At 48.8% G+C, this 138536-nt stretch overlaps 7 protein-coding genes and 2 long non-coding RNA genes across 17 annotated transcripts; 5 read left to right on the forward strand and 4 right to left on the reverse strand.

Annotated features, from left to right (window-relative positions):
• Positions 1 to 1287: 1287 nt before the first annotated feature.
• LOC123631620 lies at positions 1288 to 11469 on the reverse strand. Its single transcript, XR_006733198.1, has 5 exons — positions 11383 to 11469; positions 7717 to 7928; positions 6817 to 6917; positions 4074 to 4204; positions 1288 to 2062 (listed from the first exon to the last, which is right to left on the reverse strand). It is a non-coding gene; the product is annotated as an uncharacterized LOC123631620 (long non-coding RNA).
• Positions 4232 to 5901, forward strand: PVRIG (PVR related immunoglobulin domain containing). The gene is made up of 5 exons (XM_045541422.1): positions 4232 to 4373; positions 4460 to 4810; positions 4893 to 5007; positions 5090 to 5147; positions 5259 to 5901. Exons 1-5 carry the CDS (start codon positions 4250 to 4252, stop codon positions 5571 to 5573), a joined length of 963 nt encoding a protein of 320 aa, XP_045397378.1. The 5' UTR covers positions 4232 to 4249; the 3' UTR covers positions 5574 to 5901.
• A 1861-nt stretch (positions 11470 to 13330) lies between the features above and the next one.
• On the forward strand, positions 13331 to 33166 carry LOC123631621 (paired immunoglobulin-like type 2 receptor alpha). The gene is made up of 7 exons (XM_045541423.1): positions 13331 to 13589; positions 13943 to 14332; positions 23972 to 24175; positions 31357 to 31387; positions 32465 to 32514; positions 32742 to 32773; positions 32940 to 33166. The coding sequence occupies exons 1-7, from the start codon at positions 13529 to 13531 to the stop codon at positions 33057 to 33059; spliced, it is 888 nt and encodes a 295-aa protein (XP_045397379.1). The 5' UTR covers positions 13331 to 13528; the 3' UTR covers positions 33060 to 33166.
• An 888-nt stretch (positions 33167 to 34054) lies between these two features.
• ZCWPW1 (zinc finger CW-type and PWWP domain containing 1) lies at positions 34055 to 50557 on the reverse strand. 3 transcript variants are annotated; one of them, XM_045541426.1, is made up of 16 exons: positions 50442 to 50557; positions 49439 to 49692; positions 48923 to 49001; positions 47978 to 48095; positions 47558 to 47715; positions 47219 to 47341; positions 42255 to 42371; positions 41079 to 41199; positions 40389 to 40464; positions 39886 to 39990; positions 38623 to 38706; positions 37982 to 38048; positions 37132 to 37229; positions 35712 to 35772; positions 35109 to 35261; positions 34055 to 34545 (listed from the first exon to the last, which is right to left on the reverse strand). In XM_045541426.1, exons 1-16 carry the CDS (start codon positions 50467 to 50469, stop codon positions 34226 to 34228), a joined length of 1962 nt encoding a protein of 653 aa, XP_045397382.1. In that variant the 5' UTR covers positions 50470 to 50557; the 3' UTR covers positions 34055 to 34225. The 3 variants fall into 3 exon arrangements, with proteins under 3 accessions (XP_045397382.1, XP_045397381.1, XP_045397383.1); XM_045541427.1 differs by lacking the exons at positions 35109 to 35261; positions 35712 to 35772 and having other exon boundaries at positions 34370 to 34545; XM_045541425.1 differs by lacking the exons at positions 40389 to 40464; positions 41079 to 41199; positions 47219 to 47341; ... (3 more) ...; positions 49439 to 49692; positions 50442 to 50557 and having other exon boundaries at positions 42255 to 42338.
• Positions 50558 to 56929: 6372 nt separating this feature from the next.
• On the forward strand, positions 56930 to 62267 carry MEPCE (methylphosphate capping enzyme). Of its 3 annotated transcripts, none has more exons than XM_045541430.1 (5): positions 56930 to 57034; positions 59061 to 59714; positions 61015 to 61233; positions 61412 to 61538; positions 61649 to 62267. In XM_045541430.1, exons 2-5 carry the CDS (start codon positions 59451 to 59453, stop codon positions 61699 to 61701), a joined length of 663 nt encoding a protein of 220 aa, XP_045397386.1. In that variant the 5' UTR covers positions 56930 to 57034; positions 59061 to 59450; the 3' UTR covers positions 61702 to 62267. The 3 variants fall into 3 exon arrangements, with proteins under 3 accessions (XP_045397386.1, XP_045397385.1, XP_045397384.1); XM_045541429.1 differs by lacking the exon at positions 56930 to 57034 and adding an exon at positions 57041 to 57540; XM_045541428.1 differs by lacking the exon at positions 56930 to 57034 and having other exon boundaries at positions 57041 to 59714.
• Positions 62268 to 63143: 876 nt separating this feature from the next.
• PPP1R35 (protein phosphatase 1 regulatory subunit 35) lies at positions 63144 to 64395 on the reverse strand. The gene is made up of 4 exons (XM_045541434.1): positions 64052 to 64395; positions 63720 to 63972; positions 63502 to 63638; positions 63144 to 63396 (listed from the first exon to the last, which is right to left on the reverse strand). Exons 1-4 carry the CDS (start codon positions 64280 to 64282, stop codon positions 63223 to 63225), a joined length of 795 nt encoding a protein of 264 aa, XP_045397390.1. The 5' UTR covers positions 64283 to 64395; the 3' UTR covers positions 63144 to 63222.
• Positions 63518 to 65730, forward strand: LOC123631627. Of its 2 annotated transcripts, none has more exons than XR_006733199.1 (3): positions 63518 to 63626; positions 63742 to 64644; positions 64980 to 65730. It is a non-coding gene; the product is annotated as an uncharacterized LOC123631627 (long non-coding RNA). The 2 variants fall into 2 exon arrangements; XR_006733200.1 differs by having other exon boundaries at positions 63742 to 64001.
• A 19676-nt stretch (positions 65731 to 85406) lies between these two features.
• On the reverse strand, positions 85407 to 100706 carry LOC123631624 (TSC22 domain family protein 4). Of its 3 annotated transcripts, XM_045541432.1 has the most exons (6): positions 100262 to 100684; positions 98805 to 99831; positions 96448 to 96611; positions 91331 to 91379; positions 88498 to 88824; positions 85407 to 85866 (listed from the first exon to the last, which is right to left on the reverse strand). In XM_045541432.1, the coding sequence occupies exons 2-6, from the start codon at positions 99564 to 99566 to the stop codon at positions 85633 to 85635; spliced, it is 1536 nt and encodes a 511-aa protein (XP_045397388.1). In that variant the 5' UTR covers positions 99567 to 99831; positions 100262 to 100684; the 3' UTR covers positions 85407 to 85632. The 3 variants fall into 3 exon arrangements, with proteins under 3 accessions (XP_045397388.1, XP_045397389.1, XP_045397387.1); XM_045541431.1 differs by lacking the exons at positions 85407 to 85866; positions 88498 to 88824 and adding an exon at positions 90303 to 90953 and having other exon boundaries at positions 100262 to 100706; XM_045541433.1 differs by lacking the exons at positions 91331 to 91379; positions 96448 to 96611; positions 98805 to 99831; positions 100262 to 100684 and adding an exon at positions 89051 to 89457.
• A 3066-nt stretch (positions 100707 to 103772) lies between these two features.
• NYAP1 (neuronal tyrosine phosphorylated phosphoinositide-3-kinase adaptor 1) lies at positions 103773 to 111929 on the forward strand. 2 transcript variants are annotated; one of them, XM_045541437.1, is made up of 6 exons: positions 103773 to 105111; positions 106543 to 106898; positions 107280 to 108797; positions 109644 to 109859; positions 110109 to 110218; positions 110777 to 111929. In XM_045541437.1, exons 1-6 carry the CDS (start codon positions 105044 to 105046, stop codon positions 111032 to 111034), a joined length of 2526 nt encoding a protein of 841 aa, XP_045397393.1. In that variant the 5' UTR covers positions 103773 to 105043; the 3' UTR covers positions 111035 to 111929. The 2 variants fall into 2 exon arrangements, with proteins under 2 accessions (XP_045397393.1, XP_045397391.1); XM_045541435.1 differs by having other exon boundaries at positions 109641 to 109859; positions 110777 to 111894.
• The last annotated feature ends 26607 nt before the right edge of the window (positions 111930 to 138536 follow it).

The raw sequence follows: 138536 nt of genomic DNA on the forward strand, positions 1-138536 counted from the left end.
CCTGACCTCGAGCGATCCTCCCACCTCGGCCTCCCAGACTGCTAGGATTACAGGCATGAGCCACCGCGCCTGGCCTGTTATTTGTATTACTTTGATAAAAGGTAAAATGTAAGCATAGAAGAACAAAAGTGGCCTTTTTCACAATATTTAAAACATGCCAGAATAAAACAAACAACAGTCAGGTCTTACTTTACAACTCGGGGGAGCAGAAGCTTTATTTTTCCTCTACAGTTTCAATCTCTCCTCCTGCGCAGGTAGTGGGGAATTTAACTCGGGATTTAACTTCTTCAAGCTTTCCTTCTTTTCCCTAAGGTTGTGTCGAGTGCCAGAGCATTTGGCAGATGGAGGAGGCCTCCAGTCCTCTGTCAAAAATATTATCCTGGATTTTTATAGCCATTTTCCTTTCTCTGTGGTGAGACTGGGCCCTCCAGGACCCTGTGTTTTAGCCCCAGGAATTGAGGCCATCAGAATCAGCTGCCTGAGTTTCCGTCTGCAGGAGGAACAGCGGCGCTCAGGGAGGAGCTGATCCCTGCCCAGAACTGAGGCTGGGATGAGGAGGGCAGACTCCTGCAGTGGGAGCAGCGCCCGCGCTGACAGCCACACCTGGAGTGGGGAAGTTGGTGTCAAGTTGATCTGCCCAGGGAGCTGCAATACGGATCATGGAGTTATGTGTTGTCATGTCTTCCACACCAGCCACAAAGAAAACTAATCCTGATGTCCTGAGAAGAATGGGCTAAACTCAAGGAATATTTCACATAAAAGGATGGTCACCGCCCTCCACTAAGGGCATGAACCAGGCCTGAGCAGAGTCCGCCCCTGCACTGGCTGCCTTAGTCCTCAGTGACTATGTGAAGCAGACCATGTCACCCCGGGTGGGGTACTGCTTATGTGTCTAAGCTTGTAGAGCTATGACATCGCGGCACCACTTCGAACCCTCATGAGCTTAATTCTGCAGACCACGGGGTTGTTTCACTGCAGCAGGACTTGGGCTGTGGCTGCAAGGATTTCACCAAGAAATGTCCCGGCAGGAGGTGGCCGTTACCAAACCTGTGTCGTCTCGCCTGTACCTCCTCCTGGCTGAAAGTGGGAAGAGGCCAGCTATGCAGGCCTGGGGACACAGGGTTTAGACTGCAAAACTTAAGACCTTTTGTGTCTCTGGGGTTCAAACTTCTGGAGACTGTTCAGGAATAGCCAAGAAGTTCTGAGAAAAAGGGTAAGGGCCCTCTTGTTTATCAAACAAAAGTATTCCAGTCAGGACCATGTGGTACTGACACCAGAATAAGCAAATAATGGCTAGCTCAGGTAAGAGAATCCAAAAGTAGACCTGTTTGCAAGAATTTATTTTATGATCAAGGTGGCATCTTGAAACAGTAGCGAAAGAGCCTAGTTAGTAAATGGTTTGGGGCATCTGGCTCCCCACCTGAAATGTTAGATAGCTATTTTACACCACCTCCAAAATAGAATTCCTTATGAACTAAGAATATACTCTTCATAGAGTGAAGCATAAAAACAAAACCATAAAAATATTTTTCTAATCATAGCCTTCCTAAACAATATACAAAATCCAGAAATGATAAAGATGACAGCTTTAACCTCATGAAAATTAAAACAGGGCAATGGGAGGCTGAAGGAGAATTTCGATGTGTTCTATATTGTTTGAATCTTACACAGTGAGAACTTAGGAGGGGACAATGTGGCTGCAGTATTGGAAAAAAAGTTGACAGTGTGGCTGAGTAACTGTACCATGGCTTTTAAATCCTTCAATAAGTTCTCAGCCCCCCTTAGGTACTTTGCAGGGGCTTGAATAAAAGGGACTCTTCCTCCAGGGCTTAGAGTCAACCTGTGAAAACTGGCCCACAGGCTACCAGCACCTGGTGCCACAGAGAGCAAGCCTGGGCAGTGACCTGCGTCCCTGTGGTGGTTGCCCAAGAAGGAAGTGTGCACTCTGGGATGGCTTCCTGGAGGTGGGGGAATTTGAGCTGGGCCTTGCAAAGTACATAGGATTGCAGTAGGTGGTGCAGGGAAGTTTAAGTTTTTCTCCTGAAGGTTCCATACTATGAGTCTATAAAACAAACAGATAATACACAGATTAACAGAAAAAGGGTTACAAATTTTGTGGGAACACATGTGCACAGGAGTCATACAAAATATAAAAAAGTCAAAGAAATGGCGAGATGTTTGACTCTTGTATACCATCTTGAAATTACAGAAGGAATGCGGGCTTGGTGCATGGCAAAAGTTCTGGCAGGAGGAGAAGAGAAACCTAGCTAGCAAAGGAGGTCTTGTTACGTAGATGACGCCTCATGGCTAGTGGCCCTCAGAGCCTGTGGGAAATGACTCTTTCAGACTCTCAAAGGTGTCAGACTCTCAAGTGATCTTTCCTAGATCTGGACAAGGGGGCTTTCAGAGAAAGCCTGTTTGCCTCTGTTGTTTACTTCACTGTCTCCTCTGTAGATGCAAATCTCCCCTACTTAGAGACAGCTTTGCGGGGGCTACTTCTGTCTGCAGACCCTCTGAACAGCCATATGCAAAGTGTATCTTGAGATTAAATATCTTCATTCCCTTCAGTGGGAGACAAGGGTCTTCCAGACGAGGGAGCTTGAGGCCATCGGCCCCACTGCCCCAGGCACTCTGTAGCCACATGGGGCCAGGCCACCCTGAGGTGGGTCAGCTCTGCACAGGCCTCACACCCTGTTGTGGTGACAGTTGTGGAGAAAGTGGGAAAAAGCAGGTCTGAGCCAGGTGTGGAGGTTGGTACATTGGGCCTGGGCGAAGGCCAAAGGGTCAGGAGAATACTGAGTGGGCTGGGGCCTCGGGGCTGTGGGGTAACTGACCTAGAGGCCCTGCTGATGTCCCAACATACAGTCCGTGCGGTGTGGTGAGGGGACAGAGCTTGCCCAAGAGACCGAGTCGGTTTATGGCAAACACTACGGGACTCTGACACGGGGCAGGCCAGGCCTCAGAGAGGTGACCTGGGACAGGGCCATCTCTTCAGTCCTCACCACACCCTGGACAAGATTGTCTTCAGGGTGGGCCTTGGCTGTCACACAGACCCCAGATTCAGGCTCACGGCACACAAAGCACTGTAACCCTGGAAGGCACCGCCTGTCACTCACACAGCAGCATTCTGGTCGGTTCGGGTCTGTCAGTGAGGTAACCAGGAGCCCTTCCCGGCCACACTCACTGGGAAGAGAAAACAGAACCTGTAATAGAGGCCACAGGGGTTCTCTCATTGCCTCCCTGTTTGCACCACAAAGGCAAGGGTCAGCCTGTCCTTGTCACCTCCAAATCCTGCTTTAACTCAACAAATAGGCATACTGATGAAGGCAGAGAGGAGGGCAGGGGCGGGCGTGGAGGGCCTTGGAGGCATTGGCTCTGGGTGACAGGGCTGTGAGCAAAGGAGGGCAGTGGCCCACCTGACGTGGCTTTCAAGAGGTTCCCACTGGCTGCCGCGGCGAGGACCGACTGCAGGAAGGCTGCGGCAGAAGCAGGGAGACCCGCTAGGCTAATTCGGCATTATTCTTGCCCTTGCAGGCAGGAGACGATGGCGGCCTGAATCAGGGGGTGGCGGTGGGGGTGGGAAGAAGGGGTCAGTTGGTCAGAAAGGGCAGCTGACAGGATTTCCTGATGGAGTGGAGGTGCAAGAGAAGAGTCGCCAGTGGCAATGCTTTGGGCAGGAGCAGCTGGAGGCCAGTTGCCGTCAACTGTGCCGAGGGTGGTGCAGAGGGGCAGAGCTCGGCCCGGGCAGGCTGAGTTGGCACTGTCAGGCATCCCAGGGGTGTGAGCGGGCGGCCAGGCGGACCAGGCTGGGACTGAGGAGCCAGGCCTGGGCTGCGGGCATAAGCGTGGGACTCACGGGGTTGAAAGGCCACTTCAGATCATGGTGGGTCACGCTGGCTCTCAGGTAGCCTCCCTGCTGGCTTCCTGCTTACAGGGTGGTCTCTTCCCAAATTCTTCCCTATGATTAGCTGGGCAAGGAGATCAGAGCCTGTTCCTAAGGGGAAGCCAGGTCCCCAGCAGCGTCTCTGCCCTGCCCTCCCCCAGGCCTGGCCCGTCTGCTGGCTCATACCCACCTGTGTGCCCTGGAGCCACCTGCCCTGCTCACAGAAGCACAGCCCTTGGGGACTGTGCAGGCCCTGTCACTGTCACTTTAAGAAGGAGATCAATCACCCTGTGTTCACTGCCAGGGAGGCAGGGGGCTGACCTGAAAGAAGAAAAGGAAGTGGCTGCTTCCTAGCCTGCTGACAACATGAAAACTTCCTGCGATGCGAACAGAGAGCAGGTGCCCTCCCTACAGCCCCTGGAGGGAGTGATGGTTGGGTACCGGCCCCTGGTCCTGCCCTGGGCGCTGCTGGCCCTCTGCCTCACTGCCGGTGAGTGGGAGGCCAGTGGGGGGCGGAGGCCACAGAGGAGGGGGTGTGGAGACACAGCTGTGGACCCTCCTGTCTTTATTCCACAGGGACCCCCGAGGTGTGGGTGCAAGTTCAGATGGAAGCCACCGAGCTCCCATCCTTCACTGTCCGCTGTGGGTTCCTGGGGTCTGGCTCCATCTCCCTAGTGACTGTGAGCTGGGGGGGGCCCGATAGCGCCGGTGGGACCAGGCTGGCTGTGTTGCACCCAGAACTCGGCACCCAGCAGTGGGCCCCTGCCCGCCAGGCCCGCTGGGAAACCAGGAGCAGCATCTCCCTCAGCCTGGAAGGGCTGGAGGCGAGAAGCCCCAGTGGCAACACCACCTTCTGCTGCAAGTTTGCTTCCTTCCCCGAGGGCTCCCAGGAGGCCTGTGGGGCCCTCCTGCCCAGCTCAGACCAAGGTGAGCCTGGAGAGAGGGCCCCAGGGAGGGAAGGGAGGGACTCGGGCACCTGCTGCCACCAGACACCTTTCTCTCTGCCCAGGCCCAACTTCAGTCCCCATTCTGCGGGCAGACCTGGCCGGGATCTTGGGGGTTTCGGGGATCCTCCTCGTTGGCTGCATCTACCTCTTACACCTCCTGCGCCGGCAGAGGCACTGGTGAGACTGGGCCCCCATCTCTGTCCCCTCGCCACTGGGCCGTCCACATGCTTTGCCTCTGATCCTCCTCACTCTCCCCCAGGCCTGTCACTAAGCTCCAGCCGCCCCTCACCAGCCCCCAGGCACAGCCCCCAGCACAGGTGAGGAGGAAGGTGGGGGGCACAGCTGTGGGGGGGCGGGCTGGAGCTGGGCTGTGCGCTGTGAGGCTCATTTGTCCCTCCTTCCTCCTCTCCCCTCCTTCCCCTCTGCAGGCAGCCAGCCAGGCCTCCCTGGCCACGCACCGCATCCCCTACACCTCCATCAACACCAGCCTCTGCCCGGCAGCTCTGGATATGGCCCACCCCCACCAGCGACTGTCCTGGTGGGCGCTGCTCACCACCCACACCACGTGCCAGCCCCAGGCCCCTGCCCCCTGGGCCTCCCCTGCACGGAGCAGCTTCATCTCTGTCGAGAACGGACTCTATGCCCAGGCGGGAGAGAGGCCTTCCCACACGGGCCCCAGCTGTACCCCTTTGCCAGACCCTCTGGGGCCCAGGGCCGTGCAGGGGCGCTTAGGAGTTCGATGAGAGAGACCCCCAAGCCCACCTGGCCTTCCTCACCTTCCCCCTCCCCCGAGGGCCCTCTTCTCCTGGGCGCCGGCACCCTGGGCTCTGCCCTCCTCACACGTCTTGCTTTATTCCTAGGCCTCCAGTAAGTGTCTCTCTGCCCACCCCTGCTGGGGTCCCCTTGCCCGGATGTGGTCAGCGTCTGTGCATGTGTGGGTACGTGTGGGCACAGGTGTGAGTGTGTGAAGTGACAGAGTCCCCACTCCAGGTCATTTCCTGTTGTGACACTTCCCCAGCCCTCCCTGGTGGTGTCAGTAACTAAGTCAACAACATGGTTCCTCTGACTTGGGCCTTGGCTGAGCCTTTTCTTCTTTGGGAGTTAAGAGACAAGAGGAAGGTTAGAACCAAGGCGGACGAGGCCTCGGTGCGGGGCTGGGGTTGGCCCAAGGAGAGGGCAGCGTGTCCCAATCTCAGAGATCCCTCCTGGAGTTGGGGGTGGGGCCTTCCTGTCCCTGCAGACCTTGCTATGGGACACCAGGGCTAGGAAGATAGGATTGGGGGTCCTATGGCCCTCAGGTAGAATGATCCCCACTCAAATCCCACCATGTCCTAGGACAGCAGCAAGGGCTTCTGGGGCCTCAGCCCAAGAGAAGTCCCTGTGGTCTGAGCTGGCGTCCCTGTGACGAGCTGCCTGTGAGAGCCTGGGCTGTGGGCCTGACGCCTTCCTTCCACGGAGGTGGCATTTGGAGGCCGGGGGTGGAGCCTGGGGGGACCCACTTCAAATCTGCCCACAGTCACTTCCTCTAGCTCCTCTCAGGGGCAGGCAGAGGCCCCACAGGCACAGCGAGCGAACACACGCTTACCTACCCACAGATTGTCCCGTCTGAAGCCAGCCCTCCTGCTCACAGGCCCATCACACCCTTGCCACACAAGACAGTGTGGATGCGAGAGCTGTGTAAGCTGCGAGGCTCCCTGGGAACACACAGCTCCAGGTGGCAAGAGGCAGCGTGGTCGGGGAGCCAGGCTGAGGCTGCACCCCCAGCCGGGTGAACACTAGTGGGGAGGGAGGCGCACCTGCCACTCGACCCCTTCCTTGGACCCGCATGGGGCAAATCCCAGGCAGTGCCAGGTGCCAAGCCAGGAACCACCCCTCTGCCCGGCTCAGGGACAGAGGTGCAGAATCCTCTGGCAGCCCAGCGTGCCACCCCAGGACCCAGCCCCAACCAGCCGCCAGCTCTGCACTGCATGGGGAGAGGGTGCTTACTGGTGGTGGGGCCTGCCTTCCTCAGCCGGTGGTCTTCCTCCTCCTCCAAGCAGCACTCAGCACTGGCCTAGTCAGCTCCATGGTTCCTCCAGGGCTGGGGGCTGGAGAGAGGAAGGGGTGCTGCGGAGGTCCCCAAGGAGGGTCAGGGAGGCAGGGCCCAGGGAGAGAACTGTCAGGGAGGGAGGGACCCTTGGGACCCTGTCCAGACCTGGGATGGGGCTGTGAGACCATAGGCCTTGCAAGGTCTCAGGAAGCCTGGGGAAGATCCCCAGAAAGCTTTGCTTCTCTAGGAAGGGGACAAGGGGGGCGCTCTGAGGGACCCCAAGCCCCTCAGCCAGGGCCACCTGTCTACCATGGAGTGGAGTAGAGCCCTTCTGGCCTGGCCACAGCCCAACCCAGTCCCTATAGAACTCAGAGCTAAACACCTCGAGCCCAGGAAGTCTCCCCTCAGCCGGCCTGTGCCTCCCTGCCCAGCCCCAAGTGCCAGACCCAGCAGCAGGATGGAGGGGACCCCCTGAGAGCAGACATTGTTTGCTGTCCCATGTCACATGGCTGTACCACAGATGCAGAGATCAGCGACTGTAGGCCCCTTTTTCAGAAGCTGAGAGAGGTGACTTGGCCAAGAAGAACAGAGCTCATCACCTGTGCCTGCCCCACCTCCGGCGGCCCCTGGCGTCCGGCACCAGGCCCCAGCCATGACCCAAGCTGACGTTTCTGCTTTGAACAGACCTGGGTTTGAATTCCGGGGGGTCACTCCCTGGCTGTGTGACCCCGAGTGTCTCAGCTCGTTGGGCTCATAAAAAGGGCAAGGAGGCCTGGGGGCGGGGGTGGGGGATTGTAAAACAGGGGGGCTCCCAAAGACCAAGCAGCTCCTCAGGGAGTATCTCATTTAGGACGTACAGCAACCCGCGCGGTGGCCGTTCTCGGGACGTTCGCCGGACTGGAGGAGACGGGCTCCTAGGGGAGGCGGCGCGAGGGGGCGCCGCCAGCCTGGACGAGGCGGGCCGGGACCACCGGGGCGGGCGCCGGCGGACGAGCGTCTCCACCAGGTGGCGCGGCTGACAGCGCGGCGGAGGCCGGGACAGTCCCGGGAGGGCGAGGGTCGGCGGCACCTGGGAGGAGAACGCCAGGCTGCGGCGGGGACGCGGACAGTTGTGACCCACCCGTGTCCGCGACCCTGGGCTCCGCGGCCCTGCCCTCCCCTTCCCACCGCGGCAGGCCCCGCAGCCGCTCCGGATCCCAGGACCGGAGCCCGGCCACCCTGGGCCCTTCCCGCACGCCCCGCTACCCACCCAACCCACCCCGATATCCCCGTATCCAGAGAACCGGCCCGACCAGGACCCTCTGCCCCGAGCGTCCCCGGAGTCCTTCTTCTCTCGTCCAGCCCTTGCCACCTCCTCCAGCCCTTGCTCCTCCCTCCCTGAGGCAGCTGCGGGGATTGTCCCCTGGCCTCTGGAGCCCTTCTGCACCCTGGTCCCACCGCCAGCCACCGCCCCTCAGCTGCCACTGGCCGGCCTGTACTGGCCCTTAGGCAGCCCAGAACAGCCACCCTTCCCTGCCAACAGGCCCCTCCTGGTGACCGACCAGGAAGAGTCATGCAAGGGAGGAGGGTGCATGCAAGGGGGGAGGGTGCAGGGGGGAAAGGGGCCACCATCTCCCACCCAGTGTGTGACCTCCTCAGAGATGGCCAACAAACAGAGCATCCTCAGGGCCTCAACCCAGCCCACTCAACAGTGAATGGCAGAGGCCAGGACCTGTGGGGGAAAAACGTGACTGAGGGGTGTGTGAGCCAGGCCAGCCGAAGTGGGGAGGCCTGGCCAGGACTAGGAGGCAGCTGAAGGGGACAGAGTGGGGCTGGAGATCCCCCTGCGTCCCTCCTGTTCTCTGGGCCTCCCCCAGGCCCCTTGGGATAATAACTCCCTGAGGAGAAACAGGCTGTGCCCCTGTCCCCAACACACAGACACACAAACGCATAGGGCGACAGGTCTGTTGGCCCAGCCATGGGGTAGGGGGTCAAGGAGTGCTGCAACCTTGGTTCCACCCAATCTCTAAAGAGGGGAGGCCAGTGACACCTAGAATTTCAATAGATAGATCCTCAAACAGCTTCATGTCAGCATCTGTAAAATGGGTCAACTCACCCAGAAAGCTGAGCAGTCTAGAGAAAAGTCCAGGGCCTGGTTCTTGTTAAAGAACAACCCTCTACCTGGGAGGAGCAGGCGGCAGGGTTGAAGGCACTGTCCCCTGGCACTCTGTGTAACACGAGTCACATTAACTTCCATAGCAAAGGTGGAGGGGACTGTAGGTGCCCGGCACCCTCGGACCTACCATGACCCCTGCCCAGCCTTCTTCACTACCTCTCCTCAGGCTGCCCACATGCTGAAATTCATGTCTAGGACAAGTGTCCAGAGTTGGTGCCATGGCCATGTGATTTACAAACAGAGACAACAGGACTGGGAGGTCTACCCCACAAGACACCTGCACCCAGGATTGGCCATGTGCAAGATGTGGGGTACCAACCTGTCCAATGTCCTTGGAGGCCTGGCCCACAGGGGCTCTCCCTAAGGATTGGTACAGGGAAGGATGGAGGCCCCTCCAGCCTCTGCCCTGCTGGCCCCTGACTAGCCCCCTTCCCTGCCTCCTCCTCATTTCTATCCTTTCTGTCTTCATTTCATTCCTTCAGAAGTATTTACTGAGTTCCTACAAGGCACCGGGCACTGTGCGAGGTCCTGGGATTACAGAGCTCACAAGTCAGGACTCTTATGTTCAATTCTACATGGGGATGGCAATAAACAGACAAACAGCGTTACACGTGTTATAGGGAAAAGATCAGGGCACTCTGGGAAGCAATGACGGGGCCTGGCTGGGTACATGACATTCAAAACAAGACTTGGAGATGAGTCGGAGTTGTCTAGGTGAAGACTGTGGGGAGACCCTTCCTGGCAGGGGGAGCCCTGTGCAAAGGCCCTGAGGCTGGAACCACCAGGGTCCAAAGCAGGTGGGTGTGCTTGAAACTAGGGGAGCAAAGGAGAGAGGAGAAGGGAATGAGGTGAGAGCAGCAGGCAGGGGCCACAGGAGGGATGTGGACTTTCTTACAGGGCCCAGAGCCCCCCTTTGTGAATTTTAAGCAGAGCAGTGGAATGATCAGATGCACCTGCTGTAAAGATCACTCTGGCTGCAGCTGGAGGAGGCTGTGTGTGTGCTGACAGGTGGAGGGGTAAGGACAGTCAGGAAGCTGCTGCCATAACTGAGGTACGGAAGGGGAGTGTCTGAGCCTAGGGGGCTGGAAAGTAGAGGGAAAGAAGGGGGAGGATCCAAAATATGTTTTGGGGGCAGAGTTGTTCCTGGCTGCGTGGAGAGAGGACAAGGACAGTCTCAAGGGTGACCCCAGCTTTCCAGCTTGAGCGACTAGGTGAGGAAGGTGTCAATCCATGAGATGGAAGACTGAGAGGGGACATGTTCCAGGGGAGGGTGATGGTCAAAGGGTCGCTAAACACAGCCCAAGGTGAGATGCCCGAGGCACAGACAGGGTGTCAGGCCAGCAGTGCCTCTCCACCACCCAAGGGACATCTGAAGGGAGGGGCAAGATCTGGATGCAAAATACTGATGAGAGAACTCTCAGTGCTCAATCAATGGAAAGAGATGCACTTGGAAGGTTCATTGTTCACAGGTCAATCTCTGGAAATTGATCTACAAAATCAAAAATATTCTTAATCATAATTTCAGCATGGTTCTTATGGAAATTGACTAACAGATTTGATAATTTGATTTAAATATTTTAAAGTTGGCTACCCTGGGATGGGAGTCTTTCCCCAGTCATGGAGGTTAGAGCATTAAGAAGGCAGAAAATAAGAAATTACAGATAAAATAACTGGCCTTTGATGAATGGATGTCAAATAGACCAATACAGAACCTAAGGAAACACACATAGAACACTTACATTTCTTTTTCTGGCCATAGTGCCCTGCCTAGAACCTTCAGTACAATGTAGGAAGGAAATAAGAACAGAAATCTGTGCCTTGTTCCTGACCTTACTGGGAAGCAGAACCAGGGTAGGCTGCCAAGGAGGGAGAAGGGGCTGGGTGGGGATGGATGTCACCAGGAGGAAAGGAGAACGGGAGCTTGGGGGAACATGGGAACATCTAAGGCAGTGGTTGTCAAAGTGTGGTCCAAGGTCCTCACTCCCACCCTGTCCCTGCTCCCGACCACACTGCTTCCCACCCCTCCCCCAGGCCACCCGCTGGCTGGAGGGCTGCACCTAATGATCTTGGAATCATAAAACCCCACCCCCACCCCCAGAAGTCCCCTCTCTGAAAGAGACACAGCTCCAGGCTGATTCCCAGGTCCTGTCTGTCCCATGGGGGAACGGAGGGTGAACAAGCCCAGGAGACCTCACACCATCCCTGAGCAGATGTTGGGTCACACGAGAGAACCCCTCATGGGGAATCAACTGTGTCCAGGCCCTGAAAGTGACATAAAATGTTTGCCCTGCATTAGGAAGACTGCATGTGGCAGGTGTCCTGTGAAAGTTACCCAGAGCCTGTTTTGTAGAAGTTCTCTATGGCTCACCAGCTGGCCCGTGGTGCCCCTGGTGGGGTCCAGACTCCTCCTCCAGTGGCCTGGCAAGCAGGTGACCTTCCAGCCAAGTCTCACATCTGGTGGGGTAAGGTAGGAATGGAGCCCAAGGGTCAGGCCTCAGGCAGGGCAGGCCACCCAATCCAGGCCCTGCTGAGACAGCCAGTGGGTCCCTTGTCCTCTCTTCTGCCCAGATTTCCAGCTGGGACCACTCAGCCCAAAGCCCCTGTGCCTCAGTTTCCCCCTCGGTAAAATGGAGATGATGTGTCCAGCACAGAGTGTCGTGATGCTGAGAATAACTGTGCTTAGAGCCTGGCTACATAAAGGGCTTCCTTGAACAGGTGGAGCCTGTTTCTCAGGCCTGTGAGGAGGGTCAGGAAAAGCACACAGGGAGGGAGGGCGGGGGTGGCCTGGCTGGCCGTGGGAAGCAGGGAAGGGACTTCTAGAATTAGAGAAGCAGCTGAGAAAAGAAGGGAAGTCTTTGCTCGCTTGCATCTCAAGAAGCTGAGGCCAGTTCTTCTGGTGAAATCACGTCCTCCTGCCCCCACGGTCCACTCAGCAAGCCGATGCGCCTCATCCCGGGGAGGGGGTGGGCAGCGCCTCCGAGGGAGTGAGCCCTGTGTGTCACCGGAGCTCCCAGCCCCATCTCTCCCCGTCCACCACCAGGCAAAGGCTGGCAGTTCCCTCCATTGGAGACGGTCTCAGGGACTCTGTGAGGGGGCCTCATTGCTGCTCTCAGCCTTCATTTACCCCCGTCCAAGGAAGGTTCTGGAAAAGCCAGGGTTCTCACCTCTATGGAGGGACTCACCAGAGAAGCTTTATGAAAATACAGCCTCCTGGGGCTCCCCGACCCCAGGGTTTCTGCACTCAGAAGTCGAGGCCCAGACACTCTGCCCTGCAGCCAGGTGGAAGCATCGGGGTAGAGCGGAGGCTCTGTGGACTCAGCCGGACTGGAGTTCCAGCTGTGGACCCGCCACTGCAGAGTCATGTGGCCTGGGGACAAGACTTCAGGAAGGGTGTGGTCCCTGCACCAAGGGAGCAGGCCACCACGGGAAGGGCCCAGTCAGGCCTTGGTTCTGCCTGGGGACCGCAGGGGAGCCCCTGCCTGGCATGAGGGGCACAGAGGCCGTGGGAAGCATGGAAGGGACTTCTAGAATTAGAGAAGCAGCTGAGAAAAGAAGGGAAGTCTTTGCTCGCTTGCATCTCAAGAAGCTGAGGCCAGTTCTTCTGGTGAAATCACGTCCTCCTGCCCCCACGGTCCACTCAGCAAGCCGATGCGCCTCATCCCGGGGAGGGGGTGGGCAGCGCCTCCGAGGGAGTGAGCCCTGTGTGTCACCGGAGCTCCCAGCCCCATCTCTCCCCGTCCACCACCAGGCAAAGGCTGGCAGTTCCCTCCATTGGAGACGGTCTCAGGGACTCTGTGAGGGGGCCTCATTGCAAGCTGGGGGCCCTGCCGCTGGGGCTGGGGGCCGAGGGCGTGTGACCAGCACCACATCCTTCCTCGTCCTCTCCAAGAGCCGAATCTGGGCATGCGGCTGGGCAGAGACTCTCGCCAGCCTTTCCTCTCCCTGAAAGAGCCTGTGCTGGTCCTGGGCAGCCCCTGCCCCTGGAATGCCAGAGAGAGTCTGGGAGACACTCAGAGAACCAGGGGAGAAGGGGAGAGATAACGAGGCTGAATGAGGTGGGGGAAGGGCAGGAGGGAAGGAGAGAGAGAGAGACTGAGACACAGAGACAGAGACAGAGAGAGAGAGAGAGAGGCAGAGACAGAGAGAGGAAGAGAGAAACTGACTCCACAGGAGACACTGAGGGCGCTGGCAGGACCAGGCCCCTTGGCAGGAAGATGGGGGCTGGGAGCCCTGGGGACAGGGCTGTCATGACACTGACCACAAGGGAGGCCCTTTCGCAATATAGGAAAAGAAGAAGCCAGATTGATAAAGGAAGTCCTGGTCACTCTGGAGGAGGGCAGGTTTGGGGACAGCTCCCACCTTCCTAGTGCCCTGAAGGAGCCTGGGTCTGGCTCTCTGGCTGTGCTGTACCTGCGACTCCCAGGAACCCCGTCTATAGGGTCCCCTCCATGGGACCCCCACTGCTGCCTTGAGGGCTCTGCTTGTCTTCTCATCCCCTGGAGGAGAGCAGGGCCATGGGTTGGCCTCTGCTGCCACCCCTGCTGCTGCTGCTGCCGCCAGCGTTTCTGCAACCTGGTGAGTGCCCAGGACCAGCCTGGCAGGGGCTCTGCCCAAACCACAGGAGGGGCAGTGTGGGGGCATCTGGAGGAGGGGAGTGTTGGAGAAGCCGGCCAGGGCTCCCAGCCCCTACAACAGGGGTTTGTCCCTCAGGGGCGGGTCCACCCCAACCCTTCACCCGCTCTCTTCCCCCTGCCTCAAGCGTGGGAGACCCAGGCCAGAGGCTCAGTCCTACCATCTGCCGCACGACTGTCTCTGGGGGAAGGTGCAGGAAGTTCTGGGGTTACCCTCTTTGTCTCCTACTGTGGGTTCAATGTCTCCCCCACATGCACACACTTCTCTCCCTGCCCCTCTCTCCCTCCCTCCTCTAGGTGGCTCAGCAGGATCCAATCCACGCTCAGCTTTTGGGGTCATCCAACGTGAATACCTCTCGGCCCCCATCGGAGGCTCCATCCAAATCCCCTTCTCCTTCCATTACTCCTGGGTCTTAGCCAAAGTTCCCAAAGTGAGTGTATTCTGGAGACGGGGACAATTCCACGGGGAGTTCATCTTCAACACAACCCCGCCTTTCATCCATAAGAATTACACAAACCGGCTCTTCCTGAACTGGACAGACGATCAGAAGTCCGGCTCCCTCAGGATCTCGAACCTGAGGAAAGGGGACCAGTCCGTGTACTTCTGCCGAGTCCATCTGATCACACAGGACGCAGGCAGGCAGATGTGGCAGTCCATCCGGGGGACCAACCTCACCATCACCCTCAGTGAGTTGCTGCCCCGGCACCCACCTTGCCCAGTCCAATGAGGCTTTTGGTGACCACTGGTGTTCCTGTCCCCATCACATCAGGCCACTCCTTCTGCCCATTCTCTCAAACTTCTTTCCCCACTCTCTGACCTCTCCCAAGGCCTCTGCCAACTTTACCCTCTTCTCTTTCCCTTAATTGTTCCCAAACCTGAACTGCTTTCCCCGACCACAGCCCCAACTGTCCCCTCCAGATTCACCTCCTGCACCCACTCCGCTGGCCTCAGCACCTGCCAGACTCTCCCGGTATCCTGCATTCCTGCCCCCATCCCTGCCTGTCCTGCCCTCGACCATGTCCTCCCAGCTGATTTGGCTTCTCCAGGATGTGGCTGGGCTTGTCATGTGTCTGTGCATGGAGCCCCAGTTAGCACCTCAGGGTGGCCACCGCCTCTTGTGTTTCCCCACCATCATGAGCTCAGTCTGGAACACACAGTTGATGCCCTGTGGATGGCCCTAGGAGCCCTCTAGTGCCTGTCCTGTCGCCTAGTTTCCCATCTCCCCACTTCCTTCTCCCTCTCAGCTCCCTAGAAATGTCTCTCAACTCCTCCCCTGCCCCAGTCTCAGCTCTTTCCTCTCCTACCTCCCTCTTCTCCTGTCTCCATCTGCTTTACCCTCTTTGCCTCTTAGTCACCTCCAGCCCCCACTGTCCCACACAAGGCCCAATTGTTCTAGCCATGTCATCCCTGTTCTCCACTCTTATCTTGCTACTCTGTCCTTCCGGTCACTAAGGGACACCTCTGCAGCAGCAGTAACAGCAGTTCCCACTTACTCAGTGTGTACAATGGCCCCAGTAAATAACTTTGTGCGCATTGTCCTAGTTAGCCTTTATCATGACCCCACAATAACAGTATCAGTGCTATATCTTCATCTTACAGAGAGGGAAACTGAGGCTAGCAGAGCCTAAATACCTGCCTGAAGTCACACTAGTGGTGTGGATGCGATTTGAACGAGACAGTTTAATTGCAGAGCCTCTCTCTTAACCATTAGCTACACAGCCTCACCTGTTGAGTTGATCACATTGTTCATCTTGACCTACATTTTAACCTTGTAATGGGATGTGTTGTGTTAATAGATCTTCCTATATTATTCAGTAGGAGTGTCAGAATTTGAACCTAGGCTTATTTATTTGTCTCCAGGGCAATGGGGGCAGGAGCATTTCCCACAGGCTCAAGCAGTAAGGGGGTCCACTGTCTGTAGAAAACGTTTTAGAAAATTAATAATGAACTAAATGGGCTTGCTTTTTCTGATGATTTATTTGCACTGGCGATTCTAGACAATGTTAGTCATAAATCACTTCTCCCTGCTGAGATGGACACTCTCACTCACTCTCAGCACCCCGTCTTAACCACTGTGCTGGTTTTAGAGCAAATGGAGAGTAGCTCCACAACCTGAATTTAGCAAGACAGCCTTGAATTTATATTCCCTGGACCTCCTACACATTTCCTTCAGTGGCCTTTCTTGAGAGACTTGGTTCATCTCAGGCCCTCTTCCTCTTTCCCTAGTTCCTCCTTGCTTTTCTCATTTCGCTGCACCAGTCAGACTTACGGGTTTTTTCTTTGATCACTAAATTATTTTTAATTAATTCAATTAATTGGATATTCATGCCCATTATTAAAAAAGCAAAATACAAGAGAGTAATAAAAAGAAGTGTTTTTAATCCAACTGAAGTACCACAATGCAGAGCTATCACAAACTAAAGGAATATTTACAGCAAATATAACTAAGTTTGTAGTTGGCTTATTAATTTTTTTACATAACTTTATTTTTGTAACCAAATCTAATTATATTCTCCTTTGTAATTTTTCCCTTTTATTTCTAAGCACAAAAATCCCATCTCTCACTAGAGGTTGAAAGTATTTACTTTTAAGTGCTTAATTTTTTTCTAATTTTTGTTCGATTTGATTTCTTCTCACAAGAAAACTCTTTCATGTAGTGAGAATTTATTTTGATATATAACATGAAATAACTAAATTGATCTTTATACCAAGCAATTATCAATTGTCCCAACCCCATTTATTGAATTTTTTTCTTTTCTCTATTGATACAGTAGGCCAGGTTTTTTTTTTTTTTTTTTTTTGAGACAGAGTCTCACTTTGTTGCCCGGGCTAGAGTGAGTGCCGTGGCGTCAGCCTAGCTCACAGCAACCTCAAACTCCTGGGCTTAAGCGATCCTACTGTCTCAGCCTCCCGAGTAGCTGGGACTACAGGCATGCGCCACCATGCCTGGCTAATTTTTTCTATATATATTTTTAGTTGTCCAGATAATTTTTATTTCTATTTTTAGTAGAGACGGGGTCTCGCTCAGGCTGGTCTCGAACTCCTGACCTCCAGCGATCCACCCGCCTCGGCCTCCCAGAGGGCTAGGATTACAGGCGTGAGCCACTGCGCCCGGCCTAGGCCAGGTTTTTTAATTATTTTGTATTAATAGAATAGCATCCATTTCTGGTCAGTCTATTCTGTTTCACTGATCTGTCTTTTCTCATATCAGTTAGACACTGTTTTAGTGACTATATCTTTATCACATATTTCAATGGCTGATAAGACTATTTCCATCTCAACTACATTACTCCTTCCTCAAAAAATCTTATTATTGTTGCCTGCCTATTCTTTCACATAAATGTTAGAATAAGTTTGCCAAGTTCTGAGAAAGACACTCATTTGGATCGTTTAAATCATGAAACCTACAAAGCAATTGACAGAAACTGAAATTGATCGAATATATAATCTTCCCACCCAGAAACAGGTCCTATTTTATATCCCTCAGTAAACCTTGGTACTGTTATTCTAAAGATTGTGTAAATGTCTCATAAGATTGCTTGCCTTTCTATAGTCTGTGTTTTGTTATTAATGTGCAAGGTTATTTTTAAATTTTTTATAATTCTTACTGTAAAATTAATGCATAAATTCTGGCCAAGATGGTAGGCTATATGTACATGTTTACCTCCTCTCCCTCCCAAAATCTACTAAAATGATGGCAAAGAGAATTTTTAAAGAAAGAAATCCTTAAGATCAAAAAAGATGTAAGCTAGTTATACAAAAACAAAGTTTGGGAAGCTGGAAACAGATAGACTAATGGAACTAGTTTAGGAGACCAGAGGAGCTAAACCCTAAGGCAGTGGTGGGGAACCCTAGAAGAGTGGCAATTTATACTGCAAAACCCTTAAAGATTCAGTAATGCCAACCCTGAGTTCCCCTGAAAGTGGAAGTGAAGAGGGATCTGAAAATTAAAGGACCAGTTGAAAATCTTTTAAGAAGCAGGGAAATCTCCATTCCATATTCCCCCACCCCAGCTGAAGACTGGAGGTTTGCTTTCCAGAATGGAAAGCGAATGGAAAGGGACTCTGGGGGAGCACCCCAGGCATAACTGGCAAGGAGATTGGGGTCCTCACACCAAATACCCCAGCACTGAGGACGGTACCCTGGCCTCAGCTATGCCTGAGAAGCCCAAAGCTAGAGTCCCCATTTTAAAATATTATTAAATGAAACACTTCAGCTTCTTGCATGAAACACAGAGAGCAAAACAAACAGGAAAAAAGGAAAAAGAACCTGGAAGAAACCAATCAATTCAGGGAGAACAACACTTTAAAATAATGATCATTCTCTTCTACTCAGAAAGTTAAGAGATCTCATATATGTGACAAAAAAGGGTGCTTTACAAAGGAGCTTGCCAAACACAAAAAGAGCTCTTGGAAATTAAAGATACAGTAGCCAAAATGGAAAATTTCATGAAAAGACTGGAAAATAAAGATCGTGGAAACCTCCCAGAAGGTAGAACAAAATATCAAAGGTTTAGAAAGTATAGGGGATTGAATAGCAGCCCCCTAAAATATTATGTCCACATCCTAATCCCCAGAATCTGTGAATATCACTTTATAAGGTAAAAGAGTGAATATTGCCCTACACTGTAACAGATGTGATTAAATTAAGGGTTGTGAGATGAAGAGATTACCTGGAATTATCTGGGTGGTCCCTAAATGCAATGACAAATGTCCTTATAAGAGAGAGGCAGAGGGAGACACAGATAGAAGAGATGGCAGTGTGACCACAGAGACAGAGACTGGAGTGATGCGGTTACAAGTCAAGGGATGCTTGCAGCCACCTGCTGGAAGAGGCAAGGAACAGATTCCCTTCTAAACCTTCCAGAGGGGATGCGACCCTGCTGACACCTTGATTTTGGACTCTGGCCTCCAGAATTGTGAGAGGATAAACTTCTGTTATTTTAAGTCACCCAGTTTGTGGTAATTTGTTATAGCAGCCATAGGAAAGGAATACAGAAACGATAAAAAAAGATAAGAAAATTAGAGGATCCAACTTCTGAATAATGGGAATTCCAGAAACTAGAAGAAAGTCATGGGGAAGAGAATATCAGAGAAATAACACTAACAATTTTCCAGAACAAAAGAGCCCAGCAAAATGGGCAAAAATACAAAGACCTACATCAGGGCACAGCAACATGAAATTTCTAAACACCAGAGATAAAAAGAAAATCCCATACATTTCCAAGGAAGAAAGCAACAGGCCTTTGAGCTTCAGAGATTCAGGAATCAGAATGGCTGTTGCTGTCTCGATGGCAACATGGAAAGCTGGAGAACAATGGTTGAATGCTTTTCATTCATTCATTTAACAAATATTGACTGCGTGTCTCCTATATGTCGGATGCTAATCTGGGCACTGGGGAAGCAGCCATGAAAAAAAAAAAATGCTCCCAATGATGGAACTTACCTTTGGGTGTGGTAGTAAAGAAATGAATAAATTCTGTATTTGTGTCAGGTGATGGTGAAAACAGAAAAGAAGAAAAATGAGGCAGAGATGGCCTCTGCAGTATTAGGTAGAGTCTGGCAGAAAATAGCCACTCAAACAGGGAAACTGGGAGAATTTTGAGTGAGGCACAATTTAGGAAACCAACCAGGAATGGTGAGACACCCTGGGACTAGCAACAGGCCTGAGAAGCAAGGGGACACAACCCAGAGAGGGCTGGAAAGTGTACAAGGGTACCAGAGAGGAGCTGTGGCCTCTGGAGAGATATAGTCAACATGCCCACTGGGGGCATGGGAATGAATGCCCGGAGTCTGGGCCCCAGACCTATGGTCCTCTCACTCTCCACCTCCTGCAGTGGCTCCCAATGGGGAACCAGAGGGCAAGAAAGCCCATGGATGGAGTCCACCAAGGCCAGCTCCAAAGGCACAAAGCAGGGTGGAGAACAGCTGGGGAGTAGATCTGGAGAAGCCAACAGAAAGATCCAGCCCTAGGCACAGATCTGCGTAAGTGAAGGAGAGGTTGGGAGAAGAACATTCCAGTCAAGTGGGATGAGTGTAGCTGAAGCAGAGTGAAGAGGCAGAGGACAGGAGGTGAAATCAGAGCAGGCAGTAGGGCAGATCTTGTGTGGCTTTGAAAGCCATGGAAACAACTCTTACCTTCACTCTGAGTGCAATGGGAGCTAGTGAAGTTTTCCTGCCAAGGAGTGCTGAGATCTGATTGATACTTTTTTTTTCTTTAGAGACAGAGTCTCACTCTATTGCTCTGGCTACTGTGCAGTGGTGTAATCATAGCTCACTGCAACCTCGAACTCCTGGGCTCAAGCGATCCTCCTGCCTCAGCCTCCCAAGGAGCTGGGACTACAGGTACACTGTGCCAAGCTAATTTCTCTATTTTTTGTAGAGACAGGGTCTCACTCTTACTCAGGCTGGTCTCTAACTCCTGACTTCAAGTGATCCTCCTGTCTTGGCCTCCCAGAGTGCTAGGATTACAGGCGTGAACCACTGCACCCGGCCCGATTGACACTTTTAAAGATTCCTCTGGCTGTTGTATGGAGAAAAAAACTATAGGTGAGCAAGTTCAGAAGCAGGAAGACCAGTGAGAGGTGATATGCCTTGGCTTAGGGTGATGGCAATGGAGGAGGTGAAAGGTGGCCAGTAATAAGTATATTTTGGAGACAGAGTATACAGGACTTACAGATGGACTGAAGGTGGAGTATGAGAAAGAGAAGAACCAAAGATGATGCTAAGGCCCTTGGCCTAAGCATCTTGAAGGATAGTGCTGCCATCTACAGGGGGGAAATGGAGGAGGAACAGGTTCAGGAGGAAATCAAGAAAGCTGTTTTGGCCAGTTGCTGTGGCTCATGCCTGTAAACCTAGCACTCTGGGAGGCCGAGGCGAGTGGATCGCTCGAGGTCAGGAGTTCGAGACCAGCCTGAGCAAGAGCGAGACCCCCGTCTCTACTAAAAATAGGAAGAAAACTATCTGGCCAACTAATATATATGGAAAAAATTAGCTGGGCATGGTGGCGCATGCCTGTAGTCTCAGCTACTCAGGAGGCTGAGGCAGTAGGATTGCTTAAGCCCAGGAGTTTGAGGTTGCTGTGAGCTAGGCTGACGCCATGGCACTCATTCTAGCCCGGGCAACAGAGCAAGACTCTGTCTCAAAAAAAAAAAAAAAAGCTCTTTTGGACATCTTGAGATGTTACTAGTCATACAAATGGAGGCATGAGTAGGCAGTAAGGTATATGAGTCTAGAGGTCAAGAGGAAAATTCACTGATATAAAAATTTGGGAGCAATCAGGACATCACTGGTATTTAATGTCGTGGACTGGATGAGATCATCTGGGAAGTGGGTGTAGATAGAGAGGAAGTCCTAGGAGTGAACCCTGACGTTAGGGCTGAGAAGATGAAGAAGAATCAGCAAAGAAGACTGGGAAGGAGCTGAGGGTACCAAGGAAGAGTAGTGTCCCAAGAGCCACGTGAAGAACTCGTTTCACAAAAGGGGGAGTATCAAATGCTGAAAAGTTGAGTAAGATGAAGAAAATGGGAGTATAAGATCTAAATTCTTAATTTAGGAAGTGAATAGACACCACCTAAAACACCAAACCAAGCAACAGCAGCATACGCATGTTATTTAGAAATATGAGGTTAATGTCAAAAGAAATAGCTAAAGTTGGTGAAAATAGTTGCCGCTGGGGAGTGGGAAGGGAGTGAGGAGGTACGTACAAGGGGCTGCCCTATTTTATAAGCTGTGTGAAATTTGTTGACTCTAAATTGTGTGCCTATACAATTTTGATAGAAAAATCAACGTTAAATTTTAAAAACGAATAAAAGTACTGGTAATACCTGTACATAATTTAAAATATTCAAACAATACAGAAGAGAGTCAAATGAAAAATAACATCCCCCCCATCCACTTTATCGTCCCAATCACTACCACTGTCTGTGGAAATGTTCTTTCTTATAGATATAAATATATAACACAAATAGAATCAAACTACATCCCATTCTGCTCTACAACTTGCTATTTTTACTTAATGTAACTCCAATATCTTTTCATTTCAGCATATATATATCTAAGCTTTTTTTAAATGGCTGCATGGCATTGTAGCAACGTGTCATAATTTATTTAATCAGTCTTCTATTTAAAGACATTCAGGTTGTTGCCACATTACAAATGATGCTGCAAAGAACAATCTTAAATATATGCCTTTGAATACTTGGGCAAGCATTTCCATAGGAGAAATTCCTAGCACCAAAATTACTGGGACAAAGAGCATGCATAGACCTTTTACATTTTGATAGATATTCCCAAATTGCATTGCCAAAGGTTGTGCCAATTTACACTCCCACTGTGTATGGGAATTCCTCTTCCCTGTGGAAACCTTTGCCAATACTGGATATTTTCCTCCACTCAGATCAATTTAAAAAACGGCCTCTTAGATTAATCTGCATTTTTAAAAACTTCTGAAGGGATCTCAGGGTTATAGTATCATTTTATGAAATGAATTAGAATTGGATAGTTTTCCATATTTCTCTACATTCTGGAAATTTCTATCTGGAAATTTTATATGTCCCTCAAATTTTTACAAGAACTTATCCATAAAACCTCCCGAGCTTGGAATCTTTATGAAAAGTAATTCTTTAATAGCATTCTTAATTTCTACTTTGTCTACCAATCAGTTAAAGTATACTACTTCTTAAATCAATTTTTGAAATGTTTGTTTAAAAAAAACCACCCATTTCACAGAGATTTTTAAATTTATCACCTATAATTTATCATACACTCACTCATGATTTCAGTAGACTCTTTTTTTGTTAGACTTGCTAGTCTTGTCTATTTTCTTGTTTGTTTCTCCCTTAAATAACCATTTCCTGCACTTTTTATTCCTATTGCTATCTGTTCCCTAATAAAGGTATTCCTACATAGTTTTTCATTACTTTCTTCCTCTGAGTTTCCTTAGGGCTGGATCCTCCCTATTTTAGGTACTTTTTTCTTTGGAAATTGAATATTTTATTCATTTAAAAAATTTCTTTTGGCTGGGCAAGTGTGGCTCACACCTGTAACCCTAGCATTCTGAGAGGCTGAGGTGGAAATATCGCTCAAATTCAGGAGTTGAGACCAGCCTGTGCAACAGCGAGACACTGTCTCTACTAAAAATAGAAAAAGTAGCCTGGCTTCATGGCAGTGGGTATAGTCCCAGGTACTCAGGAGGTTGAGGCAAGAGGATCACTTGAGATCAGGAGTTTGAGGTTGTAGCGAGCTATGATGATGCCACTGCATTCTACCCAGGGCAACAGAGAGAGACTCTGTCTCAAAAAAAAAAAAAAAAACTTCCCATTTTAAACAATAAAAGCATTTCATACTATGAATTTAGCTTAGAATGTAGCTTAAGTCATATTCCAGGGTTTTTTTAAATATGAATTACTCTAGTTTTTATTTTCTAAATAGCATGTTATTACATATTTTTTCTTTGACTAAGAAACTAAAAAAATTTAATTCCCAATTGAGAGATAGTATTTATACTTTTAGTAAGTTCTAATAAGAGTAGATGAAGATTTTGGTCTATATTATCCTGAAGCTTTTTTTGGAGTTTGATTTTTTTTCCCCTGTGGCTAAATACTAGATAAATTTTTTAATGCTGCACTAAACTTCTACAAAGAAGGTACAATCTGTTTATATGATCTAAGGATCAATATATTAATTTAACCTTAAGAACATATTTCCAATGTACACTAGGTGCTTTACAGATGTTTTTCTCACTTACTCCAACAGTCCTATAGAAGGGTACGTACTGTATGATTCCATTTACATGAGGTGCCTAGAATAGTCAAATTTATCTAGATGGAAAGTAGAATGGTGGTTGGCAGGGGCTGGGGGACAGGGTAATGGGGAGTTGTTTAATGGGTGCAGAGTTTCCATTCAGGAAGATGAAAAAGTTCTGGAGTTAGATGGTGGTAATAGTCACACAGCAATGTGAATGTCCTGAATGCCACTGAATTGTACACTTATTAATAGAAATAGTTGAAATGATATATTTTGTGGTATATATATTTACAGCAATAAAAAATTTTGTTTTAATTCTATAATTTAGTTATCCCTATTTGTAAGTGAGGAAATGCAGTTCTGAGGTGGCACCTATGGTAAGTGGTGTAGAATCAGGATTTAAAACAGGTGGTCTGGATAGTAAACATTTCACCTTGTTACTCCCCTCCCTGTGTGAGCTTCTGAGAGTGGCTCTCCACCCCAATACTTCCCCCAACCTAGAAAATAAGATGCCACAGTTTCACCCAGATGCCCCCACGCCTCCAGGGGAGAGCCTGCTTATTTCATATCTCTCCCCAGCTGCCAAGACCACCCAGAGACCCACCGAGGCCACCACAGCCACTGCAGCCACCACAACTGCTGTCAGTGTCACCGAGGGCAAAGAGAGCTCAGGGTCTCAGCCCCTGAGTTTGGAGACTGCATTCGGGGCAGCTGCGGCCGTTGCTGTGCTCATTGCCATGATTTTCGGACTGATGGTCTTCCTCAGGTGGAAGAGAAGGAAAGGTAAGTGACCAAGGACCCACCCTCTCCCCCAGCTTCCCAACTGGGATTTTCTCAGAACTCACCTGCCAAGGAATCCCATAGGTGCTTCTTAAAAATGCAGATCACTCCTGGGCTCCCGTCAACCCACCAAGTCACACTCTGAGGTCTGGTCTTGGGAATGTGCATCTTGCACAGGCTCCTCAAGAGCAGATGTGCAGGAAGAAGTTTGAGAACCACCCATCCCTCCCACACCGTCTGATCACTTCCCAGTTCTTCTCTTGACTTAGTCATCTCTCATCAATCCTCACCTTGTGGTTCCCAGGGAGGGGAGGGCCTCCTCTGGGAAAAGTCCAGAGAGAACAGAAGGGATCAGAAATTGGCTCAGCTCAGCAAGCATTGACCAACTGCCCACTTGCCAGGGCCTGGCTTGAAATCAGAGACACAAAATAGATAAAATAGACTCTGCTTTCAAGGAACTCAATTATGGGGTGGGGTGGGGGTGTCAGTTGCCTCAAGGGCTAACACCTTCATCCAGAAAGAGCTATGTGGTCTACGGCCATACCACCCTGAACGCGCCCCATCTCATCTGACCTCAGAAGCTAAGCAGGGTCGGGCCTGGTTAGGACTTGGATGGAAGACCAGAAAGAGCTATGTGGCACTTACCAAGGTTGGGAGCAAGGAGAGGTGGTCTGGGAGGACTTCCCAGAGGAAGTGACATGAGCAAAAAGTCTCCAAGAATAAAAGGAATTAGCCAGGCAAGTGGTCAGGGTGGTGTACTGGTCAGACACTTTCCTTCTGGGTGGAGGAAACCATTGCAAGAACTGTAGGAAGCTCAGTGCTGGTGAAGGTGGCAGGAGATGAGAGAAGAGAACCTTGGAAATCACTCCCAAGAGCCTCTGATCCCAGAGGCAACGTGAAGCAGCAAAGGGGCAGCCTCATCTCCCTGTCATAGATACACCAGGCTGTGCTGGAGAGGCTGGAGGTGGACCAGTCTGGATCAGTCTAACACAGTGTTGGTGCAGATGGAGGGAAAGGGCCAATAAGACTTGATTGTTAGATTGATGTAGGGGCAAGGGAGCAGGAATAAGCTTATGTTTCAACTTAGATGAATGAGACTATGATCAAACTACCAAACTAAAACAGTGAATAGAAGAGAACATGTTTGCAGGGGAAAGATGATCTGTTTCATTTATTTTGGGATATGTCATATTTGAGATACTTTTGTGGCATCTGAAATAGAGTTATCCATCATAAATCTGTATGTATTTACATCTCAAAAGAGAGTACAAGGCTAGAGTCATTAATTAGTTATATACCAACATCCCCCAAAATTGATTTGAAATTACTTTAAAGAAAATCTGCAATGAAAGGAGATTCACTCTGTCAGATATTAAAGCACAGAAGTGAAGAGCCTGCAGTCACATCCTGGTATCCAAATCACACCCTTGCTAGGGAAACTTTGGCACAATGGTATGAATGCCATGTGCCTCAACTTCCTCATGGAAATGGGGATAATAATAGTACCTATGTGGGGTTGTCCTGATGATTAAAGGTAATGCATTTAGAACAGATCCGAGCACAGAGTATGCGCTATGGGAGCATTAGCACCTGTAATTATTCAGCAATGATCATTAAAACAATGTAATACTGGCATATTAATACACAGATAAACCAATGGAAGAAAGAGAAAAACCCAAATATAGCAGGATGAAAATAAACCCAAATATATGCAGAAATTTGGTAGGTTAAAAGGTAGCATTTCTAATCATTGGGGAAAGATGGGTAATTCAATAAATGGTGCTAGAACTATTAGGTAGCCATGTGAGAAAAAAATGATGTTATTTTTTCCATACCTCATAATTTACACCAAAATTAATTCCACAGAGATCAAAGATTTAAATAAGAAAAAAATAACCCTAGAACTAGAAGAAAACATGCAGGATTATTTTATAACCACAGAGTGGAGACAATCTCTCTCAGTATGACAAAACCCAACAGACATGGGTAAAAATATTTATAAATTCAACTATATAAAATTAAAAAAAAAAAAAAAACTTCAGCAGAGCAAAAACCACATAGTTATTCCCTGAGAATGAGGAAGAGGGTCAGGGAATTGAAGAGAAAGTTTGACATAGGAAGTTGGAAGTGTGGCCCAAGGAGGACTCAACTCAGATAAAAAGCCATAAATCCACAAAAGCATCAGGGTACATGATTGTGTTTTTCCCCAAATGTATTCAACTATCCAGGTTTAAAACCTTTAAGGATTTGCGCTGCTCAGAAATTGTGTTCAGGCCAGGCACGGTAGTTCACACCTGTAATCTCAGCACTCTGGGAGGCCGAAGCAAGAGGATCGCTCGAGGTCAGGAGTTTGAGACCAGCCTGAGCAAGAGCGAGACCCCGTCTCTACTAAAAAATAGAAAGAAATTAACTGGACAACTAAAAATATATAGAAAAAATTAGCCGGGCATCGTGGCACATGCCTGTAGTCCCAGCTACTCGGGAGGCTGAGACAGTAGGATTGCTTGAGCCCAGGAGTTTGAGGTTGCTGTGAGCAAGGCTGACGCTACGGCACTCTAGCCCGGGCAACAGAGTGAGACTCTGTCTCAAAAAAAAAAAAAAAAGAAAAGAAAGAAATTGTGTTCAGCTGCTACCACTAGGGACCACAAGTAACCATTGCTTAAGTAAGACAGAGTAGGGTTTTTTCCCTCTTGTACAAGAATCTGAGGCAGATAGCAGAGGCCACCGTTCTTAGGTGCTCAGGCTCCTACCTTTCTGATGCACTGTCCTTGATACTGGCCTCTGTCCTGAAGGTTGCCTCATGGTCCAAGATGGCTTCTAGGACTCCAGCCATTATTTCTGGCTTCCTGGCATGAAACCGGAGGAAGGAAGAAAGGAGAAAAAAATACTATGCTCCAACTGTTTGTCCTCCCTTTTAAAGAGCCTTCCTGAAAGTCCTAACCCACAACCCTGCTTATATCTTACTGGCTAAAATTTAGTCATATGTCCCACAGCCATCTGTAGCAGAGCACATTGCCACTCCAGATAAAATCAATTTTCTGTGCCTAGGGAACAAAATTGAGTGGATACTGGGTAAACAAATAGCATTCCCTGTCATAAGACATAGCGAGGAGTGTCAGCTCAGTGTGGCAGAGAGACAGGAGATCACAGGAGGTCAAGGACTTAGTGAAAGACCATGGATGAAAAGCAGAGGAGTCAGCATGGAGCTTGGGTAACCTGGAAAAAAGTGGGTTATCAAGGGACAAGAGCTCAATGAAGTGAAAGAACAGGTGTAGTGGGGTCATGACAAAAGACAGCTGGAACACTTCCAAGTTTATTCTGTGAGATTAGCATTACCCTGATATCAAAGCCAGATGAAGTCACTATAAGAAAAAGAAAAACTATAGATCAATGAGCCTGGTGAATAGTGATGCAAAAGTCTTCAACAAAGTACTAGCAAACTAAATTCAACAGTACATCCAAAGAGTTATAACCATGACTAAGTGGGATTTATTCCCGGAATACAAAGATGGTTTAATATACAAAAATCAATCGATGTAATATACCACATTAACAGGCTGAGGGGAAAAAAAAACACATGATAATCTCAAGTGATACAGAAAAAGCACTGGACAAGATTCAAGACCCTTTCATGATAAAAACACTCAATAAACCAGGAATAGAAGGAAAACTATCTCAACATAATACAGGCCATTTATTAGAAAGCACCATCACTCCGTGGTGAAAGACTGAAAGCTTTTCTTTTAATATCTGAAACATGGCAACAATGTCCACTGTCACTACTTCTACTCAACATACTATTGGAAGTCCTAGCCAGAGGAATCAGGCAATAATAATAATAATAATAATAATAAAAGGCATCTAAATCAGATAGGGAAAAGTAAAATTATCTATTTGCAGGTAACATTATCTTACACGTAGAAAACCCTAAATATTCAACAACAACAACAAAAAACCTGTTAGAACTAAAGACCTGAGCAAGGTTGCAGGATACAAAACTGATATACAAAAAATCAATTGAGTTTCTACATATTAACAATAACCAATCCAAAAAGAAGTTTAGAAAATAATTACATGTATACTAGCATCAAAAAAAAACACTTATGAATAAACCTAACCAAGAAGGTAAAGACATATACACTGAAAACCACAAAACATTTGCTGAAAGAAATTGAAGACACACCAGCCTGAGCAAGAGTGAGACCCTGTCTCTACTAAAAATAGAAAGAAATTAACCAAACAACAGAAAATAGAAAAAATTAGCTGGGCACGGTGGTGCATGCCTGTAATCCCAGCTACTGGGGAGGCTGAGGCAGGAGGATTGCTTGAGCTCAGGATTGAAATTGAAGACACAAATAAATGGAAAGGCATCTGTATTCATGGATTGGAAGAATTAATATTGTTAAGATGGCCATACTACACAAAAGGATCTACAGATTCAACACAGTTCTATCAAAATCCCAACAACATGTTTTGCAGAAACAGAAAAATGCATCCTACAATTTATATGGAATTTCAAACGACCTTGAATGACAAAAACAATCTAGAGAAAGAAGAACAAAGTTGAAGGACTCACATTTCCTGATTTCAAAACACATTACAGAGCTACAGTAATCAAAACAATGTGGTACTGGCATAAAGACAGAAAAGTAGACCAATGGAATACAAGAGAGAGAGTCCAGAATTAACCTCTTGCACATATATGGCCAAATGATTTTTCACAAGGGTGCTAAGAACACTTAGTGAGGAAAGGATAGTCTCTTCAACAAATGGTGTTGAAAAAATTGAATATCTATATGCCAAAGAATGAAGTTGGATCCTTATTCCATATACAAAATTTAACTCAAAATGGAGTGAAGACCTAAATGTAAGACCGCATGCTATAAAACATTTAGAAGAAAACATAGGGGAAAAGTTTCACAACTTGGCAATAATTTCTTGGATATGACACCAAAACCACAGGCCACAGAAGAAAAAATAGACAAATAGGACTACATCAAACTTAAACACTTTTGTTCATCAAGGGAGACAATCAATGAATGAAAAGGCAATGTATGGAATAGGAGAAAATATTTGCAAATCATATCTGATAATGGGTTAATATCAAGAATATATTTTTTAAAAACTCCTACAACTAAACATCAAGAAATCAACCCAATTTAAAAATGGGCAACAGATTTTAACAGACATTTCTCCAAAGATGATATGTGATATGATCTGAAATGTGTCCCCCCAAATTCATTTCTGGAAAACAAGCTCCAATGCAACAGTTGGGAAGTGGGGCCTTTTGGGAGTTGTTTAGGTCATTAGGGCTCTGCCACAAAAATGGACTCATGCCAATATAAAAAGGAATTTCAGGAGTGGATTCACTCTCTTCTGATCTCCTGCCATGTGAGGACACAACATTCCTCTCCTCCCGAAGACATCACAAAAAGACCCTCATCAGACGCCAGATTCTGACACCTATCTTGGATTTCTCAGCCTCCAGAACCTTCTGTGAGAAATAAAAGTCTGTTCCTTACAAATTACCCAGTCTCAGGCATTCTGTTATAACAGTACAAATGGACTAAGACAATATGCAAATGGCCAACAACCATATGAAAAGATGCTCTGCATCACTAATGTAAGGAAAATGGAAATCAAAACCACAAAGAGATAACACCTCACGCCCATTAGGATAACTATTATTAAAAAAATAATTAAATAAATGACAAGTGTCGGCAGGAATGTGGAGAATTGAAACACCTATACACTGTTGGTGGCAACGTAAAATGGTGTGACCACTATTTAAAAAGTTTGGCCTTTCCTCAAAAATTTAAAAACAGAACTACCATATGATGAAGCAATCCCACTTTTGGGTATATAAGCAAAAAAATTGCAAACAGGGTCTGGAAGAGACACTGGTACTCGTATGTTGATAGCAGCATTATTCACAATAGCCAAGAGGTGAAAGCAACCCAAATGTCCATGGACAAATCAATGGATGATTTATGCATATGATGCAATATATTCAGCCATTAAAAGGAAGGAAATTCTGACACACGCTACAACAGGAATGAAACTTGAGGAAATTATGCTAAGTGAAACAACCAAGCCATAGATAGACAAATGCTGCATGTTCCCATTTACATGAGGTTATCGAGAGTGGTCAAATTTGTAGAAACAGGAAGTAGAATGGTGGTTGCCAGGGGAAGGGAAAATGGGGAGTTAGTATTAATATTTAATGAGTATAGAAGTTCGATTGTGCAGGATGAAAAGTTCTGGAGAGGTGTTTCACAACAGTGTGAATATACTTAACACTACTGAACCACACACCTAGCCATGAAAAAAATGGTAAATTCTAGGTGTTGTATTACCACAATTAAATAAACAAATAAAACCTGTTTAGGTTTCAAGACTGGAGAAAGTGTGCGAGCTGGAAGGAAATAAGGTTGCAGCATGAAAATGATACCAGCATTTAATATTTCCCAGTTCCCACTCCCAACATTTAAAAAAGCAGCCCACAGTTGGCTGAGTGGGGTAGAAGTGGAGGTCCCTGGAGTTGAGGGGGAGGAGCCAGTCCTGTGCTCACAGGTCCCTGGGGATGCTGAGACCTCCCGGGACGATGCTGGGTGGTGGGGAGGATGTCTGGGAAGCAGGGGAGATTCCAGGTGGACGTGGAGGGCCAGAGGGCATGGGACACACAGCAGGGGTGTCAGTGGAGGAGGACGAATGGCCCAGCAGTGGGAACGGAGCTTAAATGGCTGCAAACACGGATTCCAACCATGAGGATGACAAGCTCCCAGAGCAGGAAGAGCCACCACGCAGGAGGAAAGCACAAGAGGCTGTTTCTGAGAGCATGGGGCTGTTTGCTGTGCCAAGAGGAGGGGAGGGGTGGGTGAGGGCTCCACAGTGGAGGGAGCCAGGCTGGGGGAGGGCAGGGAGTTCAAGAGAGAGGAAAGGAAGCAAAGGGGCAGAGGGTCCAGATGAGGGGGCATCTCTGGATTTGCTGTTGGGGACAATACGGAGGACACGTGTGGGGGCCTCAGGGTGGGGCCCAGGCCCTTCCCTGCCTGTGTTTTGACAGAGCTTAGTAGGTCTGGTCCCTCTGAGGATGGTCTCAGCTTAGGGTGCAGCAGAGAAGACGGAATGGAGAAATGCCATCGCTGTGTTGTCACACTGACATGCTATTGGTCCTTCTGCAGGTCAGCAGACTAAAGCCACAACCCCAGCCAGGTGAGTGTCCTCCTGAAGGGGGTGTCGGGGTAGGAGTTGGCAGGGAGGGGCTGGTTTGGGAAACAGGAAGTGTCTTTCTAAGAACTGCACCCCCAGCCTGGCACAGCCGCTCTCACATCCTGGACTTACCCACCTGCGTCCTCCTTGGGCCTCCAATGGGCCAGGCTCTCCACTTCCTCAGACTCCGGCCCATAAAAGGAGAACAGTGGACTCCGGGTTCCAGCACGAACCTTCAGAGCTTCTCTTTCCCAGAACGTCTCCCTGGAGTCTTTCTCCCAAGTCCTCTTCCCTTCTTTCATCCTGTTTCGAAGCTTTTCCTGCCCTGCATCTGCTCCCTCTCAGCCCGGAGCGCCTCCTTCCCACACACACCAGTTTTCTACCCTTCCTCCATTTCTCTCTTCACTCTGTCCTTGTCCCCTGCTGAATGCACCAGGGGCCACAGGCTCCCTCTGCCTCCACCTCCCCTCTGGCCTTCCTTGTGCAGAAGCAAAGTCCCAGCCTCTGCCCCTCTCCTCTCTGGGCCTCCCTCACTTCCCCTCATCCCTCTCTTCCTCTCCACCCTCTCTCCTTTCCTCAGGCCCTGGCTTGCTGCCATGCCTCCCCTGCTGGAAGGAAGCCTCACTCCCTGCCCACCTCCCTGCCCAGCTTTTGCCAGCTGTCCTTCTTCCTGGCCCTCCCAGGACACCTTCTCCTTCCAGGCACCAGGCCTGAGCACCTGCCTGGAGGCCCCGAAACTCACTCAGTTGGGTTCCTTCTCCCAGGTTTAGCCAAGGCAGTGGGAGAGAGAGAACAGGGGCTCACCCTTCCTATTTCTCTGCTCTGTTCCTCTCCAATACAAGCAGCTGCCCTAGAATAATCCACCTTCAGTCAGCCTTGAGGGATCTCTGCTGGGCCACACCACAAATTGCCTCTCATTCCTCCCAGCAGCCTCCTCTGAGAGCCTGGAACCTTCACGTTCATCCTCAGCTTGTCAAGGCAGGTGCTGAGCACCCCTCAAAGAGAACCGGCCCCTGACACATGCTTTAACCCTCTACTGCCCAGCACTAATACAGTTCCCATCCTCTTGTTTCCATACAGGGGATCCTTCCAAAACACGGAGGAGAAATATGAGAATATTGGGAGTAAAGGTAAGTCCTTACCACCATCATCCCCACCTCCCACCCTTCTTTTCCTGCTTCCCCAAATACCCCCTCCCTGGGCATGTGCCAGTATTTTCTTCCTTCCCATTCCTCCCCCATGCCCCTACGTGGCCCTGGCCCTGACCTGGCAGATAACCTCACTCCTGGAGCCTCCTGCCCATCTCTCTGCCCTGGCTGTCACACCTGACCTCAGCACGCCTTGATTTTTTTTCTAGGGCAATATGGAGAGCCTAAGCTGAACCCCAAGGTAAGCAGTCAGACTAGGGCCTGAAGGGATAAAGAAAGGCCTGGAGAAGGTGTACTGGGAGGAGGAGGACTGTGGTATGGGCAGGGCACTCAGGTTGTAGGTTCCTGCTAAGATGGGACAGCTCCACCTCCACCGTCTAACCCCCTTTTCTTTCGTTGCTGCCCAGGATGATATCGTCTATGCCACCCTTGCGCTCTCCAGCTCCACCTCACCAGGAGCACCACCCAGCCACCATGACCACAGTCGCCCCCAGGAAGAGACTCTGTACTCTGTCTTAAAGTCCTAACCAGTGGGATGGCCCTCTCAAGACCGAATGATGAGGCCAGGCATGGTAGCTCATGACTATAATCTCAGCTACGTGGGAAGCTGAAGCAGGAGTGCTTGAGGCCGGAAGTTCAAGGCCAGCTTGGGCAACACAGAGACACCCCATCTCTAATTAAAACAAAGAAAAAATAATAAAATTTAAAAATTTTAAAGATTGTCTTGCAAATAATTTTTCTAAAAATTTTCATTCATTAAAGTTCAGAGAAAAAGTAAAAAAAAAGAAAAAAATGACTGAATCATGGCCTCCTTAGAGTAAGCTACACTTTCAATAGGAAGATCACAGCTTCCAACAGTAACCAAGGCCAGATGCAGATGACTCAGAGGTCAGCAGATGTTGAAGGCCCCTATGTCATTGGGAGTCACAAAACCACCTATCCAATTCCCTCTTCACCATCTTAGCCCAAAATGAAAATACCCCTGAATATATCTAAGGAGAAAACTGATGTCACCTTCAACTTCGGTCTCTCTCACCCAAAAATGAACTCTAGTAAATAACTCACACCTAAGATCCCTTGTCTAGTATTTTGTTCAGTGACTGCCTCAGGCCAGGGAACATAAATCCCAAAATGCTGGTAGCCAGCCCAGATACAACGTCTGCCCCCCAAATCCAACCATACTCTTCCCTTAGGATAATAACTAGCCTGTATTGCATTTAGTGCTTCACAGGCATCACCTGATTTAACATCACCACCAACCCCATAACCTCATCTGAGGATGAAAATCAGAACCAGATTGGTTAACATGCTTTTCCAACAACCTATGAGTACTAGTAAGCAGCTGAGCCAGGATTGGAACCCAGATCTCCCCTTCTGGATGCTCTCTCAGGACTCAGGTCTCACAGCCTTCCCCAGATTCCCATGCTGTGCATACCTCCCAACACAAAAGATGATATGCCACCACAGTGACACCCAGGAGAGGGGAAAGAGGCCAAAAAGAAGCTCATGGTTAGAGACCAACTGAACCAACCAACCGGTGACCTGCTTTATTAACATATAAACTGCGCAACTCTGACTTGAACCTGAGAGTCACTTAACCCCAACACTTAGCGATTTCTCAGGGACCCACTGGCAGGCTCTCCCCTCCGTGCTCCAAGGACGGCAGAACAGGAAGGAGGGCGAGAGCACACAACTACTCCTCATAGAATGCCATGGTAAACTCCTCTTCGTCGTCTCTGTGCTGCAGCTCTCCTCTCTGCTCCGGCTCTTTTTCAACATCTTCCATGAGTAGCTCCAGGTCCAGGTCACTGGAGGCTTCATCTTCATGGGGGACACTTCCAGCCTCCTGAATCAGTGGTTCCTGGAGTCTAGGCCCTTCCTTCCTGGCTGAGGCATGGGCCCCAGCATGAGCTGGGGGACTCAGGCCCCATGGCACCATTCCGCCTTCTTTTTCCTCAGATAAGCTGGTCGCTGAGACCTTGCTTTGGGGAGTTTTAAATTTTTTCTTAGGGCCTAAATGAAAAGATGACAAAGTCAAGAGTCCTATTAGGTCAGTCTGTCCTTACCTTTCACAAATTGAACTCCTAAATTCCTATTTCCAAGAATCTCTGGAAAAGATGACCTTTCACAGTAAAGAATCTGTGCTTTGGGCTCAGAAAGACTTGGATTCAAGCTGTGGGTCAGCTGTGAGCTCCACATGGGTCTTCGGCACATTTTAAACCCTTTAAGTCTCAGTTTTCTTATCTTTAAAGTGTTAAATATCTAGTCCTAGAGCTGTTGAAAGAAAGAAAAGGAACAAGCATAGAAGCATCTCTCTAGCCAGCCCACAGCAATCCTCAACAAAGGTTAGTTCCCTTTTCCTGACCATTCCCCTGACCCTGGATCAAATCAGATCAATAACCATTATGTTTGTGTAGCGCGTAGTGTGTACAACCTGAGAGATGCTCTTTTGTTCTAATTTTAATTCATTCCTTAAAGTCATGTAAAGCTGTAGAATGGTTAAGAAATGTTCCAGGAAGGGGGAATGCAGACATGGACCTCACTCCCCACAGTTCTTCCCAGGCCTTGAGCCTTACCTGGCTGGTCGGAATCTGAATTCCTATGGCCTTCTTTCCTTCCTGTGATGGATGCAGGAGGAGCTGTGGATTCACTGCCCAGAGATCTCTTCACTGTCTTCCTTTTCAAGGTTCCACCTTGTCCATCTGCCATGCCTGCATCACCCCCACCCCCTAACCATGAAAGAAATATGTTTATTTCTTTCTAAATGACAGTTCAGCAAGGGAAGTTGGCCTCTCCACACTTAGTCTCTGCCCTGCCCCACATCTTCTACTTCATTTAGTGAGTTGTCTTCGTGGCCTCCAGTTCTCTAATCATCTTTTTTTTTACCCCCTGGATTTTTTTCTCTTTACACTTCTCCTCAGAGTCTGCCTTCTCCAGGACGTTATCCTTCTTGGCTAAGAACTTAAAACCTTCCATCTTTAACCTGAGATTTTATAATTTAGTACACAGAAGTGAGGTGGCTCTAGCTTCCCACTGACACTATCAGTGAGTCTTGCCAGTTTTCTCAGATCCTGGAGCTGAGATGATCAGTAAAGTCTGGCTACTCGCAGACCCCATACACTCTACCACTTCTCTGTCTTAACTGTGAGACGCGTCCCATGTCCAGCTGGCTTGCTTACCCTTTGGCTTGTGTTTTTTTGTTTGTGTTTTGACTGACTTGGGACTGGACAAAGGTGGGTCCTGAGAATGAGAGAGAAAATAAGAAAAAGATAAATTAAGTCACATATCCATTTTTAATAGAGAGGGATTCTACAGTATGATAGGTGAGCTTTGGGGAGTCAAATTAGGTTCAGGAGCCTAATACTGTTCAAACCTATGGTAACACAGAGAAAAATGTGTGGTCACCTTCCCATTCTGTTTGGTGTTCGTCAATGCAAAGCTTTAGGCATAAAAGAAGGAAATAAAGCTAGGCCACAATATGATAAAAATTGGTGAATTAAAAATTAAAAGAGGCCAGGTGCGGTGGCTCACGCCTGTAATTCTAGCACTCTGGGAGGCCGAGGCGGGTGGATAGTTTGAGCTCAGGAGTTCGAGACCAGCCTGAGCAAGAGCGAGACCCCATCTCTACTAAAAATAGAAAGAAATTAGCTGGATAACTAAAAATATATATAGTAAAAATTAGCTGGGCATGGTAGCGCATGCCTGTAGTCCCAGCTACTTGGGAGGCTGAGACAGAAGGATGGCTTGAGCCCAGGAGTTTGAGGTTGCTGTGAGCTAGGCTGACGCCATGGCACTCTAGCCCAGGCAACAGAGTGAGACTCTGTTTCGAAATAAATAAATAAATAAATAAAAGGGAAAGCAAAAAATATGTATTCCATATACCTGGAAAAGAGACAGTAAGAAAACAAGTGAATGAATATCCTAAGTGTCTGTATAGGGGATAAAGGAGTGGAAAGAAGTAACCTGATATTCCCTGAAATTGCTTCAGTAAGAACCAAAGAAATACAGTAGGAACTGAGATTATAATCAAGAAAGAAGTTCCTAGGATGTGAGAAATTAGAAGAAAGAAGAAAGAGAAGAGCCTTCTTTCCTGGAGACCCCTAAGAGAAAAGACCAGCCAGTCAGGGCTACCCTGAGGCAGAGAAAGGATGATCCCTTAGTAAACATAAATCCATGTTAACCAGACCTCTACAGGAATCTCCTAAAAGGAAGCCCCAAGATTCTTTTTTTTTTTTTTTTTTGAGACAGAGTGTCACTTTGTTGCCCTGGCTAGAGTGAGTGCCGTTGCATCAGCCTAGCTCACAGCAACCTCAAACTCCTGGGCTTAAGCGATCCTACTGCCTCAGCCTCCCGAGTAGCTGGGACTACAGGCATGCGCCACCGTGCCCGGCTAATTTTTTCTATATATATTTTAGTTGCCCAGCTAATTTGTTTCTATTTTTAGTAGAGACGGGGTCTCGTTCTTGCTCAGGCTGGTCTCGAACTCCTGACCTCGAGCGATCCACCCGCCTCGGCCTCCCAGAGTGCTAGGATTACAGGCGTGAGCCACCGCGCCCGGCCAAGATTCTTATCTAAACCAATATTTAAGGCTAATCTTACTTTTTGCTCTTCCTCCTCCTCTTCTTCTACCTCTGATTCCTTCTCCTGCTCTTTCTCCAAGCAGGAACCTGGGCTGTTAGTCCCAGAGAGCATTAAGTCTAGAACAGGAAAAGGAAGGAAAGGCTAAGTAATTCATCCAATAAAATAGCTGATGAGTTAATGGAGCTGATCCCAGAAAATCTGTCTTCTAACTCTGCCTTCTGTGTCCAAGTGGTATTTTCTCCATAAAATGTAATCCCAGATTACCATGGTTCCACCCTTTTCAAAGTCCATCACTATTCAACATACACCCTCCCTTCCACTCCTTTTCCCCTCATTCCTCTCTCCACCCATCTGTCCACCCATCCTGGATACGAGTCAATGACATACTGAGAGCCTCGTATTATAGAATCCAGAACTAGCCTGATGACATAGAATATAAAAAAAAAGAAAGGGGCCGGACACAGTGGCTCACGCCTGTAATCCTAGCATTCTGGGAGGCTGAGGCAGGTGGATCGTTTGAGCTCAAGAGTTCGAGACCAGCCTGAGCAAGAGCGAGACCCTGTCTCTACTAAAAATAGGAAGAAAATTAGCTGGACAACTAAAAAATATATAGAAAAAATTAGTTGGGCATGGTGGCGCATGCCTGTCCCAGCTACTGGGGAGGCTGAGGCAGAAGGATCGCTTGAGCCCAGGAGTTTGAGGTTGCTGTGAGCTAAGCTGACGCCACGGCACTTTAGCCGGCGCAACAGAGTGAGACTCTGCCTCAAAAAAAAAAAAAAAAGAAAGAAAGAAAGAAAGGTTTGGGCTACTGCTCTCATGAAAGAATCTCTCCCCTCCTTCTCTAGTCCTCCCCCTCCACCTGTCCTACCTTTTCCTTCCCCACTATTGTCAGATCCATTGTATCGGCTCTGGAAACCAAACAAGTTAACTCGTTCCTGAGAGAACCAAGAAACAAAAGCATTATCCACTACCCTCCCAGGGATGGCTTTTGCCCTCTGTCTTCTAGAATTTAGTTATGAAGAAGTTTGTATTCATTTTCCATACCATTTTTCACTCAGAATTTCACATTAGGCTTATCTAAACTTTTATAGAGATTAACTAATTATAATCTCTTTTTCCAGTTTGTTTATAATTCAACAAATAATTGGGAAGGGGAAATTCATTGTTTGTCATTCTCCATCCCACCCTCTCCCCCACCAGCAGAATTTGAGGGTAAAAACTGACTCCACATAAAAGCGAGGTTAAGGCACATGTATCTGAGACTTGAAGTTAAATAGGCAGGGAGAATGCCCCCTACCACAAACTGTATCTGTCTGGACTGCCAAGGGTAGGGAAAGGAATGAATGACTTAAGGAGTCAGGGGAATCTGGCCTGGGAAGAAAAGAGTAGTTCTAAGAAAAAGGCTGTGTAATGGGGAAGGACAACTGGTTTTCTACAGTGGGAGTGTATGGTTTGCTTTGTGTCCAGGTCCTGAAGAAAAGCAAGTATGTATTCTGAACACTCTTCTACCTGAATGCTGATCTGTACTGCCTTTTGAGCCATCATTAGGGCTGCCCCCAGTTTCTGGCTGCAGTCTTTGTTCCTGTACTTTTTCTGAAATGGAAGAAGATGAGAATCAATGATAAATACTGTCTTAAAGACCAGAATCATCTATACCCATACTACCCTAAACATGTCTGATCTCAGAAACTAAGCGAGGTCTGGATGGGACACCACCTGGGAATACTGGGTACTATATAGGCTTGTTTAAAAAATTAAATAAAAATAAAACAATTAATATATAATGTTAAAATATTTATATTAAAAAAGATTAGAGTCAATAATAAATATTAGAGAAGTGACACCAACATACTGCTACCCACCAGACATTATCTTTAACTACATTTATTTCCAGTTCCTAGTACTGATATGATACTCCTTAATCTTTTGGACTCAAACATACTATCCCCCTTCTACCTAATAAACTTCTCACCAATTCCTAGCAATATTTTCAACCAAAATGTTGGTGACCTCTCCAAAGCGAATCCCACGGAACTTTGAAAAGAAAAGAGTAAAGGAGTTCAGGTGACTCCACTTTTAAGCTTCTGACAAGTTTCTTTAGATCCAGCTGCTTAATTTAATACTCACTGCTTGATTTTCTAAGGTCCCTGAGCTGCTGGGCCTCTGCTCATTTGTAAGGCTGATCAAACCCAAAGGGACTACGGGGAGGAAATATGATTTAGCTAGCTAATCCAGTGGTTATCAACAGAAGGAGATTTTGTCCCCCAGAAGACATCTGGCAATGTCTGGAGACAATTTTTTAGTTGCCACAACTAGGGGCAGGAGGCACAGGATGGGAGTAAAGGCTACTACTGGTTAGATGCCAGTAGAGCCCAGGGATGCTGCTAAACATCCTACAATGCACAGGACAGCCCTCCACAACAAAAAATTATCTGGCCCAAAATGTCAATAGTGCTGAGACTAAAAAACTCTTGAGTTAATCTGTGCCCTCATTTCTGCCACACCTGCTTTAGCCAAACTGTAGAAAACCCAGTCTTCAGGAAGGCCCCCAATCTGTAGGCAGAGAAGGATACTGAAAAAAAAAAAAATCATTGCCCTGCTACAGTCCTGGTAAAAAGAAGACTCCCTCATGAATAACCTTGCCTTTGGCACACCTGGTCAGACACGGAACTTTTTCCCAACAAAACTTCCCCTGGGAGAAAATCAGGTTTAATAAAGGAAAGATTTTGTTTTCCAGTTCCAGCATCAAAAAAGACCCCCAGATTTGCTCACCACTCCTGCTAGCTCCAGGGACAGCTCCTGGAAGTTCTTCAACATGTTGACTGGGATCCAAGCACGAGAAACTGTTTCTCCAAAAAATGTCACGTGGTACTTAGACTGAAATAAAAGATGGTCCTGTCATGCCCTCCTGTCCTCCTGCTTTTCTCCTCTAGCCAGAACAGGCAGGGGGAGAACAGGGATTCACCAAGAAGGAGGTGCTGGGCCTCATATGCTCCCTGAAGCCTGACTCACCTACCCTACTTCATTCCAATTGTTCTTCCATTCTGACCTCAGGAATCCTAGCGAAAGCATATTTATGTGTCAGGGCATAAATTATTAGATATAAGTTTGTTTCTAGATTGGGTACTTGTCTCTGTGTTTGTCATCCTAGTTAAGTGTCTGCTTTCACTCATGTTGCTGGCTATGTCTATGTTTCTAACTCTGTACATCTGTTCGGATGGATTTGTTCATTACTTTGGCCTGAGCTCCTACTTACCCTGAACCAGGAAACTCACCGGCAGGGAATCAAGATGAGAAGCAAAAAGAAAATATTCCCCCAAGTCAGGATCAGATTCTACCATGCCTGGCCACCTTGAGAAAATAGATGAGTGCAGGGGACAGAAGAGAAGGGGTTAGAGGAAAAGACCACAGTCTCATAAATTTACAGAAAAGGGCAGTATGTTTTACAAAGGATCTAAAAAAGATTCCCCCACCCCCAGTCAGTCCCCTCCAGTGGTCACTACCAAATGACTGAAGTGACTTCTATAAATGTACAAAGAAGCTCAGGATATTACTAGTAAAGGTATCTTATCTTTCTAGGCCTTCCTGAAACACTAAGAACAAAATCTTCTGACTAGGGACATCTCCAAAGAAGAAACTATCCTACCTTTCCTTGTTCTTTTTACCTTGTGCGTCTCTCACATCTCAATATTTAAAAATGCCTTAGATCCACCATCCTCTTTCTACCACTCAGGGTAGCATTGTGAGACCCTTTTTTTCCAGGGAGTTACTACCTCTACCCAGAAACCTCCAGAAAACATGCTCTTTCAAAGCCTCCAAGTTTGGTACTTTATCTTCTCTCTCACCCCATGGCCATTCTAAGGCAAGTACCATTTCCATTATAAATGTTTTCCATTTCTTTCCCTCCAGGCTTGAATCTACCACTCCCAAGTTCATGAAGGATACTCTATGTCATGGTGCCCTACCAGGGGTAACCATATTGCTTGGCCCAGATGATGGATCCTGGGATGTAGGAGGCATAGGCTATATCACTCTCATGTCCTGTCCAGGTCTCCTCAGGAACATCACAGCTATTATACTGCAAGTCTGCCAAAACAGAGAAGGAATGAAGGGATAGGAAGAGACCCATAGGTGAAAACTCTGGATGAGGGCTAGGGAGAGAACAAGAAGGAACTGGTATATGGGACTAAAAGGTCATCTGGGGGACAGGCATGGAGGAAGAAGAATAAAGACCCATAGAGGAAATGCAGCTAGAGCAGGAGAAGGAGGAATACTGCCTCCTTGTGTTCTATAGAAAAGATTCCATACTCCTGCTTACATTCCACAGTGTCTGACTCTGCTCCCAACTGTGGAACATCATGAGGGTAATTTGCCTGAGACTCTGTATTCTCATCTGTGAAATAACTGGACTGGACTAGATGGTCATAATCTCTTCCAAGTAGTTTCAAACATTCTAGAATTCTAAGCTCACTGGATCTCTCTCACCAGCTTTTCCCCATATATCCCATATCACTCCCTATCCACCAACCTATTAACGATATTCTAATCAGGATTGACAGGGGCAGACCAATGCTAAGGAAAATGGAATTCACTTGGTACATGCATTTAGATGCCAGGCCTATCCCATGACATAACTCTGCAAAGTGTCTTCCTCCAGCCCTTTCCACCCAGATTCATCTCCATATGACAGGAAGATCCTCCCTCTCCCCCAAGCACTACAAGGACCCTTTGAGTACTCACTACTCTTTTTATTCCTTTTGAGATGGGATCTCATTCTGTTGCCTGGGCTAGAGTGCAGTGGCGTCATCATAGCTCACTGCAATCTCAAACTCCTGCGCTCCCGTGATCCTTCCTGCCTCAGCCTCCCAAGTACCTAGGACTACAGGTGCACAGCATCAAGCCTGGCTAATTGTTCTACTTTTTGTAGAGATGGGGTCTCGCTCTTGCTCAGGCTGGTCTTGAACTCCTGACATCAAGCAATCCTCCCACCTCAGCCTCCCAAAGTGCTAGGATTACAGGCACAAGCCATTATGCCTGGCCTTTTGCTAACTACTTATGTCATATTTAATCTAAAGGATGTGTGCAGGGAAAGAAAGGGAGGAACAATAAAACCTGAAAAAAACATTTCCACTCCTTTCTACCTGTATTCTGATCACAGGACCAATTATCTGGGAGAACTGAGGGGTCAATGTTCCCACACAGCCGCCTCCATTTCTCACAGTTTGCAGAAGAACACTGGACCCAGATCAGACATTGCCCTGTGAGAAGAAAAAAATGAAAAAGAGGCTCAAAATTATGCTCTTCCTTCTTCAATCCTACTAAACTCAATATAACCCTCCCAACCCCAACAATCACATAGCCATAGAGACCTTAGAGATCAACTAGCTCCATCTCTGACTTATAAATGGGAAAACCAAGGCTCAGGGAAGGTAATTGACTTGCTGAAGATAAGTCTAACTTGGTGACAGAGCTGAAATTAGAACTCAAGTCTCACATCTTGATCTTATCATCTCTCCCCACCCCAAGTCAGAAAGGAGTATTTCCCGTGTTGATAAGTCATGAATAAAAAGGTTGCCTGGCATCTTTCCAGATAGTGCCTCATTCTCTGCTGGCATGACACTACTGAAAAGTTCTTTTGAAGAGCTTGTCAGCATGATTTTTGTGCACAACATCCAGAGTTCTTATCCAAATCTCAACTGATTTACCTGTCACCAAATCACCAAGTTGTAACCTTTGGGACCAACAGTCCTGAGTTCACTCTCTTTCAAAAGACACAGGTCAAAGTCTATCATTTCTCCATGATGGAATCACAACCTCCATATCCACAGGAATACCTCACAAAACACCCCATTATCTCAGTTCTTTGATCTTTTCCTCCATGACGCTTCAGTAACCCACTCCCACATGCCCTACCCAGTCATTCACAGGTGTACCCTCTGAGCCACTTATCCAAACTTCCTCTTTGACAAAAATGCCCCATCCTTCCACCTCACTTGCTTAAATACCCCTACAACAGGCTGGGCACATGCCTGTAATCCTAGTACTCTGGGAGGCCAAAACGGGAGGATCGCTTGAGGTTAGGAGTTCAAGACCAGCCTGAGCAAGAGCGAGACCCCATCTCTACTAAAAATAGAAAAATCAGCCGGGTGTGGTGGTGCACACCTGTAGTCCCAGCTACTTGGGAGGCTGAGGCAGGAGAATCACTTGAGCCCAGGAGTTTGAGGGTCCTGTGACCTAGACTGATGGTACAAAACTCTCGCCCAGGCAACAGAGTCAGACCCTGTCTCAAAAAAAAAAAAAAAAAAAGACCCCTACGACAACTTTCATTTCATCTAGCTCTGCAATCCACTGACCTCTACTGTCCCCTAAATCTGGTAGCAACTTCCATTGTTCACTCTGTACTACTCAGGTCTGATTCCTTGACACTTCCTTGGATTCTCCTGCAGACATCTTAAACTCCTTTTCCCACCCATGTGGCAAAATACTCTTTACCCACTCTCTGCCTTCTCTGTGTCTATATTCATGTAATTGAGACTCGCTAGAGAAAAATCACATAACAGGCGCATAGGTATCATTATATATATTCACTATTAACATTATCAACCAACATGTTTCTCTAGTAAGTTCACTCTCCCACTGTCAAATTTTACCTTAAATGTCTGAACATGACAGATGGCCCCCGAACTCCATCCTGCTGAAATCATCCCTCAGAAAAGAAGTTAACTTACATTTGGGTCCTTTCCAAATATCACACAAAATGGATCACTTTCTCAATTACTTTATCTTGAAGAATAAAGTACTGGTTGAGAATGATATATTAGTCTGAAATGACAGTTGCCAGTGATAGCTTTGGATGTTTATGGTGTTTACAGAGATGACGTAGTAAGACTAGAAAAAAAGAGTAAGGAGAGAGGCCAGGGACTATAAAAGTTAACATATATCAATAAAACAAATAGTTGGCTATGAAAATAATGAGCATTCATAAGAAAATGAGTGGAAAAAATTGCCCCAATGATATGGAACTGGGTATTTATGGCTTGGGATGAAATTTCCAATGACAGGATTGTACAGATTTTAAAGTTGCCTTTCAGACAACTTAGAGGAGAAGATAATGTGTTCTAGAAAACTATGTTTGATACTCACAATGTGGTTCTATGATAAGGAAGACTCACAGACACACTTTAAGAGCACTTCAGATGACCACACGTTCTTGAAACACTAGGTTCCTGGGTTCTGTGATACCGCATCCTCTGACCCTCCCCCTATCTTTCTGGCAGCTCCCTCCTCCTTTGCTGGGTTCTCCTCATTCTCCATCCAACCTCTAAATGCTGGGCTTTCAAAGCCCAATCATGGGCCTTCTCTCCCCATGATATACTTTCTCCTGGGGCAAGCTCATCCATTCCCATAGCTTTGAAATTCATTTTCATATCTGACAGCACACAGTTGCATACTTACAGCTGCCTCTATTCTGAGCTCCAGATTCCTACAGCCACCTTGCACTTTGACTCTCTATTTGGATGTCTCACAAGGATCTCAAACCTAAGGTACCTACACCTGAATGCTTGATCTTATCCCACAATTTTGTTCTTCCTCCACTCTTTCCCACCTCCTTTCACATAACTGCTCAAGCCAGAAACCAATGATCTTTGACATACTTTCTCCCCTCTCACCTTCCAATATGCAATTCATTGCCAAGTTCTGACAATTTTACCTCCAAAACATACCATAAAACATCCCTTTTCTTTCTCCACTTTCATCATCCTAATCCAAGCCACCAAAATACCTAATCCTAGCAATAACTTCTTAACCAATCTACTCTTGTTTTCTCCCCATACTCCGTTCTCCAATTAATCACCAAAGGATCCTTGCAAAACATTGATTTGAGGATGTTATTCCCCTGGTTAAAATGCACCAATGGCTTCCCACTGCACTTAGGATAAACTTCTAACTCTGTAGCATGGTGTTTGTTCTGCCTACTGCCTACCTCTTTCCACTCACCCAGAGCCACTTTTGCACCTTGCCTCCCCTTGCTCTCTGAACTCCAATCACACTGGCTTTCCTGTAGTACCTGGAATATGGCAAACTTTACCCCACCTACTCTTCACTTTGATAACTCCTATTCTTCCTTCAGATTTCAGCTTAAATACTGTTTCCTTAGAAATGCATCCCCTGACTGGTCCAATCTTACTTAGGTCTCCATTATTTTCTCTCATGACACTCTGTTCTTTTCCATCACTGTACTTAACACAAATTTTTTGGATACTCCTCTTTCTACATCCTACTCCAGGAGGACTCCCCTCTCCTTGGCAACTATGAGAAGCAGGAAGAATGATTCATTGATAGGAGGAAGCTGATAAATCCACTACAATCACAATTCAACTCACAAGCCACCTAGGGAGTGAAGCCCCATCTGCCAATCTAAAATCCAGTCCTTGCAGTAATACTTACTGAGAGGCATAGGAAATGCAGCAATACAAATCTAATGGCACCAATTTCTTTGAGCTAACTGAAGATCAGGTCAGTGGGGCATGCACTATCCCCAAAATTCTCAACAGGCACATCTGAATTTATGTATTCACATAAAACCAAAATAAAAAACCTTTTAAATCTCTTTTTGACTCTACCTAAAAACTCCCTTGGGGTGATCTGTGCTCCAGACCACCTGATTGTCCAAAGTAGATTTATTCTTCCAGCTCTTTATGTTACCATGTCATTACAACAAGAGGAATGGTTTACTGACCCAGGTACCTTGTTTGGTACCTGCATAGTCTTTCTAGTGTTTTTTCCAAGTATGTGCACATCATATTATGCTTCTACAACCAAAACTATAAACATGTACACACATTAATACATATTAGATACTAGCTGACTTTTTATTCCACTGTTACCTATACTTTTGGTTCTAGTTTTTTTATATTATATTTTGTTTTTTGGCACAAGTCTGTTTTCCCCCAGACTGTTGTCTATTTTTAAATTTTTGAACATACTAATATACTGTATGGTCTATTTTATTTCTTGTCTAAAATTTCCCATCATCACCTTGGTTATTTCATATGATATATCTGTTTTAATTTTGTTTGTTTTGTTCTAGAGATGGGGTCTCACAATGTTGACCAGGCTGGTCTTGAACTCCTGGCCTCAAGTGAACTTCCTGCCTCAGCCTCCTGAGTAGCTGGGATTACAGGCACAAGCCACAACACCCAGCTCTATCTGTTTTATTAACTGTCTAACACAGTAAAACTATAACTTCTATGAAGGAAGGGTTATCAGTTTTATTCACCACTGTATTTCTAGCACCTAGTGCAATACTGGCACATAAAATAAAGCACTAATAACTGTTGTAAAAGAATGAATCCATATCCATCCTTATCCTCCCTCTATCCAATCTCAAAGGGTAAGCTGTTCTTCTTTCTGATGAAGAATAAATCCTCTGAATCACTTCTCACTCCCACTTTAATCTCTCCCTCTCTAAAAATAATTTTCCCTCAGCATATAAGTATGGTCAAGTCTCTCTCTTTAAAAAGTTATAAAATGAAAAACCCTCCCTCAACTCTATACTCATTCCCCTTTATCTATCATTTTCTCTTTCTTGCTTTTCACACCTTAACCAATTGAAAAAGTATTTACTTTTCAACCGACATACCAACCCATACAGTAGCTATAACCAAGCCCCCAATGGCTTCCTAATTGTGATATCCTTGAGCATTGTTTTATCCTCTGACTTCTGTATGGTAGCACGTGACATAGCTGAGCACTCCGTCGTTCTGGAAATTCTCTCCTCCCCTAGCATCTGTGACATCACGCTCTCCTAATTTTTGACCACATCTACCAAATTTTGACTCTACTTTTCTGACCACATCTTAGTTTTCTTCCTGGGCACCATCTAAGATGCCTGGTACATAGTAGGCATCCAACAACTATGAATTACGTGAATAAATAATCGAATGAATGAAATCATTCTCTTCCTCAGCAGCATATCCTATAAGCAGCTATGAGACATACAATACAGTGTTTGCAGAGTTTCCTCAAACACCCTAACTTTTGCTCTTTCCTCCATCTCAAATTTTCAGCCCAAGTAAGTTTTCCAAACCATGGCCGAACTCACCAAAACCACTTTGCTTTCCTTTTTGGTGGTTCCTGATCTGAGAATGATCCTGAATCATTTTCTTCAGTTGGTCTTTCTGTCTATGCTCACGTCCACCTTGGACTTTCTCCATTTTCTCATCTTCTGGGAAGAAAATAACAAAAACACTGTGGGGCAGGGAGATGAAGAAGAGAATCTTTGTAGATAGCAAAGGCCAGCGAAAGAAGGAAGAAGAATCGTAGCCTAATAGTTTAGTTCCAAGCTTTGGGCTGAAAAATCTCAGCCTGCCCTCGTCCCATTCCTTAACTTCCTGGAGCAAGTACTTGAGCCAGGCATCAAAGTATATCTGACTATACTTACGAGCTTCCTTCTTTCTTTTGCTTAAAGGGAGTCTATTGAATTTCTTCCCAGAGGGTGCAGGATCTGGCTGGCCTAACTTAGATGTGCTTATCTCAGAGACAACATCATTGTCCTGAGAGGCTGAAATCTCTGGAGTATGAGGTACCATTACCTTCTCTCTGAAAATGAGATTTTTTTTAGTGAAAAGGTTAAAAGGAAGAAATTTGCAGTACTGTTCTTTTGAAAGTACCCAAGGGTAAAAGGAAGACAGAACAATCCTAGGCTCTCCAAGGTCATTTTATCCATCTAATTGCCCCTTTTTCCCAACTCAAACAGGTTTCTTTCCTGAACTGAGAAAAATATGATAAATGACTAGACAGATAGATCACCATTTACCAATACCCACTCTATGTTCAACTTGCCTCACTGGGATAAACTTACCTATCAGCATTATGATTATCAGTAGCAGAAGTAGTGATGGCTGGTTCCTTGTCTGACTGGGTACATACTATGGGTTGGGCACAAGAAGTCTCTGCAAAATCAAGGCCAGATCCCATCCCTCCCAAAATAATATATTATAAGCAGAGAAGCAGTAAAAGAAAACAACCACTCCATTATTTCCTAAAATTTTCATTAAAATGTCTTCTCCCTATTGCCTTGAAGAACCTACCTTTGGTCTCTTATCATATTATAGAACTTCAAATCTTTAAATTTCAAGGAAAAACTATAAATCTATATCTTTCTGCAAGCCTTTTCAGGTGAATCTACCTCATTCCAGGATAGCCATGTGACGATAATTTTATTTTGTGTACAAAAAAATTATATGTATTGCATTTTATATCATTTGTTTCTCAAACTTCCCCTAGGAATAGAAGCACATCTAAGAATGGCTAAAATGTCAGACTATTCTCCTTAGCCTCATGACTTATACTATAGAATATATAGGTCACCTAAGAATACCTCAGGTCCTATACTATAGAATTCTTTATTTTAAAAATTAAATCCCTGAGCATATGCGAAAACAGTATTAGAAACAGAAATACACAAGAGTAGACAGAGACCAAGTTCTTCAAATCTGTGGAAAACAATTTATCTTTTCTAAGTAGATTGTAAACATATACAAATGAAGTTAAGTCACATTTTTAAAATATAGGTGAGATTATATTTAAATTCTGAAGTCAATGCAATCTACTTTTCTAAAATTCTGTACCTTTTATCTAAGGTGGTTTAGCTATAGTACTATTAAAAGAAGATGAAGTATTTTAAAATATTTTGAAATATATCCTTCTTAGGAAGATGAAAGAGAAGTTGTCAAACTTACTCTACTTCTCAGAAACCAGTTACATTTCCTAACTGAAACCCTTTTTCTCTCACTAGAAGCCATACCCAAGCACTCCTGGAGGGACTTCCGCAGCACAATCTGGACAATCTCCTCAAATTCTGCATTGGAAATACTTGATTTTTCCTGCAGAGACAAGGGTAGGGGACGAAAACTGCTTATCTTTCCATAGTTCTCCCCTCTGACCAGTCAGGGGATCCTCCTCCTTTAGGTGAAGCAGTAACTTCACAAAACTAAAGGCATGAAGTTAACATACCTAAGGCGTCCATAAACTCTATCCCAGATCTCCTGGGAATGAAGGAGTCAAAAAAAAAAGGAAAAAGTTTATAAAGTTTCTGTCCACTTCTACTCCCACCTCCATCCCACCTCATCCCATATTTCCCACTAAATGTTTTCATCAAAACATTTTTTACCTCTTTGAGAAGAAAATAGAAGCCCCCAAAAAGGAATAAAAATAACTGAAACTATAAGATGAATCTCCCCAATATGAAAAGACTGTCTAGCCTGGGTGAGGGCAGGGTTGGAGGAACTGTCCTACTAGAGCCCATCAATGTGACTGATACCTTTGCTTTCTTCTCTACTTGCTTGTTGTCTTGAGCCTTTCCTTTTTTCTTCTGGCCACTGCTTGGACCATTCTCTGTGGTTGCTTTCTCTTCCTTCTTCTCTAATCCAGCCTTTGGCAGGTGTGGCCTGGTCTCTGTCTCTGGGGAAGTAATCCCCAGAGTCTCCTCCTTGGGAAAGTTAGGGCTACAAGGTATCAGGCTATGCAATTTTTGTGCAGGTGGGGCAAAGATTTTCTTTGGTCCCTTTCCACATTCTGAAAGAAATTTGATCATCAAATGGAATTTGTGAAACATACAGTCTAACAGAGATTGCCAACCATTGACCATTGACTGGCCATATCAGAATTTTATGGAGAGAACTTTTAACAAATTCAGATTTCTAGGTGTCTCCCTGACCACTCCACTCCCCAGACCAGAGATTCTGATGGAGTAATTTGAAGTGAGGCCCAGAAACCTGTAATTTTATAAGGCTAGTTGATTCTAATACATTGCCAGGTTTGAGAACCACTGAGTAAGTCAAAAGCGATAAACACAAGCATGCAGGAAGCAGAGTTATTCAAATGTGAAACTCTTTAATTTGCTCACTTTTAACTTTGAATACAATTTTACGGGAAATTGGAATTTTTTTTAAAGAGCAAATCAAAATCTATGAATTATTCAAGGCCTAGCTCTTATGCCACCTCCTCGATGAAAATTATACTGATCTTCCCAGGTATAAGCGATATATCTTTCTTCTGAGCTTCCATAATACTTTGCCCATCTCTGGTAGCATTTACCACATTCAACTTTATAACAGATATTTAAATGTCTTTTCTCTATACGGTCCTTAAGCAGGACTATTTCTAAGTCATATTTATTTCATTCAAAGCATCTAGCAGAGTAGTAATTTGAACAGAGTGGACACAAAATATATGTGAACTAAACTGCCCCTTGATCGGAAGTATGTCCAAAAGGGGAAAATGGGAGAAATGTACAAAATTAACTGCCCTCACTCTTGACTCACCTTCCTTATTCTGCAGTGTTGTCATCATTCAGCTCAGAAACTACACTTTCTTTGCCACTGTTAGAAAAAAGAAATTAATTGCTATGGCTCTGATTAAACATGATTTTAAACTTTCTTCTCTCCTTGTCTTCCTGGGTTCAGAATCTCTTTGCCCTGTGCTCCTGAACTACATTTCTGCCTCCTTAACTACACTTCTACCTCTACAGCAATGCCAGTTACGTGCCAGGGAATAATGAGGGCTACTGTTTTAAAGATCAGCAACACCCCTTAATGTCTTAAGTGCCTGGAACTATGTTCAGCGTAAGGAAGGCATTCATAATTAGATAGAAATGGTAGTGAAAGCATGGATAGTAGTAGAGCAGCGGTACTAGGGAATGGACAGTCCTGGGAGTTAAAGAGTGAGAGTTTTCTTCAGAGGGATAACTTCATTTCACAAGGTTCTTTTAAATACTTAGAACACAAATAATCCGCTAATTCCCTGATATGATTCAGAGGTCACTATGCATAGAAAACCTCTTATTGTAACATCATTATACTGTTTATTTTTTCTTCTCTTAGATCCTCAGTCCAGTAAATTTTGTAATATACTGTATTCTACCAATTTCTATTCATAGCTCAGAAATATTTGGTAACCAGCAGAAGTCCCCAGAGAATTTAGAAACTACCTTAGAAACTAATAATGAAAAATTAGTATCTTCTTTGTTATTCATAGTTCATCTTCAGTAATCTACTCACAGATGTTCTACACTACATCAATATGTTTCGTTATTACTACTGATATTTTGACTAATGATAATGGCCAACACTTATTGAGCACTGACTATATTCTCTGCCCTGTATCATTCTCAATACAAATCTAGGAGATGGATACCATTTTACACTTAAAGAAATTGAAGGTTAAAGACATGTAAAGATATTAAGTAGGCCGGGCGCGGTGGCTCACGCCTGTAATCCTAGCACTCTGGGAGGCCGAGGCCGGCGGATCGTTTGAGCTCAGGAGTTCGAGACCAGCCTGAGCAACAGCGAGACCCTGTCTCTACTAAACATAGAAAGAAGTTATATGGACAGCTAAAAATATACATAGAAAAATTAGCTGGGCATGGTGGCGCATGCCTGTAGTCCCAGCTACTCGGGAGGCTGAGGCAGTAGGATCACTTAAGCCCAGGAGTCTGAGGTTGCTGTGAGCCAGGCTGACGCCACGGCACTCACTCTAGCCCGGGCAACAAAGTGACACTCTGTCTCAAAAAAAAAAAAAGATATTAAGTAATTGATAAGTAGTAAAATCAGGATTAGAACCAGTCTGATTTCAAAGTTTATGCTAATAACTGTGTTAAGCTACATTCTTATAGTCTAATTTAGTACTTCACCACAATTTTAGTATTATAACATATACAGAAAGCAGACATTAAAAGTACATATTGAAACACATAGAGAATGATATTTCTAGGAATTCTAGGGTAAAAGGAACCAGGCTGCTTATAGCCATAGGCAGCTGAAGGGCCATACCAAGGCTGAAGAAATTAATGTCTCCACATAAGCCATTTGTGACCCACCACTGTGCCAAGACTCATCTGGGGATATTCCAATAATTTATATATTTTTTCAATTTACACTCTTTCACTATTTATATTATTTATACCCATCTATTAGAAGAAAATTGCCTTTTATCAACCTAAACTTCTCATAGGGCTTCTACCAAGTTTTCTTTAGATTTAGAGCATATATGTCATTCTTATTTATATAACATTATAATAAGCATTATAACTCTAAGAAGCATTTTAGAGGTCATAAATCCCCATCTCCTCTTTTTACAGATGGAAAAAATATGCTAAGAGAGGTAAGTGGTTTGCCCCAAATCTCAATGTTAATACATTGGTGAGCTTAAATGAATCCAGGATTTGTGCCTCTAAATTCTACTAACAACAGACCTATTCTACTCAGTGATCTTGTTTCTGGCTGTTGGTTTTGGAAGGTCCTGAAACTGAAACTCATTCTTCCAACTCTGTTATCTCCCACTGTAAAAATACCCAAAAGCAGCATAAAATTGATCCTTTGGTTCATATACATTTCCCTTTAAAGAATTCGAAAACTTTAAGACCCTTAAAATGGCCAAACTTTTTCAAGGTGTCTTAAGACCCTTCAATGGCCAAACTTTTTCAAGGTGTAGGGTTCCTCTCTCTAGATCACAAAATGAATTCAAAAGGTATTCGGGGCTTGACTTAGTGTAGCCATAGCATGGCTGAATGTAAAGTATTTTTAAATTACCCTTTGGCATTTTTCTGTTCCTTTTCTTCTATAAATATGAATAGTTCAGATGTGCTGTTCTGAAGCAACTATTTTTCCTTTATATTAAGAAACACTTTTTCTCACTGTTTCCATCTTTATCACCACCAACCCCCAAATACATTTGCTCCAGAAAAAAAAAGCAAGTAGGGATTTGGGGGAGAAACCCTGAAGCAAATTTGTCTCCTTTATTATAATCCTAAATAGAAGCTAGAAACTGAATAAAATTAGGCTGCAAAAGGAATATTTAATATTAATCTGACCACAAATGACAAACATATCTTCTTTCAGACTCCAGATTTCCAAAAACCATCATGATAAGTCCCTGTGAAGGCAATCTAAGTTACAAGAAGAGCTATACTAAGTGAGAAAAGCAGAGTGAAAATTAGTGTGTTTCAGATGACAATATTTGGTTTTTAAAAATGTTTGTCTATATAATATGCTTTTATATTCACAAATTATCTCTGGAAGAATATACAAGAAACTGATCAAAATGCCTCTAGGGAGTAGGAGTGGGTGGCTCAAGGTGGAAGGAAGCTTTTCATTGTATTCCCTTGTGTATTTTTGGCATTTTAAAACATACAAATATTACCACTGCAAAAAAATGATTTCTTATTTTAAATTCTTTAAATAAAACAAGACTATTTTGTCCAAGCTAAAAATACAAACTTTTCAAATATTTAGGTTCAAATCCTTATCTGAAATCTATACAGATCTTCCTAGGCCAAAGTATACTTCTGGAGCCCCAACCAACCAGATAGAAATGTGAATCATTGTTGAGTTAATAAGATGTAGTAATCCTAGCACTCTGGCAGGCTGAGGCAGGAGGATTGCTTGAGCTCAGGAGTTCGAGATCAGCCTGAGCAAGAGCAAGACTCCGTCTGTACCAAAAATAGAAAGAAATTGGCCAAACAACTAAAAATAGAAAAAATTAGCCAGGCATGGTGGCGCATGCCTGTAGTCCCGGCTACTCAGGAGGCTGAGGCAGAAGGATAACTTGAGCCCAGGAGTTTGAGGTTGCTGTGAGCAAGGCAGACGCCATGGTACTCTAGCCCAGGCAAGAGAGTGAGACTCTGTCTCAAAAAAAAAAAACAAAACTAAGATGTAGTAAATCTATAACAGCGATATGTAATATCGCTGTTATCGATATGTAATACGTATAATCTAAGGTGGGAGTGTGATGAAAAACGTTACTTTTTTTAAAAAGGTCTAACCTGATCAATCAATAGAGAAGGGAAAGCCAGGAAAATCACTTTCTGATAACTCACGTTGCTGCTCCTCTGTTTCACAATAACAAATATTGAAAGCTGGTTCAAAGAGAGGAAAAAAAGAAAAATATAGACAGTTAATAAATATATAAAATATAACCAACTTTCTTCTATACAGCTACTAAATGAGTAGGAGCTCTAGACCTAGGAATAATATTTGAGGTTTTAATTTCTTCTTTCTTAACTTAGATGAAAAGCGGGGTGGGGGGAGTTTTAGGGGGCAAGGGTGGAAACACCCTAAGACTTTAAGAAAGGATAATAAAAGAACCAGGATAGTTCCATAAACCAGATCCCAGTCACTAAACATAAGAGAGTAAATAAGGAGAGACAAAGAACTTAGAAAGAAGTAATAAAGGGAACATAGGGAAGGTCAATAGGGCTCTCAAAAAATAGAAACAATTTTATTTCACTTAGAACACTAAAAATCATCACATTAATTTTGAGATGAAATCACCTAGCTTATCAGTTCTCAAAGTATGGTCCAAAGACCCCTAGAAGCCCCCTCCCTTTTCCAACTATATATCTGTGTTAAGCTGGATTCTCTCATACACTTCTGCAAAAACAAGATATCACTACAGATTGAATGAACAGAAGAGAATCCAGCTGTTTTCTATTAAGCCAGAAATGAAACAGATTTGCCAAAATGTAAAAAAACACCATTCTTCACACTAAATTTTATTTTGCTTAGGAAAACGTATTTTTTCATAAAAACACTATTTAGGTTAACATGTAATGTGCTTACTGTTGTTATTTCTAAATAAATATTTAAGTTTTTCCTCAGCTTTAGTTTATAATATATTAATATTAATAGACACAAACCACATAAAAGCTTTTTGGAGTCCCCCATAAATTTTAAGAGGATAAAAAGGGTTCTCAGACCAAAAAATCTGACCATTGATATAGCGAAATAACTTAACTCAGTCTTGCCAATTTTTTTTAAAAAACAGTAATCCTCCTCCCCCCACGCACCCCATTTAGAATGTGTTCACAAATTTCCCCCTCGTTCCTCTTCATTGTTCCTGAAATCCTTGGTCTAAGATAACAAAAGTAAACCCTTTAGCCTTGTCCTCTAACACAGACTCCCTCAGCCTCAAAAAACTGTATTTAAAGACTATATTTAAAATTTTTAAGCTGGAATCTAATTTCCTTTTGGCATTAATGCCTAATAGCATGTGGACTCCTGCTTATTTTTGTACCTTGATGAACTAGTAGTAGTTTCTTCCCTTTTCTTTCCTGTCTTTCGCGCGTGCATGACACCACCTCAGCAAGCCTGATTTAAAACTTTTAACAAACAAGAAGAACAAAGACTCCCGCTATCCTTACTGCCTAAAATACGACCTTTACTGTCCGGAGTAACTGCCTGAGCTAACTGCTGCACAGAAGTTTATAAATAAATTCATGGTGAACTAAAGCTTCCCGGTTCAGAGTGCAAGGAAGGACAAAGACAGCCACTTATCACCAAACCACACGATCTTTCCTCATGGGCTGTTGACAGCGTTCACACTCTTGCTGTCGACTGCCTGAAAGGTTCCCACACGTGTCCCCAACTGGTACCGACCTCAACCTGGCGCTTCAGGGTTATTTTCGCTTAAAGGAGCCCATGCCCGTGAATCCCAGATCCCGCACCATTTCCCCTGACACGGAGGCAAGGTTTGGAGTTAGAAAATGCCTAAATCCACCTTGAAAACCAAAGGGAAGACCTTTTCGTAGGCTTCCATTTCCCTCTCTCTTCCCTCACCGAATTCTCTGTTACAAACAGCAATTAAGATCGGCGGTATCACAGAGTCAAATGTCCTCGCTTCCCCCAAAGGGTAAAACAGTGGTTTTCTAGCCTCTCTTCCCTGTCAACAATCCCACCCTGAGAGAATTTCCCCTCAGCCCCCCGCTCCCGCTGAGGCAAGAGAATCCTCATTCTCGCTCACATCGTCATTGCCCGCCACGAAAGTGAGTTATTTTTGTTTGCTTGTTGGGGGTGAGTTGGAGGTTGGGGATTCTGAGGAGAAGGGGTAGGGAGCTGGCTGTCACCCTGAAGAGAGAGCTTCTCCTCAGGCAACAGGTACCAGGATTGGCCCCGCCTAGCACCTTCATCTGCAACCAGAGAAAAGCCAGCTACCTTTCGGAGCAAGGGGGATCTACAAGAGAGGGGCGGAGTGAGTTACCGCAACGACTTCGCAACCCCTTCAAACTTCGACTCACTTTTCCCGCCATCAAACGAAGGCGCGAGTAAGCGCACAAGCTCCTCCCCCCAGCCGCGTGCTCCCGCGGCTGATACGCATGCGCAGCTGAAAGACACTTCTGCGTTTGCGCAGCTGCAGTATTACCGCCATCTTCCAACCTAATGCCCCAGTAAAACTACAAATCCCACAATCCTCGTGGATTTCACTTTTTTTAGGCGGCGGCCGGAGCGCCTGATTATTCCTAAAGCACATCTTTCTTTTACTAACTTTTCTTTCTGTCCCATACTGCCTTTTCCTTCCTCTTTTCGCTTCCTGATTCCTCTTTTTCCTTCTTCTAGTCTCCTTCACCCTCTTATTTTAATATATTATTTGCGACTATCCTGAACCCCACTCTCGCCTCTACCGCCCTCTGCTCAGCCAAACACTCCGTTGGCAGTGAAACCAGGCCACCCTTCACCCTGGGAAGGCGGCGTGGAATCGCTTCTTCCCCATTGGTCCAGGCAGGGGGCCCCAAGGCAGGGGGGACCGAATCCTCTTCCCCGCCCACACTCGCTTATATATAAAGCGGCGCGAAGCCACGGCGTGCGTTCGGGAAGGCCTGCCAGCGAGTGGCGGTTGGGGCAGCAGGCGAGCCCGCGGGCTGCTGGACTCGTGCGCAGGCGCCGGGGGGTGGCCGGGGGCGTTGGTGTCGGGGCCGTGGGTGTGGAGGCGGAGAGGAAGGCGTGGTGTCCCCAGGTGATTGCGATTGGGGGAAGGCGGAGGAGCGAGAGAACAACTCAGCCATTTCGGGGGAAGAGGAAGTTGGACAACATCGGCTGTTGTAGTGCTTTTTATCCCAGTTCAGCAAAGAATATTTTCGAGGGGGGTGAGTTAAAATGACCTATGGTATTTTGCTGAGAACCGTTCGTAGGAAGACGGTCAGTACGCTTCGCTCCTTGCGCTCCTCTACTTTGAGGTTCTCCCCTCCGCTCCCACAGAAGCCCTTCTAAGTAGGTGGGCAAAGGGAGGGGGGAGGTGTGCGACCCACCAACCAACCATTCATGAATAATTCATGAGGCCCACCTCTTTCGTTTGGAAGCCACGCCCCTTGAATCGTGCTGACGCACGTTGCGTATACCAAACTTTAGGAAGCGACGTAACAGTCCCCGCCCCTAGGACGGAGGGCGGGGCGTCTTCTCCAGCACGTGCTGCATCTACCCGCGCAAGCCCAAAAGGGTGTGCGCAGGCGCTGCCCACCAGGGGGAGGAAGGAGGCGGGGTAGGGAGGTTGTTGGGTTTAGAGCCGGGCGGAGACCGCTGAGACTCATTCCTCAGGAACAAGGGTCGGGTGTCAAGGAGACCTTTTCACACCAGCTCCTGTCCCCCGCCTACGGTGGGTGGGATCGCGCGGCAGAGACAAAAAGGATATCAGTAGGGCCGGACATAGCTGCGAAGGAAAGTAGGGTGTCAGTTTGGGGTGGTGGGCTTTTGGGGGGGGGGGCTAAGGGGGGGCTATATTTAAACTCCCGGAGCCGTTAAGTTGGTTCGTACTCCGATGCGCGCGCAACCAGGGCGGTGGCGGAGTGCGCATGCGTGGCTTCGGGGCGAGAGGAACGCGCTCCAGCAGTGCGCGCTCGCGGCGAAGGGATAGTGGTAGAGGAGAAAGGGGCCGGCGCACGCGCGGTTGATTTCTCGAGTTCGGGTCTCGCGGGCATCTTGTTTTGGTCTCGCGGGCGAGTGGGGCGCGCATTGGGGGGGGGCAGGCGGTTGGGCGCGAGACTAGACGAGAAGAGCAGAGCTGCGCGCGCACTCGGGAAAGGGGGGAAGGGAGCGGGGTCAAGGAAGAGGGGGTTCAACCCCCTGATCCCCTGGTTACCCTCGACAGGGACGGAATAAGGGGAGGAAATGATCGAGATGGCGGCGGAGAAGGAGCCGTTTCTGGTGCCGGCCCCACCGCCGCCGCTCAAAGACCAGTCGGGCGGAGGGGGCGGCCCCTCGGTGCCACCGCACCGAGAGGCCGCCTCCGGGGAGCTCCGCGGCGGGACGGAGCGTGGGCCGGGCCCTCGCGCACACTCGGCGGGGGCCCCGGCTTCTGGGGTTGGCAGGGAGAGCCCCAGGGCCGCATCCACCCCTCGGGGCGGCCCGGCGCAGCAGCACCGAGGGGGCGGCCCCCAGGCGCAGTCGCACGGGGAGGCCCGTTTGTCGGATCCCCATGGGCGAGCCGCTCCCCCGGACGTGGGGGAGGAGCGACGAGGAGGGGGCGGGACAGAACTGGGCCCCCCTGCCCCTCCTCGACCCCGTAATGGCTATCAGCCCCACCGGCCCCCTGGTGGGGGTGGAGGCAAAAGGAGAAATAGCTGTAATGTGGGAGGAGGTGGTGGAGGTTTCAAACATCCGGCCTTCAAGAGGCGCAGGCGGGTTAATTCGGACTGTGACTCTGTATTGCCCTCCAATTTCCTCCTGGGGGGCAATATCTTTGATCCACTGAACCTGAATAGTCTCCTGGATGAGGAAGTAAGCCGAGCACTCAATGCGGAGACCCCTAAGTCATCCCCCCTTCCGGCCAAAGGGCGAGACCCAGTGGAGATCCTCATCCCCAAAGATATTACTGACCCGCTCAGTCTCAATACTTGCACTGATGAGGCCCAAGTAGTTCTTGCTTCACCACTCAAGACTGGTCGGAAGCGGCATAGACACCGGGGACAGCACCACCAGCAGCAGCAGGCAACTGGAGGGAATGATAGCCACTCTGTGCTGCCCACAGCCCCCCTCACTCCCTCACTCCACGGGGAGGGCACCACACAGCAGCAGCGGCATAGGGGCCAGAACCGGGATGCGCCCCAACCCTATGAACTCAACACAGCCATCAACTGCAGGGATGAAGTCGTCTCTCCCCTTCCATCTGCCCTGCAGGGTCCCTCAGGCTCCCTCTCAGCCCCTCCAGCTGCCTCAGTTACCTCTGCACCCCCGTCTTCCTCCTCACGACATCGAAAACGTCGCAGGACTTCCAGCAAGTCGGAGGCAGGGGCTCGGGGTGGAGGCCAGGGTTCCAAGGAAAAGGGCCGAGGGAGTGGGGGAGGCCGCCACCACCACCCCCTACCTGCAGCAGGCTTCAAAAAGCAACAGCGCAAGTTCCAGTATGGGAATTATTGCAAGTACTATGGGTACCGCAATCCTTCCTGTGAGGATGGGCGCCTTCGGGTGTTGAAGCCTGAGTGGTTTCGGGGCCGGGACGTCCTAGATCTGGGCTGCAATGTGGGCCACCTCACCCTGAGCATTGCCTGCAAGTGGGGCCCGTCCCGCATGGTGGGCCTGGATATTGATGCAAGGCTCATCCATTCGGCCCGCCAAAACATCCGACACTACCTGTCCGAGGAGCTGCGTCTCCCACCTCAGCCTTCTGAGGGGGACCCAGGAGCAGATGGTGAGGAAGGGACCACCACTGTTCGAAAGAGGAGCTGCTTTCCAGCCTCACTGACAGCCAGCCGGGGTCCCATCGCTGCACCCCAAGTGCCCTTGGATGGAGCGGACACATCAGTCTTCCCCAACAATGTTGTCTTCGTCACGGTAAGAGGGTCCAGAGGCTCTTGGAATAGGGGCCAGCTATGAAGAGGAGATTAAATGGGAATGTGGCAGGGGAAAGACATGACCCAGAGGGGGTTTTGTGCATTCATTCCTTGCTAGGAGAACCAGATCCTCAAGAGAAGGGTATGGATTGGTGAGTGAGAGCCTCTGCTGGATGTCTTTCTCCTCTGATAACCTGGAAAGGTGTGGGGCTTTAACCCCTGAGGACCTTCCTCATGACTGCAAGGATCTTTTCCCCAAGATAGAGGGTGACTCTTTTTACCCTGCTCCCAGCCTGGACTGTAATCCAGACCGATCCACCTTCCCTTGAAGGCTGCTGCTGCTCACTAGGGAATTCGGTCCAGGTAGAAACTTGTCCTCAAATTTCTTAACAGACCATGAGAGATGGGTGTCATACATGTAATGTCTGGTGGGGGGTGGAGATTAGGGTAGTGGTAGACTGATATTTACAGTTGTTTTCCTTTAACAGGCACCTTGTTTACATCAGCTGCTTTTGTTTCCCTAGACAGAATTCGTTGAAGAGTGTCAGTGGTCAGGAGTCCAGTGGCTTGGCTTTAGATCATCTCCACGTTAACCCTAGATAGTGGGAGGGGGAAGAGTCAGAGACTCCTCTGCAGAGAGGGGAGGGTACTGTGCCTGGCAAAGTGTCTGTCCCCTGACAGCCCATAGCTCCCCACAGAATACTCATCAGGCCGTCGGCCAGAATATTTGGTGGTGTATTTGGGTTGAGCCTGAAGAATGGACTTTCCAGTGGGTGGTGATGAGCTTATCATCTAGAAAAGGTTTCCTAAGGGATGTGGCTCTTCATTTCTCTCACAGAAAGGAAAAAATAAGCCTGAAATTTTGCCAGCCCCAACTACAGGGAGGGAACCACGGGTCTCTCTTTGAAACCTGGGTACTCTTGCATAACATTGTCACTCTGCTTAATATTTGTGGGTGGGAATAAGCATAGGATAGGGTCTTGGGAGAACTCTGGCATCTCCCACTGTAATTTGACCCCAGCTTGGATGACTTCATGGATGGATAATTTGCCCCATTTAAAATTACCCAGGCTCCTTTTTTTATGCTTGTTTGGTTTACCATCAGTAGGAAGCAGAGAGGCAAGAGAGAGTAGAGAGAAAGTGAGACTCAGAGGGCACCATTTGGGAGTCAGTCTGAGAAGAATGTGACCACAAGCTAAAGTGAGGCTGCAGGACTTTGTCTCTGAGGCTGCAGAGGGGGTTATATGGGGGCTGTGGTTCTTGTAATCCTTCTGTTGACCTCCCCCAATTCTTCCCCTCAGGGTAACTATGTGCTGGATCGAGATGAGCTGGTGGAAGCACAAACGCCAGAGTATGATGTGGTGCTCTGCCTCAGCCTCACCAAGTGGGTGCATCTGAACTGGGGAGATGAGGGGCTGAAGCGCATGTTTCGCCGGATCTACCGGCACCTACGTCCTGGGGGTATCCTGGTCCTGGAGCCCCAACCCTGGTCATCCTATGGCAAGAGAAAGACTCTTACGGTGAGTTGGGTTTCAGTGGAAATGGGGAATGATTGTTCCTTTGGTGGAGGCAAGAAATGCCTCAAGGAAGCAGAAAAAGGACTTCCTGAACAAGCTGAAAAGGCCCCCCAGGGGGGGCATCACCCTTGGCCAGGGGAGGAGGCAGCAAGCTGAAGTGGTCCCCTGTCTTTCTCCCTAGGAAACAATCTACAAGAACTACTATCGAATCAAGCTGAAGCCAGAGCAATTCAGTTCCTACCTGACGTCCCCAGAGGTGGGCTTCTCTAGCTATGAGCTTGTGGCCACACCCCACAACACTTCTAAAGGTAAGGCTGGCTTATTTTGTTGGGGGAGGCGGTCTTGGCTGAGAGGGTACAGACCCTGTGGGGAGTCCTGAGGTCCTGCCAGCCCTTCTGATTGCACACTCTCCTCTCAGGCTTCCAGCGTCCTGTGTACCTGTTCCACAAGGCCCGTTCCCCCAGCCACTAAGTGGCCTCCTGAACAGAAAGTGTGAAGAGGCTGTCCTCACTGCTCCTAAGGACCTGGGGGAAGAGGAAAGTATTCTAAGGTCTTTCCTTTCTGACTCCAAAAATAGTTTCCTTTCTTGGATCTGCAGAGAAAGCTTTTCTTATTTTGCTGCCCCAGCCTCCCCTACACTTCTGGCACCTAAGCAGCAAGCCCAGCTGTGCTGGAGTTACCACCATCATCATCATCATCATCATCCTTCCCGCCCCTAGTCTGCTGGGCTGGATGGCATGGACTGTTTGCTGACCTCTGTTCTCCTAGGGCATGGGAGGTGGGAGGTGTCAAATTCTCTAGCCCTTTCCTCCTGTTCTCCCAAGGAGAGAGATTCCCATTTCTCCTTGGCCCTTGTCCCTAGCTGCATTTCAGTGGACCACGGATAGATGGACTGAGGGTTAGAGGGGGAAGCTTGGCAGGGAGGCACACAGGTACTGTGAAAATCCTTCCCTCTGCTGTCCCCCAATAGGAGAAGGGGTTGGGTTTTGAATGTGAGAACAGCACAATAAACTTGATGTCTAGGGCAGTGGCCCCAACACCTGTGTCTGATACTTTCTAGCTGGTCGGGAAGGGATGGTGCCTCCCCATAGAACCTGGGCTTCCTCTCTGCCCATACTAGAGTCTCAAGGAAGACAGGTTTTTCAGTGTTCAGGATTGTTGACTGCTAGTCAAATCTACACACAAGTACACAGATCCCTAGTCAGGAAAAGGGGTGTAATGCAACTTTTGATGTGGAACTTGCAAGAAGAGTCCCATCTTCTTTCCTCCAAAAACCCTGTTGACAAATTTTGTGTGTGGGAGCTTTGGGCAGAAGGCTAATTTTGGAAGAGATAACAGTGGAGTTGGAGTGGAGGTAGAAAAAAGTACTTTGGACCAGAGTCACCTACCTGCTTAAACCCACCAACAACCTTTTTTGTGCTGTGGAATCAGATGTATAGGCAGTTAACATGAAGACTCTTCAGTGGCTCATCAAGTGTTACTGGAGCTTTGAACATTTGTTCAACAAATACTGAACACTCTTGGGTCAGGCATAAACAAGATGGGCAAAGCCCTTCAAGGTAAAAAGAAAGATAATTTTCACTGACTCAGTGCTGGCAGCTGCCTTGCAGGCTAATTGAGACAGGTATTCAGGGAAGGCCACCCTTTTAAATGATCAGAAATAAGTGGTGCGAAGGGACAAGTGTCATCAAAAACGTGGTGGCTGTGACTGAAGTTGGGGAAAGGCAGGGAAGGTGGTGAGGGGAGGAGGGGTATCTAACCTGTGACTTGGACAGTGTTTTCCACTTGCTATGACTCTACCAAGTTCCTAAAAAGCCCAAAAACTCTACTTCCAGGCAGCTTCCAACCTGAGGCTACTGGACAAACCCCCGGAGGGGTTTTAGCCCCACCTTAGGGCTCCAAGAAGAGTCCCATTTGTTAGCAAAACCACTTTATTCTGAAAAATAGTTTTAACACAAAAATATGAACTCGTCATCCAGGGAGCTTTGAGGTCTAAGCTTCCCATCGCCTCAGTGTCCGATGCATGAGGAAGGTGTCCTCTGAAGGCCGGGGCCGGAGTTGAAGCCGGAGAGGGGGCAGACCATCCAGGGTCAAGTGTGGAGATTCATAAAATAGTGTTTCTGGGTCACACAGGATGGTCATGTCCGGCCCTGGCCCAGATGGCTCCTGTTGGAGTTGGGGCCCAAAGCCACGTTACACTCTGGGAAGAAGAATCCACGACGGGGGAGGGGAGGAGTATAGAGAGGAAGCCCCACGCCCTGGTCCCTTCACCTTTGGGGGCGGGGCTCGGGCCTGCGGCGGCAGAAGAGCCAATTTCTCCCTCAGTGCAGCGTTCAGAACCTGTTCCTCCGGTACCTGCAGGCTCACCAGGTCCCGGAAGAGCCGCTTGGAGCGCGGTACGTTCAGCCCTGAGACAACAGGGGGGGTGGAGGTGAGCGGGGTCCCTCACCCCCACTCCCGCCCTCCGCCGATCGCCTGCCCCCCCTCACCCTCCGACACGCTCTCCTCCAGGCCGCAGCGGATCTGGAAGGACTTTCTCAGCTGTTCCTCCACGGCCTTCGCGGCATCAAACTGGCTCCCTGCTGCGGCCCGCGCGGCCTGCAGCTCCAGGCTCAAGGCCAGACTGCTCTGCAGCGCGGGCACCTCCAGCTCCCGCGGCGCCGCGGGCTTGTCGCTCGGTGCAGCGCCTGGCAGCAGCGGCTCGGACCGTACTGGGGAAGGCGGCGCCAGGCGGAAACGGACCTGGGAGCAGAGAGCAGGGCCGTGAAGAGGTGGGCGCGGGGTCGTCAACAGGATGGGTGCCAGGCCTTCCCCCGCTCACCTGCCTCCCCTTCCGAGTCCCTCCCCGCCTCTCCGCCCGCCCCTTCCGTCGTCCGGGGCTGCAGTTTCGTGGCTCGGGGCTCTCGGGCTGAGGGCTCAGGCTCAGGTCCAGGCCGGGCTCAGGCACTGGGGCTCGGGGTTCCTGGGCTCGGGGTTCTGGGGGTGGCCCCGGGACAGCCACGGCCTCCTCCCCTTCCACCGACTCCAGCTCTGACCCCCCAGAGCTAATCATCTTTAGAGTTGCCGAGGGGGTGCAGGGTCGCAGGGTCGCAGGCAGGCTAAGTTAGGGCCACCAGGCACCGCGTCGCCACCCCCTCTCTCCCGCCCTCCCAAGCACCGCTGCCGGGGCGGAGACAACACCCCTCCGCCCCACCCTATTGGTGCTCCTACAGCATCATTTCCTTTGCTCCGCCCCCAGCTTCCCGGCGGGCTTCCGCCTGCACAACCTTGGCACCGCCCCTAGGCCGAGGTATTTTAGAGCTGAAGCTCGTCGAAGCCCTACGGGTCCTCATCAGGGCCAATTCCTTTGAAAGTTCTGATGTAGTGTACCTGCTCGGCGGATCTTCGGTCGGCTTGTGCTGGGGTGCCGAGTGGGTCAGTCTTCTCTCCTGGGACGCCAAATGGGGCAGCTTTAACTTAACGGTCCAATGTTTCCGCGTCTAGACCACCCCCCTCGGGGCCTCCACGGCATTTCCGGGTGTTCAGTTGCCTCGGAACTCAGCCCAGAGCTTCCCTGGTGGGGGCGGGGCTCGCAGACCCAGCCCTGGGCTCCCTCCTGGGACTCATGCAGTCTTGCGGCCTTTTGTGACTTATTTTTCCCTTCGAGAGTTCCCGAAAATATTAATCCGTATAAAAATAGATATGTGTATTCTCGGTACAGTTTTTTTTTTAATGTCACTATATTTATTCTGGGCCCCAACCTTCTCCAGGTAGCCGAAGACCCCTGGACTGCGGAACAGGAGACTGGAGCTTCCACCAGCTCCCTAGGTTAACTTGGGGCACGTCCCTCAGTTCTATTGAGCTTCCATTTATTCTCATGCAACAGGTAATGAGTTGGATTCAGAAATCTTGAGGCTCTCCCAGAATGGACTGATGCTCAGTCAACAGACATGTTTGTGTACCACTTTTCAATTTAAGAGTTTTCACACCCTTTGTTTTATTGTTCCAGGAAATACTGTTGATGATCAAATAGAAGGAATAGCATAGCCTTTGTTTTACAAAAAAGGTTTTAAAGGAAGATCTTGAGAACTGAACTCTGATCTTTTGCTCAAAATTCCTTCCTCCAAGGGGGCCTGATGAGTAATGCTCACAAATGGTAAAATCTCACTAGGCAAGGTTTTGTTAACCAAATATAGAGTGGTTTACTTCCCAACCTGAATCGCGTATAAGCATTAGCAGCACCTAAAACATAGAAAGCCCCTCATCTTAACTCAAGCATCCTAGCAGATCCTTACCTTAACTTGAAAGATCCTCCTGTCTGGACCTATCAGAGTGCTCACACCTTTATCTTAAATTAGGCATTTCTTTTCTGGTCTTTTAGATAAAGCTTAACTCTCTCAGCCAATTGTCAGCCAAGGAATCTTTAAACCCAGCTATAGCCTGTAAGTCCCCCCCCCCCTTTTGAGATGTCCCACCTTTTTGGGCCAAAGCAATGTATGCCTCCCACATACTGATTTATGACTTTACCTGTAAACTCTGTCTCCCTGAAATGTATAAAACCAAACTGTAACCCAAGCACAGTGAGTCCACTTGCTCAAGGTTTCTTGGGAGTGGCTCCGGGCCACGATCCTCAAATTTGGCTCAGAATAAACCTCTTTCAAGTTTTCAGAGTTTGGATTTTTTCCATCCACAATCTTAATGGTGAAACATTAGAAGCTTTCCTGCTAAAGTCAAGAATAAGAAAATATGGGCCGGGCGAGGTGGCTCACGCCTGTAATCCTAGCCCTCTGGGAGGCCAAGGCAGGTGGATCGCTTGAGGTCAGGAGTTCGAGACCAGCCTGAGCGAGACCCTGTCTCTACTAAAAATAGAAATAAATTATCTGGACAACTAAAAGTATATATAGAAAAAATTAGCTGGGCATGGTGGCACATGCCTGTAGTCCCAGCTACTCAGGAGGCTGAGGCAGTAGGATCGCTTAAGCCCGGGAGTTTGAGGTTGCTGTGAGCGAGGCTGACGCCACGGCACTCACTCTAGCCCAGGCAATAAAGCGAGACTCTGTCTCAAAAAAAAAAAAAAAAAATGAATAAGAAAATATGTCCATTATCTTTACTGTTGAATTGTGAAAGGAAATAGGGAGGCACAAATGTATTTTTTTTTTTTTAAGAGACAGGGTCTCACTCTGTCATGCCAGGCTGGAATGCAGTGGCATGATCATAGCTTACTGCAGCCTCCAACTCAAGCATTCTCCTGCCTCAGCCTCTGGAGTAGCTGAGACTAGAGCCCCACTACTTTTTTTTACTTTTGTGGAGAGGGGCTCTCCCTCTGTTGCCCAGGCTGGTCTGGAACTCCTGGCCTTAAGGAATCCTCTCACTTTCACCTCCCAAATAGCTGGGATTACAGGCTTGAGGCACTGCACTCAGCCAAATATGAATATTTTTTAAAAGTAGAAGTGTAGATTATTGAAAAATTTTAAATGGTGACATATGGGAAAGGACAGAATAGATTGAAGGGAAAAGTGGCTCTGAATATACTTCATTTTGTATATTTGACTTGGGAAATGTATATATTTTACATGGTTACATGAAAAAAATTGGTTTTAAAAATCAATCTCTAAAAGTTGAAAGACAAATGAAACAAATGAACCTAAATGTAGATCTAGTTAGTGACATAACTACACAGAAGGTAACTTCCGAAGTGACTTTAAAACAGTAATTTGTGCATCTCTGAGATCTACCCTAAGGACAAAAAATAACAGCCTTTTTTAAAAAAAGAAAAACTACCAAAAAATCTTATTTTGTTCTTAGTAGTCTGGCTGGGAATAGGTGAGAATGTGTAAGATAAAGCAGATATCCTCACTGATGTTGTCAGAACTGGAATTTTGGCATAAGAGATGTAGGAGATGCAGATGTAAAATCTATGATATTATGTAAAACCCCTATAGTCTTGAATTGGGATAGGAAGTATCTATATGAATTCACGGTATATTTTACCTCAAATTTAAAAGTATCTCTATCCTAATTCTGTCCACTGAAAAGCCCTTAGAAATAATGACACAGTGAGCACTCCTGGTCCCCAGAATGTGGGCTCTAAATTCCATGTCATGGGCATTTAAAAACCTGTAGACAAATGTTCATAGCAGCTTTATTCATAATAGTCAAAAGCTGGAAACAACCCAAATGACCTTCAACAGGTAAAGGGTTAAACTGTGGTAGATTCATAGACTACTACCCACCATAGACCACTACTCAGCATTAAAAAGGGACAAACTTTTTTTTTTTTTTTGAGACAGAGTCTCACTCTGTTGCCCAGGATAGAGTGCCATGGCGTCACCCTAGCTCACAGCCTCAAACTCGAGGGCTCAAGCAATCTACTGCCTCAGCCTCCCGAAGAGCTGGGACTACAGGCATGTGCCACCATGCCCGGCTAATTTTTATATGTATGTATTTTTAGTTGTCCAGCTAATTTCTTTCTATTTTTTTTTAGTAGAGACGGGGTCTCGCTCTTGCTCAGGCTGGTCTTGAACTCCTGAGCTCAAACGATCTGCCCGCCTCGGCCTTCCAGAGTGCTAGGATTACAGACGTGAGCCACCATGCCGGGCCAAAAAAGGGACAAACTATTGATATATGCAACAACTGGTAAGAATTGCTAGGTAATTATGCTGAGCAAAAAAAGCCTATCCCAAGAAGTTACAGGTTGTATGGTTCCATTCATATAACATTTTAGAAATGGCAAAAACTTAGAAGACAGAGTTAGTGCTTGCCAGATGTTAGAGATTAAGTGGAAGAGGTGGTGGGACAGTGGTGGGTGTGGTCATAAAAGGGTGACACTGGGGCCCCTTTGGTATTGGATCTGTTCATTTTCTTAACTGTGATGATGGATACATGAATTTACACAGGTGATAAAATCATGTAATTTTTAACACACACAAATGAGTACAAAATTGGGAAATGTAAATAAGATTAGTGGATTGCACAAATTTCAATATCCTGGTTGTAATAGTATAGTATAGTTTTGCAAAATGTTACCATTAAGAAAACTGGGGAAAGTATACAAGGGATCTCTCTGCATTATTTCTTACAACTGCATATGAATCTACAACTTTCTCAATAAAATTTTTAATTAAAAATAATGTTGGGCTAGGCATGGTGGCTAATACCTGTAATCCTAGCACTTTGGGAGGCCAAGGCAGGAGGATGGCTTGAGGCCAGGAGTTTGAGGTTGCAGTGAGCTATGATGACGCCACTGCACTCTATCTGGGATGACAGAGCAAGACCCTGTCTTTAAAAAAATAATAATAATGGTGGGGTTGGGAACGGTCCTTGAGGCTATATATTAATAGATGAAACAAGATTAGCCAAATGATGATTGTTGAATCTGGGTGATGAGTACATGGGGTTTTATCATATTTTCTCTACTTTTGTATATATTTGAACATTTCTATGACTAAAAGTTTTTTTGTTTGTTTTTTAAAAAAGGAGGCTGAAGCAGCTTTGGCACACAGGAAGTGTTGGAGCTGAAACTAGAAACTGCCCCCCCAGGCCTTGGCTGTGCTAATGAATATATGGGCCCTACAGGAACCCTCAGCCTTAAAATCTAGTCACTATCTCATCTCCGGCCCCAACATAGAGGAAAAAACAAGCCCTTCTGTTTGCCCAGCTTATGTTGTGGGCCTCCAGGAAGTGGAAAGTTCACTGATGACTTTAAAGAAACAATGTGAATGTGAGAATGGGTGGGTGGAGGTGAGGGAGATGAGGGGTCCCAGTCCTACCCACACTCTTCTAGGATTTTTGTGGCTGAACCTGACTCAGAGACCAGGAATTGCTTTTCCTCTTAAAAAAAAAAAAAAATCTCGGCCGGGCGTGGTGGCTCACGCCTGTAATCCTAGCACTCTGGGAGGCCGAGGCGGGTGGATCGCTTGAGGTCAGGAGTTCGAGACCAGCCTGAGCAAGAGCAAGACCCTGTCTCTACTAAAAATAGGAAGAAATTATATGGCCAACTAAAAATATATATAGAAAAAATTAGCCGGGCATGGTGGCGCATGCCTGTAGTCCCAGCTACTCAGGAGGCTGAGGCAGTAGGATTGGTTAAGCCCAGGAGTTTGAGGTTGCTGTGAGTTAGGCTGACGCCACGGCACTCACCCTAGCCCGGGCAACAGAGCGAGACTCTGTCTCAAAAACAAAAAAATTTTAAAAAAAATCTCTCCAAGAAGGTACTGCTAAGTGATGAAGAACTTCTGTATCCCTAACTCATGGTGCCATGTCCTACAGCTGCACCCTCTTCTGCAAAGATGGGTTCCAATTACATGCCTCACCATACCAAGCCCTGGCTGGGGCCATTAGAAGAGGGGAAAGAGGAGTCCAGGGGAGGAAGTGAGGAAAGGTTGGAGAACAGTAGATTAAGAGAGAAATTATAAATGTGATCCAGGTACTGCTCCCCACCCCCACAGCCCCACCTAAGAAACAGAAAAGCTTCCCTGCCCCCAAGTGAGGGTGCCCTGCCCAAGCCCTCTTTGACGAGTACCCCTGCACTCCCCCCACCTCTGCCAGGCTGGGGAGATCCTACCTCCGTGTCATCTCCCATCCAGGGGAGGTGAGGTAGGGAGAGGCAAGAGGGAACAATGAAGGAAGAGGAAGGAGGCACAGAGATCCCCAAGAAGAGGTCTACTTATGACTGAGGTTCCATCTTGATGGTCTAGACCTCACCAGGTAGATGCAGCTGTTCCCAGACCTGAATGGTGGGCCAGATGCTATGGGTGGGCTACATGGGACGGGAGACAGGGCAGGGTCCCAGGTTCTTCAAGGGACCATGCCCTTGAGAAGGGGTGGGATGCTTCCAGTGCAGGGGTCCATGGTGTGGCTGGGACTGCTCCAGAGGGCAGATGGGAGGACCTGCCAGGGCAGAGGAAGAGCAATGGGTACACCTGGGGGAACCCCTCACCTCCTGTCTCGCACTCCCAAACTAGCTCCTGCCTATGGGTACAGGCCAACCCAAAGACACTTCCACACTGTGTTCCTGTCACACAGGGAGTGCTGTCAGGTGGGAGTGGCCAACACCCCAGACACAAACACATCCAGGCTCTCAGGCCTAGAGCACTCATTTATGCAGAAGCCACCAGCCTCACCCTGGGACACAAGTCCCAACAGATCTCTGCCTAGCACGGAGCCAATGCCTAGGATCTTGGAAAAATGGGATGGGGAAGTGGCAGATAGTCTGTTACTTGATGAAGTTGGACTCACAAGAGATGTTGGGGACAGTGGGTGATTCCAGGGAAGCCTGTAGATCGGACAGGGAGATGTTAGTATGAGACTTTTCTACAGCCCAAGGGCGGCTGATGGAAGAGAAGGAATAGAGTCTGCTACGAGACCCAGAGCCCCTCAGACTCCTCTCTGCAGTGGCCCGAGGAGCCATCTGCCAGATGCCAACCTGACTGGAAAGGACAAGGAGGAAGTGGGAGGAGAGGGAAGGAGGGAAGAAGAAAGAGAGGAGGAAGAAGGCTGCAACGGCTGGGAAGAGTGGGAACCAGAGAGAGAAATGTGGCGGGCAGGGGCGAGAGGTGCTTTAGGCTAAAAGGGCAGAAGGTACTCAGGGGCTGCACCATCATGAAGGGACCCCAGAGCCTTGGGACCTGGTCCACAGTAGTGACCTCAACTTGGGCAGCTGGGCAGAAACTTGAGGAGGGACTAGGGTTGGGGGTAAAGGGGAGGCGGCTTAAGAGAGAACCAGCTCTGAGGTCCAACCTTGGTCCAGAGGCTTCAGGATGGCAGAGGAGGGCACTTGGGCCAGAGCCAGCCAATGTCCCCTGCTGCTGCAGCTGTGGGGAGCTTGGAGTGGAACAATAGGACTCTTCTCCCCCGGGAACTGCTGGGATTCCACAGACCTCCACCCTCCCTTGCTCAAAGCCTGCTCCAGCCTCCAAACCCTCCCTGTGCCTCAGGAGTGTCACTGCCCCCACACTGTCCCCAGCTCCCCCAGGCCATCCCCAGGCACAGACTGAGCCCTGTCCTATTAATAGAACCTGGGACTCAAAGCAGAAGGGACCTTATTGCTTATGAGAACACTGAGACCCAGGGTTGCCGGCTGGTAGGTGAAAAGCCAGGGCCAGAGCCCAGGGCCCCCCCTCCGTGTGTCCTCCTGGCCTTCTCTCCGCACATCCCCTGCCACTTACACAAAGCGGGGACTCTGTGCCCCAGAGCCCAGCACAGGGCCTGGCATGGAGGGGGAACGTAAATGCTTGTCAAATAAGAGAAAAATATTCTTTTCAATTTTTAAACACTATCCCTGATTCTGACAATTTGGGATTTGATTAATTAATGTTGTGTTTTTGATTATTTTTTTGAGACAGGATCTGACTGTGTTACCCAGGCTGGAGTACAGCGGCCTAATCATAGCTCACTGCAACCTTGAACTCCTGGCCTCAAGAGATTCTCCCACTACAGTCTCTCAAGTAGGTGGGACTACAGGTGCGTGCCACCACATCCAGCCTGTTTTTTTGTTTTTGGTTTTTTGGGTTTTGTGTGTGTGTGTGTGTGTGTGGAGATGGGGGTCTTGCTGTGTTGCCTAAGTTGGTCTCAAACTCTTGGCCTCAAGCAGTCCTCCTGCCTCGGCCTGGGATTACAGACACGAGCCACTGCCCCCGGCCTGTGATTTTTTTTTTAATGCCCAAAAATTCTTTGACACTGCTTGCATTAAGAAAGGGGATCCGTATATGTCCCCTCCTCTTGAATGAGAGCAGGCTCATGACTCACTTGTAGCTATTAGAATATGGCAGAAGTGACTTCTAAACTGGGTAGTAAAATGCAGCTTTCACATTGTTGGGTGGAGCCCTAAGCTTGAAACTCTGAGATGCCCTAGAAGAAGTCTAACCAGAGGCTACCATGTTGTAAGGAAGCCAAGCCACCTGAAGAGGCTGCGTGTGGGTTGGCAGTGCCAGTTCTCAGGTGCCACCAGACTTTGGCATGAATGAGCCTTCAGATGACTGCAGCTCCCAACCACATAGTCATCCCAGCTGAAGTTCCAGACATCATGGAGCAGATATAAGCCTTCCCCACTGTGCCCTTGCTGATTTTCTGACTTACAGAATCTGAGAACATAACAAAACAGTTGTTTTGCACCACTGCATTTGGGGTGGCTTGTTATGCAGCAATAATAGTTGAAACAATGAATAAACTACACATGTCCTACTTGTGTCAATAAGAACTTGTACCTGTAACAGAAGTATCAAGCCCGACTCCAAGCCTCTCTTTGGGATACTGGATTCCTACCCATGCCCAGACGTCAGCATCCATCTCCTTGCTATTATTTTTGGGGCCAGAGTCTAGATGGGAGGGCAGGGCAAGATAGGGAACTAATCACCAATATCTAATGGCCGGCTGCCTTCCTGGGGAGGCTGGGTGTCCATTATCTGCCCATCCTGCCTCTCTGCCACAGATATGACTATCAGAAGGCTGTTCCCTGGGACGGGAGCACGAGAAGTTTCTCAGAAAGAAAACCTACAGGCAATAGGATGAAGCCTCATGAGGCCATGAGCTTATTACAGTGACAGCACCCAGTGTGACAAGACTCTTATTTAGAACTCACCAAGTATCCTGTGAAGAAGGTTTTATCATCTACTTATTTTACAGATTAAGAAACTGAGACTCAGAGAGATTAACTGACCCTCCTGCCCAAGGTTACACTATGAGGAAGTGCACACAAGATATCTGATCAGGCTGTAACCTCCTAAGCCTAACTCCTTCTGCTCAACTCCCTCTCCAAGAAGGTTCAGGAAGCCCTATGCCTCCATCCCACATCCCCCAGGAGTATCCACACCATGGCTCTCAAAGCCTTTCTACCACTGGGGACCCTCTGAGGTCAGCCTGTTCAGTAACAGCGGCCCCAGGAGCTCAAGGGGAAGGAAATGCCCCCTGGGGGGAGAGATGAGGTTGTGGGAAGTGATGAAGGGGGGTACTGGGGAGCCAGCACCTCATTGGTCTGTGATCTGGGCTCTGAGGCAAGTCTGCAGTAGTGACAGCCACCCCAGCCACATGGGACGTCATCCTTCTGAAATGGAAGGAAGGAAACCCTCAATGATTTCAGTGCTTTCATGTGGATTATCTTCGAGACCTCTGAAAAAGCCCCCAGAGCATAAGTCCTATTTCCTATACCTACTTGCTGTGTGACTTTGAGCAAATTACTTGGCCTCTTTGCACCTCAGTCTCCTCATCTGAAAAATGGGAATGATAATGCCCACCTCAGAGGGATATATTTCAAGCAGCTAGCAAAATGCCTTACATACGGTAGGTTCTGAAAGATGTTAAATCTTCGTAATCCTGCCAGCAATCCTGTGATATGGGTGTCACATTCATGTTTAAGTTATAGAAGGAGAGAAACATGCTGGAAACCTAGGGCAAGGTTAGTTACTGAATCTGGCTCAAACTTTATCACTGAGCTGCCTGGCAGCCAGGGCAAAAGATGAAACTTGCCGGGTACTTAATTTACATAACAAAAGGAGGCATCTTGGCTCCTTGGGGAGCCCCCCAGGCTGGCCCTCCCCACCTGCCCTCTCTCCTGCTCCCAGATACTGGGGTGGCTGGCTTGTGGGAAGCAGGGTTGGAGGCACCCAAGGGTGGGCAAAGGCAGTGGCAATAGGAGATCTGGTGATGATGTTTTTCACATGTGAATGGACTCCAGGGAACCCGAGCTTGGAATTGGGGAGGGCCAAGGCACTTGCTTCCCGGCCTCTCCGGCACCCTGCTCCTGCCTCCCAGTGCAGTGGGCTGACCTGAGCTGCAATCCCAGCTCCAGTGCCTACTGACCATGTGACCTGGTCATGTGATCCTGGGAAAGGGATCATTCCCTTTCCTCGAAGAGCCCTCCCTTCCTCATCCAAACCCTGGGGAGAAGACTTGCTTCATGTGGTTGCCAGATGAGTCCCTCAGAAAGCCAAGTCCTTGTTTTTCAGGAGCCGATGGAGATCATGGCAAGGGTGCTGTTACCTTCGTCCTTCCTCTCTGCCCACCTTTCCTCCCTGGACATCCTCTGGGACATCCTGTCCAGTTCCCGTTTTCCTTGTTTCTGCAGCGGATGAGCGGGATGTCAGGGATGCTAGAAGACAAAACGTCCCCAGTCTCTCTGATGGGGGGCTTTGAGGCAGGAGACTCAGTCCTTCCCACCTCCAGTCCCTGCTGCCTGGCCCTGCACACGCCCCCTCCAGCCCAGCCCTGCTCAGTGGAAAAGGCAGATAAGGCAGAAGATGTGGCCCCGGTTCTCAGGAAGCTCAGAGTCCCAGGGGGCAGAAGACATGCCTGTCACCTGCTCCTTGACACCTGCTCTTTGCCAGGGCCTGTGAGTGGAGTGGGTGGCTCTGAGAGGGGCCAGCCTCAGCCCTCCTGGACTTCAGCATCAAGGCCAGATCAGGGCCGGGCGCAGTGGCTCACGCCTGTAATCCTAGCACTCTGGGAGGCCGAGGCAGGTGGATCACTCAAGGTCAGGAGTTCAAGACCAGCCTGAGCAAGAGTGAGACCCCGTCTCTACTAAAAATAGAAAGAAATTATCTGTCCAGCTAAAAAATATATATATATATAGAAAAAATTAGCCGGGCATGGTGGCACATGCCTGTAGTCCCAGCTACTCGGGACGCTGAGGCAGAAGGATTGCTTATGCCCAGGAGTTTGAGGTTGCTGTGAGCGAGGCTGACGCCATGGCACTCACTCTAGCCTGGGCAACAGAGCGAGACTGTATCTCAAAAAAAAAAAAAAAATGGCCAAATCAGGGCCCATGTAATAGATGAAGCAAAACCCAGTACAGCCAGTATAGACTACACGCTGGGCCCAGCTCAGAGAGGGGCGGGTCAGCTCAGCCTGGAGGTTGGGTAGGCTTCCTGGAGGAAGCCCTTGAAGGACGTAGGAGATTGAACAGGAGCTCACTGTTCTCTCCGGCAGTCCGAGGCCGCCCTCCCCTTCCTATCTCTGACCCAGGCCGATTCAGGTCTGAGCAGGGCGGTTCTGCTCAGCATCACCTGCCAGGTGAGTGCTGCCCACACTGCCCTGCAGACCCTCCTGCCTTCCTCTGCTAACCCCACCGACGGGGGCCCCGCCGTGCCCTTGACTCACCTCTGCTTCCTGCCACATCCTTACTGATCCCCAAATCAGAATTCCGGAGGCCTAGGATCTAGTTGGTGGCACATCATTATAGCAACCACAGGAAACTAACACAGCTGGGGGGAGGTCTGGGCTGTACCCTGTGCCCCCCGGGTCTCCCCTACACCTTCACCTTGGCAGTATCCCCATCTCTGGGGACTCGTGGATTGGGTCCTGAAGTGCCATCTCCCCCTGAGAGGGCCTCTCCAGGCGCCAGAGAGTTGCCAAGGGAAATGGGGGTGGAGGCAGGAGGAGAAAGGGTGGGCATGTGAGACAAGTGGAGTGTTCGAGGCTGGAGCAGCGAAACTGGCAGGGGATTGTAGAGGCTTGACTGGGCGGGGTTCATTTGTGCCAGGAGTGGGGTGGGGGAGCTGTGTCAGCACGGGAGGTCCTGTTGTGCAGAGCAGTTGCTGGGAGGGTGTATGTCCAGCCATGCCCATCCAGTGGCCTCAGACATCTTAAGATCCAGGGGGCGACCACATAGCTGGTCACCAGTCATGATCTGCAAGTGTCGGGTTGCCACAGCAATGAGAAAGCTTGCTGTAGCTGAGGCCTTAGACACTGAGTTTCAGGAGACAGATGCTCCAGAATTGGGGCCCAGCCCCCTCCCCCCAAGTTACTCCCACATAGCACACCCTGTCAATCCTTCAACCTGAGAAAGCCCCCAAACACCCAGTGCCTTTTCTACTGGCGTCCCGGGCCGAGGGAAGGCCAGGGCTGGGGTTGGGGGAGAAGCTTGTTTTCCTGGAAACACAGGGCGAGCGAGGGGTTGAGGCTGGGCTGGTCCTGGGCTGCGGGGATAGAGTGGTGGCAGTGAGACATGAGTACGGCAGGAAGTCAGTTGGCGCGGAAGAGGCCTTCCACACCCGCGTGTCTGTGGCCACAGGAGTGGATGACTGACGACACGATGCTGCCTTCAGACGGGGTGGGGGTAGGGGGCTGACATCACAGGGATAGGCAGGTGTCCAGGTTGTGCACAAGCTCCCTTCCTTTTGTACCCGCTCCCCCTCTTCCTCAGTGACCTTAGGGTAAAGTCCACATTCCTCCCTCAGGGGTGTTCCAGGCCCACCCCTGTCTCCAGCTTTACACCCCTCCCTGACCCAAGGGGAGCCCTCAGCCCCCCAGCCCCCCAGCCTGGAGCCTGCAGTGCCCCGAGGTGCCTTCCATGACCTTCCCCCAATGCCGCCTTTGGTGCAGCCCCCACCGCAACCAAACTCATCTCTCAGGTTAAAATACAGATTCCCAGGCCCCACCTCAATCTCTGGCTTTGAGGCCAGGAATCTGTATTTTGTACAAGTTCCTGGGAGATTTTAATGTGTTGGAGGCATCAAAATCCTGACTGTCCGCATACCCCTGCAGTGTGGCAGTGGTTCTGGTTCTGTAGGTCTGGGGCGCAGGGCCTGGGAGTTTGCATTTCTACCAGTCTCGGGGGAGCTGGTGCTGCTGGTCTGGAACCAGCCTCTGAGAACCCCCTGAGCAATACATTTAGGAGAAGGCCTGCTCCCCTGTGTCCCCTCTCATGGGTACCAGGCCCTGTTCAGGGCACTCCACGTTCACACAACACCATGAAACAAATGCTTGTGCTATTTTCCCCCTAAGGAAAGTGAGATTCAGACAGGTTAACTCACTTGCTCAAGGTCACACAACCAGGAAGGGCAGAATCTGATCCCAGGTCTTTCTGAGCCCAAAGGCTGGGCTGCTTCCACCTCCTGTGACTGCTGGTTGTCACCTCCCAGGGGCTTGTCTTGTCTCTAGAAGTCAACAACATATTCCCTGAAGCCTGACGAGAAACAGGATTGGGTTTTGAACCCCTGTCCAACATTTTTCCAGGTTCAGGGAACTTTGCTGGGTGACAGGTTCTCTGCCCAGAGAGCTCATGAGGAAAGGCAAGAGAAGCCGATTCCTCACGTGGTCCTGATCCCTTGTTCCTTTGCTCCCACTCAGCCCCTCAGGGAGCACATTGGGAATGGCAGGTCCCCTGCCTTCTCTCCGACTTGCTCTGGAAAGTTTCAGGGACAGAGAACCAGAGACCAGGAGGTGGGGAGGACACTCAGGCGCCTTTGGCAGAGCTGGATGCAAGCAGATCCAAGGGGCCCTGAGGGGAGAAGGGGAAGGCAGTGCTGCCCGGGTTCCCTGCAGACAGGTGCTAGGGTGGAAGCCTGTCCTTGGGGGCAGGGACACACAGGCCAGGCCACAGCTGGTGGAGAGTTGAATAGCAAATCCCAATAGGGCCCTCAGGTGAAGGATGGGCGGTGAGGAAAATAACAAAACTACCAAGATGGGAGGGTGGAGGAGTGGGGAGGTAAGCCCAGGGACCTCTGACCAACTGCTACTGCCCTTGGACCTGGGCCTCCCTGGTCATCCCCTAGTCCCCACCTCTGTGGTACGGGCTAGGGGCGGGGGGCTGCCAGCTCCTCTGGACGGTGCTTATTCTCCCCTGCCTTTTCCTCACAGCCCCCAGCTTTGCGCATCTCTCGGGTGTTGAAGGTCCTCCTGGGGAGGGGAGCACAGCCCCAAAGGCAGTGAACCTGAACTCACTGGGTGAGGAGGGCAGGACCAAACAATAAACACCCACTGAGTCACCCTTCTCCATCCCAAACATTCACTGAGCACTTACTGCATGCCAGGCACTATGCTGAGGTGAGCCCTGTGCTACAGCGGTGAACAAAGCCCAGGGGATGGGGGTGGGAGTTGAGGGCCCAAGGGAGGACTCCCTGAGGTAGGTAAAGAGCAGATCTGAAGGAGGGATGACAGCAAGCCAGGGGAGGAATGTGGGGCAACAACTTTCAAAACAGAAGCAGAAGACGAAGCACTTGCAAAGGCCCAGGGGAAGAAGAAATAAAGTGAAACTAGCCAAGCACAGTGGAAGTGACAGTGGAAGGAATGAGAGATGAGGCCAGGCAGGGAAGCAGGAACCACAGCCAAGCGCTAAGGTGCAGAGTTTGGATTTCTTCTAAATGCTACAGGATGCCCAGAAAAGATCTTCAACAGGGAGATGACATGCTCCAAGTTACACTAAAAGGATTTCTCTAACCTCATAGCAAATTTTAAAATATATCTGCCTTGTAATAGAAATAATGATAACATCAAATAAAATTGCTTTGAAAAGAAGGATGAAGTGGGAGGAACCACTGTACCCAACGTTGAGGCTCACTACAGTACTCACGTCAGTGTGGTATTGGCAAAGGGGCAGAAGCGTAGATCAATGGAACAAACTAGAGACCCCAGAAATAGACCCACACAGATATACCCAACTTATTTTTGACAAAAGTGCGAAAGCAATCCAATGGAGGAAGGATAGTGTTTTCAACAAGTCGGGCTGGAGCAATTGGACATCCAAAAGAATCCGCCCTAAACCTCACACCATATACAAAAATTAACTCAAAATGGATCACAGACTTAAGTGTAAAATATAAAACTATAAAACTTAGACAACATAGAAGAAAATCTTCAGGGCCTAGGGCTAGGGGAAGAGTTCTTAGACTTGGCACTAAAGGCACAATCTTTAAAAGAAAAAAATTGATAAATTAACCTGATCAAAATTCAACATTTTTGTTCTGTGAAAGACTCTGCTAAGAGGATGAAAAGACAACTCCAGACTGGGAGAATATATTTGCCAACTACATTTTTGGCAAAGTACTCATATATATCTAGAATACATTTTTATAAGTCTAAAAACTCAAAGGTTTTTTTAAAAAAATCTCAAACAATCCAATTAGAAAATGGGCAAAATACATGAACAGATATTTCACTAAAGAGGATACAGAGATGGCAATTGTTTGAACAAACATGAAAAGATGTTCAATAGCATTAGCCTGAGGGAAATGCAAATTAAAATCAGAATGAGATTAAAATAAGAAAAAGCAGTAACACCAAATGTTGGTGAGGCTGCAGAGTAACTGGACAACTCCACTATTAAGTCCCATTCCTGGTGGCAATATAAAATGGTATGGCCATCTGGAAAAGAGTATGGCGGTTTCATACAAAACAAAACATGCACTTACCATGTGATCTGGCAATTGCACTCTTGTGCATGAAATGAAAATTTATGTTCATACAAAACTCTGTATGTGAATGTTCACAGAAGCTTCATTTTTAAGAGCCAAAAAACTGGAAAAAACTCAAATGTCCTTTAACAAGGGAATAGTTAAACAAACTGGTACATCCATACCATGGAATGTTACTTATCAATAAAAAAGAATAGATTATTGACTCATGTAACAACTTAAATGAATCTCAGGGAAATTATGTTGTAGGCCAGGTGACAGAGCGAGACTCTGACTCTAAATAAATAAATGAAATGAGAGCAAAACCAAACACATACACAGCACACATGTAGCAGGCACTGTTCTAAGTGTTTCCTGTGCATTAAGTCACTACATTCTCACGACAATCCTATATCATCTCCATTTTACAGGTGAGGCAACTGAGGCACAGAGAAGTTACATAATATGCCCAAGGCCATGGACATATAGCTAGTAAGAGGTAGAACCAAAACCCGGCAGCCTAGCTCCTGAGTACAAGCTTTTAAACTCTATTAAACTCTTAAACTCTGTGGGTCTGTAGAAAAGACCACAACAGTAGAAAACTAGGCAGAGAATTAAAATGGTGAAGGAAAAACAATAGCTCTCAAAAGGAGAGAAAAAGAGAGGGTGATACAGGCTTCTTCCCTGTCCCTCTGCCCCGAGAGCCCAGCCTTCTTACAGCCTCATCTGGCCCACGCTGGGCAAACTCAGCGGCTGCCACACCCCACCCAGCGGGGCCAGTGGATCACAGACTGCTCCTTCAACACAAAAGACAGAGCCGCACCTTCCAAAACCTGCTCCTCAGCCCCCACTCCGCCCTGCAGCCTCGCCCCAGGAAGTACTGGGGGAAAGGGAAGCAGGCAGAAGGCCATGTCTCAGCTTTTGCAGGGAGACAGTATGCCAGGTGGAGTGGGCAGACGGGTGTGGGGCATGTGTACAGCTTTTGAAACAAAGAGGACTGAGAAGGGAAGAAGAGGTCCCCTCTTTTAGCCCACCTCCCCTTGGAGAACGCGCAGGCTGTCTGCCCAGTACCAGCCTGGGGCAAGGAGAAGACAGGCAGCTCCAGCAGCCATGACCCAGGCAACAAAGGACTCAGCATGAGGCCAGAAGAAATGCCTGCTCCCAGGCATGCAGGCCCTTTGGAAAAGATCCAGCCCTCTGACTGCCCCCCCACCACGACCTCATTCCCTTACACCCCCAAGGCCTGGTGGACGGGGGGCATGTCTTGGGGAGTGGAGAGTGTAGACAGAGGGAGCTATTCCAGCTACCTGCAGTCCCCACAACAGTCCTCCAGACTAGCACCTCATTTGACTGGTGACTTCTCAGATGCCTACGGAGTAGACAATGCCAGCCCTGCAATCCCATAATCTTTTCCTCTAATTAATCTCAGTCCTACCACTCCTGAGAGGAAAATGGGAACAAGTTAAAATGTAGCTGCAGACACTCACACGTACATACAGGCACATGCATCTGTGTACAACCGGCCACTCACACCCTGCCTGTGTGCCTGAGAGTAACTCCAGGGCCAAGATCTTAGTGCGGTGCTCAGCCGTATTATGCCTTAAACGCCACACCTCCTGCGACAACAAGGAGCAGAGCCCCCTGCCTGAGCCCAGCCCAAGGTGGGGTTTAGTCAGGGCTGCCCCTCCTTCCCCAGGGCTCAAATATTAAACTGCATGAGGCTGAAGGAGAGGAAGGGACACGGGTAGAGAGATCAGTGTCCAGAGCTGGGACTTTGCTTCTGGGCGGGGGAAGAGGAAGTGTTCAAAGGCTTGAACAGAAAATGTTTTACTGGGGTCAACTCTCCCATGGCAGCTCAAGAAACAACTCGCTTTGCACTGTTAGGAAAAGGGGAATTGGAGGGACGCGTGGAACACAGGACCCAAACCCGAGCTCCTGGAAGCTGGCAGGGGCAGAACAATCCATTGTTTTATTTGAGGAGCCTGAGCCCCAGTGGAGGAAAGGGACTCTCCAAAGTCACGCAGAAAAGCGGTAGCAAGAGTGAGACTAGGACCGAGGTCTCTCCGCTCTCTTCCTCCTACTTCCTGCACGTGGCATTCTTTATCGCTTCCAAAATGGTGTTCCCTCCACAAGACAGCTGGTTGGAGTGTGCTTCCCGTACACTAGGTGAAGGTTTACTTTCCGGTTCATTCAGCAATGTTTTAGCCTTGGGATAGTGGCTATGAACCTCAAATCATAACCATTAGCATAATAAAGCATCTAACACTAACCTCTTACGTTGTGTCTCCTCTGATCCTTATGACAACCCTATCATTCCAGTACAACCACTATCCCCATTCTCCAGATGAGGAAACTGAGGCTCAGAAAGGTGAACTAATTTACCCAAGGTTACACATCCAGGAAGTGTCCATTTAAACCACTTCCTGTGCTCTTTACCACTGGGTTTCACTGCCGCCTCCCAAGTATATTGGTAAACAAATAAATTTGACAATTTCAGATACAGCTTAGTACTATGAAAAAATAAAGCTTGGTGAGAAATAAAGGATGATCTCGAGTGTAGCTCTCTCTTGAGCTCTAGGTCGGTGGACAGGAAGAGTCCATGTCAAGAGGTAACGACATTTGCACAGAATCCAGATGGGCAAGGAGCCTGCTATCCCAAGATGTAAAAGAAAGGCATTTTTAGACAAAGAGAAAAGTTTGGATTTTTTTTCCCCACGGATAATAGAAAGCCACTGTGGGGTTTAAGCAGGGAAGTGACCTGTTTTGCCATGTGGTCGATGGATTGTAGGGGGTCCCAGGGAAGAAGCAGGAGAAAGGATTTGAAATTTGCAGGGAATTTGATGATGATGGGGAAGGAGGGGGAGATGGGGCAGGACCTGGAACAGTGCAAGGCAATCTGGGACCGGCACTCTCATTTTGTTCCCACAGCCCTAAAGCCTCCCTCTCCAATAGGATGGATGGCCTTTGAAAATAAAAAAGGACCCCTACTGGGTGTGGTGGTTCATACCTATAATCCCAGCAGTTTGGGAAGCCAAGGCAGGGGAGGGGGATTGCTTGAGGCCAGGGGTTCAAGACCAGCCTGGGCAACAAAGCAAGACTCCTGTCTCTACCCAAAATAAAAAAAATTAGCCAGGCTTGGTGACACACTTATAGTCCTAGCTACTGGGGAGGTTGAGGTGGGAGGATTGCTTGTGCCCAGGAGTTCGAGGCTGCAGTGAGCTATGATCACACCACTGCACTCCTCTCCTGCCTGGGTGACAGAGTGAGACCCTGTCTCAAAAAAAAAAAAAAGAAGGACCCCTGATCCCAATTGGGCCCACCCATAGCCCTACCACTCTGGCCTCAAGTCAAGCAACCTTGGGGGAGGAGGCAGTACTTGGAGTGGGGGGGCAGGGGAGGGTATCCAAGGTGGGAATTTTGCTCAAGACTGTCATGAAGAGGCAGCTTCTCTTCTGCCTCGGGGGTCATTCTGTCCCCTACTGTTCTCTTCCAGGACAGGGCTGGGTGAGTAAGAATCCCCCCACCCCATCCCTAAATCTCTACCCCAGGAGACTCCACATGCTCTCCTCCCAGTTGGGAGGTCCCACCACAGTCCTCCAGGGCTCTGGGCTAGATCACTTAGGATGAGTGAGGAAGGAGGCTGACTAGGTGGCCAGAGAAGCAAGATCTGTGTACTGTTCTCTTCCACCCTGCCCCTTTCTCTCCCACAAGCCTCCCTGTTGCTACTCAGCCAAGCCCAGACAGGGCTCATGTGCGGGGAAGGAGAGAGAGCAGTGGGATGTGTCAGCAGCTCCCTTGGCTGCTGGCTGAACTCACCTTCCTTTCCCCCCTCCCACTCCTAAGACACCGAAGGAGCCAAAGAAAAATCGGAGCAGTATTTCTTTCCACAAGCCCACAGCCTCAAGCCCAGATTGCTCCTGGGCCTGTAGCTACTTGCAAGGCTATTTTACCAGTGACCCACAGGGGCCTGGCTTAGACCTACTCCACATTATTTCCTTTCCCAACAACCCCAGGTCCCCAGGGAGGAGAAGCCCATCTCTAAGGACTTGCAGGAGCTGATCCTGGATCTTAGACAGTGAGATCCTAACACCCAGAGGGCCATTAAACCTCAGGGCTTCCTGGGACACAGATCCTGCCCCAACACTGTTTGGCCCCAGATCGGTTCCTGGCACATAATGGACTCATGACAAATAATTGGCGATTGAAAGCTCCAGACCTGAGCCGGTCGCGGTGGCTCACACCTGTAATCCCAGCACTTTGGGAGGCCGAGACAGGAGGATCTCTTGAGCTCAGGAGTTGGAGGCTGCAGTGAGCTATAATGGCATCACTGCATTCACTCCAGCCTGGGCAACAGAGTGTGACCCTCTCTCTTAAAAAAAAAAGAAAAGAAATAAAAGCTCCAGACACGAGCCACTGTATATCACTTTGTTTTGAGGCCCTGCCTGAAAACCTGAAAACAGGCTTTGACTTTCAGCTACTCTCAGGACTGATTCCCAGCTAAGCCGCTTCGCTCATGTGCGGAACACCTGCTCTGTAACATGCCCTGTGTGAACTAGCTGGAAGAATGAAAGCTGCATGACGTTAAACATGACCTTTCTGTCCCCCCAGTTTTCTCCTCTGAAAAATGGAAGCGATAATTCTTCAGAAAGCTGTTGTGAGAATTATTTAGAATAAGACTTATAAAAGTAGTCACAGTCGGTGCTTAATCACGGTGGCTGTAAGTATTGAGGTGTGGTGGACAGCTCACAGGCTCAGGGTAGCAAAGCTGCAGGGGGGACTCCAGGACCCCAAAGGGACCCACATTCCCAGAAACAGGGCCAAACTCTCCCAGAGCTGCAGAGGTATGTGTGTAGGGAGGTCACCGCCTGCTACTCACAAGTAACCTCTCCTCGGGCAAGACCCAGCACAGCTGTCCGCACCCTCTCCCCTCCCATCCCAGGGCCTCAGCTGCCCTCTAGGCTTGGGCTCTGCTGCCATCTCTTCCTCCTTCCCTATGCCATCCCCAGGCCAAGCCCTCAATTTTGCTGAAATATCCCTGCTTTTCCTTGCAGAGCCACTTCTGCACCTTCTCGTTGCAGGGCTAGAGGACAGGCTAAACCCGGAGGGTACTTGCAGCTCCGGGGCATCCCCGCTCCCCAGTCTCCCTCCAGGTCACCAGGGCCCTTAGTCCCAGACTCCCAGCCCCGATCAGCTGCAGCCGCCACCGTGCCTCTTGGGGCCTGCTCCCCACAGACTGGTGCCGGGTCCTTGCACAGACCCTGAGGGGCAGGCACCCTGGGAGGTGCAGTTTCTCAACGGCTCTCAGCAGGGCGCGGGCAGCAGGGCCGAGTTCCCTTCCAGTAGATGGATGCGTCTCCTGTAGCCCCGACGTGCATCGTGCATCTGCGGATGCGCAACCCTCCATGGCCAAGCCCATTGCCAAACCTAAGAGAGGCAGGGCAGCGGGCTAGCTCTGGGAGCAGGCAGCATCCAGATGTAGGGCCTTGGACGAGTCCCAGAACCCACCCTAAATTCCTTTTTTGTAGGATTGCTAGGGAGAGCAGCTGTCTTGGTGCCAGGTACTGCTGGTGCTGTGCTTACTGCCAGGCAGAGTTGCCAAAGGCAATTCGGCCCCTAGAAGGGTGTGAGGCCCAGAATGGGAACCCAATGCGCCCCCTTTCCCCTAAAACAGACCTCACCTTGTGGCACACGTCTGTAATCCTAAACCTCTGGGAGGCCGAGGCGGGTGGATCGCTCGCTTGAGGTCAGGAGTTCGAGACCAGCCTGAGCGAGACCCTGTCTCTACTAAAAATAGAAATAAAAAAATTATCTGGACAACTAAAAATATATATAGAAAAAACTAGCCGGGCATGGTGGCGCATGCCTGTAGTCCCAGCTACTCGGGAGGCTAAGGCAGGAGGATCGCTTAAGCCCAGGAGTTTGAGGTTGCTGTGAGCTAGGCTGATGCCACGGCACTCACTCTAGCCCGGGCAACAGAGTGAGACTCTGTCTCAAAAAAAAAAAACAAAAAACAGACCTCACCTCAGGTGCCTCTCCCTGGCCCACCCAATACCCCTCCTTGCCTCCAAATGTCCACAAACACTCTCCATCTACTGAGAAATATCTGATATTTATTTCCCAATATTTTGATAATTTTTTACAAATTGAATAAACAGAATAAAGGGGAGTATGTGGGACCCCAGGCCTGGACTTGGGATCCCAATGAAAGGTGACAGTATGAAAACATCTCCTCACTCACAACTTCTGGCCTGCTGCCCTGACCCCCTAGCAACCTTACCTAAGAGCAAGGTGGGGCTTTTGGAGGATCTGGGGTTCCCCCCTAGAGGGGACTTTGGGCATCCTGTTTCAGGCACTGAACTGGGTGAGATCTGGGGGGAGTGTGGGTCCGGATGTGGCACCGTCTGCGCCTCTCCTGCCTGCGGGACAGCTGTCGTAGCTGTTTCCGAATGGCCCACAGCACCAGGTACACTTCCCGCAGCAACTCAGCCTCCGGTGTCTGCAACGGGGATGGGGTCATCACTTGGGAGGTAATGGATGCAGAACTCACAGATGACTATAAAAGAAAGAGAAGATATGCACGTGTGAATAGCTGGGTCTAGGTTGAAACTACTGGTAGAACGACTTTCGGGTAAACAGCAAAGGGCTCATCTAATTCCACCTCCTCCTTCAAGCCAGCTCAGACACCACCTCCTCCAGGAAGACTTCTCAGACTGCATTGGATGTTTGTCGTCTCGACTTTTGTGTTTGCCTTGTCATACCATGTTTCATACACTATTTGTTCTGAGGACTCATCTGTTTTAGCCACTAGAATGCAAGCCCCTGGGAAACAGGGACCATGTCTGACCCGCCTTTGATCTCCCCTCAGGGTTTCACGGAGAGTGTGTTAAAAGGAAGGAGGACGAGGACAACCCAACTCTGTCTCCAGCTCAGAGCTCTCTCCTGACCTCCAGGCCTGTATATCCCACTGCTTCCAAGACACCTCCATGCAAATGTCCTATCAACATTACAACTCATTTTTGTAATCCTAGCACTCTGGGAGGCCGAGGTGGGCAGATCGTTTGAGCTCAGGAGTTCTGAGACCAGTCTGAGCAAGAGCGAGACCCCCGTCTCTACTAAAAAAATAAAAATAAAAATAGAAAGAAATTAGATGGACAACTAAAAATATATAGAATAATTAGCCAGGCATGGTGGCGCATGCCTGTAGTCCCAGCTACTCGGGAGGCTGAGGCAGTAGGATCGCTGGAGCCCAGGAGTCTGAGGTTGCTGTGAGCTAGGCTGAGGCCACGGCACTCACTCTAGCCCGGGCAACAGAGTGAGACTCTGTCTCAAAAAAACAAAAAACAAAAAAAAAAAACTCATCTTGCCCAACCCCCTAAACTTATCACCTCTACCCCTAAGTCCTCCTTCATTCTCCATCCTCGTGAATGTCTCCAGCCTCACTGACTCTGTCTCTCCCTCTCCCCATTACCTCCATCCAATCTACCACCTGGCCCAACAATTCTACCTCCCAAATATGGCTCAAATCCATCAGAGGCCTCTTGTCCTACCTGACGCCTCTGTCCCATTGGTCAATGGCCAGCATTCTCTCCTGGTCCAGAAGAGCATTCTTTCTTAGCCTGGGCTACATCAGCCTCCCCGCAGATCTTCCTGTCCCTCCTCTTGTCCCCTGAAAATTCCCCCTCCACAGGGCAGCCAGATGAACCTTTTCTTATGATTAATGCAGTAATACTTTATTCAAGAACAAAATAAGTTGATTTGGTAGTGACCTAGGTATTTCCCCTTTTTAAAATTAAACTTTCTATTTTGAGATCATTGTAGATCAACATGCAGTTGTAAGAAATTATAGAGATCCTGTGTATCCTTTACCCAATCTTCCCGCAATAGGAAAATTTTACAAAACTATATCATAGTCAGGATACTGACATTGACATTGATATTCATACAATCTACTAATCTTATTCAGATTTCCCCAGCTTTACTTGTCTTCATTGGGGTGTGTGTGTGGGGTGTGCGTTTAATTTAACAAAATTTTATCATATGTGCAGTTCTGTGTATCCAACAACCAGAGTCCAGATGTAGAACATTTCCAGCATCACAAGCATCTCTCCTGCGGGCCTTCTACAACCACACATCCCCCTGCAGCCTCTGGCAACCCTAAACCACGAAAATATTCTCCATTTCTACAGTTTTGTTATTTCAAGAATGATATATAATTTAAATAGATACATAGAGTATATCACCTTTTGAGATTGGTTTTCACTCAGTATAATTCCCTTGAGATTCACCCAAGTTGTTGCATATATCAAGAGTTTGTCCCTTTTGTGGCTGAATAGTATTCCACAGTATGGATCCATCACAGTGTAACTATTCGCCCACTGAAGGACATTTGGGTTGATTTGGCTATTACAAATAAAGCTCCTATGAACATTCACATATAGATTTTTGTGTGAACATAAAATTTCATTTATGTGAGATAAATGCCTGAGAGTACAACTGGTGGGTCATACGCTAATTGCATGTTCAGTTTTATAAGAAACTACCATATTCTTTTCCAGAATGGCTATACCATTTTACAATCCCACCAGCAATGTACAAGTGCAGGTGAGATTTCTAAATCAAAATCTGATCATGCTACTCCTCTGCTTACATGTCTTTAAGGGCTCCCACTGGTCTTAAGGTCAAAGCCAAATTCCACAACTTAAATATCCACCCTGCCTTGTATGAACTGGCCCTTGGCTCCAGGATTGCTCCCCTCTGACCCACATGCCTTGGGCCAGCTCTGCAAACACTTGCTGTTCTCTCTTCATAGAACACTCCTCCCACTCCCTCCACCTTCCCCTAACAATCTCCTCAAGCCAAAATAACTCCTTCCGGTCTCAGCTTCACCCTCTTTTCTGTTAGGAAGGCCTTTTCTGACTCCCCAGGTCTAGATGAGATGCCCTCCTTTGGGTTCCCACAGCCCCCGTTCCCCTGTCACACCCAACCTGCGTGGATAATGAGCCAACAATGCCTTTCATCTTGTCTGTAGCCCCCAAGTCTGGAAATCTTGTTCACTGTTACATCCTCAGGCTCAGCGCCTGTAACTCAGCAGCATGGGAGATGAGTGTTGAGCAAGTGAACGGAGAGAGGAATGAGTCACTGGGGGTTGGGGAGGGGTCTTGGGGAGCAGGAGGACAGTGCTGACCTTCCAGCTGCACATTTGCCAGCCGGTCTGTAGGACGGAGACCATGAGCGTGGAAACGGACTGAACAGCCGTCCGGGGCAGCCGCAGCAGGGATCGACCCTCACCACCCAGCTCCATCTTGGTCCCGTCTCTTGCCTTGGCCAACACACAAGGCTCAGCCAGCTGAGGGGGCATATCCATCCTGGGGAGCTTATCCTCTCTGGAGGGCTCGACAAACTTGCAGGTCTCAACTGCCTTGGGAGTCTTCTCCACCCCCTTCAATGCGCGTTTCTTGGAGCCACAGTAATCCAAGATGGTTGGCCTAACTTTTGGCTTCCAGAAGAAAATCTAAGAACCAAGACAGAAGAAAGAAGAGAGGGGCAGAAAAGTCCACAGAAAGGGTGGCACAAAAAGGATGGGGCAGTGAGCTCCACAGCCTCCTTCCCCTCAAGCCCGTCCCCAGCTGCCCCATCCCCAGCCTTGTTTGGTGGTAGGGGCCACTGCAACCTACAGGTCAATGACCAGCACTCTCATCCCAGCACATCCTGCGGACAAGGCAGTCTCTGTAACTCACCCAGCAAGTCAACTTTTGCCAAGCCCGCTTAACCCATCGGAAGAATCTCATGACAGCAGCCATCTTTCCAGATAGGATGAACCCAAAGTAGAAGGCAGAACCAGCATTTGGTACAGTAGGGGTGGAGGATGGAGGGTGGGGGTTGGGGAGGAAGACAGGCCACAGACAGTGGCTGCCACCCGATGGATATCCTGGGAGCTGAGGGGCTTCACGCACAGCAGTGAAGAAAGGACTAAGAAACCCAGGGGGAAAGCCCGCTCCAGCAACTCATCCCAGGCCTTTCCTCCCCTCCCTGGGACAGGGAGAGGAGTCAAAGTGGATGAGAACCTACAGTGAGGGAGAGTTCTAGCCCATTGTGAGAGCCTGCCTGGCCTGACCCCAACCCCTGAGGCCCTCCCAGGATCCAGGGAGCCAATCCCTTCTGCCCCTGGCCCTTCTTCCCTCAGATCCAGGGAAAGGAAACTGACATGTATCGAGGGCCTGGTGTGTGTGCCAGACATTTCCCACGTATCATATCATGTCATCCTCACAGCAGCCCCTCAAGGTAGGTATCATTGTCAGGGCCACTTTACCAATGAGGAATCTGAGATTCAGAAAAACCGAAGAACTTGCCCGAGGTTATAAATCTAGGGAGCTTAAGGCAGGGAGTCCAACCCAGGTCAGCCTCCAACGGGCCCTTCCGCTCCTCCCAAGGCCCTTCTGAGGCTGCCCCGGCCACTTTCCCCTCTTCCCCACTAGGTGGGGTCCTTCTCCCTTGCTGACTTTTCCGCTTGGGACCGGAGCTCAGGCTGTCAGGAGGGGCCGCCTCACCCACAGGGCCCATCCTCAGCCAGCTGGGGGTGGAAACCACGGCAGCCGGCCAGGCCTGGCGAGGGCACCGTGTGCCCGGGGAGCCTGGCCCACGCCCAGCCCTGAGACAAGGGGCCCATTCAGAGCCCCCTGCCCCGCCCCCAAGCAGCCACCCAGATCCAGCCCGCAGAGGGGACACACTGGGAAGCTGGGGGTGGATCCTGCACAACCACCAAAGGCCTCATTGTTCCCCTCTCTCCCCAGCACGTGGGCAGACACCCCCCCCACCCCACTCCTCTGCCTGCCCCTTCCCAGGACCCAAAGTGCCGGCTCCTTTGCCTGCCTCTCTCAACCCTGCTGTCTCCGCCACGTTAAACCTCCCCAGTCTGGACAAGATCTCCAGGCAGCTCAAACTGCAGCACAGGCCCCGAGTCTAGACACAAGAGAGATGTCAGCCTCCAAATTCAAGTTTCTTCAGATTTTTTAATTATTATTATTACTTTAACAACAACCTGAATCCCAGAACTTCCAGATACTGTCCATACTCCCTCCCCTGGGCAGAGGAAAGGGGGCACTTTGAGGGAACAAGGTAGGGGTCGGGTGTCTGCCAGGGAGCCTCCAACTCCCCCAAGCCATCTACTGCTGAGGGTCCTAGCGAGGGAGGAGCGGGGCTGGGATCCCTCATGGAGGGGGCTCCATCTAATACCCCATCCTGAAGCCCGCCCTCCTCCATCAAGGCCTGGGGACAATGGGGAGATTGGGGTATGGTGGTGGGACAGGCCAATACTGAGCCTTGAACTCCCACTCCGTGGACCAGGGGGCATTAAAGCTGCATAGGAAGAGGGGGCAGGCAGCTGGCACAAGGCCTGGCAGCCCCAAAGGCACATTGTGAGGGAAGGGAGGCTCAGACGGAGGGCCCATTGGGCGCGGGGGGCCCAAGCCGTGGGACCCCCGAGGAGGGCAGCTGGGCCAGCTGCTCCGGGCTGGCCAGGGCACGCAGCAGTCCATTCTCCTGCTCCAGCGCGGCATTCCGCTCGGCCAGGTCCCGGATCTGCTCCTTCAGCACCTCCACCTCCTCCCGGACCGCAAACATGAGGTGGGACTTCACCAAGTCCTGGGGGCCCGGGGGACAAGCAAAGCATCAGGGGTGCCAGGCCACCCTAACCTCCTTCCCTGCCCAGTGCCCAGAGGACCTGGGTGTGGGAGCTTCTCCTGAACCCAAATGATGAGGGGCAAAGCAAGGATGGGGCAGGGCACAAGGACAGGGGACAGAGACAGAATCGGGGCTCACAAATAGAGACAGGGGCCAGCAGACAGACCGAAGCCAAGCAAAGTCAAGGGCTGAGGTGGAGACAGCAGGGGAGGGGACCCAAGGGAGCCCAACAGGGAGCAGGTCACGGAGCGGGGAGTTGGTGTTCCCTGGTAATGAGGGCAGGGCTGGGGCAGAGCTCAGGGGCCAGGGCCTGCCGGGACCAAGACGGTTTCTCTTACCATGGCTTGTTCGATCTTGTTGTCAATGCCAACCAGGCTTCCGGAGCCACTGGAGAGACACAGGGAGGTGAGAGGTGAGGAGGAGGAGCCGGCCCAGGTGCTGCCTTCTTGGAGCAGGCTCTGGCCTCCCCCACGAGCCCCACTCGCCGTAGCTTCCCGCCCACACCCCCGTACCTGTGACAGTAGAGAATCAGGGAGAGGAGGGTTTTGTCCATCCCCCGTCGGGCTGAGGGCCGCTGCCCTGGGCCCCCCACGCCCCGGTGGGGTGGGGGTCCAGATGCCCCTCGGATGGGGGATGCTCCCCGAGGGGAACAAGGGGAAGAGACACAGCCCCTTTTTCGGGGTGGCCCTGGAGCCATCCCCACCACTCGAGTCTCATAAGATGACACCAGGGACTTGACAGAGACACCTGGCTGGGCCATCCCTGAGGGGAAAGGGTCCCCAGGCCTCCCAGGGGGAGAGGGCTGTGTCAAAGGGAGTGCCTGGGGGGCTCAGAGCCCCCCAGGCAGAGTGGGGTCTGGCTGGTGCCAAGCAGGCAGAGAGGAGACAGCGCCTAGGGGGTGCTGGTCTGAGAGATATACACCGCCCCCCCAGGGCAAGGCCTGGCTGCTATTGGCTCCTCAGGGACACGGGGACCCCCCTCCTGCTGGCTCCTCGGTGGGCGGGAATTCCCAGACACGGTCAGTGCCAGTGTCCCCTTCTCACCCTGGCACCAATCCCAGAGTGGAGGGGAGGGGGCCAGCGGAGAGAAGTCAGCTGGTGGCCAGGCCGGGGGAGGGGCCGCAGGGGAAGAAGCCTGGGTCTGAGAGGGGCGTGGAAGGTTGGGAAGATCCTGGCCCCACCCTGACCCCATCCCACCCCCTCCAGATGGGCACCGTCCCTCAAGGCCTCAGGAAATGGATGGGTAGGGTGGGGGGAGGTTCCCATGTGCTGTGGTCTTCTGTGGACTGAGCACTCCCCCAGACACAAAGCCCACATCATGGGTGAGCCCTGGGACCTGGGCCAGAGGGTCCCTGACCTCCCACAGTGAAGGACAAGGAAGAAGGGGAAAGATTACCAAGGCAACAGAAACTGAGCCCAGAGCCCTGTAGAACAAATACAGCCTGTGGTCTGGGACCTGGGTCTGGGGTCTTGGAGGTCTAGGGTCTCAGAGGGAGTGAGGGCTTGAGGGGAGGTGGGAAGGTGAGGTTGGAGGTGGGACACTAGGCACAGGAGAAGAGGCTTTGAACAGAGCTGGGAGGGGGATGACAGGCATGGGGAGCAGGTCTGGCTGCAATTTGTAAAGTGGCCACCAGAGGTCGACTCAGGCCTGGCTCAACGACACAGCCAGGGTCCTGGCTGTCCCCGTGACACTGGGCTCTGGGTCCCAGACCTGGCTTTCCCTCAAGCCCCTCTCTCGTTGCTTACAGCCCTTGTGCCCTGTCCCATCCTCCAGGGCTCCCTCTCCCACCACTCAGGCCCCAGGCCCCTGCCTCAACCTGTGGCCCATGACCCACCCCATCCAGCCTCTGCCTCAGCCCCTGGGCCAGCCCTCCACGCTTGCCCCACTGTGCTGCAAGGATCACCAGTCCTGTCCTCCAGCCCCCAGCTGAGCCCCTCTCAGAGCAGGGACCTCAACATGCTGCATCCCACACCCTGTTCCCCTTGGAAGCCCTCCCCCCTGGCTGTCAGCTCCAACTTGCTTCCCTGCGGGGGGGATCAGTGTGTTCAATTCAAGGTGACCCTTGGATGAGGCCCGGTAGCCAGGAAGCGAGCACGAGGGAGCTGGGAATTTTCCATTTCCCATCCAAGCTCTGGGTGCAGAAGGTGCTGACAGGTGGGGCAACCAAGGGAGTGACCAGGTCTGAGAGGGCAGGATGGGGTGGGGGCAGGGGGCGGGGAGACAAAAGGTTAAGAGTGAGAGGGCAGGCCAGCCAGCTACAGAGTGAAAGCAGTTTTCAACCTACTTCAATCAGCGCAACACCTGGGCAGAGATTGGGCCACCACAAAAACCAACCCCCACCCCCCAGTGCGCACGCCCACATACATACACACACACACACACACACACACACACACACACACACAGACCAAAGGGGGCAGACACACAGGAATAGGAACATTGGCCTTGCTTGGCAGACACTTGGGTGAAGATGCCAAGGAAATTGTTCATTCTCGCCAGAAATAAAGGAATAATACAACAATAAACATTTGTTGGCTGATAGATGACTATCTCCTGTTTGTCTAGAGCTGGAGAGTTTTTGACAGCACTTTCCACTGTGACACTCGAACATAACCTTCAAGGGACCAGGTCTCTGGCACCCCAAGCCTTCCCTTTGAGAAGCACTGAGTGAGGGGCCACAGGCACTGTGCTAGAATTCTTTGGCAGGGGCAGGATCAGCCTTCACCACGTGCCCAAAAGCAACTTTGTGTTAATTAGAACAAAATGCCCCTTCTTCAAGACACTGATAGCCAATGTCAGTCACTGTCATGACTTCAAGCATCGACTGTGATCTCAAATGTGAGTGGCACCCCCTGGAGTTGTGCAGTGTGACGTGCACCACTGGGCACTCTAGCCCTCAGGACTCTTGGGTCCTGGGGTGGGGAAAGCCCTAGAGGCTGGTCTTCCTCTTTGAAGGTCAAATAAAATAAGAATCAATGAAGCAGCAGGACAGCTGGGAGGGTGGGGAGGTTCAGATCCTGGGGACAGGGGCCAGTCCTGCTCCTTCGAGGAGCCCCTAGGGGCTGGGCCTGAGGCCAACAAAGTGACATCTGGCTGCCCTGTCTACACTCCCTCCCGGATCTGGATCTGTGGTGCCTTCAGGGCAGGGCCAGGCCAGGAAGCCAGAAGGGGGTGCTGGCTCCTTGCCTGCTTAGGAGAGCCGTCCCTGACTCTGTCCTAGAGGGAAAGGGCATCCTAGAGACCATTGCCACCTCCTCTTCTCTTGGGACACAGACATCACAGGAGAGCGGGGACAGCATGGCTTTAGGGTCAGACCCAGGCTCAGACTGCAGTCCAGCCACTTACAAGCAGGGTGACCTTGGGCAAGTTTCTAAAAGCCTCCTCCTGAGTCTCAGATTCTTCACTGAAAAGTGGGAAATTGCTTTTAGGATTACATGAGGTAAGAGGTAGCACCAGACCCAAAGGAGGCACTGGATAAATAAATGTACCTTTTACTTCCCAAGACCCCAGGATCCATTCTCTATAATCCCCCCAGGATGACCACCCATCCACCCACCCACCCAGCCAGCCAGCCAGCCAGCCAGCCACTCATTCACACCTTAACTAACTGCCTCCCACCTGTCAGGCCCTGCTGGGAATATGAAAGATCTTCGAACCCAGGAGCACATGAGGAGTCTGAGTTCACCAGGCACCCTCTCTTCTCCCACCCCCAGATTCAGGGATTGGTCAGGCATTCCTATCGCCCCCCCCCGCCCCCCCGGAATCTAGGCCCTTAACACTTCAGCCCATTTTCCCTCTCAAAAGGGAGATCCCAGGGCACTTGGACCCTGTTCTCCTGATAGCTCTGGGCACACCAGACAGGCGAGGTGGGGTCTACACTCCCCATTCCTGGGAGCTAAGGGGTGGCACAACCCAAACTCACAGGCCCAGCAGGGTGGGCCATGAAAGCCTGAGCTGGGACAGAGCCTTGCAGCACAGCAGGGTAAAGCAGGAGGATGGGAGCTGGGAGCCAGACCGGTCAGACTGGGGTGCGCAGAGGGGGTGGGACAGAGGGAGGGAGGGTGCGGACAAGCCAAAAGAATAGAGCTGAGAATCCTCTAAGACAGGGAAAGCAGGAGGCTGGGCTATGAAATCAACAGGGGTGGGGGAAGGACAGGGAGCCCTCTTGCCAGGGAACCTCCCAAGTGGGAGGGGGAGAGAGTGGGAAGTGCTGAGAATAGCAGCGAGGGGGGCAGGTGACTCTCTCGGCCCTGGCCGACCTCACACCTCGTGCATTCCAGAGTGCAGAAGCCGCCCAGCCCGCCTGCCGCACCGCCCCCTCTGCCCTCCATCCCACCGCCTCTCTGGCACCCCTTCTCCTTCCTCCGCGGGTCCCCAGTGCCTCAGGCCCCTTCCTCTGATGGGCTTTAGGCCCTGATTCTGGGGGGCGGCGCCACATTCGGGGGCGGCAGGAAGGAGCGACCGCCATCTGGAGTGGGTCCCTCCAGCACCCACTCACCCACTCGCGAAGTCCCGCCCCGCGTTTCCTCCCAAACAGGAAGTCCCGCCCCTCGAGGGCCTCACACAGGAAGTCCCACTCTTCCCTCCAAAATAAAAGTGGCAACTCCCTAGCCCTCCTTGGTGTTCCTATCAGTCCACAGCCAGAAGCCAGCGGCCTGGCTATCTGACTCGCGATTTTGGGCCTCCCTTTTCAGATGACATTTCTGTGAATGTTGAAACCTGGCCCTCGAAACAGGAAGTTCTGTGCACACTGCCACCCAACAGGGCATCTCCTCCAAAGGGCAAGCCCCAGAAAGTCCTGCTCGCCTTTGCTGCCCTTGCTCCCAGACCGCTGTCCCCACAGCTTGGCTTTGCCGGGGGCAGGCTTGGCCCCCCTGCTGCTCCTAACTCTGCTGGTCCCATTCCTGCTGCTCCCTAGCTCTGTGTGCTGGCCCCATCCCCTCAGGGAACATAATCTCAGGGCAATGATTTCTTGGTACTAGAAGTCCTAGGGTCGTAAATTAGTCTGTATGGACTATAAGGATGTCACACCAGAGTCGTAAGGGATGTAAGGAGTCCCATTCCCCTCGCTGGTAGAGGAAGCATGAAATGCAACTGGGAGGAGACTGATTATTCTCTCCAGCACATTTGCCAGTGGGTTCCTAGGGCTGGCCAGATGATCGCTAAATCTGCAAGAGCTCTGGAATTTGACAACAATGACTCTCTTCAAACTCTAAAAAAGTCTCTGACTTGACAGTCCCGAGCCAGGGAGTCCCACCCAGCTCTCTCCACAGAGAGGGAGTGGGTCCCAAATCAACTTTGCCCAGCGGTTATGCCCAGGCCAGGTTTCTCTGTTTAAGTATCCTCTCCAAGTTCAACTTGGGGGAAGGACATTTACCAGGCAATTTCATGTAGCTATCCCAGCTGCTGGGTGGGGAGCCTAACCCTCATGCCCCACCACACGGAGCACACCTACCTATCGTCATCGCTGTCCAGGTGACCACTGATGGCCAACATGGAGCGGGCCAGGCTGAGGCTCTGGGCTGCAGCCCCAAAGGGGTCTGGAGACTTGTGAACAAGACTGGTATCAGGGAAGAAGTAGAGAGCCGGGGAACTGGGGCGAGAGTCGAGTGCTGGCACCTGGAGGCAGAGAGGGAGGAACCATCACATCAAGAGAGAGACAATAACTAGCCACCTTACAACTTGCGGAGCAGTCTCCCTCTCTGCCCCCCACCTGCCCACTGTCTTCCAAGGACCAGGAGTCCTGCCCCACAGCCCTTCCCCCCTCCAGCTATGGAGAAGGCAGGTACCAGAAGCAAGGGACAGGGGTTACCCTGAGGACTGGGGTGAGCGGCGCATAGGGTATCACAGAGAAGGGCTCTGGTCTGCTCTCCAGCACCTCTGCTCCCCCTGAAGCTGAGCCGGGACCCCTAATCAGAGGCTACTCAGAGAATATCTGCCTTCTTAAGTGACTCAAATGTCACGCTTCCTTAGGGAGGCATTTCCCCATCATTCACTAGTCCACTGAACTGTTTCGTTTTTTTATAGCACCTAACATTATCTGAAATTAAAGTATTTATTGTGTCTCCCCTGCTAGAAGGTCAGTTTGTTTAGTAGCTATTTGTAGAATGAATGAATCCTCAGAAACTGCCTCTCCATCCCCCCACCCCCAATTTTAGCCTCTCCTCCCAAACTTCTCAGGACTCAGGTGGAGTTCTGATCCTGCTCTCTGCCCTGCTTTGGGGGGGGCGGTTGTGGAGATGGGGGGAGGCGGAGCCTGGGCGTGGACCCACACAGCCCAACAGGCACTGGGGGAGGCTGCAAAAGGGCGGGGGCGACAGGAACAAGACAAGACGCCTCTGTGAGGCCCTGGGAGGCCCCAGCTTCTCGGAAAAGCCAAGAACAGAGAGTCCAGGGTGGTTAGAGGGACAGAGCGGAGGAAGGGGGCCCAGGAGGTATCCCCTGGCCCTTCTCCACCACCCTGATCTGTTAAAGAAGAGGCATGGGGGACTGTACAGGAGAGACAAACTTTGGGGATCGACCCAGATGCATACACACAGCAAGCGATCAGGACATAGGGGAAGGAAGGGGGTGGGGGCACTGAAGAGAGGGCCAAGGTCCCAAGGGGAGCTCAAGTAGGGCTTAAGGACAAATAGAGCAGAGAGGATGGCGGCCAAGGGGGCTTGCTTTGGAAGAGTCTGGGAACAGGGACCAGCAAAGGAAACAGCATCTTTTCCCCAGGGGTAGGAACTGAATGAAAGAGCTCAAGAAAAGTGGGGGGAGTGGGGGTCAAAAGAGACGAGAGCTTGAGATCAGGAGGGGGTGGGGGGAGCCGGTCCTGACCGGTCCTGACAGGACCCAGACATCCAGTCTCAGGTTATTTTTATACTGTGGTTTGTGCCCAAGGCCAGGAAGGGGAAAGAGTTCTCATCCTCACACTCCCTGCCTTTCCTCCAGCAGTCCAAGGTGTTATTTTCTCCTTTAGGACAAAAGTATCCAAACTCCCACATCCCTGGCTGCCCACCCCCACCCCAGGGACCCAGGCATCCTGCCCCCCAGCCCAGACTTGTTCCTCTTTTGGAGACAGGAAGCTGAAAGAGCAAAGGATTTAACTCCTTCTCAGCTGCTTCCCGCTGCTGCTGTCCCACTCCAGAGTGGCCACCCCCAGTTATCGGTCCTGGAGAGGCACAGATGCAAGAACTGAGACAGATACCTGGGGGTGGGAGGGGGGCAAACCAGCAAGGCCCCCCCATCCCTGTAATATGTTCCCCCCACCCGATTCCTCAGGTCCTCAGAGAAACTTGGCTTGCAACCAAGCTAGACATGGGGCTGGGAAGGGTGGCTGGTGGGAGGAAAGAAGATCCTCCCCCCCCATTCAGGATGGGGCTGCAATGGAGACTTAAGTGGAATGCCCACCCAACCTCTCCTCCCCAAACCCAGACAGCTCCACCCCACGGGGCCCAGCTACCCATAGCCAACCCCAGCCGGGGCCTCCACTCTCATCACCTGGAACCAGAGGGGGTGAGACCAAGACAGAAAGAAGGTGAAGGCCAAATGAGGAGGCCACACATGCTACAGGCTATCTAGAGATGAAGTGAGGGCCAAAGACAACAAATGAAAAATCAGAAAGAAAGACAGTGCAGAAAGCAGGAAAGAAGGAGCCTAAGAGAGAAAACAGAGGAGGAATAGACTTCAAAAAGAGATGACAGGGAGAGAAAAGAGGGCTATCTAATCTGACAGACAGGTGACAATGGAGGCAGGGAGGCCAGGATGGAGCTTAGGCCAAGGCGCAACCTTCCGGGTGTCTCCCCCAACCTGGAACTCAGCTCTTACCTGCCCCATCTCCTCTGGAGCAACCAACTCCATCCTCAGCCGCATGTCTCCATCCTTCCTTCGAGACAGTGGAGGGGTCCCAGCTGCTGAGCCCCCAGCCTCCACTTCTACCCTCAAGGAAGGCAGGGGTGTGGCAGCCCTGGAAGTGCCTGCGCTATCCCCGGTCCCAGGCTCTGGGGGGCGCTGCTGGGGTGGGGAGGCTGACAGGGGGGGTGTCTCCACTTTGGCTTTGCCAGGTACCGCCAGCTGGCCCAGCCCCCCAGTGAAGGAGCGGGCCTGAGGTCCAGGGGAGGTGGGGGGTGGGCAAAGCAAGGAGGTGGGGCCTTGAGACAGGCCTGACTGTGGGACAGGGGCGCCCAGGCCAAAGCTGGCCAGCTCCAACCTGGAATCCAAAGATCGGCCCCCAGTGCCCCCTGAGGCCCCTCGAATTCCCTCCAGGAGTCGGCCAAAGCTGGGGGGCTCCAGGTCTCTCTCGTAAACATCCACACACGTCCAACGACCTCGGCGATAAGGCTCTCCCAGGCCGTGGGGCAGCTTCACTACCCGGAAACGAGAGGCAGGGGCCCCAGGCGGTGGGGAGCCATTCCGGGGGGTGCCCTTGCCCCCTGGATCAGGGCTGGGCTCCCCATTGGGCAGGCGGGGTGGGGGCCCTGTGGGAGCTGGCAGGGCAGGGGGATCTGGACCCCCTGGGCTCCCTGGGCCCTCGTAGTCCGTGGTGACGCTGGTGATTTGGAAACTACTCTTCTTCTTGCCCCCACTCATGGTCCCTGGGGCTCAGGACTGAGCTGAGTTGGGGGGGCTGGAGCTCTTTTAGGGGTTCAGGCACCCCTGGAACAGGGGGGCCACATGGCAGGGGCATCAGGGCCCCTGGGGATGTCAGGGTCCGACATTGCAGAAGGGCCTTGCAGGAACTGGGGGTGCCTGGTTGGTGAAGGGAGCACAGGGTAGGGGAGGCTGCGGGAGGTGGGGGCCGGGGCAGGTTTTTCCTGCTGCTGTCACTGCCGAACTCCAGAGCTGAGTTTGCAAACTGGAAAAGGGGGGGGGGGAGAATGAGTGAGAAAGCAGTGGGCAGGCCACCTCTGGGGTTTCCTCTCTGGGGAGCAGAATGGGGGAGGAAGGGGAAACCGCCAGAGACCTAGAGACAAAGAGACAGGCACAGAGACAGAGACCAGAGCAGAGGGGACGGGGTCTGTTAAGGCATACAGTGCAGGAAGAGGCAGCTGAGACCCAAAGTTGGGCATTTCTTGTCTGGGATCCGAACTCAGGAGACTGCAGAGCTGCACTGTCCCGAGCACGAGCTCCAGCGCCTGAGTGAACCGGGCTGAAGCAGCTCCCCGGCCCGGCCCGGCCACCCCGACGCCTCTCCCGGGCCTCGAGGCCCCCGCACCCCGGCTCCCACCTCTCTGGGGCAGACCGTGCCCCGCCGCCCCAGCGCCCCGCCCAGCCCGGAGCCCTACCTCCCGCGCCTCCGCCACTGAGCGGGCCGGGGGTCCCGGCGCCTAAGATGTCGGGCTGTGCTTTCCTGGGGCCTCCTGGCCCGGGGCACGCAGGCGGCGATCAGAGGCTGCCCAGGCCACCTCGGGGGCCGCACCTCACCCTGTGAGGCATCTCTGTGGAAAGTTTGGTCCCCAGAAAAGAAGGAACCCGCGCCTCCTCGGTGGAGCCCAGGCGCGGCCTCTGAAGCCCCAAGGGTGTCGAAACCGATGTGGGAGGGGGCGGCCTCGGCGGTGTGAAGGCGTGGGTCTCCCGAGTCTCCTCCGCGTGGCCCCCCTGGCTCGGTCTCTCAGCTCCTCGGCTCCTCTTGGTCTCTGTCTGTCTTTCTCTTTCTGGGCTGTTGACAACCCCCACACCAGGAAGTCCTGCCTCCCCGGGCCTGCTGACTGCTCCTCTCCTCCTCCTCCTTCCCCTCTTCCTCCCCTTCCTCCTCCCTCCCTCCTGGGGCTGCCCGCCAGCTGGCCCTGGGCCAGGCCTGCCACAGCCGCTGCTGTTGCAGTTGCTGCTGCTGCTGCTGCTGCTCCCGGGGCCCCAAACAGACGCCCTTAACCCCACACCTGCTGGGCCCTAGCCCGGCTCTTCCGCGGAGGGAGGGGCTGCAGAGAAAGGGGAGGAGTTCGCAGGAGGCCTGGGATTCCCTTACTTGTAGGCACTTGCTGCCACTGGCAGCAAGGGACATACCAGGCAATGTACTGGGTGCCTGATTGCCCATAAATGCCTAGTAAATGTTATAATGTGGCTGTGGCTGTTATTGTCATATGTTCTTTGGTTTTCACAGTAACTGCATGGAGAAGGTAGTAATCCCCCTACTCCTTACTTACAAAATTTTCAAACATGCCATGCAGATCTGGGGAGAACATGCAAACTCCACACATTGGCCCCATCCAGGAATCATTTTTTTCCTCATCATTATAAGGAAACGGCATTCAACAAAACAACGTTATTCCAGGACCTCCTGTATTTTGCTGGACTATTTGACATCAAATCCCAGCAGGTGCTGACCTGCACGTGCCCTCCAACTGCTGGACACACATATATCCACACACTTACCCACACAGACGCAACTGAGGACCAAGCCCAGCTGGCCACAAGCATAGACCCCTCCCCTATCTCTGACCATTCCCACCTCTCCCATTCCACCTTTTTATGAAGGAAAATCCACACACACTCATAAAGAGCCTACTATGTGTTTGGCATGAAAGAATAACCCCCCAGTGGCCATTTTATCTCTTTTGGCACCCCTAACCAACATTGAGGGGGATTATTTTAGCAAAAACAGTATCTAAAGGCCACATCTGCCCTCACTCTCAGGTTCAAAAGGATATGGATTCTAATTAGTTTCGGTCATATGGAACTGCTCTCCAGTATATTAAAAATTCCTCATATTATCTCATTGGATTGCAAAACAGCCCTGGGAAGAGAGATGAGGTAAGTTTTAAGCACCAGCTAAGGAAACTGAAGCTCAGAAACATTCAGTCATTTGCCCATAGCCTTGGAGCTAGTATTTGATGACACCCGGACTATAACTGGGCTGTGTGACTCCTATTCTAGTGCTCTCTCCCACATTCCTCCTCCCTTAGCTTAAGCTAATGAACATTTCTAACCGCTCTTTAGGGTTTGGCAAAAAAACAACAACAAAACCACAATATAACCCCTACCCCCTCTATATATTTATTCTTTGTTTCTTTGTTAAAATGCATCTCCTGCTGGCCATAGTAACAATGGCTGCCTCCCAAGTAGAGAGGTCCAGGAAGCAGCCTCTCCCACACACCCCCTTCCCCTCCAGACCCTGTCCGTCCTTCCCCTGCAGAACCTTCTCTCTTCTGACAATATTCAGAATGCAGCTCTGGCTGCTCAGACCCTCCTTCCTTCTAGCTGACTTGCTACAAACTATTCACAACTTATCTTTGGACCCTCCCTTCTCTGCCTCAGGCACTCAGTATCTGTGACTGGAGTCCCTGGAACAGTATTGGTCTCTGCAAGGATATGTTTGTTGAATGAATACGTATAAATTAATACACACTAAGGTGTAGAAGTGAAATGGCTTTTATGTGTTTTAATGTTTTACCTCTCCTGGGAGCATATATGATAGCCTTAATTTCTTTTTTTTTCTTTTTTTTTAATCTCTTTATTTCTGTCTATGTAATAGCCTTTAATGTGCGGGGCCCGTTAGGACTTACAAGGCACTTTAGTAGTATTTTACCATCCTACAGATGGGATGAAGCATCTTTCAGAGAGGTTTTGTGAGTTGTTTGAACCCACACAGCACATCTGCAAAGACTTTGCCATATAAAGTAACACTCACAGGTTCCAAAGATTAGGATGTGCATCTTTTGGGGACCCATTTTTCGGCCAGTTAAGAGTATTATGCAGGTCTTTCTGAAGCTGATGCAACCCCCCCCCACACACACACACAAAGCTGTGGGCCAAAGGGACTTCGGGGGGGCAATTTCTCAGGGAGATGATGAGAAGAGTGATGGGCAGGGGGACCAGGTCACGTCCCTCAGCGGCCAGCGACCACACCAGGGCGATGGTTGCAGGGGTCCCCGTCAGAGGCCGAGCATGGTAAGCCCAGGTCCTGGCGGGTGGCGCCAGCGGAGTCAAAGGTTACGGGAGGGATGACTTGGACCGCGGGGGTGGACGGGAGGAAGACTTTGAGCCCAGACGGTGGAACAAGGTCCGGGAGGCTGAAGGGGGAGGCGGCCGAGCCAACAGGGGTGCCCTCCCAGCACCTATGGGGCGGCAGGGAAGAGGGGGCGCGGCCAAGGGAGCACGCCCCCTGCCGGGCAGAAACGCCGATCGTCGGTCTCCCGACTCTAGGAGCCTCTACGCCCGGAAAACGACCCCCCCTGCCGGCCTCAGCGCCTCACTGCACCTTCGGCCCCGCAGCCGCAGCCTCGGCCCCGGCCCGACGCCGGGTGCGGACCTGGGGAGCGCCGGGCGCACAGGGTGCACGGGTGGGGCCCCAGGCTGCCGCAGGGGGGCGCCGCTGCGCGCCGCTCCGCCGGGGCCTAGGAGACCCAGCCCAGCACCGCCCGGCCGGGCAGGGGGCGAGGGGCGGCGCGGAACGGACGCCCCAAGGCGGGAGCGGGCTGGCGCCGGGCCCCCGGTGCCCTACAACCTTCCTCCGGATCTCCCCCCGCGGGCTCCGCGGCCCCCGTGCCCCCCGCCCCGGCCCGGCGGCGCACCGCAGCCCCGCCGCTCCCGCTCCGTCCTTGGAGGGTGTGGAAGGGTGGGTTTGGGGCCGGGGGCGGGTCTGGGGGCGGACCCGGAGGCGGGGCTGTCTCTGCGGCAGGGCCCAGCTCCGCTCCCCCCGGTCTCTCTCTGTCTCTCCTCCTCCCTCCTCCTGCTCCGGGCGGAGCCCGGCATGGGGGGGCCGGCGCCCGGCAGGCCAGGTACGGTGATGTAGAAATTGGGGAGGCTTGGTTCGGGGAGGTGGCGGGGGACAAGGGGCAGGGAGGATTGGCGGAGCGAGAGGCGGAGAAACCCAGGGTAGCAGGACAAGGGGAAGGGGAGGGTGCCCGGGAACCTGGGGCCCTTGGATGGAGAGGGGGGATGAAGCAGGCCAGGTTTGAACACACAGGGAAAGGGGGAGGACGGCACTGAGGAGGGGCGCCTGGGAGGAGAAGTGAGGCCGAAGGCGAAAAGGAGAGTGTGTGTTTGGGGGAAGGGAACCCAGAGCAGGTATGGAGGCCGCAGCTCAGAAGGTAGCTATGGGGCCAGACTGGAGACCCCCGGGTGGGATTGAGGGGCGGGGACTGGAAGAGGAAAGCCGGGGGCCTCCCAAATCCTGGAGGAGGAAGAAGGTGATTTGGGCCATCAGCAAGGGAGGGAGAGGCAGAGACCACTGCTGAGGGGCCAGGGAGCAGGAATCCTGGTGGACGGAGGCCCAGGCCCAGGGAGGCACTGGAAAGAGGCCACAGGGAGTGGAGATGGATGGACGGGTGGTGTTTCAGATGCCCCACTCAGACAGCCCCCACCCTTCCTTCAGCATCCCCACCCTGCTCTCATGACGCCCCCCCAAAACCTCAGGGCCCAAAGGGGTGGAGAGTCCGACCATCTCCCCTTCCCCAGTGGGGTGCAATGTACGCAAGTAGGCCCCGGGCATAACTCCTTGTCTGTAGGTGTGTCCGGTTCCGTGTAGCAGATTTGTGTGTGTCTGGAGGTCTGTGTGTGTCTGTGGGTGTGTCTGTGGGTGTTTATGTCTGTGTGTGCCTGCCTATTCCTAGGTTTCTGTTTACCTATGCCAATCTATGCGTCTGGTCCTCTGTCTGTAGATCGGGGTCTGTGGCTCCATGGTCTGTGTGTCTGAATGTGTGTTTGTGTGGCTGAGGGGTTGCTGTCCGTTTGTGGGGCCTGTCTGTGTGGTGGATCAGGATGTATTTACACAAGAAGGAATCTGTGTCGACCTGATCTCTCCAGAGTGTGTATTTGTGGCTCTGAACACCTTTGTCAGGGTCTGTGGTTGTCTGTACACGTGCAGGTCTATGTCTGTCTGTCTGTGGGTTCTCGAGGCTGTATTGGGTTTTCTGTGTCTCTCTGTATTTTCTTCTCTGAGGACCCGAGTCACGTCTCTGCTCCTTTTTCTCTCTTTCATTCATTCCTGGCCCCCACCCATCCCACATCTTTCTTTTTCACCTTCCTACCCATTCCCCACCAAGTGGATCCGGGACCCAGGGAGGGCCACCCCCCGGGCCTGGTGGCGCTGAGCAGGGCCCCCCAGCCCCCACCTCCTGCCCCACGACATGAACCTCCTGTACCGAAAAACCAAGCTGGAGTGGAGGCAGCACAAGGAAGAGGAGGCCAAGCGGAGGTAAGTAGGGCTGTGCCCCCAGACTGCCCCCTTTTGCGTCCCACCTCTGCTGCTCCCTGGCTGGGCCACAGCCCCTCCTGGGGCTCAGCAGCCTTGTTGCCAGTGAGATCTCTGACCTCAGAGTCTATGGTCAGTACAGGGTGGCTGGGATGGCACACCTGCTGTCCCACCCTGCTCCTGGCCTCCTGAGGGCTTCCAGATCAGGAGCACCCTGTTGGCTCTTCCCCATCCCCAAGGCCCAAGTCACTCCTTCCTGACTCACCTCTGGCCTATGGTCTTCTCTCTGCAAATTTGGGGCTGGCTGCTGGCTCTCCTGTCACCTGACCTTGGAAGGGGCAGGCCCCGCCTCCCTCCCAGGGTCTAGGGACGGGGTCATTTCAGGGGCATCAGAGAACATCCATTTGGCCCTCTCCCAGTCTCCTCTGCTGGGGGAGGTGAGTGGCCAAGTGACAGGGCTGTGTGTGTGGTAGGAGGACATGAAGGCTGGGCCCCGCAGAAAAGCCAGGGCTGGGGACCCGATCCCACAGCCCCATCCCTGGTTGCCTCTCTCCTGGCCCTCCCAGGGACCTGGGGCCTGGCCTCTCCCATCTTGCCCCCTTCTCCCCTTCACCCCCATTGACTACACAGCCTCTTGGAGCCTGACTCAGAGCCACCTCCCTGCTCCCTGCTGCCTCCTCGCAACTGTGGAGTTTAATTCTTGTTGTTAATTAGATTAATCAGAGCGATCGCTGCAGCGATCTCTCCCTAATGAAGGGTTAGTAGACAGGGCCTTAATGAGAGCCCACCCCCAGCAGCTTCCCCCTCTTCCCTGCCAGCCGCCCCCCTCCCTTCACACAGAGGCTCAGGGACAGTGAAAGGGAATGGGGGTGAGCTGGGGAGGGTGACAGAGAGAGGGCAGCACCAAGGGAGAGGGAGGAAGGGAGGAAAAAGGATCGGGGAGGGGGGCTGCTCTGGCTGCCCATGGGAGGGGAGGCGCTGTGGGTGCGTGGGCTGCAGTCTTTGGACTGGAGGGGAGGCCAGAGGCCAGGTGTGGGCCAGCGTGAGAGTGAGAAGCAGCCCCAGAGCTGTGGTGGCAGGTTAGCTGTCCGTCTGTCAGGCAGGGTTGCGTTGCCTGGGTTTGCATCTTTCTCCCTATAATATGAGGCCATCCACACAGATGCCTTGTGCTGGATGTGCCCAGGCTGGGATCTGCCAGTCCCAGGGACACCCCTTTCTCCCATCCCTGCCCCTGACTGCCTTTTTTTTAAGCCTGAGACTCAGCCTCAAGTCCCTACATTTGTGTCTTGGGCCTTCAGGCACCCCCATCCCCACCCCAGGCTCCCTTCCTCCTCCCTGGGAAGCCACAGGGTTGCCAGCACCTCTCGGGGTGGAGGAGGGGGAGGCCCAGGTCTGAGGCCCATCCTCTGTTCCATCATGGTCTTCTCTCCCCAGCTCCAGTAAGGAGGTGGCCCCTGCAGGCCCGGCAGGGCCCGGGGCTGGCCCGGGGCCCGGGGTCCGAGTGCGGGACATCGCTTCGCTGCGCCGCTCCCTCAGGATGGGCTTCATGACGATGCCCGCCTCCCAGGAGCACACCCCCCACCCCTGCCGCAGCGCCATGGCCCCACGCTCCCTCTCCTGCCACTCGGTGGGCAGCATGGACAGTGTGGGAGGTGGCCCTGGGGGGGGGAGTGGGGGTCTCACAGAGGACAGCAGCACCCGAAGACCCCCCGCCAAGCCCCGGAGACACCCCAGCACCAAGCTCAGCATGGTGGGGTCGGGGGCAGAGACACCCCCTAGCAAAAAAGCAGGTGAGACGCCCCCCATCCCTCCTCAGGGGAGCTGGGAGCTGGGAGGATCTATTCCAGGCCAGGGGAGGCCTGTGGGGAGGTTCATTCAGGGAAGAACCTAGGAAGTGGAAGGTTCCATTCTCTAAAGGAATGGGGAGGTCCTTTTGGATGGGCCTGAGATGAACCATTCAAGGGCAGGGGACACTCCCTGAAAAGTTCATTCCTGGGAAAGTGGTGGTGGCCTTGGAGGGACATGAGGGAGGGCTGACTGGTAGCAAAGGAACCTACTAGGGTTGAGGGGTGTGGGAAAATGAAGAGGCCGATATGTCCTTGCAGAAGGGGTTCCCCCTCTCCTCTCCCCATTAAGAACCCAGTTTATTTTCTCTTTCCCATGCTGCCCAGGCTCACAGAAGCCAACCCCAGAGGGCCGAGAGTCCAGCCGGAAGGTTCCTCCGCAGAAGCCCAGGCGAAGCCCCAACACCCAGCTCTCTGTCTCCTTTGATGAGTCCTGCCCCCCAGCCCCCTCTCCTCGAGGGGGGAACCTGCCCCTGCAGCGCCTCAGTAGGGGGTCCCGAGTAACTGGGGACCCTGATGTGGGTGCCCAGGAGGAAGAGCCCGTGTACATTGAGATGGTGGGGGACGTCTTCAGGGGGGGAGGAGGAAGTGGAGGGGGCCTGACTGGGCCCCCTCTCGGGGGTGGGGGCCCGACCCCTCCAGCTGGTACTGACTCGGACTCCGAAGAGGGGGAGGCCATATATGAGGAGATGAAGTACCCGCTGCCCGAAGAGGCAGGGGAAGGCCGGGCCAACGGGCCACCTCCCTTGATGGCAACCTCCCCGCCTCACCAGCCTCACGCCCTTCAGCCCCACACCCACCGTCGTCCAGCTTCAGCCCTCCCAAGCAGGAGGGACGGGACGCCCACCAAGACCACCCCTTGTGAAATCCCCCCGCCCTTCCCCAATCTCCTGCAGCACCGTCCTCCACTCCTGGCCTTCCCCCAAGCCAAGTCTGCTTCTCGAACCCCTGGCGATGGGGTCTCAAGGCTACCGGTCCTCTGCCACTCCAAGGAGCCAGCGAGCTCCACCCCAGCTCCCCAAGTGCCTGCACGGGAGCGGGAGACGCCTCCCCCACTGCCTCCGCCTCCTGCTGCCAACCTGCTGCTGCTGGGACCATCGGGCCGGGCCCGGAGCCACTCCACACCGTTGCCACCCCAGGGCTCTGGCCAGCCCCGGGGGGAGCGGGAGCTCCCTAACTCCCACAGCATGATCTGCCCCAAGGCAGCAGGGGCGCCGGCAGCCCCCCCTGCCCCGGCCGCCTTGCTCCCCGGCCCCCCCAAGGACAAGGCCGTGTCTTACACCATGGTGTACTCGGCAGTCAAGGTGACCACGCACTCCGTCCTGCCAGCTGGTCCACCCCTGGGTGCTGGGGAGCCAAAGACGGAGAAGGAGATCTCAGTCCTCCACGGGATGCTGTGCACCAGCTCGAGGCCCCCTGTGCCAGGGAAGTCCAGCCCCCACAGCGGGGCCATGGGCGCAGCAGCTGGGGTCCTCCACCACCGCGGCTGCCTGGCCTCCCCTCACAGCCTTCCGGACCCAACTGCAGGCCCCCTTGCCCCCCTCTGGACCTACCCAGCAGCAGCAGCTGGGCTGAAGAGACCCCCTGCCTATGAGAGCCTCAAGGCTGGGGGGGTGCTGAATAAGGGCTGTGGAGTGGGGGCCCCATCCCCCATGGTCAAGATCCAGCTACAGGAGCAAGGGACCGATGGGGGTGCCTTTGCCAGCATCTCTTGCGCCCACGTCATCGCCAGTGCAGGGACACCAGAGGAGGAAGAAGAGGAGATGGGCGCCACGACATTTGGGGCAGGCTGGGCTCTGCAGAGGAAAGTCCTGTATGGAGGGAGGAAGGCAAAGGACCTGGACAGTGAGTGAGGGGTGGGGAATGGGGGGGTGGCTGGGGATGCTCGTGATGGTTTGGGGGTGGTGTTGGAGGGGTTATTTGGAAGTCACAGCCTTGGTCTGGGAAGTCCAGGTCTAGGAAGTTTCCTGGGAGATAGGAGGGATGGGTGTGGGCAGCAGGCTGAAGGGCTGGGGTCCCCAAGTGTGTACAGGAGGGGCAGGAAGGTCTGGCATAGGGAGGGGGTCGAATGTGGCCCTGACCTGGTCTGCTCCCTGCCCCTCCTTCCCTGGGCTGCAGGGGTGTGTGTTTGTGAGTGTGCGCACACTAGGAGCTAAACACAGCTGCCTCCCAGCTGTTACCATGGCAACCCATCCAGTCGGGAGGGAGAGGAGAGGGAGGCCCCTACCGTTGCCTGGCAACACAATGCTCTGCCAGGCCTACTCTCAGAGATGAGCTTAGTTCACATGCAGCCCTTCCCCCCAGCACCCCCCTTCCGGGCTCAGGATTTGGGATTCTCCCCCTACTGGTCTCCTGGCAGGAGGGCAGTCATTCTGGCCCTCTCTGGAGCTGGAGGACCTTGGAAGCTAAAGCTGGGGTAGAGGAAGCCCCGCTGACTAGGCAAAAGGGTTTGGAAGCAACAAATGTATATGATTCTCAGCCCCAGGGGATGATACCAATGTGTGGAAAGGAAGGTGGCGGGACTGGGGTCCCTCCTGTATGTGTGTGTGCTGGGGCAGTGTGAGGTAGTCCCATTCCTGCTGTGACTTGGGGCAGGTTTCCTGGTCCCCCCATGCTGCAGTGTGTGTGGCTGGGGGGACAGAAGGACCCCTCCCACGAGCAGGCACTAAGTTCTCTGTGTCATCCCAGCAGAGGTCGAGGATGGCGCCCGGGCCTGGAATGGCAGTGCTGAGGGTCCAGGCAAGGTGGAGCGTGAGGACAGGGGCCCTATGACATCAGGGATCCCAGTGAGGAGCCAGGGGGCAGAGGGCCTGCTGGCCAGGATCCACCATGGAGGAGAACGAGGAGGGAGCCGCACGGCGCTGCCTATACCCTGCCAGACCTTCCCCGCCTGCCACCGCAATGGAGGTGACACCTGCCTGCACACACCTGTACACAGATGGGGCTGGCTGGGGAGAATCTCCCAGGATCTGCCTCTCCTAACCTGCTCACTTGTTGGCCTCCACGCCCAGGGCCTTAAGCCTTTGCACCACATCTCCATTCCCCCTTCCTCCTCCCATGAGGCAGGGGCAGCCTGGACTGGGGCTCTTCTCTGGGAACTGGGGGAGGGGGCACCGGAGGCTCCTGCCCTACTCACTCCTCCTCCTTTTGCCTCAGACTTCACGGGAGGCTACCGCCTGGGGCGCTCGGCCTCCACCTCGGGAGTCCGGCAGGCCGCGCTCCACACCCCCCGGCCCTGCAGCCAGCCCAGGGATGCCCCCAGCCAGGTGAGGCTTGGTTTTTCTTTTAATTGCAAAGGAGCAGGTAGAGAAGAAGGCTTGGGTGTGGAAAAAAAGGGGTCAGTCGGGCTGGGGCCTGAGCCAGCCAGGTTGGCAGAGACTAATGGGGACCCGGGGTTGAGAGTGGGGGGGAGGGTCAGGGAGGATCCAGGAAGGGGCTGCTTGAGAAGGGCCACGAGGCAGGGCCTGGCTTGGAGATCAGTTGAGGCCGCCGCCAGCCGACAGTGCGCCTTTGTGCCATTTAGAGAAAGGACTCCCTCCGGGTGGACCAATTAAAAAATTGTAGCCATCTAAGAAGACAATTTTTAAAAGGCACCCCTTCCTCAGGGTGACAGAGGCTCAGCGCGGCACCAGGGCGCCCGGCTGGACAAAGAGACAGGCAGGGGTTGGATTTCAGCCAGACCGAGAGGACAGAGGCCGTGGGGGGCGAGAGAGGACTTGTTTTGGGGGGGAAGACGTTGCTCTCAGGAGCGGGGGCCGGGCCCGGTCACTCTGAGGTCCTCGACGCCCCCGCCTTTTCCCTTTCTCCCCTCGTCGGTGGCACAGACCCACCCCGCGCTGCCGCTGCCGCTGCCCCTGCCGCCCCAGCCGGCCCGCGAGCGCGACGGCAAGCTGCTGGAGGTGATCGAGCGCAAGCGCTGCGTGTGCAAGGAGATCAAGGCGCGCCACCGCCCCGACCGAGGCCTCTGCAAGCAGGAGAGCATGCCCATCCTCCCCAGCTGGCGGCGGGGGCCCGAGCCCCGCAAGTCCGGCACCCCGCCCTGCCGCCGGCAGCACACCGTCCTCTGGGACACTGCCATCTGAGGAGGGCGGAGAGGCCGGGGCACCTGGACTGGGGAGCGGGGCGGGCACGCCCGGCTCTCCCGGGAGATTTGCCTTGAGAGACACTGAAGGATCAGGTGAGAGAGAGCCAGGGAGAACCCCTGCCCTCCACCCCAGCCCCCGGAGATGGGGAGTCTGCCAGGCCCGTCTGGCTTGGGGTGCCAACAGCACCACCGAGAGATTTGGGGGAGGAGGAAGGGTTTGCTTGAAGTCGGGGTGAGAGCCTGCGGCTGTTCTCCCCATTGAGTGTGGTAGACCTCTCCTCCTGAGAGGGCAAAGGTCAGCATGGGGGGGTGGAAGGAAGGGCTCGGGAGGAAGGATGGGGGGTGGGTCGAATGAAAGAGAGGGCCTAGAGAGTGAGGTAGAGGAGCTCTTTTGTAGAGTCGGGAGTCGTTGGGGAGGGGTATTTATTTTGTTATTTATTTTAGTCTGGAGGGCAATTCTGGGCCCTTCTGACCCACTCCTGAGCAGGGAGTGGAGAATCAAGGCCAAGTTTGCACTCTCCCCGACGCCAATGCCTAACGGCCCGCCCCCCACGCCCCCCCACAGCCAGGGAGGGGTGGGCACGGGGAGTGGACTGAGAGAAGGGAGGGGCCCAGGTGAGCGGAGGGCCGGAGACCATTTCCAGTATTTACAATTTGCCAGAATTTGGTAGTCAGCGTGGCCTGCTCTGAAACAGGCATCTTATTTAGTTCTGGGGTGAGGGTCTAGCGCCAGGGATGGGCGGGATCAGGGGGAAGGGGGGAAATTTTAGCGGGTGGGGGGTGGGCAGGGTATTTATTTAAATTAAAAACAAAAACAAAACAGAAGAGATGTCAGGAACTTTTTTTTAATTCCTTTCTTTTCAGAATAATATATTAAAAGACTAATGATCCTAGAGCTGGCTTCTTATATTTCAATGTGCTCCGCCTTTCTCACATTTTTTTTTTCTTTTTCCATCTTGCCTTTGGTTGGTGGGAGTTGAAGGTTGTGTGGGGAGGGGTGAGTAGCTGTGGCTAGTAGCAGGGAGAGGTAGAGTTTGAGGTAAGTCTTTGGGAATACCACCTTGCAGTGAATCAGTAAGCATTTATGGAGCACCTACTGTGTTCTTGGCAATGCACTGATGCAGAAGGAATATTCAGCCATGAAGTTTGCCCTTGAGCACCTTATAGTCTACTCAGGGAGATGAAACACCTAAGTCAACAGTAGACAGTGCTGCAGGAATAAGAGAGAGAGGGCTGGAGTCATCCAAAAAGGCTTCCTGGGACAGGTAAGGTTTGGATGAGCCATAGGGAAGAGAGAAAGCCCCAACATCACAGTATGATTGTCTATGGAACAGTAGGACATGGCGGGGGAGGGGGGGTGATTAAATGATACAGTAAGTCCAGCCACATAGAAGCTGGTTCAGAAAGATCAGCCTCCAAGCAACATGCAGGTCCTCCGGCAGGAATCCAGAGGAAGTCTGCTGGGAGGCTATCTGTCGCCAGGGAGGAGGACAAGGAGGGTATCTGGGAGGATGGAGGGCAAGGAAGAGTTGCAAGAGGCAGCTGAAAGAAGACATCCTCAAGATGGGGATGAAGGAGCGGCATTGATCATACACTAAGCCCAAGTTCAGAAGTCCGGTGTTTGGGGAGGTGACTGAGCAAGAAAGGTGGGGTTGAGAGTGGCTTTGAAGGAAGAACGTTGGATTTGAAGCAATGGGGAATATTCAGGTTAAAAGATTTGTTATCTGCTGGAACAGAGTTTCAAGAAATGTGGATGATAAAATAGAAGTTTTTAAGTAGTATGAAGAACATTTTTGAAAACTTTAATAGTTTCATATTTATGTTCATCATATTAGAAAAATTATAACCAACATATCAGGCCACTTGTTATTTCATGGATGTTATTGCACAAGATAAGGCTAAATTTATCTTTAATGAGTTGGTTTAAAGAAAAAATATTAAGCAAATAAATAATGGTACAGGCAGTATACAGAATATGAAAAATTATGACCTAATTTTTGAAATTTGGGAAACCCCAAGTTAGAAGTAAAATGATTGGGAGAGAGGACAAGACGGTGGCCATTAGGAGTCATGAACGTGGAAATGGTACTCAAGGCCAACACTGGTGAGCTCTATAAAGAGGGTGTGGGTAGAGATAAGATTTAAGGACAAAATATAAGTAAGCAGCAGCTTTTTAAAATAACTAGTTAGCAAATTAATGGAAGGAAATACCCCATTCATAAGAAAAACAAAAACCATAAAATATCTAGAAGTACCAACAAATGTACAGGACCTATATTGGATCAATCAAAAAAACTACAGCCTTCGGAGTCACTTAAAAAAGGAAAGACTTGAATAAGGAAAGAGTACTACCTTATTCTTGGATATGAAGACTTGGTGATATAAAAGATGTCAGTTTTCCCCAAATCCATAAATTCAATGCAGGCTCTAAATCTCAGAAGGATTATTTAGGAAACTTGATAAAATAATTTGAAAGTTCATGCAGAATGATAATGAGAAAAACCAGAACATTCTGAAACAGAAGAGTAATGGAGGGACCTCCTCTACTAAATACTAAAACATGAAATACAGCCACACCATGCTGGTCCTAGCACAGGACTGGCATAATCCATCAGAACAAAGAGTCCAGAAATAGCCTCAAATGCACATGGGAATTTAGCATTTATGTGATAAGGGTGATATTGTAAATTGGTTGGGAAAGGATTAGTTATTCTATAATTATTTCTTGAACAATTAACCAGTCAGGAAGGGGAACATGGGAAGCTGTATCTCTGTTTCATTCATTATGGCAAAAGATTTAAATGTAAAAACAAAACATTACAAGGGAAAAGTGGATGAACATTCTTACATCTTTGGGATGGACAAGTCCTTTTGAAAATGACATGAAAACCAGAAATAAATAAGCCCAAAGACTTTTAAGTTTGATCACATTAACAGTTAAAACTTCTAGGCCAGGAGCAGTGGCTCACACCTGGAATCCTAGCACTCTGGGAGGCTGAGGCGGGAGGATCATTTGAGGTCAGGAGTTCGAGACCAGCCTGAGCAAGAGCAAGACCCCGTCTCTACAAAAGATAGAGAAATTAGCCAGGCGTGGTGGTGCGCACCTGTAGTCCCAGCTACTTGGGAGCTGAGGGAGGAGGATCACTTGAGCCCAGGAGTTTGAGGTTGCAGTGAGCTATGATGACACCACTGCACTCTAGCCAGGGTGACAAAGCAAAACTATCTGAAAAAACCCAAAAACACAAACAAAAAAATTCTGTATGGCAAGTCAAACTATTAATACAAACATTAAACAGGACAAATATTTCTAACACATGTGAAAAAGATTAATACAATATATAAGAAGCGTTCATGAGTCAAAAAGAAAAAGAAAAAGCAACCCAGACAAACGTGAACAAAGAACATAAATTCGCCAAAGAAACAGAAATTAAGAATAAACATGCTCAACCTCAACAATAACTTAGTAATATAAAATAAAGCAGTAAGAAAATACTTTTCACTAATCAGATAGACAAAAGTGAAAAAAATTCATAACATCAATCTGGCAAGTATGTGCAGAAAAACAGGCACTTATTGTGTAAATGTAAATTCATACAGCCCTTTTAGAGGTCAGTTGAATATTTATTAAAATTTTAAATGTGTACAGTTTTGACTCAGAAATTCCATTTCCAGGAATTATCCTATGGAAATAGTTACACAAGTGTGGAAAGCTAAATGTACAAGGGTGCTAACTGCAGCATTGTTTGAAATAATGAAAAATTGGAAACAACCCCAAAGTTCATCAGTATGGCATCGACTAACTAATTTACAGGAACAATGGAAAACTGAAGCTGTTAAATAGAATGCAGAAGATATAAATGTTCTAAGCACAAAAACCAGTTGACAAATTAATAAGTGAGTAAAGCAATATGCAGGAAAGTACATATAGAAAAACCGCATTTTTAGAAAAATTGTTTATTTGCAAATATTTATGTAGAAAAAGGTCTGGAAGGAAATACACCAAATAGTTGATGGCGATTATTTTGAGGTCTGAGAAAAGAGGGACTTGATTTACTTTTAAAAAAATAAATTTCTATTGCTTAAATTTTTATGTGTATGTCTTAATTCTAATATCAGAGGATAGATATATGTTTTTATTATTTTTTTAAGGGAAAAGAAGTAGTTAATTGTTCAAGGAGAATGAAAAGGGGACAAGTGATTGTGGTCAGTGAGATGAAGGGGATGTGGAGCCTGCGTGTGTGGGTTCAAATCCCAGATTGGCACTTAGAGGCAAGTTCCCTTATCTATAAAATGGGGACAATTAGAAGATTGTTGAGATGATTAAATAAGATAGTGCAATGCTTTCTTTGAGGCTTAAGAGAAAGGGATAGGGATAGAGACTGAGATGGGCTGAGATAGACTAGAACTGAGAGGCCAGGTGTAGAGGGAGGTCTGGTAGCAAGGGCCAAGTCAAAGCAGGCACTTGGGGCTCCTGTGAGCCTGGGCTGCATGCAGGTGAAGATCAGAGCCTGGGAAGAGTCAGAAGATTAAAACACTTAGGCTGTGCTGGAACTATAAATCTCACATGAGACATGGAGGGAAGAGCACCACCTGGGAAGTCAGCCTGCCCTGCCTGCCTGACACCTGGTACAACTCACCTGGGACTACATGTCCCCTCCTAGGGTCACTAGGACACTTCCAATGCTGACTTTCTACCTTTTGAAACTCCAGCAAAGCAGGGGACTTTCGGGCAGGCACAGTGGGAGGTGAGGGTGCTCTGGGGCATTCAAGTCAAGAAGGACACAGAAGCAGGGAGAGCGGGGAGACCTTCACTGGGGAAGTCAAGCATTGGAACCAAAGGAAAGAGAAAAGAAAGACCTCAGAAATAATATTCTGCTTCAGTTGTCCTGACCTGTTTTGCCCCTTGAGATCATATGTCTCTGAAGATCGGTTTCTAGCAAATATTACTAGGGTAATGTCAAAAAAGACTCAGGGACAAACTTAAAGAGGCTCCCAGTGGTGAAAAGATGGGATAATTTGAATATCAAGAAAGATAATAACTGTAATGTGTTGAAAGACAAATATATTGAAATCCCCGGGCTCATATGATTTTTAAAAAATTGTTCACCTTTGGAAAATGCTAACAAATCAACTCATTATTTTAAAAACTGGTAAGTAAAGGGAAAGACTCAAGCATCTATCTTCTTTTATCAAATCATAGATGAAGGGACGTTTCTGTTGTTTCTATATAATCTGGCTAATAAATGAAGAAAGAATTTTAGAATTAGAATATCACCATGAAGTAATGGACCCATGTATTGAGTTTCAAGAGCAGCTAACATCATATATCACATTGTAAGAGATAATCAGGTATTATTTGCCTCTTGTTGGAAGGAAACACCATGACCTATGAGGTGTTTTTGCCCCCAAAAATCAAACCTGAGACTATGATCAAGCCTCTAGATGCAAATACCATTTGCAGGAAATACAGAGGAGAGGGGAACACATTAGACACCACCATGGAACGCAGCCAGCAAAATTGGGACTGTGGGAAACACCATAGGACAAACAACCTGGATTCTTCAACAAATACATTGTCAAGGAAAAGGAAGAGACGGAGAGGGAACCTGGGGATTAAAAGAAGCTAAAAAAGACATATCACCAATTGCAATCTGTGGCCCTTATTTGGATCCTAAGTCAATTAAACTCTTGTAAAAAAGAGCTCACTACATTTATGGGACAATTGAGAACATGACCACTGACTGGCTATGTGATGATGTTAAGGAATTATTAATTTTTTAGGCATGGTAATGTATCATGGTTATATATTTTTGAGTCCTTAAAGAGATAATACTGAAATATTAATGGAAGAAAGTATATGAGGTCTGGGATTTACTTCCAAATAAAATGGGAAGGAGAAAGTACATGGGGAAAAGATGAAATAAGAATGGCCATGAGTTGAGAATTGAGGTTGGATGATGGGTACCTGGGTGTTCATTGTACTGTTTTGCCTGCACATGAGTCTGTTTGAAGTTTTCCATAATAAAAATGTTTTCTTTTTTTAAAGTCAGTGTGATGAATTAAAATTTTCCTGTTTTGAAAAAAATGAGGGTTGGGAGCAGATGATCTAGGAAGCCCTTCCCAGCATACACACTCTCTTTCTAATTAAAAATAACGTTTTATTTTTACAAAAGCAATATATATGAAATTGTAGAAAGTTACCAAATACTGAAAAAAAAAAAATAAAACACCGTATTTTCATCGCCCAGAGGTTACCATTGAACGGCTTACTGTATATTGCAGAACTTTTTCTATACATAGCTATGGTTTTTTAACAAAACGAGATCATGCTGCACGTACTGTTTTGAAAGCTACTTTTTTCAGTTAATGATCTCCACCTCCCCATGTCAATAGATCTTCATCTTATAATATTTAACACCCAGGCCCTATATACATTTCCCTAGTTGTCCCCAAAGTGTCCTGGTATCTTAGTCAGCTTGGGCTGCCGTGACAAAATACTTTAGCTGGGGTGGCTTAAACGACAGATATTTATTTTTCACAGTTCTGGAGGTTGGGAAGTCCAAGATCAAGGTGCTGGCAGACGTGGTTCTTCGTGAGGGCGCTTGTTATGGCTTATAGATGGACATCTTTTCACTGCATTCTTACATGACAGAGAGAGAGTGAGCTCAGATCTCTCTTCCTCCTCTCATAAGGACACTAATCCCATCATGAGACCCCCACCCATGTGAGCTCATCTAAGCCTAATTACCTCCCAAAAGCCCACCTCCAAATACCGTCACATTGGGGGGTGGGCTTCAACATATGAATTTAGGGGAAAGGACACAACATAGCAGGCTTATTTAGACTGAGATTCTATCCAGAACCATGCATTACATCCGCTTGTTATGTTTCTTCATCTAGTCTAATTTGGCATGTTATCTTGTTCTTCTGTTCCCATGACCCTAACTTGTGGAATAGACCAGGCCAGTTGTCCCATAGAAAGTGGAAATTCCTGCATATTCTTGGTTGTTTCCTCAAGGCACCATCTGCGGTTTACAGGTACTGGGAGTTGGAGCATCTTAGCACTTGCTCTTCAGACTCAGGTGTCCCTCATGTGTGTGCCTCTAGACTGGTGGCCCACTCCGAGGGTCTGGCTTCCATTGCTCCTCTACCACCTCCAACCCCCACCCCCTCCTCCAATGAGGTGAAGATCATGTGCTAGGACTCATACAGGCCCCCCACACTGACCTCTGCCACCACTCTGGGGCAGTCTTTTGCCACCAAAAATGGCTGGGAGCCAGAAACCAAAGGCTGGAAACACCAGAGATGGTGTCACTACCCTTTTAAAAAATTTCCACTGACCAAGTGGTGACCTTTTTCCGATTGTGTTTGACATTCCTGCCTTAAAGCCCAGGGATGGGTGGGACAGCAACATGCACACATTCCAGAAATTTCAGAGTAATGAGGGGAAACCTGAAAAAAATCTGAACTAGAGGGAAAATTTTAAATATATGGATTATTTATTTTACTGCCCATTTAGATCTGAAGTTACTTTGTTCATCTAGTAACATAAAATGTACCCTTGCATTTCGGTCATAAAACTGTCATGGTTGGTCTACTTAGAGATATGAAAATCTAAAAACTAGAGAATACTTTTCCCCCAATTTTGAAGTTAGGGTTGGGTGAGTGAAAGGCCAATGGGGAAACGTCCCCCTCCTCTCCTGTGTTTATCTTTGTTCTTTTCACACCTAGGAGGCCCGAAGACAAGGAAATGAAGCCAGCTCCTAATAGGAACTTCTTACAGAAGCAAACCCATGCGCCTGGGTCTGAAAACAAAACAGACCTGAGGAGGGACAAGTTAGCTTCTAGAATTCCCTCCTGGGGTGCAGATTGCCCATCACCTTCCCATGAAGAGACATAGGAGGAGACCCCCCCATCCAACCTATGGCTTTCAATCAGTGCTCTGAAGGAGACCAGCCCCAACCCTCCCTTCCTGCAGTGGATCAAGGATTTCCTTTCCCGTTATAGCAGGAGAGGCAAGGGCCTCTGCAGGAGAAGGGACATTGACCCTGCCCATCAACAGATCACTGCTCTTTACACCTTGGACGGGGAGACCACTCAAGCTTTCCAGAGTGCATGCGGGGTCGGGGTTGGTACAAGAGGACAGCAGGGAGGACAGGCCAGGGAATAGCATAGAACCGCCAGACCAGGCACAGGAAGAGGATGGCTGGGGCACAGTGGTGGAGGCGCCCTGCCAAAGAGGCAAGCAGCAGCTGTCTGTCTCAGAGGGTGGGTGGGATGAGCCCAGATGGACAGAAAGTGACCTAAGGATGCCTGGCATCCTGGGTGGGCCCAGTGGACATGAGTCTTTAGCCTGGTGATTCTGCAGCCCAAAAGGAGACTGCACCGCCCAGGTGTGTGCTGATTAGTAGGTACAGCGTAGTTCTCAACTGGGGCAATTTTGCCCCCCAGGGGACATCTGGCAATATTATTGGTTGTTGCAACTAAGGGTGGTTAGTTGAGCTGTAGAGGCCAGAGATACTGCTAAACATCCTAAAATGCACAGGACAGCCCCCATGACAAAGAAGTATCTTTGTCAGAAATTTCAACAACTTTAGAGGCCAGAAACCCTGAGGTTTGTGGCTCAGAAGCTCTGAGTTAAAGTATCTTAACACTTAGAACACGGTGCCTTTAGGTTTCTACTGTAAAACTTTCCAGCTTTATTCCATCCACACATTTTTGTGTGTTTGTTTTTGAGTGTGCTAGTAAGACTTCTTATGTCTGTTTCAGACTAGGGTTGGGGTGGAGGTGGAATTACATAAAACCTTCCTTAAATCTAACCTTAGTCACTTGCTAATGCTTTAATTTTATATTCTCTCTTAACAAGTGGTTTTATCGACCTGTCATCACAGGTCGACCATGCATACACAATGAAAGCTCTGAAATCACATTTCTGGGCTTTTTTTTTTAATCAGCTTAATCAAGGTATAATTTACACATGATAAAATGTACCCATTTTAAGTCTATGGTTTGATGAGTTTTTATAACTGTATATACCTGTATCCACACGTTTTACAAAACCATGTTTAGGTTTATGGAGTAATGGTTAGAAATATAGACTGAGAAGTCCATCAGACCTGGGTTCAGATCCCAGCTCTCCCACTTACTGAGCCTTGCTTTTCCCACCTAAGGGGTTTATTCTGGGCACTAAAATATGACATACTTGAAGTATTTAGCACAGTGCCTGCCTGGCACATGGTAAAGTGCTTGATCAATGGTAACAATCATGATTATGAATGTTATCACCACTTCATGATATACTTGGTGATACAGACTGCATTTTTGTCTCCCCTCAAATCCGTATGATGAAGTCCCAACCCCCAAGGTTAAGAAGTGGGGCCTTTGTGGGGGATGATTAGGTCATGAAGGTGGAGCCCTCAGGAATGGGATTAGTGCCCTTATAAAAGAGACTTTGGAGAGCTCCCTCACCCCTTCTGCCATGTGAGGACAAAGCGAGAAGATGGCCTTCTATGAACAAGGAATTGGATCCTCGATAGACATTGAATCTTCTGGCACCTTGATCTTGGACTTTCCAGCCCCCAGAACTGTGAGAAATACATTTCAGTTGTTTAGAAGCCACTCGGTGTATGCTACTCTGTTATAGCAGCCAGAATGCACTAAGACACTTGGCGAACACAGTCCTTTTTTCTGTATCTATATGTCTTCCCCGGATAAACACATCTTTTCCCAGGTTACAATATTCACATATACATATGTGATTCCCAAACCAGTATTTCCAGACTCAATCCTCTCTCCTGAGCTCCAGAAGAACAGGGCAATCTGTGCTAGGCCCACCTCAAAACAACCTGTCTGCCCTTGAACTCATTATCCTCCCCGCCAGCCACCCACCATGTCTTAGACTGTCCATCTCATACAGTAGCATTAGATTTAGTCTCCCAAGGCAGAAATCTTTACGTAGAAATACCTGGTTCCTTTCTCTCTCAGACACAGCCTTTATTAGTTGGGATATCAGCTTCACTGCTTCAAAATAGACCAAAAAGCAGTGGTTTAACCTAAATGGGAGGAGGCCTATTTCTTGCTCATATCAGTCCAAAGTGGACATGGAGACTTCAGTATATCAGGGCCAGGCTCTTTCCTTTGTTCCACAATGTCTTAGTGGCTTACTACCAGGTCCAGTTTTCATGCAAAAGGATAGTGCTTGCGCATGATGCAACAGGCACCACATTTAATCCCCATACTACCTAAGAAGTAGTGGTTTTATTAGGTTGACCCACACAAAATTTCCATTTTGGGGTAACAGTGGCAATGTTATATAATTCAACACAATAGTATCTCTACTTTATAGATAAGGACTGTGATGCACAGAGAAGTCAAGTAACTTGCTCAAAGTCACACAGCAAGTGAATGGCAAAGAAAGGGTTCAAATCCAGAGCTTCCCTGGAATCTGGGCCAATGGAAGAGTCTTCAGTGAATAAGGCTCAGTTGCTCTGTCCCCAATGCACTTATAACCTAGTTGAAGGGCAACATACGAACACCGGAAAGCTAAACAGCAGTTCAAGAGAGAAACAACAACAGTTTGATACAGCTATGTAATGTCATAAGGCCATAAAAATGTCAAGAAGGTCGTTGCCAATTGAGTGGTAGGACAAGGCATTCTTTTTCTAGAAGTTGAGGAGACTGAGCAATGGCTCCAGGCTAGTATGATCTGGAAGGCTCCCAAAAAGAGGGGAGATTTCAGCTGGGTCTTGAAAGCAGAGGAGGATTAGTTCCATGGTGGTGGTGATATGAAGATGTTTAGTGATAATTTCATGCTGTTGTATTTCATAAAATTTTGAGATGTTATTGATGAAGACCTGGCTCTTTGTCATTGCTTGGTTGTGTGTGCACAAGCAGGTGTGTATACTGCCATCGTGTACCTGTGAATTTCTTTTTTATGTCTCTACGTTTCTCACTTTGTGTTTATGAGTTTGGATTATGTCTTTCTGTGTCTTTCTGGGTCTTGGCATGTGTTTCTCTCTCTCCCCCTCCCCTTCCTTCCTTCCTTTATTTCTCTATCACATTCTCTCTCCCAACATGTCTCTCCCTGTATCTTTGCTCTATGATTGTCACATATAAATCCTAAGTATAACTTTTACTATTCATTGAACATATTAAATAGTTTGATATGCCCTGCCCTTAATTTGAAATGCAAAGGAATGGAATGTAATATTGCTCCACCTAAATCTCTCATCCATTTCAATCCTCCTCTCCCCGGCCTTTTATTTAATTAATTTGTTTTTATTTTTGTCAAGTTAGACATATGCATAATTTTAAAAGTCAAATCATACTAATGGGTTAATGATGATAAAAACCAGCCTCACTTCTTTGAACTCTCGACCTGCTTCTCAGATTCAACCACTTTCAACTCCTTCAACTGTTTCTTCTGGTATGTGCCTCCTTGTTTCTAAGTAACATGCTTGTACAGCTATTTGTTGCTTTTACAGTTTTAGATATGATCTATAATTTCTTTTTTTTTTTTTTTTTTTGAGACAGAGTCTCGCTTTGTTGCCCAGGCTACAGTGAGTGCCGTGGTGTCAGCCTAGCTCACAGCAACCTCAAACTCCTGGGCTTGAACAATCCTACTGCCTCAGCCTCCCAAGTAGCTGGAACTACAGGCATGCGCCACCATGCCCAGCTAATTTTTTCTATATATATATTTTAGTTGGCCAGATAATTTCTTTCTACTTTTAGTAGAGACAGGGTCTTGCTCTTGCTCAGGCTGGTCTCGAACTCCTGAGCTCAAACAATCCACCCGCCTCAGCCTCTCAGAGTGCTAGGATTACAGGCATGAGCCACCGCGCCCGGCCTTGATCTATAATTTCTTAAAACAGAAAATGGGGATTTAACTCTTAAACCCCCAGCCCCCACACAAAACTCTTTCCCTTCCCCCCTCCTCCAAATACAGTTATATCATAATTTTTGGCCAGATCAGAGTTCAGTGTTTATAGTATTGTTATTATACAAATATTATCTATAGCTGAGCCATGTGATAGACTATGATTATATTTTTTTCTTAGAGTTTTCTCTCCCTGAAGTTAGCCATCTCAATTTTTTATTTGTCTGGTTTTCCATGTACCTATCACAAATTCAATCCCATCAGGTGATCGATCAGCCTAATCTTTTTCTTTGGGGACATCTGTCCTGTAGCCCTTATCCTCCTATTACACACTAGATGGTTTGCTCTAGGCTGCGGTACAGCTGTTGTCCTGGGATCGTGTCTCACTTATCTCCCCTACTCCCGATCCTCAGTTCCATGTCTTCTCTTTCTTGGATTATTCCCTCATTTTATTGGAGTCTATCCTCCAATGGCTTCCCATGAATGGTTCCAGAGAGATCATTTTCTTGAGACTTTACATGCTTGAAAATGTCTTCTACCCTGACTGGATTAATAGTTTAGCTAGGTACAGAATTGTAGGCTTGCAATCATCTTTTCTCAGATTTTCAAGGCATTGCTTTATTGTCTTCTAGTTTGTGATGATGTTGAGAAGTCTGAAGTCATTCTGATTCTGAGTCATTTCTCCCTATAAACTTACAGAATCTTTGCCTTGGCTTCTGTGTTCTGAAATTTCAAGATGATTTGTCTTGATATGGGTTTATTGTAATCCATTGGCTATATATGGGGCCTCCCCACCTAGAAATTTAGATTCTTCAATTCTGGCAATTTTTCTGGACTTTTTTCTTTGATAATTTCTTCTCCTTTGGTTTTCTCTTTATGAAACTTGGTTTTATGATGAATCAATTTCCTGAATTATTGATTCTCAATTTTTCTTATTTTTCCTCTCCTATTTTTTGCATTTTTGTCATTTGTTCTACTATCCAGGAGGTTTTTTTCACCCTTATTTTCCAAACCTTCTACTGAAGTTTTCATTTTAAATACCATATTTTTAATTTTCAAGAGCCTTATTTGTTCTCTGGAAGTTCCTTTTTGCATCCTTCTGTACTTACTTCAAGATGAAATATCTATTCTTATCTATTTAATAGCCAACAATATTAATTTTTTAAAGCTTTTCTTCTGCTTTTTCTCCTGCTTCCTCCAAGGCCATTTTTTCCTCTTTGTTGCTTTGACATCTGTCTTTCAAGCCAAAAGTTGGTGTGCTCTTGAGCTCCCTATTCATATATCAACACTCAAAGGTCTTTTTCTTGGGCCAATTGTTCTAGGGAAGACTCCACCAATCATCCCTGGGGAGTGGGGGAAATAAGAGGTAATAATCCCGGCTTCAGTACTTAGAAAGGTGGGTGAATGGCCAGGCGCAGTGGCTCACGCCTGTAATCCTAGCACTCTGGGAGGCCGAGGCGGGTGGATTGCTCGAGGTCAGGAGTTCGAGACCAGCCTGAGCAAGAGCAAGACCCTGTCTCTACTAAAAATAGAAAGAAATTATCTGGCCAACTAAAAATATATATAGAAAAAAATTAGCTGGGCATGGTGGCACATGCCTGTAGTCCCAGCTACTCAGGAGGCTGAGGCAGTAGGATCGCTTATGCCCAGGAGTTTGAAGTTGCTGTGAGCTAGGCTGATGCCACGGCACTCACTCTAGCCCGGGCAACAAAGTGAGACTCTGTCTCAAAAAAAAAAAAAAGAAAAGAAAAGAAAAAAAAGAAAGGTGGGTGAATGGAAGAGGGCTGGCTGGAGGTTGCAAATGCCCTGTTAAACCCACTGCCTTCAGCTGTGTTAAGTGCTTTGGCCCGAAGCTCCTCTTGTTTAAACTCCCCAGAAAGTCAGCATCACATCTTCAGGCTGGATTGGGGAAGACACTGTCACCTTGTTCAGGGTGGGGAAAGGGAGCTGAGAATCTATTTCTTATATAAGCTTCTAAAAAATATTATGGTAAAACACCCATAACATAAAATGTATCATTTTTTTTTTTTTTGAGACAGAGTTTCGCTCTGTCGCTGGGGCTAGAGTGCCATGGTGTCAGCATAGCTCATGGCAACCTCAAACTCCTGGGCTTAAGCGACCCTACTGCCTCAGCCTCCTGAGTAGCTGGGAATACAGGCATGCGCCACCATGCCCGGCTAATTTTTTCTACGTATATTTTTAGCTGGCCAGATAATTTCTTTCTATTTTTAGTAGAGACAGGGTCTCGCTCTTGTTCAGGCTGGTCTCAAACTCCTGACCTCAAGCGATCCGCCCGCTTTGGCCTCCCAGAGTGCTAGGATTACAGGCGTGAGCCACCGCGCCCAGCCTAAAATGTATCATTTTAACCATTTTTAAATGTACAGTTGATCGTGTTAATAAGAACATTCACATTCATGTTGTTGTGCAACCAATTTCCAGAACTCTTCACTTGCAAAACTGAAACTCTGTACCCATTATACAATAACTCCCCATTCCCCTGCCCACTGCCCCTCACCCTGGCCCTTGCAATCACCAGTCTACTTTCTGTCTCTATGGATTTGACTACTCTAGATTCCTCGTATAAATGGAATCATACAGTATTTGTCTGTTTGTGATTAGCTATTTTCACTTAGCATAATGCCCTAAAGTTTCATCCATGTTGTTGCATGTGTTGGAATTTCCTTCCTTTTCAAGGCTGAATACTATTCCATTGTATGGATATACCACATTTTGTTATCCATTCATCTATCAATGGACACTTGGGTTGCTTCCACCTTTTGGCTATTGTGAATCCTGCTGCTATGCATATGGGTGTACAGATCTTTCATAAACTTTTATCTGATTTCTTTTGTTCATCCCTATTTGCACTCCTATATTTAGGGATACCTGGTATTTCTAACATCTGAACCTTTATGGGGTTCCATGATGTAAGTCAGCTTTCTACTGGACTCTCCCATTGCTGTCTTGGGTCTTAGCTTTCTCTAGTCTACTGCAAATCAGTTACCATCATCCATCTGCTTTTCAACCTCAAAACATTTTGTTATCCATTTTCTTTTTTCTGTCTTCTTTGTCCAAGAGGGCTTATGTCTCAAGAGAATATCTCTTTTACTATAATTTTAGTGGGATTTCAGGAGGGAGAAGTAGTAAACATGAGTGTTCAATCCTCCATATTTACCCAAAGTATCTAACTTGTGTTACTTCTCAGTGATATGGTTTCTGACTTTTTTTGTCTTGTGAGTAAGTGGCACTGGATTAAAAGAAAATGTTATTATCTCACTGTAAAAATATATGTGGCCAGGGAAGGTGGTATGCACCTGTAGCCCCAGCTACTTGGGAGGCTGAGGCAGGAAGATCGCTTAGGCACAGAAGTTCAAGTCCAGCTAGGCAACATAGTGGGACCTTGTTTCTTATTTTTTTTAAATTATATATGTGTGTGTGTGTGCACACGTGCATATGTGATCATGAAAAACAGTTTGGTAGTTCCTCCAAAAGTTAGACATAGAGTTATCTTATTATCTAGTAATTCCACTCCCAAGAATATACCCAAAAGAATTATAAACATATGTCCACAAAAAATCTTACACATGAATGTTCATGTTGGCATAATTCATAATAGCCAAAAAGTGGAAGCAACTCAAATGTTCATCAACAGATGAATGGATAAACAATAGTGTTATATCTATACAATGGAATATTATTCAACCATAAAAAGGAATGAAGCGCTGATACATGCTACAGCAGGGATGAGCCCTGAAAACATTATGCTAAGTGAAAGAAGGCAGACAGGAAAGGTCACATATGGTATGATTACAATGTCTAGAACAGGCAAATCCATAGAGACAGAAAGTAGATAAGTAGATTAGGGTTGCCAGGGGATGAGAAGGAGGGGTAATAGGGAATCCTGCTAATAGGTATGGAGTTTCCTTTTGGCAATGAAAATGTTCTGGAATTAGATGGTGGTGATGGTTGCGTAACCTTGCAAATATACTAGAAACCTCTGAGCAGTTTAAGATGGTGAATTTTGGGGTATGTGATTTATATCTCAATATGTTGAATGTATGTAATTAAGAATAGCAGTGAAAGCTAGGACAAAAAATTAAAGGTAGAGACATAAAACTGCAATCATACATTGAATTCCCTTTTTGTAGTGGACTGTGGAGAGGCAGAAAGCAAAGATCAGGGTCCACATTGTAAGCAAAACCCTTCTAGCTCACACAGTTATTAACCATCATCTGGCTGGGATTTGCCGTGATGCTGAGAAAAGAAGATGGTCAGGTGGGTGGCAGAGGAATGAGGCAGCAAGACCACAAACAGAAAAAAAAGCCAGCGTTCTTGTCTCAACTCTGTTCTCTGTGTCTTTCGTTCTCATCTGTAAAGTGAGAAGGTTGGATTAAATCCTGAGCCCCACCCAGATGTGATTTAGTAGGTCTAGGTTGTGCTCCAGAAATCTGACTTTTAAAAAATTTCCCAGGTGATTCTGAGGCTCATTTAGGTTTGGAAATCTCTTTTTATAAAATGAAGGGTTTCTGTGTTAAAAAAATTAATAAATCAAACTTCCTGAAATTCTTTTCATGAAAGATCAACAGATTAAGTTCAGACACCCCATCATATGCTAAGAATATTCACTAATAGGAAACTTGTAACAATCATAGCTATTCTAGAGCAGAAATAGGTACAAAGTCAATTCACCCAGGGCCATGTGTAGGCCTCTCCATAGGCTGCTTAAATGTCCCCATGATGTAGCAGCTGGCTTCCCCCAGAACAGGTGATCTGAGAGAGAGCAAGGTGGAATGAAGCACAATATCTTTTATGACCTAGCCTCAGAAGCCACACACTATTGTTTCCATCACATTCTTTTTGTTAAAAGCAAGTCCCTAATTCAAGCACACATTCAAGGTGTGGGGAATTAGACTCTACCTTTAGAGGAAGGGGCATCACAGAATTTGAGGACATATTTTAGGACCACCACAACCATTAACATTACATAACACTGAATTGCATGCCTCTCTGTGTATCCCTTACTACTCGGTGGGGCACCCACACGTAGCAGGGCTCTGACACAGGGCCTGGCATCCAAGGGGGTGATCAGAAGATATCTGACTATTGTTTGGGTATCAGAGAGCTCAACTTCCCTGACTAAGGGGCAGTCAGACCCTCTCTGGCTTCTGAGAATGGGCTCAGGAAACTCAAATGCAGTGGTCCAGGCTGTCTGACTTTGCCTCCAAGTACCCTCAACAGTCTCCTAGCAAATCCCTCAGGCTTGGTTAGGACATTTCTAGGGTTGGGGTGGAATATGAGTACAGTGCTGCAGACCTTAAAATCCAACATACATATTCTATAGACACAGTAAACTGAACATGACCAAATCATGTATCTGTTCCTTTCCTAAACCTGCTGCTTCTCTGGAACTCGTCATTCTAGTGCAGGACATCAAAAATACAGGCACCATTCTATATTCCCACCTCTGCTTTCCCCCAAGAACCACAGACACTAAGTCCTGCAGGTGGAGTGCAGGGAACCAGGGCAGAAACTGCCTGGGAGGGCAGGCAGGTGGTACACCAAGCATGGTCTATGGATTGCATAAATAATATGTCTCACATACACATATATAGTTCTAAATTTATATAAATAACATGTTAATTAAAGTACAAATTCACCTCAAAGTACTACTGAATCATCAGAGTAGTCTTTTGTAATTATGTAATTTTTCAATCTGCAAGCAGCACAACTATCTCCATGAGGATCAGTGAACCTTTTCGGTATTAAGAAGAGATGCCTAAAATTAGTGCCACAGATGAACTTGAATATGTGCAAAGTGTAAATACATTTTGGAGCATCCATACAGTGACACACTAGACAGCCATGAAAAGGAATGAAGAAGCTCTTTAAGGACTGATATGGAATGATCTCTAGGATATATTAACCGAAGAAAGCAAGTTGCAAGAGCAGTGGGCTGTAAGTGGTTTATGTGCCCATAACAGTACACGGAGAACCGGGTAACCTTGGTTTCCCCCAGAGAGGGAAGCTGGGGGTAGAATTAGAAATGACACAGTCTTGGCCTGGCATGGTGGCTCACGCCTGTAATCCTAGCACTCTGGGAGGCTGAGGCGGGCGGATTGTTTGAGCTCAGGAGTTCGAGACCAGCCTGAGCAAGAGCCAGATCCCGTCTCTACTGAAAATAGAAAGAAATTATATGGACAGCTAAAAATATATACAGAAAAATTAGCAGGGCATGGTGGTGCATGCCTGTAGTCCCAGCTACTTGGGTGGCTGAGGCAGGAGGATTGCTTGACCCCAGGAGTTTGAGGTTGCTGTGAGCTAGGCTGACACCATGGCACTCTAGCCTGGGCAACAGAGCAAGACTCTGTCTCAAAAAAAAAAAAGAAAGAAAGAAAGAAAAAAGAAATGACATAGTCTGTAAATTAGGGCCAGGAAGAGAGATTTTTCACAATATGCCCTTTTGTACTTTTTGGATTTTGAATCATGTGACTATTTTGCCTATTTTTAAAAACCAAACCAAATTGAAATTTTAAGAAAGAAGAGTCCTCCAAATAGGTTGGAGTCTATGGACTTAATATCACACTGATCCAAGTGTCCCTCATAAAAAAGGACGTGTGTGCATGTGCAGGGGGTGTTGCCGGAGAGCTGTGTGAGATAAACCGGGTTCAGAGTCTCTGAAAGTTATTGAGAAAGGGAGTGGTGCAGTGAGACCTTGAGTAGTCCCCAGCGCTTTTTGCATCACTTTCAAATTCATCCACACAGCATGCCCGACCCTAAGGATCTGGCCCTTTTCAGCTGTATCTCCACCTTCTCTTCCAAAAGCTCCGATTCAGGGCTGCTGACCTCTTCCCAGCTCCTGGAGGGGACAGGGTTTCTCATACCGCCATGCTACAGCTCCTGATTCCTCTACTTGGAGACTCTCACCCCCTAAACTCCCCAGCTCATCCCTCCCTGCCCATGTTCCAAGAGTCAACTCATGTGTTACCTCCTCTAGGAAGTACTTTCTGCCCTTCCTCCAAGGTAAGTTAGACACTCCCTCTCATTCATTCAGTCTTCTGTAAAGATTTATTGTCACCACTTCTGACCAGGAGCCCTACTAGGCACTGTAGGTACAGAAAGTAAAAACGTAGCCCTATTCTTAAGAAAATAGCACATTTAGGCTGGGCACAGTAGCTCATGCCTGTAATCCTAGCACTCTGGGAGGCCGAGGCGGGCGGATTGTTTGAGCTCAGGAGTTCGAGACCAGCCTGAGCAAGAGCCAGACCCCGTCTCTACTAAAAATAGAAAGAAATTATATGGACAGCTAAAAATACATAGAGAAAAATTAGCCAGGCATGGTGGCGCGTGCCTGTAGTTCCAGCTACTCGGGAGGCTGAGGCAGGAGGATTGCTTGAGCCCAGGAGTTTGAGGTTGCTGTGAGCTAGGCTGACACCATGGCACTGACTCTAGTCCGGGAAACAGAGTGAGACTGTGTCTCAAAAAATAAATAAATAAATAAATAAGAAAATAGCAGATTCGTAGAAAGATACTCATTAGGATGAAATCAATGCCCCCTCCCTGCATTCTAACCCTGGGAAGTCAACTTGAGTATGGAATGTTCTGTTTCCACTAACTGAACAGTTTCTACCCTGCTCCCCTGCCCTCCTAGGACACTGTGCACAACCAGCCAGAGTATTATCACATTGCAACACAGAACCCTATTGTCTCGTTTATCTTTTCTACTAGACTGTGAGCTCCATGAGTGGGGAGTAGGACGGGGGGGGAAAATGGTTACATGAAGGTGGTGGAATTATGATCAGGCCTTGAAAACTGGAGATAATTTCAACCGTTGTAGTGGATGTGGTGGCTGGAGGACATTCTACCTTGAGGAACAAAGGAGGATGGGGCAAAATCAAAGAAGAAATGCAGTTCCCCGTGGCTAGAGGGAAGGACGAGTGTGGGTGCATGCACGGGCGTGCAGGAGAGCTGTGTGAGATGAACTGGGTTCAGAGACTGAAAGTTATTGAGAAAGGGAGTGATGCAATGAGATCCAAGTTTGAGCAAGGAAACTATGGTGGTGGAGTAGAAGATGGGTTGAATGGGGGGTGGATACAGGCAACAGAGAGCTCTGTTAGGAGTCAGCAGGGCTTGGGAACTAACTGAACACGAGGGAGAGTCTCACTGGGCCCTTCCCTTTTGCTCAGTGCTCTTGCATATCAAATCACCACCTGCTTTTGATTTTAGCACCTCCATTCCCACTGCAGCTGCCTGAGGTGAGCCTTCCCTGTCTGGCCTCCTGTCTAGGGCAGGACATAAGTCTTCATGGTGGCTTCCAGTTACACTGCCACCAACTGCTAAAGAAAAGCAGGATTTGGGCTTAAAAAATTTTTTTTTCTAACAGATTTATTGAGATAATAATTCATATACCATACAATTCACCCATTTAAAGTGTATATTTCAATGGTTTTTAGTGTATTCACACAGTTGTGCAAGCTTCACCACTGTTTTAGAATGTTTTTATAATTCCCCAAAGAAACCCCACACCCTTTAGCTGTCACTCCTCCGCACTCAGCATCCCTTCCCAGTCCAATAAACCACTATTTTCTTTCTGTCTCTATGGATTTGCCTATTCTGAATATTTCATATAAATGAGATCACATAACGTGACCTTTTGTGTCTGGCTTCCTTCATTTAGCACAACGGTTTTAAGGTTTACCTGTGTTGTGGCATGTGTCAGTACTTCATCCCTTTTTATTGTTGAATAATATTCCATTGTATGGATATACCCATGGATATTCCACATTTTGTTTATCCATTCATCAGCTCATAGACATTTGGATTTTTTTTTTCGTTTTTTGGCTATCATGCATAATGGTGCTATGAAAATTCATGTACAGGTTTTTGTGTGAACATATGTTTTCCATTGTCATGAGTACTAACTTAGAGTACAATTGCTAAGTATTATACTAATCATTTGAGTAACTGCCAGACTGTTTTCCAAAGCAGCTGTGCCATTTTACACTCCCACAAGCAGTGTATGAGGGTTCACATTTCTCCACATCCTCACCAATACTTATTATCTTTTTCATTATAGTCATCTTAGTGGGTGTGAAGTGGTATCTCATTGATTTGTGTTTTTGATTTGCATTTCCTGATGACTAATGATTTTGAGCATCTTTTCATGTGCTTGTTTGGCCATTTGTGTATCTTCTTTACAGAAATGTCTATTCAGATCCTTTGGCCTTTTTTAAATTTCAGCATATTATGGGGGTATAAAAGTTTAGGTTAGGCCCTTACCCCCCTCTCCCCGCCCCCGAGTCAGAGCTTCAAGCGTGTCCATCCCCCAGACGGTGCGCATCACACTCATTATGTATGTGTACACCCATCCCCTCCCCGCCTCCCATCTGCCCGACACCCTATTAATGTTATTCCTGTATGTCCTTTGCCCATTTTTAATTGGGCAATTTGTGTTTTATTATTGAGTTGATCTTCTTTTATCAGTATCTTATGGTAGAAAGTTGGTTATTGACTTGAGATTTTTCTTCTTTTTTGATATAGGCATTTACAACTATAAATGTCCCTCTAAATAGTGCTTTAACTGCACCTTTTCAGTTTTGTTATATTGTTTATTTTCATTCATCTCAAAGTATTTTTTAATTTATCTTATAATTCCTTCTTTGACCCATGGATTATTTAGGACTGTGTTAATTTCCACATATTTTTGAATTTCCCAAATTTCTACTACTGATTTCTAATTTCATTTTATTGTGTTTAGATAACATACTTGGTATGACTGCAATCTTTTTAAATGTATTGAGATTTGTTTTATGGCCTAACATATAGTCTATTCTGGAGAATGATGTCCTAGTGCATTTGAGAAGAATATATATTCTGCAGTTGGTGGGTTGAGTATTCTATAGATGTCTGTTGGTCTAGTCCGTTTATGCTGCAGTTCGTCTTCTATTTCTTTGTTGATCTTCTGCCTAGTTGTCTCTCCATTATTGAAAATGGGGTATTGAAGTCTCCTACTATTATTATTGAATTGTCTATTTCTCCCTTTCATTCTGTTAGTTTTTACTTCAGAAATTTTGGACCTCTATTTTTTGTTGCATATATGATTATAATTATTATATCTTCCTGATGAATTGATCCTTTTATCATTATAAAATGTTCCCCTTTATATCTAGATCTCTAGTAATATTTTTTGTTTTAAAGTATATTTTGTCTGATATTAGTATGGTCTCTCCATTTTTCTTATTCCTCTTTGCATGGTACCTTTTTCCATCTTTTTACTTTCAGGCTTGGGCTTTGAGTGCATCCTAAGTGGACTTTGGCCACAGATGATTGAACTAGGGGCTGCCTAAGAGAGACATTCTGAGTCTAAAAATGATTAGCCAACCTAATGAGATCTCCACTGCTTGTGGGGTGACAATGAGAGAGAGAAGAAAGAGGCCATGCAAGAGTCTATGTGGGCCACAAGAGATGGGACAGTGTTCAGTTCCCAGCCCAATCTCAGATTCTGAGATTTTCAGTTCCAGCCCACCTATATCCTTATAGTATACCCAAACATTTTTTTACCCCTAAAATTTGAAGAGTTGGTCCTTGTTTCTTGCAAACAAAATACCAAACTAACAAACATAGGAGTTTATTCTAGGAGTGCAGTTGCAAGCAACAGAATCTCAGAAAAGGCTTGGAACCTTCATAGAAACACAGTGAGGGAGGCAGAGACGACCTCTACATCCCTGAATGGGATGTTAGAAGTGCATGGATTGATAAAACAGTTAATGGCTTCTTGGTATTCAGATACTATGTCCATTTGAAAGTAAACCTTTTGTGGATTTTACTGGTGCTCCTTTAGTGCACATTAAAATCACCTAGAGATATATATATATATTTTTTTAGATGGAGTCTCGCTTTGCTGCCCAGGCTAGAATGAGTGCCGTGGTGTCAGCTTAGCTCACAGCAACATCAAACTCCTGGGCTCAAACGATCCTCCTGCCTCAGCCTCCTGAGTAGCTGGGACTACAGATGCGAACCACCATACCTGGCTAATTTTTTTTTCTATTTTTAGTTGACTGGCTAAGTTCTTCTATTTTTAGTAGCGATGGGGACTCAATCTTGCTCAGGCTGGGGTCTTGAACTCCTGACCTCAAACGATGCTCCACTCCTCGGCCTCCCAGAGTGCTAGGATTACAGGTGTGAGCCACTGCACCCGGCCAACCTAGAGAATTTTAAAAAGCATGGATACCTAGGTTGCATACCCAGAGATTCTGATTTAATTCTTCTGGGGCAGGGCCAGGACATCACAATTTTTCAAATCTCCCTAGTTGATCCTAAAGTACATCAAACTGCTTAAGGGACATTCTAAAGGAATAAGGAGTGTAAAGACTGTGTTAGAGGACATTTTTCAAAGCATTAGGTGATTTGCACAAGAAGGAACAAATTTTAGTTCCAGGATGCCTGGGTAAAATCAGGTAACAACATTCAAGGCCACTCCGTGGAGCTGTGGGAAGAAACACTTTTTACTATCAGCCAGTGACTGGAAACTATGGAAAATTAGATCCCTTAGTCTCTGACAGACTTGGCAAAGAAAACAATAAAAAGAAAATTAGAATTAGATCCCCAAAGGGTATTTTTTTTTTTTTTTTTAGAGACAGGGTCTCGCCCTGTTGTCTAGGCTGATCTTAAACTCCTGGCCTCAAGTGATGCCCCCACCTCAGTCTCCCAAAACATTGGGATTACAGGCATGAGCCACCACCATATTCTACTTCCTAAATTGAATGGTAGGTTTATCAGTCTTTATTTATTTTTATGCATCATAATTAATGTGCATAATATATGTTATTTGTATATTTTTAAGAATGTTATAAAATTTTTATGCCAAATATTTTATAATAAAAAATGATACTGCTAATTACCAAATTACAGCATTTGCTAAATTCTCAACTGTGCTGGGTTTCTATGGTTAAAATTAAGGTCTTGATTACCAAAGACTGAAATCCTGGAAGTTGGAATAGCAATATCTTGAGGGAATGGGGCTTCCCAGTCCCCTGGGCCCCTCCAAGTGATTTCTACTGCATTCACGATTGCCAAGCAAATGTGATGAGTCACCTCCTAATGAGGAACATCTGGTCACAGGAGTTTGGAAACACCGTGAAACCAAGCATGGTGTGCAAAATCCAAGCAGGGAAAAGAAGGATTATAGGCAAAATTTTCTAGGGAGTTGTTGCAGGAGTAACTATGTGGACTTGAATCCTGTGGGTTTGTAATCAAGGAGGTAGGACAGACCAAATCAAGGAAGACAGAATGTTTATTTCCTTCCTCCCACTTCCCTCCCTTCATTTCTCTGTCTCCACCCTAACCCCCTCATTTTCCTTCTCTTTCTGCACACAGTTGATTATACTTCCTTGTCAAGCTGACACTGAACAGCCTGATGGCTCTTGGCACATCATAGGTGAATAAATACTAAGATTGAAGGAGAAAGGAATGACATGTCACTAATAACGGACGAACTGCTGCCTCTTCCGGGACCCAGAAAAACTTGCCACTGATGAAAGAGTAATCAGCAAAGCCCCTTTGTTGGGGGTGAGGGTAGCTGTCCCAGGCAGCAACAGGAAGGACAGTAGTTAACCAATGGAAAGGAGGAAACTAGGTGGTTAGACCCGAAAGGAAGCAGGTGTTAAAAGCAAAGTGGTAGACCATCCAGGCTCTGCTACATTCTGAATGTGGCCATTCTGGTTGTTGAAATACTGAAAAGCTTTCCTATCTGTTGGTAAATTGTTGCCAAGAGTCTCCTGAGTGCTCCAACCCCATCTACCTGCCTCCAGGCCACCACCAGACCTCCTCCTCATTCAGCAATGAAAGCGTTAACACCCAGCACAGCTGTTGATATCCAGGAACCTGACTTAGTGCTAAAGTCAGTGTCTGTTCCAAATGACTGCTGGCCATGTGGTAACCAGCTGCTAAATATTTTGAATATCACCCCTAGCTGTGGCCACAAAAAAGCAAAAGTCAAGTAGGTGTGGTAAATTTGTTGCAAGAAATGGCCTAATACGCTGAACTGAGGTTTTGGCTTCTGCTGGCAGTGTTGGTAGGAACAGAAGAGATGGGCGGGCCTGGGTTGGGCTTGGTTTGTATAGCAAGATAATTCCTTAGTTCAAAGAACAAAGATCTAACTCAGGCCAGCACACTACATAGCCACAGTCTCTCTAGCAATAACCACCCTTGAGTGAGTTTCTAGACCCAGCGTTCCTTGAAGAAGAGGATGGGAACATTGGAGGAAGGCTGCCACGACATCCTTAAGTTCTCCAGGCTGCTTGGTACCAAAGATTGACAGGACTGAAAAATAATGATTACCTCAAGCTTAATTAGGTGGGTACTTGACATGCTGTCTTCAGTTTGATAAGCATTTTTCTCCGTTTCTCTTTACCCACACTAGCAGAAGCGATTTATCTGCAGGTGGCAGGTGTAGCAATCTACGTTCACAGGGACCTAGTTCACCTTGCCCAGGGACCAACCATCTGGGTTTGCCTGGGACTGTTTGGGCACTGAAAGTTCTTGCATCCCAGGAAACCCCTGGGTCCTGGGCAAACGGGGATGGTTGATCACACTAACTGACTCCTTCATAATCTTCTGCCTTGCTGATCTCATGCTGATTGCCTTGGACTTGAGGAAGTAGCAGGGTCCTCCATGTCTTGTTGAGACATGAATGCAATGGGGGTGTGAAATAAAAGTTGCAGAAATGCAAAGACCTGCCACATCAGTGGAGTTCTTAGGAGGCCCTCAGTAGTGAATAATATAGTAATGGAATATCTCCTTCAAAGTGGGGGTGTGGGGGATGTGGAATGAAGGACTAGTTGCTACATCTTATACTTTTTCACCTAATAATAAGTTTTGGAAGCAGCATATAGCAGGGCTTTTTTTTCACTGCAAGAAACGAAAGTTCACTCAAGGAAGCTCAAGTAAGACAAACTGATACATGAGGTAGACCAAATCTCTTAGATGTGGGCCATAGTGGTGTCAGGTTTCATGTAGATTAAAACCAAAGGAAGTTCTGGGTCCAGGGAAAAGCCAGCTGCTTCAGAATAGGAATTTGGGAATTTTCCTCTACCTCAGAGTATTAATGTGACCTAGCCACTGTCTACCACTTGTTGGTGTTTGTTTCCTTCTACTTGATTCCACAATTCTCACCTGAAAAACTCAAGAAAGAATCTGATTATCTTTTTTTGTTTTTTGTTTTTTAGAGATAGGGTATCATTCAGTTGACCAGGCATGACGACAGTGGCATCATCATAGCTCAGTGCAACCTCAAACTCCTGGGCTCAAGTGATCCTACTGCCTCAGCCTCCCAAGTAGCTGGGACTACAGGCGTGCGCCACCACACCTGCCTAATTTTTCTATTTTTTTGTAGAGATGGAGGTCTCACTCTTGCTCAGGCTGGTCTCAAACTCCTGACCTCAAGTGATCCTCCCACCTTGGCCTCCCAAAGTGCTAGGATTACAGGCATGAGCCACTGCATGAGCCTATCTTTTCTTTTTTAAAATTTGTTTAATTTTTAATAAAGTTTGACATGTACAAAATTTAAAGAGTTAAGTACTTCCAAAGGCTTGTTAGAATAAATAGAAGACCCCTTCCAACACTCCATCATTTCCAGCTCCTCAGAGGAAAGCATTTGTTCAGTTCTTATAGCTGATTATTTTGGTATTTGGTTTATCTCCATGTTTCTAAATAATATGGTTATATTTTTAGCTCTTTACCTTGTTTTCCAGTTTTACCTATTATCAATTGAGTTATTGCTGTGGACAATGAGGGTTAGCTCTCTTCAACTTCCCAGTCCCACACACACTTCCCATCCCACCATCCTCTGAACACAGATGGTTCAACTTAATAATCTTTCAACTCTATGATGGATTTAGCATGGCATAGCTCCACTGTAAGTCCAGGAGTATCTGTATGTGTTTGTCATTTTAGTTAGAAAGATACTTAGGATTTTATTTTTATAGCTATGTAAATGTTGTTCGTAGCTGAGTCACATGTTATAATGTTACTACTTTTCCATTTGTTTCCTCTGGAGTTAATAATTGCCTGTTGTTTTGTTTGCCCACAATTTTTTTCTTTCACTACATCCACGGAATGAAATGTTTGCCCACATTTTAAGAAATTATTCCTAATTGAATCCCTTATGTATAAATGTCTTCTCATTATGTTGAAACATATGGAGTAGACAGTTGCAGGACAGTGAAGGTATGTTGCTGCATCTGCCGGGTAAAGGTAAAATTTTAGGTATTCTATCAGTTTCATCTTTTTTTTTTTTTCTTTTTGAGGCAGAGTCTCACTTTGTTGCCTGGGCTAGAGTGAGTGCCGTGGCGTCAGCCTAGCTCACAGCAACCTCAAACTCCTGGGCTCAAGCGATCCTACTCCCTCAGCCTCCCAAGTAGCTGGGACTACAGGCATGCACCACCATGCCCAGCTAATTTTTTCCATATATATTTTTAGTTGTCCAGATAATTTATTTCTATTTTTAGTAGAGACAGGGTCTTGCTCAGGCTGGTCTCGAACTCCTGACCTTGAGTGATCCACCTGCCTCGGCCTCCCAGCGGGCTAGGATTACAGAGTGAGCCACCGCGCCCGGCCCAGTTTCATCTTT

This window comes from Lemur catta, chromosome 2 (genome assembly GCF_020740605.2).
Source record: "Lemur catta isolate mLemCat1 chromosome 2, mLemCat1.pri, whole genome shotgun sequence".
NCBI lineage: Eukaryota > Metazoa > Chordata > Mammalia > Primates > Lemuridae > Lemur > Lemur catta.

Coding starts and splice junctions, on each gene's coding strand:
- PVRIG (XM_045541422.1), top strand. CDS start 4,250: ATGAAAACTTCCTGCGATGCGAACAGAGAGCAGGTGCCCTCCCTACAG. Junction 4,811..4,892: donor CCTGCCCAGCTCAGACCAAG/GTGAGCCTGGAG, acceptor CTCTCTGCCCAG/GCCCAACTTCAGTCCCCATT. Junction 5,148..5,258: donor AGGCACAGCCCCCAGCACAG/GTGAGGAGGAAG, acceptor TCCCCTCTGCAG/GCAGCCAGCCAGGCCTCCCT.
- LOC123631621 (XM_045541423.1), top strand. CDS start 13,529: ATGGGTTGGCCTCTGCTGCCACCCCTGCTGCTGCTGCTGCCGCCAGCG. Junction 31,388..32,464: donor AAAGCCACAACCCCAGCCAG/GTGAGTGTCCTC, acceptor GTTTCCATACAG/GGGATCCTTCCAAAACACGG. Junction 32,515..32,741: donor TGAGAATATTGGGAGTAAAG/GTAAGTCCTTAC, acceptor TTTTTTTTCTAG/GGCAATATGGAGAGCCTAAG.
- ZCWPW1 (XM_045541426.1), bottom strand. CDS start 50,469: ATGATGACAACACTGCAGAATAAGGAAG. Junction 37,230..37,981: donor CAATAGTGGGGAAGGAAAAG/GTAGGACAGGTG, acceptor TTCCTGTTCTAG/ACTTAATGCTCTCTGGGACT. Junction 35,262..35,711: donor AAAAAAACACAAGCCAAAGG/GTAAGCAAGCCA, acceptor TTTCATGGTTAG/GGGGTGGGGGTGATGCAGGC.
- MEPCE (XM_045541428.1), top strand. CDS start 58,053: ATGATCGAGATGGCGGCGGAGAAGGAGCCGTTTCTGGTGCCGGCCCCA. Junction 59,715..61,014: donor ACAATGTTGTCTTCGTCACG/GTAAGAGGGTCC, acceptor TCTTCCCCTCAG/GGTAACTATGTGCTGGATCG. Junction 61,234..61,411: donor GCAAGAGAAAGACTCTTACG/GTGAGTTGGGTT, acceptor CTTTCTCCCTAG/GAAACAATCTACAAGAACTA.
- PPP1R35 (XM_045541434.1), bottom strand. CDS start 64,282: ATGATTAGCTCTGGGGGGTCAGAGCTGGAGTCGGTGGAAGGGGAGGAG. Junction 63,639..63,719: donor GGAGGAGAGCGTGTCGGAGG/GTGAGGGGGGGC, acceptor CTGTTGTCTCAG/GGCTGAACGTACCGCGCTCC. Junction 63,397..63,501: donor CCCGAGCCCCGCCCCCAAAG/GTGAAGGGACCA, acceptor CAACTCCAACAG/GAGCCATCTGGGCCAGGGCC.
- LOC123631624 (XM_045541432.1), bottom strand. CDS start 99,566: ATGAGTGGGGGCAAGAAGAAGAGTAGTTTCCAAATCACCAGCGTCACC. Junction 96,612..98,804: donor CTCCAGAGGAGATGGGGCAG/GTAAGAGCTGAG, acceptor CTCTGCCTCCAG/GTGCCAGCACTCGACTCTCG. Junction 88,825..91,330: donor ACAAGATCGAACAAGCCATG/GTAAGAGAAACC, acceptor CTTGGTTCTTAG/ATTTTCTTCTGGAAGCCAAA.
- NYAP1 (XM_045541435.1), top strand. CDS start 105,044: ATGAACCTCCTGTACCGAAAAACCAAGCTGGAGTGGAGGCAGCACAAG. Junction 105,112..106,542: donor GAAGAGGAGGCCAAGCGGAG/GTAAGTAGGGCT, acceptor TTCTCTCCCCAG/CTCCAGTAAGGAGGTGGCCC. Junction 110,219..110,776: donor CCAGGGATGCCCCCAGCCAG/GTGAGGCTTGGT, acceptor TCGGTGGCACAG/ACCCACCCCGCGCTGCCGCT.